Consider the following 144,179-nt stretch of genomic DNA (forward strand, 5'->3'; position numbering starts at 1 on the left):
ATCGTTTTACTTGTCCCTTAACTTATTTTTAATAACGTTTTAATGCAGTTTTTATAATTAGTTTGACATAATTGTTCGAAATAATGAGTTTATTTAAAATTTTTGTTCTTTGGGCATGTCTAGTCATTATACACACACTTTTTGGAACAAAGCGTTGACCGATTTGCTTGCAATAAGTTGCATTCGACGGGGAATGCTTTCTCATTGTTTCCTATTGAAATTCAGATCGGACTATGGGATCAAAATTTATAGCCAAAATATTATTTTTTGAAATGAACGAGAAAGGCACTATTGCCGCTAGGGTGATTAATCAGGATTTTTTTGACTGTGATGCATACCAATAAAACGTAAATCAATGAAAAATTAAAACCCATTTACCTAAAGTGCTATTTAGACCTTTCTTATGTGATTTTTTTCAACATCCTCCTTAATGCATCGAGTGAGGCATCATCACTGCTAGGTGAATTGATTTGAGTTTTTTTAGCGTCTCCTGGCTTTTAGAATGAATAAACTATTCATTGTCTTTAAATCTGGGTGGTTTTTATTCATGCTTCTTTATTTTAAGCTAAGTTTTCAAGAGTGCCCACAACCGAACCACGAAATGAAAATGTTCAAAAATTTCAAATTTTCTAAATTGTCAATATATTTTTCTAAATCGATGAAATCATATTAATTTCTTTGCTAGTAGTAAGGTTATAAGTTTAGCTTTCGATTGCTATGCAAATGTCGACATAAGATCAACCAGGGCCAAAGTTATGGACCAAACACAAAAGGGTGCCCACAACCGAACCTCCTCCCCCAGTATTTTCTTGTTTTATAATACACGAGAAAGGCACCATCACAGCTACGTGAATTATTCTGGGTTTTTGCAAAAATTGTGCTTCGTCTTGCATGAGTTATTTGTGGAGGAAAATAAGTCTAATGGTTATAATGGATGGACCTTACTTGTAAAATTAAACAGGTTGTTTAGTAATGGGGCATTTGATCGCTTGTTTTATGATAAAATGCGAGGCATTCTTGAGAAAAGCCCATCTATATCACAGAACTCCGAAGCTGTCTTTCCTTCTCCTGTTAACTGAAGTTTCCTCAATGTCATCAAACTCCGGAAAAGCCCCGTGGATTGGGATATCACTGCACTGGGACGATTCTTCCCCGGAGTGGAAATTAATTACTTTGTCTGAAACTCGATCTATGCATATGCACAATATGTGATAGATTTAGTTCGGAAAAGGTATTGGGGTTTGATCCTTCGGTGAGGTTTTGTGGGGTTTGAGTAAAATGCCTTCAGCGTGTGTTAAGAAATTCACACATCAGCGTGTCAATCGGCGAGCAGCAAGCCATGACTATGCCTCTTCTAGTCAGACCTCCACGACGTCCAAACGCATCCATGGAGAGTCGCTGTCATAACCTCGTTCCGGCTAACCGTCAGAAAAAGGTTTGTGGTTTGCTAAATCACAAGACGCATCAAGAAGACCGTCGGAAAATGGTTTGTTGTTTGCTAAATCACAAGATGCGTTTCGAAGCCCGTCGGAAAATGGTTTATGGTTTGCAAAATTACAATATGCGTCTCGAAGAGCGGTGGAAAATGGTTTGTGGTTTAGAAAACTATGAGGCGTGTCTGAAGGGTGGCCGAAAAATGTATTGCAGTTTGTGAAACTACAAGTCCTGCGATCATTGATTTTGATTGAAACAAATTTAGATTTCATGTAGCCACTTGGTGGCGTTAGTGTACATGAGACTACCAGTTGAGCTATGATATAACGAAATCTGAGAGAAATGGAGAAATATTCTATGCTGCACTGTTCGGAAAGCCAAATATATTATTTGGATATTTTTTTGGAATGTACTGACTTTGTAACTATAGCGGGATTACGTGTAGGATCAGATGGAATTTGTAAAATCAATAAGGTTCCCGGATTTCACAAAGCTATTCGGAAGTTCGAATGTATTATGCGGAACACTAGTTTGGAGTTATTGGCTAACAGTACTGGTTTACTAGTCTCTCATGTGAGTATAATTTCTCAGATTTTGCGGAATTTAAGGTAAATGTCATTTGCATGGTGTTTGCTCGGAAGGTCAACATCAATATACTGAAGTTTAGATTGACGGTGTACTATACGCGGAATTAAAAATCGGATTCAATGTACGGATTTGAATTGGATTTGAGTTGGATCTGGATTGGATTGTATTTGGATTTGACATGGATTGTGTTGTGGTGGGGAAAGGTTCCAAATTCCTTTAAGCAAACCCGATTTTTTGATGGTAAGCTAAAAGCTAAGCAATGAGTTTATTGAGCTTGAGCTTGAGCTTGATTGACTGCTCGTAGTTGCTACTCCATTATGACCAGATCAGCTGTTCTTGCACAAGGAACCAACAGATGTTTGCTTGGGACTAGCACACATCTTCAATGTGCAAGTACTGGTGATCTCATTTGATAGGTCATACTGGCGCCTGCCACGTCAGAATGCAAGTCAATGTAGGGAAGGGGGAGGAAATGATGATGCAATCACTCGCCCACTGCAAGCCGAATATACCTCTGCACTTGCCACGAGTTCATGCGGAATTTGTTGGAATTTTTGGGTTAGGTTGGAGAGGCAGAGGTCCGTCTTGGTTAACGAGCTGCCAATGTGATAGATAGGAGAAGGTAACTGATGGAATTTCTAATTGGATGTAGGAAACGAGCTGCATAGTTCATTTCCAATTCTAGCAGATTACTGTTAGAATACTCAAGTTGAAGGTATAGGAATAGTAATGGAAACGGTATGGAAGTCCATTTCCAGTTCTAGCGATTGCTAGAACATGAGAAATACAGAGAAAGATACAAAGTAGGAGAATGGAACGGACCTGGGAGCTAAAAGCTAAGCAATGAGTTTATTAGCGAAAAAATCGATCTGGCTACCCTATCACTAGCTTACATTTTTTGGTGAACACCTTAGAGTGTGGGATCTTATCACCCTCTGGGATCTGGCTATGCTTCACACTTTGGCTACAAATTCAATATAAATGTGTTTACTGATGCCTGATTAAATTAATATCATTACTTACATTTCTGTGCAAACCACGGTGCAAAGTTTCCAGATTTGTCTCCGAGCTATCATCTATAGATCGGGTGTAAAATCTACATAGGTCTGCAATCAATTTAGGTTAATTTTAATATATCATAATTGCATGTTTTCTACCTAAGTATTTGTTTCGTTCGTTACCTGTATGCAGTTATTGGCACTTTAGTCTTAGGAATATGAGTAGCACAATAGTTTTAAGTATACGTTTAAGATAGAAATTAACTTATTCTAACAACTCTTAATGCAGCATGAGGAACAATTTATTGTTGTTTTGTTTATCATCTATTCCATCCTTCTTTGCGCTGGTGGTCAGTGTATCGCTGTATTGGTCAACGATTGAGTGACCATAATGATGACCGCAGCACAAATTCGCCACAGTGGATGATTGGCAGGGGGGTGACGTGACATCCCCCCTCCCGTGAACCCTAGTCACGTTTTTGTTGCTTTGCGACATATCCGATTGGTTCACTCCTATCTAGAACGTCGAGTACTGCCAATTTCACTGCTGGCCGTCGTAGCACTCCAGTTGCCGTCCTGACTGTTGCTTGGCGTACTCTCCCATCCCGTCCAGGAATCCTTCGCCGTTCCACCAACAACCAATACTAAATCTCCCGGTTGAATGTCCCGAACCTCTTCAAACCACTTTGATCTGCGTGTGATTACTGGTAGATACTCTTTGATCCATCTTGCCCAGAACCGTTGGGCTATTGCTTGAGACAGTCTCCAGCTGCTTCGTAATACGGCCGGGCTACTCACAGGTTCATTGGCTGGACATTTGTCGCCACTGGAAGTCCCCAGAAGAAAATGGTTGGGGGTGAGGGCTTCTTCATCCGCCGACTCCAGAGGAATATAAGTGAGTGGGCGTGAGTTGACAAGAGCCTCAGCTTCAAGCAGCACCGTCCCTAGAACTTCATCGTCCGGTGTACGTGGGGCCTCTGCTAGGTTTCCTATAGCTTCCTTTACAGAGCGAACGAGGCGCTCCCATGCGCCTCCCATGTGTGGGGCGGCAGGTGGTATAAAGCACCATCGAGTTTGAGCGGTTGTAAACGTTGTGGCCAATGCGTTATTCCGTTTCGTTATCTCTTCTTTCTGCAGTTCCTTGCTCGCACCTTGGAAGCATGTTCCGTTATCCGAGTAGAACTCGACCGGGTGCCCGCGACGAGCTACGAAGCGTCGTACTGCCATTATGCAGGATTCAGAAGACAGGCTGTGTACTACCTCCAAATGTATGGCACGAATCGTAAGGCAGGTGAACAGAGCTACCCACCGCTTCACATGGCTCCTTCCCACTTTGACCAATACCGGTCCGAAATAGTCCACCCCAACAAAGCTGAATGGCCGAACGAATGGTTGCAAACGAGCAGCAGGAAGTGGAGCCATTGCGGGAGGACTTGGGGCGGCTTTCTTCACTCGACATATCATGCAGTTTTTCGCGACCTTTTCGACCAAGGCGCGTAGCTTGGAGATCTCGAAGCGTTGTCTCATCTCGTTGACGACGGTTTCGCGATTGGCGTGGCGGAAACGACGATGGTACCAGTCTGTAATTAGGAGGGTGATTATGTGTTGTCGGGGAAGAATCACAGGGTACTTAGCTTCGGTTGGTGCGAATGTGGCAGCACCAATTCGGCCACGAAGACGTAGTACTCCACGTACGTCTAAAAATGGCCAGTTCTTGTAAATCGGGCTGGATTTAGCTACGCGTCTGTGACGCGCATCAGGTGAACCTTGGGTTTCCGAGAGGATGGACATTTCTTCCGGAAAGGCATCACCTTGTGCTACCCTCCACAGTTCTTCCTCAGCACGTTTCAGCTCGTCTTGGCAGAGAATGCCAAGTTGTGGTGTAACACCACTTCGTCTACATTTTAGATTGTTGATGAACCGGAGTACAAACGCCATCGTTCGTTGCAGACGTAGCCATTGGCTGAACCGTGAGGGGTCGATTAACGATGCAGCCGTAGAATGGGTGTGAATAGTTTTCAGTTCTTCGCTGGTGGTTATTGTTTGCACTTGTTGTGGCCAGGAGTCTTCTGGCTGGTGGAGGAACGACGGTCCGTCGAACCAAGGAGTGTCTGGCGAAAAATCTGGTCCATTCTTCCACTTAGTGGCGAGATCTGCCGTATTTAACCCGGAGGGAACCCATCTCCATTCGCGGACATCTGTTGCGGTAAGAATCTCGCCAATCCGAACGGCGACGAATTTATTGTATCGACGATGTTCAGACCGAATCCATGCCAGCACGGTACTTGAATCGCTCCAGAGGAACCTTCGACGAATAGGGTAAGTGTGATAACTGTGCACTGATTCCAGCATCCGAACTCCCAAGACCGCTGCTTTCAACTCCAAGCGAGGGACCGATAGTACCTTGAGAGGTGCCACCTTGTTCTTCGAGCAGATCAGCGTTACATGAATTCCGTTCTCCGTTTCGAGGCGGTAATATGCAACGCAAGCATAAGCGGAATCACTAGCGTCGACGAGAACATGGAGCTCTACACCGTCAAAGTTAGTGGGAAATGGAGCACGAAAATAGCAGCGAGGAATCCGCAGTGTCCAATTGCGGAAAGTAGTTGGTCCATAGACGCCAACGGGTGTAGAGCTGATCGCTGATTCGTTCATCCCAACCGATTCCAGATGCCCAAATGTCCTGCATCAATACCTTGCCGTGAACTAGGAAGAAAGACAGGAATCCCAAGGGATCAAAAAGGCTCATGACCACTTTCAGGACTTCGCGTTTCGTCGGAATGTGATCCTTATCGAGAACAGGCAGTAGATCGTCGCGCATAGCAAAACTGTACGTGAAGACGTCTTCGGCTGTGATCCACTTCATCCCTAGAACTGATTCGGTAGTTTCTGCACGCATTAGAACAAAATCTTTGGATGAATCTGGTTCGATCTCCCCAGTTCTCCTCAGTACTTCGCCTTCATTCGATAGAAAGTTGCGTATTTCGAACCCGCCTCCTGAGTGGACAAGTTTGACTTCGTTTACCACCTGTGCAGCTTCGTCAACTGTCATGAAGCTGTCCAAATAGTCGTCCACATAGTGGTGGTCGATGATTGCTGCCGACGCACGAGGGTACTGGAGTGCGTAATGCTGGGCGTTTGTATTCTTGACGAATTGCGCAGTAGACGGAGAGCACGTGGAACCAAACATAGTGACTTCAATAGCGTAGATTTGAACCGGCTCCTCAGGCTTGTGGCGATATACAAACATCTGGGTGTTCTTGTCGCTAGCTTGCAGTTTTATTTGCAAAAACATCTCCCTGATGTCCCCTGAAACTGCCACAGGAAACAATCGGAAACCACTGAGAACTTTTGGCAGGGGTGTGAGAAGATCCGGACCTTTTAGCAAGTATGAGTTGAAGGAAACCGCTCCAACTTTTGCCGCAGCATCCCATATCAACCGAATTTTCGCCGGCTTCTTCGGATTGATCACGACGCCTAGAGGTAGAAACCAAGTCCTCCGAGAGTCGATGGAGATCGCTTCTGACTGGCTGACTTTGCGTATATAGCCCTTCCGCTCGAAGTCGCACAACTGCTCGCTAACTCGCTGCATCAATGCAGGATTTCCTTGCAACTTCTTCTCCAACGCTTTCATTCGGCGAATGGCCATGGGGTACGTATTCGGGAACTGTGGATCGTCAACTTTCCACAGGAGGCCAGATTCAAACCCAGTTTTTGTACGCTTTGTTGTATCCGCCAGTATCTTCCACGCTCTTATGTCCTCGTCTGACTCAATCGTCTTTCCTGGATTAGTAGTTCCATTTTCTTCCAGAGTGAAATAATCTCGAAGTTGTTCGTTTAGTAGATCATCCACTTAGCTGCTATAGGATCAAACGGTCCTCCCTCACGTAACCGCTGTGGAACACCGAGACGCAGATTATCTAGTCCGATTAGGAGCTTTGGTCGCACTAGATCGTAATCTTCAATTGGAAGTCCTCTCAGATGCGGGAAGCGCGATGCCATCTCCTTGTAAATAAAACGCTGCGTAGGTAGAAGAAGACAACTAACGGTCCGCGCATTGCGCAACTCGTGGCAAACTCTGCTGTGTTTCCCCGCTACTTCCAGATTAACTTCTTCAGACCTTTGTTCGTTGCGTTTGACGTTCCCTGTCCACTGAAGAGTGAGAGGCTTTCTTGGGCCAGAAACACCAAGTTCCTTCGCGATCTTGTCCTCCAGCATCGTAATTTGTGAACCCTCGTCCACGAATGCAAACACAGCTAGACTTTTCCCATTTCCATGGAGCACAACTGGCAGAATTCGGAAAAGCGTATTCCCACCGTCAGCAGCTTGTGTACCCGACGATACATTCACCGAGTGTGTCCAGGCTGTTGGAGGGTTGAAGAATGAAGAAGAGTGTGGTGTTTTAGTCGACATCCATCGAATTCGCATCCTTTCCATGATTTGCATGGCCATTTGCCATGATTGTTGAGACATGTTCGGCAAAGACCTCGATTCTGAACTTGTTTCCACCGCTCATCCAAGTCAAGCTTCTTGAACTTGAAGCAATCAGCCACTCTGTGGCCCTCGCTTTCACAAACTGCACACACCTTCGCTGGCTTGCGTGCATCTCCGGTAACTGGTTTGTGGAATGAAGTTGCTTCAGTAGAGTGGGCTTGGATTCTAGCCTTTTCCCTTGGTCGCTGCTGCTTCTCCGCCTTTATTCCTCTGGAAAGTCCTGGGAGCTCAAAACTGACCTCACTAGCTGCGCTAACTAGCTTAGCCATGAAGTCGCCGAAGGTTGACACCGTAGCTCGCATTTGTTGGCCCTTGAAAGTGGCCCAGTCCATTCTCATCGGCCCCGGCAGCTTCTCGACCAATTCTTGCATGAGCATTGGGTTAGCTAAATGCTCTTCCTGGCCCGCCGCCTGAAGGTGGTCCACGAAGTTCTGCACTACCAGCCCGAATTCCAGAATGGATTCCGGACGATCATGTTTGGGTCCAGGCGTTTGGCGGATCTTCTCGTGTAGCGAACGAATCAGCAGCTCTGGGCGACCATAGAGCGTGCGAAGGGTGCTAATGACTTGTGGTACGTTAGCGGGAAGTAACAGTCTGCTGCGAACTGCTTCTCGCGCGTGTCCTGTGAGGCATCTTTGCAGACGTACAAGGTTTTCGGAGTTTGAGTATCCACACGCCACTGCTGACTGCTCTAGGCTGCTAATAAACATCGGCCAGTCCGCCGGATTCCCACTGAATGTCGGCAGATCCTTGCCTACGACCTGCCTTGCGGCTATTTGTTGCGAGTTGAGAACCCCTGGTGCCTCATTCCGCGTCCATAGATGGGAATTCTGTGACCTATCTGGACCTTTCGATGATGGTTTTTGATGTTCCGATTCCAAACGACCTTCATTTGCAGGAACGAAGGAACGATGATTCTCCGGCTGGGGATTTGCTATTGCGCCATACCGGATGGGGGTACTGGAAGTTGGTTCTGGCTGATAACAACTCTGGTGGACATTTGCATCTACATAATAAGCTGGAGCGTTTGACCGATGAATTGCCGGAGGACACGAGTATACTGACGCGGGGAATGCTTGAAATTTCCTTGACGACGTCGTGAACTGTTGGAAGGGCTCACGGATGGTAGCCGATCGTACGGGCTGGCACTGGATTCCGTAATTCGTTGAGCGAGAATTGGGCTCCAGAATGTCCTTTGCGACCGTTGAGTCGGTGGGATGTATGGGGTGAACATAATTTGCAGCTGTTTGAACTTGAGATACGGATGTTTTCGATACGAATGCCCTGTTGGAAGGAACATCGATGGTTATTGGCCTGACATTTTTGGGGGCCGGAGGAACCAATTCAGCTGGGACATCGTTCCGATTACCCAGTGTTTCCCAACCGGTTTTCCCATGTGCAGAGTGGGCCACCAACCAGTCCGAGACCTTTTCTCTAGAGCTTCTACTCGACTCTATCACACTACCACGTTCGGAAATCTGCAACATCAACTCGTTTCTCTTCTCTAACGACTCTCGGCGAATCGTTTGCTGTTTTAACAGACGCGCTTTATCTGCTTCCAGCTTGTGCTGTCGAAGGATTGATTCTTCATCCTTCAGCTTCCGTTCCTCCTCCAACTGGCGTTTCTTTTCTTCTAATTTCCTTTCGGCTTCTTCCTGTTCAAGCTTTCTGAAGGCTTCTTCTTCTTCCAGCTCAATCCTTTTCAGCTTCGCTTCTTCCTCGATCAAGGCCATTCGGGCTCTAACGACCGACGATCGACTACTCCCACTTTGCATCGACGCTTCCTTCCCGAAAGTATTCGCGCTTGGTCTGCCTTCCGGCGCCTTAGCTGACGGTACTCGTTTGGTTTGAGACCGCAATCGAGAAGAGATCGTAGAACCAGCAGCATTGCTTTCTCGGCACTGTCCACAGATGAATGGACGACTCTGAATGGACTCGATCATGCCGGCACAAGCGAAATGCTGCCATTGACTGATCGCAGGCAATCATATGGGCTCCCGACGAATCAAGCTGACTGCATAACTTACACGTGAATCCCGTTTGGCTGTGATGTCCGTCCATTCTTGCTACCCACGTACAAAAAATCTTTTAGAATGTTGTGGTGGGGAAAGGTTCCAAATTCCTTTAAGCAAACCCGATTTTGTGATGGTAAGCTAAAAGCTAAGCAATGAGTTTATTAGCGAAAAAATCGATCTGGCTACCCTATCACTAGCTTACATTTTTTGGTGAACACCTTAGAGTGTGGGATCTTATCAGATTGAATTTGCATTAGATTTGGATTAGATTTGGTTTGGATTAGATTGGGTTTGGATTTGGATAAGGATTGGATTTGAATTGAATTTGGATTAGCATGGATTTTCTTATCTTTAATAGGCTGTTCTTAAATCTTATTAGTAATGAAGTTCAACACCGCTTAATTTTGAATTGCATTTGATAAAGATTTGGAATGTTTTTGGATGAAATTGGAACTTCGTTGTATTTGTTAAAATCTCGGATAACAAAAGAAGTCTCCGTAAATTTGTTATTCTCTAAACATCCATCCATTGCTTAGATCCTCTTGAAGCTTGTATAGATATGTTTCATCTTTCGTGATCCACAGCTTGGGAACCCATGTTCTAAATCATTGTTCTGGTATTAAAACCATGATGTTTGATAATAAATGAAATGTAATATTTTTATTGTAAGAAAATCATGACACGAATGCATTATTTTGATGTGAAGTGTCATTAATAAACAAACAAACAAACAAACATGATGTTGTGAGAAGTTTATTTTGGTGTGCAGTTTTCAATGGATTTTACCGGTTGGTTCAAATGCAACTGATGTTCACCTTCGTCTCATTGAAATAACCCATGAGAAAAACAAGCATTGCATCATGTGCTAGAATTTTTTTTGCGTTTTTAATGAGAGAAGAAGGAGAATGTGGGGTTTGAGTCAAATGCCTCCAGCATGTGTTTATAGATTCACACACCTCAGCGTGTCAAACGGCGAGCAGCAGCCATGACTCAGCCTCTTCTGGACAGATCTTCGTGGCGTGCCATTTAGGGCCACACAATTACTATATTCGTAAAATGATATGAAATGATGTAAGATACATATTTCTGCAAAATAAATGAAAATTATATTCGAAATAATTCGAAAGTAGGTTCTTCCGATAAAGGCCCAATTTATATAGTTTTCCAACACTGCCCTAAAGAACACCATAGAAACTTGGATGCCATGAGCTATGTACAAGTTTTGTGGCACTCGATTCCACTATTAGAGTTCTATTTTCCCCATCGCAGCATCAGACTCCAGCTCAAGGGTATAAGTTTCACGTCACCACGTTCTGGTTCGGCCTACTGAGGCATTGAAAAATAACAAAATTCACTGGAGTGCGGTTTCCCGTGGTAACCATGAGGCACTTGCATGCAGCAATGCATGACTGAAATCTGGACCATCGACAAAGAAGGAGCAATAAGGCAGACACCATGTTCGTTATCTGGGAAATAAATGAAAGGATGTGTCATCACCATGCCTTTTCCCGCACGGATCTGATTTGGTTACAGTGAGTGGTGGAGCTTGGGGAGAAAGCGGTGCGTGCTCATTTGCATTCGATTCCTACCACCAACAACTGCTGGAACTTGGAGTTACTCAACGCCTGCCAGTATGCATAATCAGCAGTGAGAAGGGAATTTAGTTTGTTTCAGTGCAGCTTTCACGCCGCTCATGTGCAGAAGGCTGCTTGGGTGGATGACATGTGGCAACAGCAGCTGTGTCCTGTCCTAAAGCGCATGCAATGGAGATATGTTTGTTGCTCTTTGAAAGCGGTTCCAATGTCCGTAAAAGGCCCTATCTTTGTTGGTCAAAGCAGATCCCTCCCCTGCTGTCTTCTAATCGGCTAAACTCATTAAATTGATGCACTTTTGCTTTGCAAATCATACATTGGTTACCGTTGCCGCCCTCGGAAGAACCGAAAACGATTATGCACCGGAACAAACGAACGAATCTCATCATGCGGGCGAGGGGGCGGGAGGTTGCAAACCGGTAGACGATAGGTACTTGATGTAGCCGATTAAGTGGGATCACTTCTTGCGTCTTACAATCTACCGAGCTCGGGAGGGGAGAAAAGTCCACGACAAAAGGATCGAATCGACGACCAACGATGCCTATTCAGCTGAGCTGCGGTAAGAGCATCCGACACGGAACGACGACCATTGAAAGTCGAAACGAACAAACGGAAATGGTCCCGGCCCTGGTCGTGGGGATGAATAAAATAACAATAGACACAAAGTCTATTCCTTCGCGCGAAGCAGAGGAAGGGACACAGCTGTGAAAAATGATGTGCGAGATCATTTTCCACATTTCCTTATGCGAAAGAACGAGGCGGGGAGGTGGTTGATGATGATACCAAGAAGATCGTTAGCAAACAACCACGCACATCGTTTGGATTGGATGCATGTATGAATACATGTTTATAAATGCGGAGAGATTTAGTCTTTCTAGTCTTCCTGGGGAGATAACTGCAGCAGGTATTCGCCATCAGTCTTCCGAAGCTACAAGCAGGACGCCGATGATGGCCACTTTCCCTGCCTAAATCGTTCGCTATGAAAGTGTGGATTGCGTGAAAGGATTTTAAAAAGACGACTCAAAGGGTATAAATGGGGCGATTTTAAAGTCGGTGGGATTTTGAATGGTGCATTTTTATTTCGGACAGATAAAAACGAGGGAGCATGGCGATATCGTCCATCCACCCTCTACATATTTCTTTTAAAACGATTCCGTGAAATTGAGAAGCATACGCGTTGGACCGGTATCTTCATAATGCAATCTGCTACTTAATGGGTTGTTGAGTAACGCATTTGGAAAGGCTTAAATGGGATTTTGTCTGACACTTTGCCGTTCGAACATTAGGAATCTGTGTAGCTAATAACGAGAGGATTCGAATTTAAATGGAAAGATAAATAACAGCTTTCTGTTACATAAAACTATAGCAAGTAAAGTTAGTTCAAATTGAACTAAAATAGGTTTCGCGGGATAGTCTCGTATTTCGCGAGGTAGCCCTATTCATTCCCTATTTGTTCCGCGCTGGAAAATATCGCACTAAACATCCCGCATTGATATAATTTACAGATAAAATATACACATCAGAAGTTATTACTTAAAAAATATGGTGTAATGACTTGTGTTGTATAAAAGACCATATGAATTATAACGCTTTGTCTGTGTCTTTTAATAGGCAATATCATCGGTTTTTAGAAAGTCGCGATCCCTGATTCTGGATCGTTTAGCTGGACATCTATTCGCATAAGATAAACGCAAACAATTGGAAGACATTTTAATAATCATACGACATTTTGCAAATCAAGGATTAAAACGAATAGCACATTGTTCGTAGGCAACGAGCGGTGGTTGAGTGATAAGCGTGTCTGATTTTAACCAGAGTGAGAAACTATTTCCATTTTCTACGCCGAAAAAAATTGTATCACATATCTGTAAGAAACAAAAATATTGAAAAAAATGCATTATACAACAACAACGCTTTTTCAAGGGGGGGGGGCGTAGCGTAGTTGGCTACACGTCCGCCTTATATGCGAATGATCATGGGTTCGATTCCAAGCCCTTCCACCAAACCCTCGTCAGTCGCCGGATCCGCAGCCCATACGGTGGGCGTTTGGGGTACGCACCTTACCGTTAAGAACACAGAGTGCCTACCAAATAAATATATGAATAAAAAAACGCTTTCTCAAGAAACAAATCCATGGGTCCCAGTGCATGTGTTATAGGTGGAAGATTCAGCTGAATGAGAGTTGTTTTTTTCTGTTTTTGGAACATTTTATGGAATGACATTTGGACGAATGGCATTTAGTCTAAAAACTGTTGTTGTCGAAAAGACTGTTGGTCGCTGGATAGGACGTTTGGTGAATGTAACATTGAAAACCTCGTGTATCACAAAAATATTGAGAAAACATGACAACAGGTCAGAGATCAAAATAGCAGAAGATAGATCCCATTACTTTTAGCAATTCACATTTATTTGCATTCACTTTTATGCAGCAATACTATTTTTCTTCAATTTTGATTTTATTTTTCAAACTTTCGTTTTTTTTTTTGCTTGATGGCGAGTATGGACATGACAATTAATTATTAATTAAACGATTTTTTTTCCTGAAATCCTGATTTTTTGACGTAGGACTACGTCTGTGTTTTCTATATTGGGGTACACTTTACGATTGCGAAAATTGGGGACCGTCACGAAAATATGATAGACTTTAAACTTTAATATCTAAGACGTTTCTCGATGGATTTTCAATTTTTTCGGACCATTCGATCAAGGATGATTCAACGCTTCTTCGTATTTATTTGAAAATACTGATTTTTAACTATTTTTATCGATAATTGATAAAAAGTTTAGAAATAGGTCAACCAACCAATCACGTACATGCATCACTAGCACAGACATCAAAAATCAATCACTTGCGAGTTTGGATCTAATCCTCAGTTTGAACAAGATTTCACGCAGAGCAGACGCATCAAAACGATCGCTTCGGAGCGGACACAGCATCACGGAGGCGCTAATAATATTTTCAAAGAAAATCCATCACATTGGTGATGGTGTTCGATGTGTTGCTGCAGATCATTCAACCTCAACGAACCAGCATTTCAAATGAAGAAAGGGTTGACCATAAAAATAGCACTGTGGCGATCCCGCACCGCCAGTGCCGATGCTGAAAATTTATTACAAATTGTGGTGTCAGTGGCGATGCGGCTGATGAGTCGTTCCTTTTCCACGGCTGGTTCATCCAACTGGGAGCTACTTTCAGTTTATTGATTCGGTTGACCTCCGAGCAGTTCACACAAAGCTAATAAATTCACACAAATTATGATGAAAAATATCCTCCATTTCGTATAGCTACGTAGTCCTACGTCACCTTTGCGTACAACCCGATTGGGCTGCACCTTTGAGTTTTTGTTAAATATCCTGGCTGTGCATACGCACAGCACATGTTTCGAAATGGACAAATTGATATGAAATTTGCGAAAAAGAATCCACGTGTCTTGGAGGGACTCGAACCCTCAACCTCCTACTCTCTAGATAGGCGTGATAACCCCTACACAACAAAAGACCAGTTAAATGTCACGTTTGCGGAAAAGCCATCAGAATCCGAGTACCAACCTCCACCGCGGTCAGCTCTTTCTTTTTTTTACGGCCGAGTTGCCGAATAAAATGCAATTAATTAGATATCAAATTGTTTTTGACAGATGCGGAAGAAATAGACTACCCAATATTGAGTTCAATTCACCCAACCTCGAACATCCATTTGCCTTTACTTCCATGTTAAAAAGTACCGGAAAATTTGTTTACCCAACTGGAGGTTTAATTCCCCCAATTTCGACATCAGGCAATAAACTCAAAGTTGGCTTCCCGTATCGAACTGGCGTCGTTGGATTGTTTCGCTCTTTTGTTTTTGACAACAGAAGAAAGAGTTGATGAAAGAGAAGAGAAAAAATAACTCAAAAGTAAAAAACTCAACGTTGGGTAATTTTTTTCTTCCGTGTAGGTCTTATTGGAAAGCACCTGCTATTTTTAGCGGCAGTATAGCCTATTACAGTCAAACCTCCATGAGTCAATATTGAAGGGACCATCGACTCATGGAAAAATCGAGATGTGGAGTAGCAAAACTTTGGAAAGCTCTTTGGAGGGACCATCACAGTAACCCAGAAAATATTTTTTAGTATGGAATAATTTGCTTCCATGAGTCAATATCGAGTCATAGAACATCGACTCATGGAGGTTTGACTGTATAAGAAGTCATTAGGCCGATACAAATATTAAATTTATTTTATATTATATTTGTTTTAATTTTATGCATCACTTTTTTATCGTGGTACGAAATATATCACAAATTTGTCACCAAGAGTATCTATATACATAAAAATGAATTTCTGTCTGTCTGAACCTTATAGACTCCGAAACTACTGAACCGATCGACGTAAAAATTTGTATGCAGAGGTTTTCGGGGCCGGGGAAGGTTCTTAAGATGGTTCGAGACCCCTCCCCTCTTTGTAAAGGGGGGCTCCCATACAAATGAAACACCAATTTCTTCATAACTCGAGAATTAATCAGAGAATAAATCAATTTTAGGCGAAACGAAGTTCGTCGGGTCTGCTAGTTTAAAATGAAAATATGATCATATATCTCTATCGGCATACATATTATATAACCTATCAGGTCACTAATATTAAGGGGACTCTCGACCCATTTCCATCCACGTTTTCGAACATCTATTGTTATCGGTATTTGAAGGCTTTTATTTTGCTCGGAACACGATATCCAGCTGTAAGGCCGTCCGAATTATAAATTTTAGACATCATCTGCGTTGTCTTTGCCTATTCACCACACGTTTCTCGATAGATTAGTACATTCGAATTTTGGTGTGTGGATCAATCCGGTTGGGTCTCCAAATATTTCGAAAACTCGGAAGGTAGCCCCAGCCTTTCTGGCTCGTACTTCCATGTCGATCTTAATTTCACCATCTGATGATATCAGACAGTCAAGATATTGATATACTCCGATCTTCCGGCTACAGCAAAGTTTGAGGGGCTGTTCCCGTTGACACTTAACCACTTGATCCTGCTGACGTTGTTGGTGAGACCCGCCACAAATAACCATACGGTCAGCTCGTTGAACCCACTCCGCATAAAAAAAAACGTCGCAGTACTAATAAAGCGTTTCGTAATCATTAGCTAAATCAGAGTAGTATAGATCAGCGGTTCTCAACCTGGGGTATATGTACCCCTGGGGGTACCTTCGCTGGCCCTAGGGGGTACCTCGGACAAAAATGCGTAATGGCGGACGTATTACAATTCCAATCAAAACACATTGATAAAGTTTTGATAATTGTGTATTTTCTATTTCAAAAATTTATATTGTACATATAATATGCAATGCGGTCAATAAATCCTAATTGAATCCTGCCTTCCACAACCAGCACAATGTATGAAGGGCTGCGGAGCAAAAGATCAAACGAACAAAACATCGAATGAACAAAATTAATAATAAAGCTCGGTTGCTTCGTTGCAAGAAGATTAGAAGCATCCTTCTACGCCTCTCGGAAGCCTTCTTCCAAGCAGCTCGAAGGCCTCCTTTCAAGAGGCTCGAAAACTTCCTATCAAGTAGTTAGGTTGCCTCCTTTCAAGAGGCTCGGAAGCCTCCTTTCTAGAGGCTCGGAAGCCTCTTTTCTAGAGGTTCGGAAGCCTCTTTTCTAGAGGCTCGGAAGCCTCCTTTCAAGAGGCTCGGAAGCTTCCTTTCAAGAGGCTCGGAAGCCTCCTTTCAAGAGGCTCGGAAGCCTCCTTTCAAGAGGCTCGGAAGCCTCCTTTCAAGAGGCTCGGAAGCCTCCTTTCAAGAGGCTCGGAAGCCTCCTTTCAAGAGGCTCGGAAGCCTCCTCGGAAGCCTCCTTTCAAGAGGCTCGGAAGCCTCCTTTCAAGAGGCTCGGAAGCCTCCTCGGAAGCCTCCTTTCAAGAGGCTCGGAAGCCTCCTTTCAAGAGGCTCGGAAGCCTCCTTTCAAGAGGCTCGGAAGCCTCCTTTCAAGAGGCTCGGAAGCCTCCTTTCAAGAGGCTCGGAAGCCTCCTTTCAAGAGGCTCGTAAGCCTGCTTTCAAGAGGCTCGGAAGTCTACTTTCAAGATGCTCGGAAGTCTTCTTTCAAGAGGCTCGGAAGCCTCGCTTCCATAAGCTCAGGATTCTTCTTTCAAGAGGCTTGGGAGCATACTATCAAGAGGCTCAAAAGCGTCCTTTCAAGATGCAACGGAAGCTTCCTTTTAAGTTTCACGACTAACATTGTTATCAGCCGTTAGCAAGGATCCAAGGTAGACGAATTCCTCGACCACCTCGAAGGTATCCCCGTCTATCGTAACACTGCTTCCCAGGCGGGCCCTGTCGCGCTCGGTTCCGCCCACAAGCATGTACTTTGTCTTTGACGCATTCACCACCAGTCCAACTTTTGTTGCTTCACGTTTCAGGCGGGTGTACAGTTCTGCCACCTTTGCAAATGTTCGGCCGACAATGTCCATGTCATCCGCGAAGCAAATAAATTGACTGGATCTGTTGAAAATCGTACCCCGGCTGTTACACCCGGATCTCCGTATGACACCTTCTAGCGCAATGTTGAACAACAGGCACGAAAGTCCATCACCTTGTCTTAGTCCCCGGCGCATTTCGAACGAACTGGAGTGTTCGCCCGAAATCTTCACACAGTTTTGCACACCATCCACCGTTGCTTTGATCAGTCTGGTAAGCTTCCGCCTTCCATCTATATAATAAAAATGAAATGGTCTGTGTTCGTATCCGCATAACTCGAAAATGGCTGGATGGATTTTCTTCAATCCTTCAGCAGATATGTTCGTTATCGTTTCCGACGGGTTTATATGATATTTCCTCATACGAAAATCATTAGTAAAGTTGATTAATTCGTGAAAAACTAAAATTAAGATTCGTATGAAATTTCGCATGGGCAGTTCACAGCGCGCATTTTGCCGGACAACGTCTGCCGGGTCGACTAGTATTCAATGAATAGCAAATGAAGCGGCAGTTTCAACTTGTTGGCCTGCTCCAAAATTATGCGAAGCGGGGCAAAATATTGCATAACAGTTGTTACAACATTCGCACAGACAGCATGGGGTCAGCCCTGAACTCTTCCGCCGTAACCCGATCGACTTTGAGGGACCCTTTTGATTTCATGCATCAGATTGCTGCTTTATGAAGAACATTCCTCGACAAGCATTCCTCGTCGCCCACTTTTCTCTGTCACCTTCCAGAACATTCACTACCCGAGTTCCAAGTTATTCAACGAACGATCTCTTCACGGCTGGATCTTCCAGTCGCTGTATGTTGATTCGACGCCCGAGCCTCTTCTCTCGCCGCTGAATCGGAGGAATGCGTTATCGGATCTCGAGAATTAGAAGATGACAGTCAATCGCGATATCAGCGCTGCGTTTATTATGGACTCACGAGGGCATCGTCTTCATTTTCGGCTGATCCATTTCCAAAGGAGCCAAGTAGTAGTCTTGCAAACTAAAAGCGGCTCTAGAGAAGGAAATCTAACGCCGCTGGATGCATACGGGAGAATCGGGAGCGGTCCCCGGCCGACGATGGTAGGAAAGCCGCGTCAACCGGTGATATTCGCCTCCTCGACGACATTTCACGACGCCTGATTGGAGCAAGGACAAATTCGTGGGTGCCAGGGAAAGACGCGACATGTCAGTCACTCCCGATCTAACTGATCAGCTGAAACGTTTGTTCTTAGAATCACTTAGAACAACTTCTTGAAGTTTTGATGCCTTATCCTAATTCGAATATAGGGAAAGGTTGACAATTTTACACATGATACCACCCAGGATGATCATGTGAGAACCAATCATACTGTCATCCAGAAGCAGGTCAATGAATTTCAAGAGGCCCTCTATCTTGTGCTGATTGACCAAGGAAAAGCCTTCAATCGTCTGAATCATAAAAACTGTGGCGCGTCCCTAGAAGCAAGGGAGGTTTAAACAAAATCCATAGTTCTGCACAATGGAATCGCTAGAGTGAGGCAAGATGGATGTATTATATCTCTGTTACTGTTGCCCATCTTAATTGACGAAATCATGGACCGCTTAAGCAACCCACCACCATAGAGCAATGGAACGATCTTGACCAACGCAACAGCGCTCTACCATCAAGAGTGAACTGAATGACCTGATCGTACGCTCCCAATGACCAATCAACAACACCAAATTGTTGGATGTTAACATGTTCAACTCTACGGTAACCGGGCAAACAGTGCAGAAGGTCGAAAAACAAAACCAGTCAACATCGGGCGGCTGCGGGCCAAGATCTACATAGAACATGGAGATCCAATCGGTTCAGGCAACGCCTCAAACCTCGAATACTCAACTCTAACGTGAAATCTGTGATGTAATACGCCAGTGAGACTTGGTGCGTACTAGCAGATTTCACATAGATTTGTATTGATGTATACGTTTTACAACTCGGATCAGGTGGCCTGACAACTGGATCCCGAATGCTGAGTCCCATCGACGATGCCATCGAAATCTGATATCAACAGCAACTCCACAGTGTGAATGAACGTAGTCCGGCCACACACCACGTAAGAGCGGAAACGAAATCTACAAGCAAGCGCTGGACAGGAATCCGGCAGAACATCGCAGCAGAGGCAGACCTAGGATCTCCTGGCCACGAAACCCTCAGAGAAATGAACAAAGTTGACAGGAATCAGACTTGGGCCCAAGTCAGGGAGGCGAGTGTGTGAGAATTGGATCCCACTTAATGTACATGTACGTGGGTGCTGAGAAGGAAACCAATCCCAGTGCCGTATAACCTATGTATTGTGTAACTTTGATTAACTATTTTTACAAAGTTATATTACAGATTTATTTCAGAACTTGCTTGAAAGAATGTTTTATTTTTCATAAAACTATGGCAACTTAGAAGGCAAGGTTGTTTTCAGTGTATCGAACCTTTGCTTTGGAGTGAGGTAAACGAAAATCTGCAACCTGACACCTGAGAAGACATCTCAGATCGTGTGAGAAATTACTTCGTTACGACTATACATAAACACCCGCAGCTCATCCGCGCATGTTTCTTGCATGGGTGAGTTTTAGCGTCCAATGCATCTCTCTAAGGGTTTATCCGAGGTCGTATCTATGACGCGAATAAGAAGCGTAGCATTTCAATAATTTTGAGAACGTGGGCATGTTGATATCACGTGCTGCACCGGTTCTACTTCAGACTTCACCTATGTATAGCACGGGAGGTCTGCAATTCCAAACCTATGCAAGAACTTAATAAAACAGCCATATTCAGACAACACATCTGAAATTTTAAAAGTACATCTGACCATTGCCCCTATTGATACAACCAGTTTTATGGTGTTATTGATTCAACAGTTAAGAGTCCATCAGCAAAAACAGCACTTATGAAAAAAAAATCTACAGAAATAAGTTCCAGTATTCTTTCAATTACATAAAGTTTGTGCTAAATTCACTACTGGATAAATATGTTACAAATATTCATATTCTTTGCTTTCTCTAAGCATTCTCTGCTACCATTTCCCACTAAAATTTTACATGAAATAATTGCATTTTGGACGTTTTTCGTTTCCTTCTTATTTTTTTATCCCCCCCCCCCCTCGTACAAGAGCTGTCGGACATAAAATAAATTTAATATTTGTATCGGCCTTATGTTTCGGGAATTTTAGGAATTGCTCCTAGATTTATTTGGTGCTTTGGTCCAAAATTATCTCTTCAAAACCTTTATAAATTTGATTTGAAAAGCCAATTTTTTAATAAGTCATACCGTAGTTCGGGGTGGCATTGGACCTAGGGGGTAAGATTAGGCCAAAAACGAAAAATGTTTTCACTCCTGGTCGTACACTTATTACGTAAGCAATTTTTCTGGGATTTTCGACCCCTCCTCCCCCAATGTAAGATTTTTTTTCATACAAATAATGTTTTGTTTATATGGTCGGGGTTCAGCCAAACCGCACCAAGCGGCTTTTCGACTGACTTGTGATATTTTGTTCGTACAAGGACAATGGAAATATTTTCATATCAATTTAAGCATACATTTGCAGTAGGAAATCCTCAGTTATGGGGTTGAGGGATGTTCAATGCGATTTACGATCAATTAAATCTGCTAAACGAAAGTTTGAGCAGAAAAATCGGTATTTTTTCGATGGCGCTTGGTGTGATTTGGCTGAACCCCGACCATATGGTGCGTAAGAAAACGTTAGACCCCCCTCCCCCCATAAGTGCTTACGTAATATGTGTACGACCCCTAAGTATCAGTAATGCCCCACACATCTACTACATAGCTAGTTTCTAGATCGATGGATACCTGGTTATCATGTTACAATAATCTGTTGTTGTTTTATCGAATTTTAAGGATATTTTATATAGCGGTTCTGGTTTTTCGTAGCAACGAGCAATACACGCTAAAAAGGAATGAGATTTGGCCAATAATATGCGCTTTGGTTGATTTGCCTAACATAGTTGGTAAAAGCCGTAATGTAGGCAATTATTTTTCACGTGTATCACACTAAGCCGAAACCAAACGTTTATATCGAGGCATCGTCACCGCTGAACTTTATTTCATTTGGCCCAATGTCACCCCCTGTGAGGGGTGAGAATGGGCCAATTTTGAACAACATATAACTTTGAAGAATTTCCCTCATTTATTATTTTTTCTCCACACAGTGGTAAATTTATTATTCAGAAGCGGGCTTGGTAGTCATATGGCTACTGCTTCTGCCTTATACGCAGGAGGTCGTGGGTTCAATCCCAGGTCCGTTCCATTCTCCTACTTTGTATCTTTCTCTTTATTTCTCATGTTCTAACAATCGCTAGAACTGGAAATGGACTTCCATACCGTTTCCATTACTATTCCTATACCTTCAACTTGAGTATTCTATCAGTAATCTGTTAGAATTGGAAATAAATATAGAGCTCGTTTCCTACATCCAATTATAAATTCCATCAGTTACCTTCTCCTATCTATCACATTGGCAACCCGTTAACCAAGACGGACCTCTGCCTCTCCAACCTAACCCAGAAACAAATTCCGCATGAACTCGTTGCAAGTGCAGAGGTATATTCGGCTTGCAGTGGGCGAGTGATTGCATCATCATTTCCTCCCCCTTCCCTATATTGACTTGCATTCTGACGTGGCAGGCGCCAGTATGACCTAACAAATGAGATCACCAGTACTTGTACATTGAAGATGTGTGCTAGTCCCAAGCAAACATCTGTTGGTTCCCTGTGCAAGAACAGCTGATCTGGTCATAATGGAGTAGCAACTACGAGCAGTCAATCAAGCTCAAGCTCAAGCTCAAGATTCTTAATTTGGTTATGAGATGTTGGTTATCTAAGATGCGTATTGTTGCGATGAATAACAACAAAAATTTGACTCAAGGCGATGTTTCTTCATATTACAAAACATTATCTCTTGGCATCTGTCTGTCCGAGCGACGTTCACCGATGGGTGGTTGCTGTAGAAAGTTTCCCCTGAAGTGGCGTCTTCATTGATATTGTACAAAAGCCACCATTTTATACAAAAGAAGGTTGATCCGACTATCCGAAATAAACTTTCTTTCGTGCCAAACTCAATCGTAAATAGCGAATTTGATAGCGCGTCGGAGGGAGATGATGCAGTAAATTTTAATGGATGGAATCATTAACAGCAACTATGCTACCACGCCAAACCCGATGCCACCGAAACAGTACATTTTCGCAATTAACTCTTTCTTTTCATAAAATGTTGGTCCTGAGAAGAACCAATTTTCTTTTCCCAATTCCCATTCCAATAACTAATTGCATCCAATCGCTTGTCGACACCTTGCGTTGCAACTGTCTGACCGCCACTTGATTTTTCGCTAAGCCTCCAAAGGTTGAAATAATTTTTCAGCATTGCCACACTGCCACCCACTCCTTCGTGCTGCTGTGTCCGCTCCGCTGCATCGAATATCGAACCGCTCTCTGTGGAATCCAGATCAGCTTTCTTGTATTTAATAAATTAAGCCCGTTAGTCCCGCCCCTTTGTGATCTGATATCGGTGTGAATATAATGTGCACTCATAACGGATAATGAAGGGGCTAATGGAATTACTTCATTAGATATAAGAAAGCTGCTTTTCGGGGCGCACGAGCCATTTCGATCGGAATTCCGCAGACAACGGACCGTTTGGAGGATGACAGAATCCTATGAAATTTTCTCGCAAGATTCTGAATTTTGTTATGAGATGTTGTTTATCTAAGATGCGTATTGTTGCGAGGAATGACAACACAGAAATTTGACTCAAGACGAAGTTTCTTCATATTACAAAACATTATCTTTCGGCATCTGTATGTCCGAGTGACGTTCACCGATGGGTGGTTGTTGTAGATAGTTTCCACTGAGGTGGCGTCTTCATTGATTTTATACAAAAGCCACCATTTTATACAAAAGAAGGTTGATCCGATTATCCGAAATAAACTTTCTTCAAAGTGCAAAACTCAATCGTAAATAGCGAATTTGATAGCGCGTCGGAAGGAGATGATGCAGTAAATTTTAATGGATGGAATCACTAACAGCAACCAACCTACCACGCCAAACCCGATGCCACCGAAACAGTCCATTTTCGCAATTAACTCTTTCTTTTCATAAAATGTTGGTCCTGAGAAGAACCAATTTTTCTTTTTTCTTTTCCCAATGCTACTTTTCAACTAGCTGACACCACAATTTGTAATAAATTTTCAGCATCGGCACTGGCGGTGCGGGATCGCCACAGTGCTATTTTTATGGTCAACCCTATCTTCATATGAAATGCTGGTTCGTTGAGGATGGATGATCTGCAGCAACATATCAAGCACCACCACCAATGCAATGGATTTCCTTTGAAAATGTTATTAGCGCCTCCGTGATGCTGTGTCCGCTCCGCAGCGATCGCTTTGATGCGTCTGCTCTGCGTAAAACCTTGTTCAAACTAAAGATTAGATCCAAACAAGCAAGTGATTGATTTTGATGTCTGTGCTAGTGTTGCATGTACGTGATTGGTTGGTTGACCTATTTCCAAACTTTTTATCAATTATCAATAATAAATTGTTAAAAATCTGTATTTTCAAATAAATACGAAGAAACGTTGACTCATTCTTGGTCGGATGGTCCAAAAAAATTGAAAATCCATCGAGAAACGGCTTAGATATTGAAGTTTAAAGTCTATCATATTTTCGTGACGGTCCCCGATTTTTGCAATCGTAAAGTGTACCCCAATATAGAAAACACAGACGTAGTCCTACGTCAAAAGAGCTGAGTCGATCGGTATATAACACTATGGGTCTCCGGGCCTTCTATAAAAAGTTTGTTTTTGGAGCGATCATATAGCCTTTACGTATACTTAGTATACGAGAAAGGCAAAAATGATGTCGTGCTATATGTCGTGTCTATAGGAACTCGCTCCGCTGACCGATTGCCAACAGATAATTGTTGATGATTTTCACCAGGTAACTGAGAGAATTATAGCGTTGTAGTTTGTACGTTGTAGTGGTGTTCGGCAGACTCAAGTAGCCGATGGTGAATTGCCTTTTCGAACAACTCGGATGAGTTGAGAGAAGGCTGATGAGACGGTTACTTCTGGGAGAGGAAGGTTCCTTTACAGACTTCCAGACGGAGTTGAGTTTGGCTGACTTCCAGGACGATGGGAAGTAGCTGAGACGGAAACACTGATTAAAGATAAGCGAAAGGTGCTCGAAGAACGAAGCAATCATATGTTTGAGATCGTGATTGTGGGTATTGTCGAAATCTGTGGCCTGCATGTTTTCCGATGATTTGATATAGGCCGTCAATTCGCCAGCTGAGAGCTCCAACTTCTCAAAGAAGATGAATGTTGTTAGAATGTCTATTAACGGCTCCTTCAACTGACGATGTTCTGTCCAAGATTGTGCGAGCTGGCGAAGTGACGACCTACTTCGGTGACCTTTAGAAGTCAGGAGTTAAGCGATTTATAAAGCCATTGTTGTTTTGGTCAAATTCTAGAGCGGATTAGCACAGTCTGTGAGAGCGAGAATCTTATTTGAGAAATCACTATTTCTGAGGTCCACTATTCAGGCCTAAATGATTTTTGTCAAGCGATTGCAATGTGTCTTGCACAGGCAGCTCAGAACGTTGGTACTTCCTGCGAGTCACTTTCTTAACGAATCAAATCTTTGGTGAGTGTAACAATGGTTAGGGTTCACCTTACCTGCCGAGCCAATGGAACGTGCAGTTCACAGGCTTGGGGCATCGCCTCTTGATTCAAATTCAAGTTGATTGGCATGCAGCTGTTCGTACATTTTCTCCAGTGTTGCCGGATGATGCTGATAGTCCATGTTGTCGTCCATACACCTTTGGAACCGGCCCCAGTCAATTCGAGGATACTTTTGCTGATTTATGACAATTTTCCGAGGAGCCCACTTCCGCTACCACCGGGGTGTGGTCTGAGCTGAGCTCCTGGTAGACTACCGGCTGCGAAATATGATCGTTCGTGTTTGTTATGTACAGATCGATTGTTGCATGGACTCCGGACCGATTCAGCCGTGTAGTGGCCTTTCTCCATACCGTTGCTCCAGAAGGTGCCGTTTCGATTGCCGCGTCTATCGCCCCAGGTCTGAGGCTTGGCATTCAGGTCGCCTGACGCCTGCAGACGATGGCTTGATGATGTCCCTACGCAGGGCGGCCGATAATCTATCGCCGGCTTTGACTAGAGTTATGCAGTACTCACAGACACTCAGCTGCAACGCCGCACGATGGCGAACGAAGCACTATACAAGCGGGCGTGGAACAGACAAAACTCGATTTATCGGAGGAAAAGCGCCAGCAGGAAGATCGAGACCGTGAAGAGACGGAGCAACTGTACCGCGCTAATAACACATGGAAGTTCTATGAGAAGTTAAACCATTCACGTAAGGGCCACGTGTCACAGCCTGAAATGTGTAACGACATAAATGGGAACCTTCTCACGAAAGATCGTTTGGTGATCCAGAGGTGGCGGCAGCATTACGAAGAGCACCTGAATGGCGGTGTAACAGACAGCGATGGCGGTATAGTGACGAACCTGAGAGCACGCGCGTAGGACACACGTTTTTCAGCTCCGCATCTTCAATTGTACAACTCCTTCGCATGCAATATCGCTACACATTGTGCATCAATTTGATTCACAATAACAAACAAAATAATAAGCTCAGTTAGGAGGCTTTTCTCTTCGACGCCAAATGAAGTATCGGACCACGAAATAGAAGACAAATTGTCGGTAACACAGTTATCCACGAAAGAAAACATTTATTATTCAGCCTACTTCAATAGGGCACTGCACGGAAACATCTCTTTCTTTTTCGTTCCTTATAAATTTTGACGTTTACTGGCCTTGTTGTTTTCTAATTTCTTTGCAACGAGAAAGAGACAAAGCAGTCCGTGCAGTGCCCTATAGAGACTACTTTGTCTCTTTCTCGCTGCAAAGAAATTAGAAAACAACAAGGCCAGTAAACGTCAAAGTATATGAGGAACGAAAAAGAAAGGAATGTTTCCGTGCAGTGCCCTATAGGGCACTGCACGGACTGCTTTGTCCCTTTCTCGCTGCAAAGAAATTAGAAAACAACATTGCACTGCACTGCACTGCACGGACTGCTTTGTCTCTTTCTCGTTGCAAAGAAATTAGAAAACAACAAGGCCAGTAAACGTCAAAATTTATGAAGAACGAAAGAGAAAGAGATGTTTCCGTGCAGTGCCCTATATTCAAATTCAAATTCAAACTAATCTGAAGTAACCCTGTAACGCATACCTGTACTTGGATACTACAGGTCAACGAGGAAAAGTTTGCATTTTACCTTTACCACTTACCTTAAATTTCGGCTGAACACTTTAAGTCTGTCTGCTTTACAGTAAAAATAGTTCATCATTGTCGTCCTTTATGATTCTGCTATCCAAAATCATTGAGATAGCTTAAATACCCTTCTTAAACTAAAGCAAACTCAAACAAGCACTTCGAGCTAATCAGATTGCCACTTTATGCCACCGGATTAACAACCATCGGAACTCTCACCTTTCGGAGTTCAACGGTAGACACGACATCGATCCTTTCCCGGGTGAACCCTTTCGCATTGAAACCATCGCCGTCGGAAAATCCCCACCCGATCCAACACTCCCGACAGATGACGGTGGAAGGAGTTAATTGAAACATTTAAATATATAATTATTGCTGCCAGCCGGAGATTTCACAAAAGCAAGTCGAACCGAGAACATCCGCCGCGAAAATTAGTCCTGAAAAGAACACCAGACCAGAGAACGACGTCCAACGTTTTCGTTCATTCATCTCATCCCGATCCCTCGCCGTGGCAATAAAAACTTATTGGAAAAGTTTTGCCGAGTAGTCGAGTAAGAATGTGCGAGGAAAAGAGTTCTCCGTTCGCCGGATTGATTGACTTAATCACCTCGTACTTCCTTCCGCGATGATTTCATTATTCTCGCGATGGATGGCGGCGGGGTGAGAATCCCGGCAGCTGCAACGGATTTGCCGGCTTCCGAGTGAGGGCTTTCGAAGACAATTCCACTTTTGTTTTTGAGTGCAAAGTTTGATTATACGATTAATAGCTTCCTTTGTTTTCACTTTAATAATTTGACTAATTACCATTTATGCGATTTCTCGTAGATTTCACTCTCAGCAACAATGAGTACTGGGTTTTCTTTGGTTTACCTCCAGTTCGGTTTTGTTTTTACTTAATGAGTTGTTTGGGTTTTGTTTACACAAATTTCAATTTCAGTGATTATTACATTTGCCAGAAACATTTAGGATTTGAATGTGAATTTTCATTTAGTGTTTGTTTGAATTTGACAGTTATTTTATTATTTATTTATATAGTGTAGTGTAAACAAACGAAGTCTTTTTTCAATAAAGGTTATCCTAAAAAAGAAAACTAATCATATTCAACAAATTAATTCGAATTATATCACCTAGAGTATTTACACGTGAGAACTAACACTGAATCAAATTTTGATCGTGTCTTTTGTTTACATTTTCCGATAGTTTCAACTTCCATTTAGTATAGTACAATGAACGCCCTTCATATCACTTCGATCTTTGTTCGTGTTCCATTCGTGAAATTATCAGTCTTTGAGTGAGTGTGAGTCAAATGAAAGTGATAATAATATATTAGCCTCCTATTGGGATAAATGAAGTGTTAAATGAACCTGCCGCATCGATTCGTGCTTATCTAAATGAGTAAATTTGATTTATGCAACTGATTTCTGCGCGTTTCGCGAGCAAAAAAGAGCATAAATTTATGGCACTCGCGAGATTCATAACATAAAAAACGTGGCGATTGCGAAATATGACACATTTTGATGTACGAACACGAACGAGGGGTCCCACGATGGTTATTTGTTTATGTTTTTGGCACATGGCTGCTTGATGGCTTCATAAAACAGAAATTACAGCCGGAACCATCATATAGGGATGAAACTGTGACTTAAAAGTATTGCACATCGTTGTAATTTTTTTGGAGTAATTTGAGTTTTCATCCCATTATTTTTGTTTGTTTTTCACCGAGTCGAAACACAAATACACAACAGATACAAAAAAGAAACAACGAAAATTTAACTAGCGGTGCTGAGTGCAGCCTTCATGTGCGTAGGCGTCCCGAACGGTGACGGACCGCCACCACCGAGTGACACCGGTAGATTACTGTTATTATTATGGTCGCCTCCGGCAGCCCGCTGTCCCGCCATCAGTTGCGACACCAGCGAGTTTGGATTCTGCGATTGACCTTGCTGCTGCTGCTGCTGCTGCTGTTGTTGGCCACCCGTTGGCCCGTGTCCTCCGATGCCGTTCTGAACCGGGTGCGGATGGCCTCCGGCTCCGGCACCACCCCCTTGCTGTTGTGGACCCCCCTGTCCGATTTGACGTTTCAGCATTGGATGGTTGGCCATCGACGCAAACACTAACCGTTCCTCGTAGTCATACTCGCAGAGGATTTTGTTCTCGCACAGGTAGAACTTGTCGCCGACGCAGAACCTGAAAAAAAGACAAACATTCATCGGTCAGAAAAACGATTGAAATGAAAAAGGGGAAAGCATTTCCGACAGAAGCGAATAGAAAAAGTTATCCCACAACCGCCATTGTTCTCACACGAGATCGATTTCTACGGTTTGTACCGCTGTATCAAATCCCAGGAGAGCACTTTTACACGTTCAATTTGCGATTGAATGCAAAACTAGGAAATTAATATTTCAATAGGAAGCCGAACATGCTAAATTTGATTTCATAGCCATTGGCGAACCACTCCCCTCTTCAGTTTTGTTTTCGTTCACGAAAGTAGACCATGCTCAATCGCTTTGTGTGTGACGTTTTAAAGCTGTCAAAGCTCCAAAGATTGATTACACGTACTCACTCTTTTTCTCGGAAAAACTTCAATTAAGCGTACCACACCACAAATATGAACGTAATCAAATTCCTAAATCCAAAACAAATGGATCCCTCTCCTCCGGTCCAGAGAACCATCAATAATGTAAATTATATTTGCCAGTCGCTGGGAAATGTAAATGATACGCAATTACTGCCGTTACCCTTTCAGCTTGGTTGGCGCCCTGCATCCTATCTCTTATTCCAACTCAAGTCCCAACATCCTCCCCCCGCCCTTCGTTCAATTCGTTCAGTCGGTTTTGACAATAGAAAAACCGAACGTCAAGTTAAAATTAAATCCAAGCAGGCACGGAACCAATTTACCATAGTCGGTGAAATCTGTCCCCATCAACCGCAAAATATGAAATTCCTCCTCTCTGCCACTACTGCGCTGACTGGGGTGGTCCATCGCCGTGCGGCAATCCATCGTCGTCGTTTATCTTTCGACGCAAACACTATACCACACCCCTCGGAAAACGGGTGCGCGCTTCTCCGCTGCTGTAGTGCGGCTCATTATTATTACCATTCGGGACAACAACAACAACCACAACTACGATGGCAAGCACAAGGGGTGCGGAAGCCGTCCCTGGCCCAGTCGTGTTTAATTCGTTTGTCAAGGATTATAAATCAAATTAAAACAATATTACGCTCGCTAGGATAGTTTTCGATTTGGAAGCGCGGTTTTTGGTTTGGACCGCAGTCTCAAAAATTTGGTGTTCCTTAGCGTTCGGTAACGATGTCACATTAAATTAGTCTTCCTCAAAATTTGTACTGAATCCGATGCAGGATTGATGCTGAATGCTGCGCCAGATTCGTGCTAAATATTATTCAGAGATTGTGCTCAATTCTGTCCACAAATCTTACTGAATCCTGTTTAGAATCCTATTCATGTTGATTCCTATTCAGAATCCCATTCAGGATTCTTTCTGAATCCTGTTCAAAATTCGCGCTGAATTCTGTGCAGTATTCGTGCTGAGTCCTGTTCAGGATTCAGGTTCAGGAAGTAAGATTCATGCTGAATCCTATTCTGGATTCGTGCTGAATCATGTGCAGCATTTCTGCTGAGACTTGTTTAGAATTTGTGCTGAATCCTATTCTAGATTTATGTTAAATCCCATTCTGTTCAGAATTCAGGCTGAATCCTGTTCAGAATTCGTGCTGAACCCTATTCTGGATTCGTGCTGAATCCTGTGCAGGATTCCTGCTGAGATCTGTTCAGAATTCGTGCCGAATTATGTTCAGAATTCTTGCTGAAGCACATTCAAGATCCATGCTGAATCCTTTTCTGAATTCGTGCTAAATCTTGTTCAGAATTCATGTGAAATCCTGTGCCGGATTCGTGCTAAATTCTGTCTCGAATTCGTAGGCAATTTCAGGCGGAATTCGTGGTGAATCTTATCCAGAATTCGTACTCAATCTTATTTGGAATTCTCACTGAATCCATTTCAGAATTAGTTGCCACCGCTGTAACTAATAAATGACATTCTAAAGAAGCAATTGCATTTATTTGACAGTTCTGAGCCCTGTTCAGGATTCGTGCTGAATACTGTCTAGAATTCGTTTATTTATTATCATACTAAGGCTGGAGTGACCTGCGCAGTGCATAAAAGTCTTCTCCATTCAGCTCGGTCCATGCACGTCGCCAACCAGGCAGTCTGCGGGTAGTCCGCAAATCGCCCTCCACCTGTTCGATCAACCTTGCTCGCTGTGTACCTCGCCTTCTTGTTCCCACCGGATCGTTGTCGAGAATCATTTTCACCAGATAACTGTCTAGAATTCGTGCAGAACCCTATTCTGGATTCGTACTGAATGCTTTTCAAGATTCCTGCTGAGATCTGCTCAGAATCTGTGCTGAATCCCGATTAGAATTCGTGCTGAATCCTTTTCTGGTTTCGTGCTGAATCTTGAGTAGGATTCCTGCTGAAACCTGTTAAGAATTCGTGCTGAATCCTATTCTGAATTCGTGATGAATCCTGTTCAGAATTCTTGCTGATTCCTATTCTGGATTCGTGATTAATACTGTGCAGGATTCTTGCTGAGACCTGTTCAAAATTCGTGCAGAATTCTGTTCAGAATGCGTATTGAATCCTATTCTGTATTTGTACTGGGACCTGTTCAGAATCCGTGCTGAATCCTGTTCATAATTCGTACTGAATTCTATTCTGGATTCCTGCTGAGACCTGTTCAGAATTCGTGCTGAATCCTATTCTGGATTCGTGCTGAATCCTGAGCAGGATTCTTGCTGAGACCTGTTCGGAATTCGTGCTGAATCCAATTCTGGATTCGTGCTGAATCCTGTTCAGAATTCGTGCTAAATCTTGTTCCGAATTCGTGCTGAATCCTGTTCAGAATTCGTGCTGAATCCTATTCTGGATTCGTGCTGAATCCTGTGCAAGATTCCTCCTGAGACCTGTTCAGAATTCGTGCTGAATCCTATTCTGAATTCGTGTTGAATCCTGTTCAGAATTCGTGCTGAATCTTGTTCCGAGTTCGTGCTGAATCCTATTCAGAATTCGTGCTGAATCCTATTCTGGATTCGTGCTGAATCCTGTGCAGGATTCCTGCTGAGACCTGTTCAGAATTCGTGCTGAATCCTGTTTAGAATTCGTGCTGAATCCTATTCAGAATTCGTGCTGAATCCTATTCTGGATTCGTGCTGAATCCTGTTCAGAATTCCGAACAGGAAACCCTGTGCAGAATTTGTGCTGAATCCCATTCTGGATTCGTGCTAAATCCTGTGCACGATTCCGGCTGAGGCCTATTCAGAATTCTTGCTGAATCCTGTTCAGAATTCTAAACAGGAAGCCCGTGAATAATCCTATTCTGGACTCGAGCTGAATCCTGTGCAGAATTCCTGCTAAGACCTGTGCAGAATTTGTGCTGAATCCCATTCTGGATTCGTGCTAAATCCTGTGCACGATTCCGGCTGAGGCCTATTCAGAATTCGTGCTGAATCCTGTTCAGAATTCCGAACAGGAAGCCCGTGAATAATCCTATTCTGGACTCGAGCTGAATCCTATTCTGGATTCTTGCTGAATCCTGTGCAGGATTCCTGCTGAGACCTGTTCAGAATTCGTGCTGAATCCTGTTCAGAATTCGTGCTGAATCCTATTCTGGATTCGTGCTGAATCCTGTGCAGGATTCCTGCTGAAACCTGTTCAGAATTCGTACTGAATCCTGTTCAGAATTTGTGCTGAATCCTATTCTGGATTCGTGCTGAATCGTGTTCAGAATTTGTGATGAATCCTATTCTGGATTATTAATGAATCCTGTGCATGATTCCAGCCGGGAGCTGTTCAGAATTCGTGCTGAATCCTATTCTGAATTCGTGCTGAATCCTGTGCAGGATTCCTGCTGAAACTTGTTCAGAATTCGTGCTGAATCCTGTTCAAAATTTGTGCTGAATCCTATTCTGGATTTGTCCTGAATCCTGTGCAGGATTCCTGCTGAGACCTGTTCAGAATCCGTGCTGAATCCTGTTCAGAATTCGTACTGAATTCTATTCTGGATTCGTGCTGAATCCTGTGCAGGATTCCTGCTATTCTGGATTTGTGCTGAATCCTGTGCAGGATTCCTGCTGAAACCTGTTCAGAATTCGTGCTGAATCCTATTCTGAATTCGTGCTGAATCCTATTCTGTATTTGTTGACCATCTCTAGTTGGCTGCGCATCTTCACTACCCAGTAGGCCCCTCGACCAACTCTGCGGACACAGCCCTACACGGAAGAAATAAGCTACCCAATAGTGAGTTTAATTCACCCAACTTCGAACATCCGTACGGGAAGCCAAAATTGAGTAATTAGGGTCGAAGTAGTTTGCCTTTACTCCCATGTTAAAAAAGTACCCAACGGAAAATTTATTGACCCAAATTTAAGTTTAATTCATTAATAATTATATAGGGAAAATACCTATTCTTGGCAGTCTAAGACATTCGCCAAATTGAATGATAAAAATAATGGATAATTACACTAAAACACAGGTACAGTTTAACTGGTATACATTTGTATGCTCTTTCTTTGATGACTGGTGTTCACTAAATATAGCAGCTTTAACCACAAACTCAGTAAATTAAATATAAAGTAACAGGTCAGCGTTTCTTCTATTGGCATAGCAATTTCTATTATCAGCAATGAGTTTGCTCCCTTTAGCAACTAGACATGGAAGTAGAAAACTGGCAATGTATTGGTGCAAAATGCTGGTTGTTTATATCCTCCAGTAGTAAAATTCATTCATATTAATCGGCCGCACGCTCATCTCGCTTCACTCAATTTTGGAACAAACTTTATTATTTATCAAAACTGGCTTAAAACAAAACATGAATTTTTAGCCTTGGCATCAATTTTATGTCATGTAGACAGATAGGCAAAAGCATTTAAACACATTGTAAAACAAATTTAACCCTTATGCGGCCAACAAAAAACAGACGTGAATGGCAGATAGGGTACTAGTGTATTCAGATATTGACATTTTCATAACTTTTACCATTTTCAACCTATTTGAATAATGTTGGCCGTTTTATATGCTTTTTGTCTGCTGCCAAGATTTACATATTTTTTCTTTTGTAGTGCCTTAGAGTCGTAAGCAAAAGTCTTTCAACCAGTTTCAAATATACAACTTGCTCTGTGCGGTTTTTTCATGATATGTTTGTTTCATAAAAAAATCATGGTGGTTGTGTACAAGACCCGACCGTTCGACGTAAACTACGTAAAACCAAATCTATACATATAAGAATGAATTTTTGTCTGTCTGCCCTTATAGATTAGGAAACGGCATGAACATTTGTATGTAGAGGTTTTTGGGAACGATAAAGATTTTTATGATGGTATTAGACCCCTCCTCTTCTGGAGGGGGGACTCCCATACAAATAAAGTACAAATTTCTGCTTTAATCGAAAATTAATCTAAAAAATGGAATCTAAATTTGCAAATTTCGTCTATTCTTAACCGTCTTTTAAATTATGTAAAAAATATATAATTAAGGTTCCCCCAAACACACGCGACGCGACAGTCGCGACGCGATTCTATCGCTTGGCGACAGCGATTCTGTCGTCGCTGGTATGGAAGGATAAATGGAACATTGCCTGCAGCGACCCAGTGATAGAATCGCGGCAACTAGTTGTCGCCGTCGCGGCGATGAAATGGCTTAGGTCTGGGGGAGCCTTTAATCAATTTAAGGTGAAACGAAGCTCGTCGGTTCTGGTAGTATAGTATATTAACAATATATTTCACCTCGTAAGTCTTCATATGTTGAATAATGGGCACCACTGTCCTATCCAGCCGCTGGAGCCACCCCATTCTTTCACACACAGTTGAATAATAGATAATACCCTAAAAGTAGGCAATTATTTATGGTTGAAATGCGCTTTGTAGGAACGGGAATGGTTATGATTTTTTTTATGAGCTTGGAAAGTATTGAAGTTGCAAAAGGAAAACGATCCTGTCAGCCACATAAGGGTTAACATACTACGGTGTTACTATCACTTTTTATATAATTCATGGTCTGCGTAAAAAATCTGAAGCATTTGTATTATAACACTTTTTTTAAAATAAATGCCATCGCCGGATATTTTGGTATTTTTACTAAAATCAACTCACATAGAATTGTGCGTGGTATCTTTTTAGCGTGTGTTTGATATGCTCACAAACACATTCTCTCGCTCTATTCTGAAGTGTGCTGCTGTCAAAGAAAACGAACAGTCCCGATTTTATTTAGTAAAACATAAAGCAAATATTGCATAAATTTGCTCTTTGTGATGATAATCAAGTGGTGATAAAGTGTAAAAAGTAGTGTACGTACTTAATTTGTCGTGTCATACGCAATAAAGAGGAGAAACAGGCGATCCAAAAAAGTAAGTAACAGTTTGCTTTTCATGCGCTGCTTTCTTTGGCAATGCAATAATGGCAAGGATTTCGTAGGTGCAAATTTGTTTCGGTGATTAACACATCAAATCTTGCTACTTTTACACAAACAACTTATTCAAATGAAAGCTTAGACTTGAAATTGTGTGATTGAATCAAAATTATGTTCATAAATAGTATTTGTTCGCTGGAAAACGCAAATTTTGTTGAGGGTGCCAACAACTGTCGCACCCTGCCAATGCCGTATTCTACCCTATATATCTTTGATCATTTTTTTCAATGAATTAAAGACTGCTTATGCCATCAGAGATAATTTTTCCGATACAGGCTCGAGGTCCAGTGATTCTTCAACCGAGATACCACAGTATTAAGTTGTGATTACAGGAAGTACATATTTATAGCCAAAATTAACAATGATGTTTGATGTTTCAGAGCAAGATATTGGAGCACCGTAGCTTTATAGGATTCTCTACCAGATCACTATTTCATATATTCTCTACATATGTTCCCTTACAATATTACTGATTTGATTGTAAATATACAGAAGTTGGGAGGGTGCATCAGGGCATCAATGAAGTTACAACTGGACAATGAAGTGGTAGCCAATCGGGGTCAACGAAGGAAAGTGTTAGTCGTTCGCGTCTATTACTTTTATATCCAACAGTTGTTAACCAGTTGACGCGCCCTTCTTCAAACAAACCATCCCGTGGAAAGCTTGACAAGTATTGCGAATTTCATTATTATATTTGTTGGATCATTTTGCTGGAAGGAAATTCTCATTTTCCCGTGGGTTTCGTGTAAGTGTATCTGCTAACAGGTCCACTACCCCCATTTTTGGCCCTTCATACAGCAATATGTTGAATTCAGAATCATATTAAAATTTGACCTTACTGTCAAGTAGAACCGCATGCAGAGCAAGACTCTAGCCAGGATGGTGGCTTAATACATACATACATACAAATGTAAGTTTAATTTACTCAATTTCGACCTCAGGTAATAAAACTTAAAATTGGCTTCCCGGATTGAACTGGCGTCGTTGGATTGTTTGGCTCTTTTGTTTTTAACAACAGAAGAAAGAATGGATGAAAGAGAAGAGAAAAAATAACTCAAAAATAAGTTTAAAAAAATTCAACGCTGGGTACTTTTTTTTCTTCCGTGTACGGATGCCTGATAATGACGGATGCCTGCCGTTGACATCGACGTCGCTGCTGCTGTAGATCGGTTATCGTTCGGGTAAATACTTTTTGGTGAAACGTAAACAATATACAACGTGTGGAGGCTATTACTATATCAATAATTATAATTTCTTAACTATCTCTCAATTATTTCTATTATCGTTAAAAAACTTTAAACATAAGTGATTTTTTGAACTTACTTTATTCCCCACAGTGAGTACATGAAATGAAACTAAATTTGTAAAGCATAATATATCTAAATAATTACGTGCTAAAGTGCTACTAAGATATCTTACAAGCTAACACAAATCCCAGATATTCTAAACGCCTTAGATATTATAAACGTGGTAAGCAACAAAATAACGTATAATTTCTTCAAAATGCAAAACATTTATATATTTCGCAGCTATTATTTCCACTAAAGAGTGAATAAGAATAAACTATGTAAAAAGGGGGCTAAACGTAAGTACTAAGAAGTTCTTAAACCAAAATATAACTGTATTCACCCCGTACCCATCATGCAAACCCGGATAAAGTAAATGTCATGCAAACTTACAGCTATAGAAAAAAACACAGAACACAAATTTGTAACGCATATGAACCTAAGTCTAAATGAATAATGTTTTACAGGATTATTATAATATCTACATGAATCCCCAGTCAGTGGTCCTGATATTATAATAACGGAAGAAACCGTTTGTTGCCACATTTTATAATAATCGTTCATTACATCGTTGGCAGCTTTTTCTGATTGTTGCATACCGAACACGGATCCGAGGAATGACGAACCGTTGACGTAATTCGTTAATAATGGTTGCGTGGTTTTGGTGATGATATTTTTCGTGATAGTGGGTCATCAATAGGGTGGTTACGGAATGGTTGTTCGGGAGTATCACTGGGTTCTTTGCTTCCTCGGTGGCGTATTGGCTTTCCGCTATTCTACTACGCATTCGCATTACTCCACTGTTGTCCAACCAAGGTGATAGCTTGAAAAGTCGACTGCTTTTCGGGAGCGTTCTGTCTAAGGCGTTATTGCGATTGTTGACCAGAAAAGCAACTTCTTCAGCGTAACCTTCCTTTTGAGCAATACGATACAAGAAACTTTCAGCTGCGTGCAGTTCGTCTCTGCGGAATGTACCATGGACAGTTGGTATTCCGGTCCGCTTTCGGCGACAGTTTTGCACGAAACGGTGGACGTAGACAATGTTGAAAAACAGCGCTAACGTATTTGCGTGTTTTACGTGTTGTTGCAACAGGAAGACTACCAGAGCTTCGAAGAGGGACGCAGCAGAGATGGCAAAAGAACTTGAGGAAGAAAATAATCTGAATTCAACTTTGCGGTCGAAACTAAAGAAAGTCCGATCCGATAAGAAGCAACTTGAGCATTCATTTGCAGATGGAAGCTTCGTTCGTTTACATTCTACTATGCGTGAAGAAAATTCGGCGAGCGATCAAAACTCCGTTTTAATGGCATCCATGAGCAATCTCTCGTTTGCCTCACTCCAAGTGCCAGAATGCAAACCAAGCGATGGCGAGGAAGATATCGATCGGAAAACCTATGAGCAATGGAAGGAGCTACTAGAGGCATCTATGCAACTGGCAGGTGTATCGGATGAGCTAACACGAATTAACATATTCAAAATAAAAGCAGGATCGAAACTACTGGACGTTCTAGAAGGTACCGTTTCGAATACCGAGGCACCAGATGTGCGTACTGCCCCGTATTCCAATGCAGTCCACAGACTCAGCCTGTTTTTCGGCTCTCGTGACTACCTGTTCATGCAGAGACAAAAGCTGAGGTCACTTGTACAAAAGATCGAAGAATCAGACTCCAAATATGTTAAAAGGATAATATCAGTTGCAAAGCTATGCGACTACGAAGATGCTATCTTAGTAGAACAGGTAGCGGATACAGTTCAGTCGCACGCTCGGAATCGCAAGGTTCGAGAACTGGCAAGAAAGTTTCTGCGTAAAGGAGGACAGCTGGGAGAATTGCTCGATGAAGTTCGAGCCGTGGAAATGGATCAGCTGAACGAAGAAATGTATGTTAAGAATCATCAAATACCTCAAACGATTCAAGTGGCGGCAGTAGCGGTGGACACAACCAAGAATGATAATCGATTTGGTGACCAGAGATATCCACGAAATAACCAGCGACGGGGAAATTGGAGAAGTGCAAGAGGTCGAGGATCTGGCAGTCGCGGATACGATAGAAGCGCAGCATCTCAGCAATACCGATGTTGGAGGTGCTTGAGCAATCGGCACGATGCTTCAACATGTTGGAGTATTCAGCAGACTTGCCACAATTGTCAAAGAATGGGACATGTGGCACGGGCTTGCCGCCGAACACCTTCTAAGGGTTTGATGAACCGACTATTCAGCAACGACGAGGGAGGAGCTGCATCTTCATCTAAGAAGGTTGCTATCGTTAAGAGCGACGAGGAAGAAGCTGCAAATCCAATCGTAAGTTCTCCATCTTTGGATAAGTTTTGATTTTCATTTTTTTGAGTTATTTTGATTTATTGATGCATTCCGAAAGTAAAGATTTGTTTTGTGTAACGACAAATACAAATAAATAAAAGGATGAGAAATAAACAGTTACAAAAGTAAATCAAGTTAAGGAATTATATTCTCTTGAAAGATGTATCTCACTTTTCCCATTTCGATTGCAGCAAACGGTATCTCAACCAAAATTGACTAAATCAAGAGATAATTACAGTCAACTAGAACTCTATTTCGATGTTGATAGAGCATCCGCAGCATCCTCATATAAAGATGATAAGAAAGTAATCGAGAACGCAATAATGGAAACCAGCGAATGCATATCAGGTGTGACAACACTGAGTAAGTGCCGTGGAAGTGGAGTAATTGTTGGGAAGATAGCAGGAACTGAAATTTTATTTTTGATCGACTCGGGTGCAGACGTAAATACAATTGGAAGCAGTGTTGTGAAATGTCATTTGCATTCTTTTTCATAATTTTCCCAGAACTTTTTTCAGTAGTTAGCTGTCAACTATCAAGTATGGCGAACTTATAACGCTTAAATGTGGCTACAACTTTGTCTAACAAGAAATTGCTGTAAATATGTAATCTGGGGCGTGGGAGGCAAAATGTCATTCAAATGACATTATGTCAAATGACACGTGACATTTTGGAGAGATTTCATTCTATACCCTCAGATGTTATATTTAGAGTAATGTACTTTTGGATTAAAATATAGCACTACTCAAGCGTTATTCAGGCATCTAAAATTTTGAAGTAAATTTAACCTCCGAAGAAAGTTATGAACAAATTAGTCAAATGACATGCAGATGACATTTTACAAGCCTGATTGGAAGTGATACATTTGAAGAGTTGTTGAAAGGAGATTCTTCCCAACTACTCTGTATTCAACGTGGCACCGATAAACCATTGAAAGCATACGCATCCTCAGGGCAAATAAAAGTTCTCGCAACATTTGTGGCGGAACTGTCAATAAGCGATGATAGACCACGCTACAGAGAAAAATTTTATGTAATAGACCAAGCACGAGCATTATTGGGTAGAGACACCGCTATCAGATATAGTGTCCTGCAGTTGGGTTTGTGCGTTCCTGTTCGGGGAGAACAACTGGATAAGTTCGCTGGAGAAATCTATGCATTGAACGTACCGGACGAGTTTCCAAGATTCAATGTTCCACCAGTAATTCTCAGATACAATGAATCTATGCCACCTTCGAGAAACATTTTTACCAGTATTCCCCCGGCTTTCAAAGCGGAAACCGTGCGGCGCATCAGCGATCTATTAACCTCTGGAATAATTGAGCGAGTCACTGAGACAATGGATAAATCATACTGCTCATCACTTTTGGTGGTGCCCAAGGGTAAAAATGATATAAGGTTAGTGGTAGACCTTAGAGGTCCGAACAAAGCGATTATTCGGACTCCATTCAAGATGCCGACCTTGGAGTCTATACTTTCTGACCTTCCGGATTGTAAATGGTTCTCTACGATTGACCTGACCAGTGCTTTCTTCCACGTGGTTTTGCATGAAAGCTCGCGTCACCTGACCAACTTCTTCGCGGGTGATGCTATGTATCGCTTCCAAAGACTCCCATTTGGCTTAACCAATGCTCCCGATATATTTCAGGAGATAATGCAGACCATAGTACTGGCAGAATGCGAAGGTACGCGAAATTATCTTGATGATGTATTGGTATCTGGAAAAACTGAGCAAGAACATGACAAGAATTTGGAGAAAGTATTAAAGAAGCTGAAGGAACACAACGTTTGCATAAACAAAGAGAAGTGTGTTTTCAGACAACAATCAGTAAAATTCATTGGTTTCAAATTAGGACATGACGGACTCAGAGTTGAAGACGAGAAGCTGAAAGCCATTCGAGGCTTTCGTAGGCCAGAATCACAGCAGGAAGTGAAGAGTTTCTTGGGACTAATGAACTTCACGGAACGCTTCATCCCCAACAGAGCAGATAAAACTGTGAAGCTGAGAGAATTGGCGAAATCAGAGAATTTCTACTGGAGTGAAAATGAAGAGACCGAATTTGAAGCGTTAAAAACAATATCGAAGTTGGGATATTTCAATGTCGATGACGACACGGAGCTCTATGTTGACGCTTCCCCTACAGGCTTAGGAGCCGTACTGACACAGATGAACAGCAAACGAGTCCCACGAGTAATTTCTTGTGCATCGAAAGCCCTGACTGCAGCAGAGATGAGATATCCGCAAACTCAACGAGAAGCACTTGCGATGGTATGGGGAATCGAAAGGTTCACTTTTTACCTGACAAGTAAAAAATTTGTGGTACGTACAGATTCGGAAGCCAATGAATTTATTTTTGGTAAAGGATACAAATCAAGCAAACGAGCCGTATCGCGAGCTGAATCATGGGCCTTAAGACTGCAGGCTTATGATTTTGACGTCAAACGAATACCCGGATACTTGAATATAGCAGACGCTTTATCTCGCTTAATCGAAAGAACACAAATAGACGAACCTTTTGATGAAGAAGATGAGAATAATTTGCTATATGCTTTGGAAGCTGGTTCTATGAATATAACATGGCAGGATATTGAAAAGGAGTCGGAAAATGATAATGATCTGATTGAAGTGCGCGAAGCCATGAAGTCCGGCAATTGGCCAAAACACCTAGTTGCATATGAAGCTCAGTCAAGAGAGCTGCGATCATTGATTCCAATGTTGTGCCAATGCCAATATCTTTGCCTAATAAACTCTAATCTTCTCGCGGTTTTCAGCATAACATTCTGTATTTAATTCTACATAAACTGAATGAGTATCATTGTTCTTGATCGTAAATTGTGCCGTACAACTGCAAATCACTGTTTTTGGATGTTTCTGCATACATTTTTCCATATAAACTTCCAAAGAGTTTAGCACCGCCCAAACGTTGACCGATTTGGCTGAAATTTTGTCCAGAGCATCAGGGCATCAAATAGAACCGAATAAGAGGGCGGCCCATCAAAAAATTTGAAAAAGTGTTTTTTGAGCCACCCTAGTGTTCAGTGTTTGATATGAAAGAATAAGCTCTTTCACCGTTCGAACACCATTCAGCTGGTACTCTTTGGCGTAGTTTTGCGTTCCGGTTATTTTCAGGTTTACCACGCGCGAGCTGTTCTCGTTTCGTTCGGTACCACCTGTCCATCGAAGGCAGAGCGAGTTGACAGGACCCTCTAGCTTCAATTGGTCAGCTAGCTCTTGATCTAGAAGAGTAACCTCCGATCCTTCGTCAAGAAAGGCATACGTCATACGTCACATAGCACCACCACTACCATGTAAGACTACAGGAAGATAGCGGAACAATACAGCGTTTGCTGTAGTTGACGGATCACTTGATGTAGGGTGCTGGAATCTGTTGTCGTTATGCAGCAACTGATGATGATAGAAGGAACACCCATTCCTCCCACATGCTTTCGCTTCGCATTTTCCTTCGTGTTGGCGGAGACACCGACGACACAGTCCGAACTCCCTGACCGCAGCCCATTTATAATCTCGAGATAGTTCGATGAATCATTTGCACATTGACACCGGCTTGCGCCTTCCTTTACACACCAGGCAGCGCTGAATAACTTGTGTGGCATTCTTTGCGGAGTTTTCACCGCCGAATTTCTCTTTTGAAAAAGTCGACGGTTTTGCGTTATTGCACTCGGAGTGCGTGTGCAGGAAATCACTTGACTTTTTTGAGGCAATGTTCGCCGTTTTCGTTGGATTACTTGCTGTGTCGCTGATGCTCAGCCAGCGAGAAAGCCCATTTGCCAAAGGTCGCCAGGTTGACCCTTGGAAGAGATAAGCGGTGGCGAGCCCATTCCAACTTTAGGGTGGGCGGCAGCTTTGTGATCAACTGGTGTAGAAGCGAGACGTCATACATATAATCTTCGAGGCCACAAGCATCGACTGTTGCGCAAAAGTTCTGTACTTTGACGGCAAGGTCAACTAGTGCCTCTGGTCTATCCTCCTTAATCGGTGGGATACCATTTATTTTCACCGTCAACGAGTGAATGATCGCTTCAGGTTGGCCATACAGCACCCGTAACGTGTTCATCACATTGGCCACGTTCGTTGGGTGCAACAAGCAGCTCTTGACAGCTTCGTACGCTTTCCCCTTAAGGAACTTCTGTAAACGGATCATGTTTTCTTCGTTTGAATAGCCACACATCGCTGTGGTGCTGTCAAATGTTGAAACGAAGATTGGCCAATCCTCTGGATTTCCAGAGAAAGGTGGCAGCTCTTTGGACACGGCCTGTCGAGCAGCGAGTTGACTTTGCGACGGAAGGCAAGACTCATACCAAGTAGGTGGTTGTCTCCGAGACGCATAGTTGTCGGGCACAACGAGTGAGTGCGGAGCACTACTGCGATGGGTATACGATTGTTCTGATATGCGGTGTTGATTGTAGTTTCCCTGAGATTGAAGAACAGGACGACTATTTGGAACGACCGAAGACCTATGTTGTATACCTATTTCGAATGGATTTGAAAGTATACTTGAGCTTCTAGCACCATAGAGGGGAGTACTATTCAGGTCTCTCAGACCAGAGTAGACAGGGGGCAGCAGGGACAGCAGGGACAGCATGGGCCATGTCCAAGGGCTTGACGACCCCTCCCCAGCTGTCTGCGAGTCAGGGAGAACTGCCTAGGGCGTGGTGGGATTTAGCAGTGGGCTCTGCTAAAATCCCTCCCAAAAAAACCACAAGTGCCCGTAATCAGACTCTATCAAAGCGACTGTGTGCCGCTTCAAAAGCACAAGCCCAGGGAGTGCCAATTGGCATGGGGTGTCCCTACTCCGGTAGGGTAGCGCGTGAGCTGCTTCGGCAGGGAGTGAGTGATCTGGTTGTGCCGAGGCAGGAGTGTCATAGCGCGTCACCGCTATTGTCACCTCGAAGCGCAGCAGAAGTCTGCGTATGGACTGCACATGCTGAGGTAGGAGTCGAGGTACCCATCGACACCTCGAGGCATTGCAGTGGAGTGTTAGAGTGAGCACCCGAAAAAGGGTCACATGGAGCGAATGGTCTTTGGAGAAGCTGCTTCGGCGGCAGGGTAGTAGTGGGTTGTACCCACAGACCTACAGTTGTGCACATGTGGTGCATGGGGAGTGTCCCTGCTTCGGCAGGGTAGCGTGTGGTCTGCTTCGGCAGTGGTGTGATTGATCTGCTCGTGCTGAGGCAGGAGTGTCGTAGCGTAATATCTGTAGGCCCAGGCAGTTACCGCTATCGACACCTCGAAGCGCAGCAGAAGTCTGAGTATGGACTGCACATGCTGAGGTAGGAGTCGAGGTACCTTCTCGACACCTCGAGGCATGGCAGTGGAGTGTTAGAGTGAGCACCCGAAAAGGGTCACATGGAGCGAATGGTCTTTGGAGAAGCTGCTTCGGCGGCAGGGTAGCAGTGGGTTGTACCCACACACCTACAGTTGTGCACATGTGGTGCATGGGGAGTGTCCCTGCTTCGGCAGGGTAGCGTGTGGTCTGCTTCGGCAGTGGTGTGATTGATCTGCTCGTGCTGAGGCAGGAGTGTCGTAGCGTAATATCTGTAGGCCCAGGCAGTTACCGCTATTGACACCTCGAGGCATGGCAGCGGAGCGTCCGGGAGAGCATCCAAGTAAGACTCAAATGGAGTGAATGGTGTGCGAGCACCCAAGTCAGTCTCGCGTGGGACGAGTGCCTGTGTGAGCGATAATGAGCGAGTACGCTTAGTACTGCCGTCCCCCCCAGAAGTAGTACTGCGAGGTAGTTCCTGGGGGAAACGATGGTGGAGCCCAAGGGAGTTTAGTCGGTATTACCGGTATGGTCGAGTCCGACACTCCAGTACACTTCCGTGTGGTAGTTTGGCAACTACAATGCACGTGTACTGGGTTAGTGTGTAAATGCATTCTCCCTTGTAAAAAAAAAAAAAAAAAAAAGACCAGAGTAGACAAGGGTAGACTGACGTTGAACTACTTGTGGATCCAAATATCCTGTTGCACCGGAGTGGTGCACACCCTGGTCGCTGCGTACACCAGTCAGCTCGCGATTCCCGCCAGTTTGATTAGGGCGGACGGCTGAGAACGCTCCGCAGTTGACAGTAGAATGTCCAGAAGGATGGAAAGGTTCTGTGGTACCCTCGGCTCTCTCTCCAACAATCGCTAGGTCGTTGACTTCGTTAACCCAGTTCCTGGGAATCAATATTCGAGCAACGCCTCACAATAACCCCTTTGTCGTCAACCGGGTTTGTTACTGACAAACGCACCTCGCAACCAGGGCTGCGGATAGAGTCGAAACGAGTGTCAAAAAATCTCCCAAGTAAGCTGTCAAAAAGTATCCATCGCTTCAAGAGAGGTTTTGTGTAATTTGAGCGTAGCCGAGAGAGTACACGTATAAATCGACTCATACAACTTATAGCTCATATCGAACAAATTTCAATTTTCTGGTGTAATTTTAAATATATCGACGGATTCAACATAAGTGAACGATATGAATGAATGTAATATTCGATACGCTAATTTATACAATACAGTAAATTGACGAAACCTTTGTAATTATTTTTTTTAAATACAATGAGAAATTAATGTAACAAAATAGTAGCGTGTACATTGAACACTGAGAGGAAATTTGCAAGTTTCAAGCAAAAATATCTTGAAAATTGGATTCGATCGAGTCCGCAGCTCCCAGCTCGCAACAAGCCTTTGTTAGAACCCAAACACAATATGACAAGAATCCACCCCCATGAAACGGCTGTCATCCACGAACAACTCGCCTGAAGCCAAAAACATGGTGCTGCAACATGGTGCTGGATGTAAACATTGCCGGTTAAGCAATAAACACACGAAGTCAGAACAGTCGGATGCGTAAACGGCGCACGCGGCATGTGTTGCACTGTTAAATTATATTCAACGAGATGTATTTATTGCATTGTTGCGTGATTTTCGACGTGATTAATTAGCGCTTTGATGTTGCATGAAGAAGAAGAAGCAGAAAGATGATATTTAAAAAATTTCGCGCGGGAAAACATACGAGGATATTTTTGAAACTCTTCTCTGAAATTCTAGAGGTAATATAATTAAAACGGTAATCAGTACGGGGTTGGACTTTTCTTATACCTACTGTGTATTAAGTATGATATCACAGAATAAAAATTGAAATTGAAATACTGTGTTATTTATGCAGTAGAAAACAAGTCTAACCTCGTACTGCTCACCGTTTTTAATTAAATTGCTTCTTGATATTAAAGAAGAGTTTCAAAAATTTCTTTGTATGTTTTCCCGTGCGAATATTTTTGATTATCATCTTTCTGCTTCTTCTTCTTCTTCATGCAACATCAAAGCGCCAATCACCAATGCTCCCGCAACGGTATAAACGGAGCTTCAAATATGAAAGGCAACACTAGCGCCACCCAATCGGTTGACGGCTTCAAGAACTACATCTCATTTCAGGGGGGTGATAATTTCACGAAACTTCCTGGCTTGTGCTTCTTCAAACGCTCGTTCTTCCTCCAGCTTCATCAGCTGTAACTTCAGTCGTGACTGTGATGACGCCTTAAGCGCTATTCTCATTGCGCCGTGCCGGGCCGGGGCCGGGTCCCGGTCGGGTTATGTTTCCAATTGGTTGCATGTATTTTCAATGCAATCGTTCACATCGAACCGGCGTGCCGTGCCCGGGGCGGCACCGGGGTTGTCATAAAAATTTCTTTCCGACGATATTTTGTGTCCCCGGTTGCAGCCCCGTGGGCAGCATATTTTTGTCTGTGATTGTATGCGTGAGCAACCTGTGATCAACGAAAGCTTCTGGCATTAATTTGACAGTTTGTTTTTGTTTTCATTATGTAAGCAATCTGCATAAAATAAAATTATTTTTGCATTGACCACTCATTTTTTCACGGTAGTCGGGGCAAACCGATTTTTATATATTTTTGGCTTGAAAATATAAATATCATAGTGAGGACGCCAATTTAAATCGTAAATGATGGCGGTGTTTGCAGTGCCCAATTGATACCCCATCCATCGGCCATGGTTGATGAGGGCGAGGATGGGAGTAAATTGTTAAGTTCGATAATTGATTCCTCCGAAAGTGTATATCCAGAGAAATTGCTAGGGAAATTCCCGGACCAAATCCTGAAGGAGTACTTCCTTAAGAAATTTTACGCACGATTTCGTAAAGGAATTTCCAGATTCCGCGATTCCTCCAGCATTCCTTCAGCAACCCTCCGAGTCTTCCACGAATGCCTACTGCAATTTCTCCTAGAATTTCTTCCTGCAATTTCTCCAACAATTCCACCGAAAACACTTCGAATGGTATTTCCGCGAATGTCTCCGGGAATTTCACCTGGTATTCCTCCTGGAATCTCTCTAGGAATTCTAACAGAAAGTCTTTCAGGAGTTCCCTCAGGATTTCTTCCAGAAACTTGTCTCCAAAAATTCTTCTTTTATCGAGATTTTTCCAGTAATTACTTTGAGAATTCCTGCAGTAATTCCTCCGTAAAATCATCCAGGATTTCTGCAGATACTCATCCAAAACTCTAGAACTGCATACTCTCGAGAAATTCCTCCGGAAATTTCTCGAATACTTCTTCAGGAAATTTCTCCAAAACTTCTTCCAGTAATTACTACAAGATTTCCTCCAGAAATTCCTCAGAGAATTCCTTCTGAGATATCTCAGGAAATTCTTTCCGGAAACCTTCCGGAAAAAACCCTTCTTCGGAATTTCCTCCACAATCTCAAGGAATTCCTCTGGAAATTCCTCCAGAATTTTTTCTAGAAATTCTTCAGGCAATCCATCAAAAATACCTCCGGAAATTCTTCTAGGAATTACTACGAAAATTACTCCAGGAGTTTCTCTAGCAATTTTCTGGAAACTTCTCCAGCAATACCTCTGAGAACTGCTCCAGAAATTTCTCTGGAAATTTCTCCATCGATTTCCATGATTTCGGGATTTTCTCCTGGAGTTCCTCCTTCTTTCAGGAATTCCCTCCGCGAAATCCTTCGGGAATTCCTCCAGGCGTCCTTGAATTCATCCGAGAAATTTTTCGGAATTTTTTTTTTTGGAATTCCTGAGGAGATTACTTCCGGAATTCCTCCAGAATTTTTTCCGGGAATTTCTTCAGGAATTGTTCCAGCGAAATCCTTCGGAAATTCCTCCGGTAGACTTTTTGGAAATTCTTCTAAGAAATCCTTTGGGAATTTCTCAGGAATTCGTCCGCGAATTCCTTTGAGAATTCCTTCAGTAATTCATTCGGGAATTCCTCCGGCTTCCTTCCGAAAAATCCTTCGGAAATACTTCCAAGAATTCTTTTAGAAATTCCTACTGGAATTCCTTCGGAAATTCTACCTCCAGTTACTCTTTCGGAAAACCTCCTGAAATTCCTTCGAGAATTCCTCTGGGAATTTGTTCGGGAATTCCTCCGGGTATTCTTTTGGGAATTCCTCCGAGTATTCTTTTGGGAATTCCTCTAGGTATTTCTCCTTGAGTTACTTCGGGAATTTCTTCAGGAATTCCTTCGCGAATTACTCAGAGAATTCCTCCTGGAGTTCATGTGAAAATCCTTCCAATTCCTTCCGGAATTCCTTAGGAGATTTCTTCCATAATTCCTCCAGAAATTTCTCCGGGAATTCCTCCAGGCGATCCTTCAGGAATTTCTCCTAGAACTCGTTCGGGAATTACTCCAAGAATTCTTTTGAGAATTCCTCCGGGAGTTCTTTCTCCAGGAATACCCCAAGGTAATCCTCCGGAAATTCCTCTAGAAATTCTTCCAGCAATTCATCAAGAAATTCCTCCGGAAATTCTGCTAGGAGTTCCTAGAGCAATTCCTCTAGAAACTTCTTCAGCAATTCCTCTGGGAACTGCTCCAGGAATTTCTCTGGAAATTTCTCCAAGAAGTCCTCTAGAAATTTCTCCAGGGTTCTTCTGCAAATTTCTTCAAGAAATTCTCCGGGATTCCATCAGAAATATCTCCCAGAACTCCTTCTTGATCCCTTCTGGAAACTCTTTGGAATTTTCTGTCGAAAACTGGAATTTTTTCCACAGCCCCTTGGGAATTCCTCCCGGAGTTCTTCCAGGAAGTCGTAAAGAATTGGAGATGGAGCTGACGTTCGGGCAGAGTTGGCTTCGTCGGTGGCAGGAATTATGACTACCTTTGGGACACTGAAAAGTTGCTTTTGCTGTTCGGCTGGACCTGGCTTGGAGGTTTGGATCCGTTCCTCGATATCACTGACTTTAGCACTGACGGATCCTTTTCGCTGACCTGAAGTTGAATGTTGTCGTTGGGTTTCCTTGGCAATTTGGCATTTATGGCAAACCCAACTGTGGTCTACCTCAACCCTATTACGTACTGAATTCCATTCTGAATTCGTGCTGAATCCTATTCTGTATTTGTGCTGAATCCTGTGCAGGATTCATGCTGAGATCTGTTCAGAATTCGTGCTGAAGCCTGTTCAGAATTCGTTTTAAGACCTGTTAAGAATTCATGCTGAATCCTGTTCTGGATTCGTGCTGGATCCTGTGCAGGATTGCCGCTGAGACCTGTTCACAGTTCGCGCTGAATCCTGTTCAAAATTCGTACTGAATCCTGTTCTGGATTCGTGCTGAATTCTGTGCAGAATTTCCTGTTCAGAATTCGGGCTAAGACCTGTTAAGAATTTGTCCTGAATCCTGTTCAGGATTTGTGCTGAATCGTGTTCAGAATTCGTGCTGAATCCTGTTCAGAATTCGTGCTGAATCCTGTTCTGGATTCGTGCTGAGACCTGTTCAGAATTCGTGCTGAGACCTGTTCAAAATTCGTGCTGAATCCTGTTCTGGATTCGTGCTGAATCCTGTTCAGAATTCGTGCTGAATCCCGTTCTGGATTCGTGCTGAGACCTGTTTAGAACTCGTGCTGAATCCTGTGCAGGCTTCCTGCTAAGACCTGTTCAGGATTCGTGCTGAGTCCTGTTCAGAATTCGTGCTGAATCCGGTTCTGGATTCGTGCTGAATCCTGTGCAGGATTCCCGCTGAGACCTGTTCAAAATTCGTGCTGAATCCTGTTCAGAATTCGTGCTGAATTCTGTGCAGAATTCCCGCAAAGACCAGTTCAGAATTCATGCTGAACCCTATTTTGGATTCGTGAGATCTGTTCAGAATTCGTGCATAGACCTGTTGAGAATTCGTGCTGAACTCTGTTCAGAATTCGTGCTGAATCCTGTTCAGAATTCGGGCTAAGACCTGTTAAGAATTTGTGCTAAATCCTGATCAGAATTCGTGCTGAATCCTGTTTAGAATTCGTGCTGAATCCTGTTCAGAATTCGTGCTGAATCCTGTTCAGAATTCGTGCTGAATCCTGTGAATTCGTGCTGAGACCTGTTCAGAATTTGTGCTGAATCCTGTTCAGGATTTGTACTGAATCCTGTTCAGAATTCGTGCTGAATCCTGTTCAGAATTCGTGCTGAAACCTGTTCAGAATTCGTGCTGAATCCTGTTCTGGATTCGTGCTGAGACCTGTTCAGAATTCGTGCTGAATCCTGTTCTGGATTCGTGCTGAATCCTGTGCAGGATTCCCGCTGAGACCTGTTCAGAATTCGTGCTAAATCCTGTTTTAGATTCGTGCTGAATTCTGTGCAGGATTCCCGCTGAGACCTGTTCAGAATTCGTGCTGAACCCTATTTTGGATTCGTGCTGAGACCACCCAAGTAACCGTAAGCATTAAAATAAGCAGTACGTGCGACTATAACGCTATCACAGGGCTAACAAACTTTCTACTGGCTCTATAATAGCCCTATATAGCCGAAAAGGCGAAATATAGTGCGAATGGTTACCTGGGCAGTTCAGAACTCATGCTGAATCCTGTTCAGAATTCAATGCATTGCTGCTGAGACCTGTTCTGGATTCGTGCTGAATACTGTTCAGAATTCGTGCGGAATACTATTCTGGATTCGTGCAGAATCCTGTTCAAGATCCGTACGGAATTCTGTTCAAACTTTGTGCTGAAACCTTTTCTGAATTCGTGCTAAATTCTGTGCAGAATTCGTTCTGAATCCTGTTCAGGATTAATGTAAATTTTTGTGTCAAATTCGTGCTAAATTCTGGCTCAAATTCGTGGGCAATTCGGGTCAGAATTCGTTGTGAATCTTATTCAGAATTCGTGCTCAATCTTATTTAGAATCCTCACTGTATCCATTTTAGAAATAAATGACATTCTAAAGAAGCAATTGCATTTATTTGACAGTCTTAGAACCATTTCAAGTACTCACTGAAAAGTGCCAAAACCAGTCATTTTTGTTAATGATTCTATACCAAAGCCTGAAGAGCTTTTTGCACCTAATCCCATTCATCATTCATAATTCGTCCCAAAGAATCCTATTCCACCAATTTCTAAACTATTCATTAATCACACCAACCTCACTCCTTTTCGGCGTCCTTCGAAAGACTCCGAAATAGGTCCCGCAAGAATAAAGATAGGAAAATCAATTTTCCACAGTTTTTGACAGATCCCGTCACAATCACAATCGCTCACCGACTTCTGCCTCAGCGTGCCCAAACATTCGCATTCAAATATAATATCGACGCTGAATGTCGCCCCCCGAAACGACGACGGACGGACGACCGGAAAATGATAAATTGTTAATGTTATTACAAACTTCTTCGAATGTAGCACCACCCACCCCATCTTCTCGAATCCCTCAATCTAAAACAAACAAAAGGTCAGTTTCACCCTCATTTCCCTCTTCACCCATCCGCCCATATCGTCATAAGTCACATTACGTATTCATCAAAAATCGTTCCCTCCAGTCGGGTGGACGTCGTCGTTCGGGTTGGGTAACGACCGGTAAAATGGTTTTCTGATTTCCCTCCAGAGCTATTTGGGCAGATAGAAAACAACGGATCGCCACGAGAAGGTTGCGGAATTTTAAATGTCATTCCGCATGCGAAACTGTCTCAAAACCGGAAGCCTTTTGTTTTGTCCCGTGTTTTGCAAAGATGCATGGTGGAAAAAAACGTCCGGCATCCGGACGTTAATAAATGATGCCCCAGAACGGCAGTGATTCTCGATTGCGTTGGGATTTTCGCTCATTTTACAGCAAATATTCTCTGAATATCTTTAAGACATGTTTAAATATCTTGATCATGGAATACCATTACCATTAATTGATGAAAAACAAATTCGTGATGTAGAAAACACTACTTGACGAGTAGTTCAAACTACCAAGAAAAAAAACGTTTATTCCAGCCCTCATTTTCAAGCTCGAGAACCACTGCCCAACAACCAAAATACACCACCGGATATGTACGACTTACCGATGATTGCACTGCTGACAGGCGAAGCACTCGAGATGGTACACATTGTTTCGGGCTCGCATCACCATCTCAAAGGCCGGTATCACCTTGTTGCACGCGGCGCAGAATCCCGTGTTGCCAAATAACCTGGAATTTTTCAAACTTCAATTAACTCATCAATTTGCCTGAACAACTACCCCTCGGCAACCTCCAACCACTCGCTTACCTCAAATAGTCCCGCTTGCACAGCATCAGATTCCCTTTGGTGTACAGCGTGGAACCAACCTCGCCCAGCCGGCAGTCGCAGCATCCGCACTTCAAGCAATCCTCGTGCCACAGCAAATCCAGCGCCCTCAGCAGGAACCGATCCTGAATGTGTTTCCCGCAGCCGGCGCACAGCTGCTGATTGTGGCCATTTCCGATCCCATTTTGGGCACCACCGCCACCGATTCCGGGCCCGTTTTGCTGCTGGCCATTTACGCTGGCAACACTGCCTCCGCTCAGTCCGGAGGCACCGCCGGCACCCGACGGCGGTTCCGGCTTGGTGACGTCCATCGTCATCATCTGCTGGAGAGGAGAGAGAGAAAAGAAAGACACTTGTAAAAATTGGAAACTTTGTTTTTACATCGGCGATAAAACAAACCGTACGCGATAAGAACAGCGAACGTGAAGGAAATTGCAGCAAAGTGAAGACCCCATAATAAATTGCATCGTTCTGATGAATTCACAATTTAGAAGGAAAAAATTGATTTCAAGAACGGTTACGCAGCGTCTAACGTCTAACGACTAAACAATAGACTAGGAACAAACACATTATTTTTCCCCTGATAAAGACACCATTCGCGTGTCGAAACGTCGGACAAATATACATCTTGTTTCAATCCTTCAAGGCTGCGTTGCCGTTCTTAAAATCGAAATAAAAATATACAGTCGATTGTTCAATTTTTTTGTTTTTAATTCACGAACAAATATAAAACCGAACAAAATTTAATATTCATTAAAATCCATTAGTAACATTTTATTTTATTTAAAACATTAATTGTCTTTAGACAATCTTACATGTTCTAAATTTTTGTAAACAAATTGTTAATAAAAAATTTCAACAATATTATACAACGTTAAAATTTTCAGTTTAGTAAAAGAAAAACTTTTCTCATCCGGTAATGGAGCGCAGCGATAAGTGTGCGACGGACGAACATCCAGCGCCCAAAATGGGCAGCAACGGCTTTTTAATTAACTGCCTGTGCTGCTGTTCCGTCGAGAAGCGCATTTACAATTGCGGAAAATTTATCGGTTTTCCGAAAGGGGAAAACTTTTTCGCAGCGCAAATCACTCCTTATAGCTCGTTGTTTTTTTTTTTCTTGTTTTGATTATTTTTTCCCGTCTGTTTTAATGGTCAATATTGAAAAGAAGAACAACAGCAAATAAGAAACATGGAGGACAATAAATCTAGTAGCCCGGTGGTTGTGATGTGCGGAATGAACCGGCTTCCGTGTGGTCTGGGCACGTGGAAAACATAAAAATCGTGGAGTTTTCCGCGCCGAGTTTTCCGACAACAACGGAAAGCCCTTTCGCTGTTATTCCGTTGTGTTGATTGCCGTTTTTGTTTTGTGCATGAGAAGAAACGTTGTTGAAGTAACGAAAAAAAAGAAGTGATAAAAATTCGAATGAATTTCCCGTGGAATTTCGAATGAATTTTCCGTGGAATTTCTAATAAATTCCGCGAGGAATTTCGAAAGAAGTTCCAGTGGAATTTCGAATGAATTTCCCGTGGAAATTCGAATGAATTTCCTGTGGAAATTCGAATGAATTTCCTGTGGAAATTCGAATGAATTTCCCGTATAAATTCGAGTGAATTTCCCGTGGAAATTCGAATGAATTTTATGTGGAAATTCAAATGAATTTCCCGTGGAAATTTAAATGAATTTCCCGTGGAAATTTAAATGAATAAATTTCCCCTGGAAATTCTAATGAATTTCCCGTAGAAGTTAGAATGTATTTTGCCGTGGAAATTCGAATGAATTTCCCGTGGAAATTCAAATAAAAATTCGAATGAATTTCCCCCCCTGGAAATTCGAATGAATTTCCCCTGGAAATTCTATTGAATTTCCCCTGGAAATTCTAATGAACTTCCCCTGGAAACTCGAATGAATTTCCCCGGAATTTCAAATGAATTTCCTCGGAAATTCAAATGAATTCCCTCCGAAATTCAAATGAATTCCCTAGGAAATTCAAATGAATTCCCTCGGAAATTCGAATGAATTTCCCCTGGAAATTCAAATGAATTCCCTCGGAAATTCGAATGAATTTCCCCTGGAAATTCCAATTAATTTCCCCTGGAAATTCGAATGAATTTCCCTGAAATTCGAATGAATTTCCCTGAAATTGAATGAATTTCCTGGAAATTCGAATGAATTTTCCCCCTGGAAATTCGAATGAATTTTCCCCCTGGAAATACGAATGAACTTCCTGAAACCTGAATGAATTTCCCTGAAACCTGAATGAATTTCCCTGAAATTCGAATGAATTTCCCTGAAATTCGAATGAATTTCCTGGAAATTGAATGAATTTCCCTGGAAATTCGAATGAATTTCCCTGAAATTCGAATGAATTTCCTGAAATTGAATGAATTTCCCCTGGAAATTCGAATGAATTTCCTGGAAATTCGAATGAATTTCCTGGAAATTGAATGAATTTCCTGGAAATTGAATGAATTTCCCTGGAAATTGAATGAATTTCCTCTGAAATTCGAATGAATTTCCTGAAATTCGAATGAATTTCCTGAAATTCGAATGAATTTCCCTGAAATTCGAATGAATTTCCTGAAATTGAATGAATTTCCTGAAATTGAATGAATTTCCCTGAAATTCGAATGAATTTCCCTGAAATTGAATGAATTTCCTGGAAATTCGAATGAATTTCCTGGAAATTGAATGAATTTCCTGAATTGAAATGAATTTCCTGAAATTGGAATGAATTTCCCTGGAAATTGAATGAATTTCCCTGAAATTGAATGAATTTCCTGAAATTGAATGAATTTCGTGGAAATTGAATGAATTTCCCGTGAAATTCGAATGAATTTCCGTGGAAATTCGAATGAATTTCCGTGAAATTCGAATGAATTTCCTGGAAATTCGAATGAATTTCCTGAAATTCGAATGAATTTCCTGAAATTGAATGAATTTCTGGAAATTGAATGAATTTCCCTGAAATTGAATGAATTTCCTGGAAATTGAATGAATTTCCTGAAATTGAATGAATTTCCTGGAAATTCAAATGAATTTCCCTGGAAATTCAAATGAATTTCCTGAAATTCAAATGAATTTCCTAGAAATTCAAATGAATTTCCTCGAAATTCAAATGAATTTCCCTGAAATTCAAATGAATTTCCTCGAAATTCAATGAATTTCCTGAAATTCGAATGAATTTCCCTGAAATTGAATGAATTTCCTGAAATTGAATGAATTTCCTGGAAATTCGAATGAATTTCCCTGGAAATTCGAATGAATTTCCTGAAATTGAATGAATTTCCCTGAAATTCGAATGAATTTCCTGGAAATTGAATGAATTTCCCTGAAATTCGAATGAATTTCCCTGAAATTGAATGAATTTCCCTGGAAATTCGAATGAATTTCCCTGAAATTCGAATGAATTTCCTGGAAATTGAATGAATTTCCTGAAATTCGAATGAATTTCTGGAAATTGAATGAATTTCCCTGAAATTGAAATGAATTTCCTGGAAATTGAATGAATTTCCCTGAAATTGAAATGAATTTCCCTGAATTGGAATGAATTTCCTGAATTGAATGAATTTCCTGAATCGAATGAATTTCCTCTGGAAATTCGAATGAATTTCCCTGGAAATTGAATGAATTTCCTGGAAATTGAATGAATTTCCCTGGAAATTGAATGAATTTCCCTGAAATCGAATGAATTTCCTGGAAATTGAATGAATTTCCCTGAAATTGAAATGAATTTCTGGAAATTGAATGAATTTCCCTGAAATTGAATGAATTTCCCTGGAAATTGAATGAATTTCCCTGGAAATTGAATGAATTTCCTGGAAATTGAATGAATTTCCCTGGAAATTGAATGAATTTCCTGGAAATTGAATGAATTTCCTGAAATTGAATGAATTTCCTGGAAATTCGAATGAATTTCCCCTGGAAACCTGAATGAATTTCCCCTGGAAATACGAATGAACTTCCCCTGGAAACCTGAATGAATTTCCCCTGGAAACCCGAATGAATTTCCCCTGGAAATTCGAATGAACTTTCCCTGGAAATTCGAAAGAATTTCCCCTAGAAATTAGAATGAATTTCCCCTGGAAATTCGAATGAACTTTCCCTGGAAATTCTAATGAACTTTCCCTGGAAATTCGAATGAATTCCCTGAATTCGAATGAATTTCCTGGAAATTGAATGAATTTCCTGGAAATTCGAATGAATTTCCTGGAAATTGAATGAATTTCCTGGAAATTGAATGAATTTCCCCTGGAAATTGAATGAATTTCCTGGAAATTGAATGAATTTCCCTGTAAATTGAATGAATTTCCCTGTAAATTCGAATGAATTTCCTCTGGAAATTCGAATGAATTTCCCTGGAAATTCGAATGAATTTCCTGGAAATTCGAATGAATTTCTGGAAATTCGAATGAATTTCCCTGGAAATTCGAATGAATTTCCTGGAAATTGAAATGAATTTCCCTGGAAATTCAGAATGAATTTCCTGGAAATTCGAATGAATTTCCTGGAAATTCGAATGAATTTCCTGAATTCGAATGAATTTCCTGGAAATTCGAATGAATTTCCTGGAAATTCGAATGAATTTCCTGGAAATTCGAATGAATTTCCTGAAATTGGAATGGATTTCTGGAAATTCGAATGAATTTCCTGGAAATTGAAATGAATTTCCCTGAATTCGAATGAATTTCCTGAAATTGAATGAATTTCCCTGAATTCGAATGAATTTCCTGGAAATTGAATGAATTTCCTGAAATTGGAATGAATTTCCCTGAATTGGAATGAATTTCCTGGAAATTGAATGAATTTCCTGGAAATTGAATGAATTTCCTGGAAATTGAATGAATTACCCTGGAAATTCAGATGAATTTCCTGGAAATTCGAATGGATTTCCTGGAAATTCGAATGAATTTCCTGGAAATTGAATGAATTTCCCTGGAAATTGAATGAATTTCCTGGAAATTCGAATGAATTTCCCTGGAAATTCGAATGAATTTCCCTGGAAATTGAATGGATTTCCTGAAATTCGAATGAATTTCCCTGGAAATTGAATGAATTTCCTGGAAATTGAATGAATTTCCTGGAAATTGAATGAATTTCCTGGAAATTGAATGAATTTCCTGGAAATTGAATGAATTTCCCTGGAAATTGAATGAATTTCCTGGAAATTCGAATGAATTTCCCTGGACATTTGAATGAATTTCCCTGGAAATTCAGATGAATTTCCTGGAAATTCGAATGAATTTCCGTGGAAATTGAATGAATTTCCGTGGAAATTCGAATGAATTTCTCGTGGAAATTCGAATGAATTTCCTGGAAATTCGAATGAATTTCCTGGAAATTCGAATGAATTTCCCTGGAAATTCGAATGAATTTCCTGGAAATTGAATGAATTTCCTGGAAATTCGAATGAATTTCCCTGGAAATTCGAATGAATTTCCCTGGACATTTGAATGAATTTCCCTGGAAATTCGAATGAATTTCCTGGAAATTCGAATGAATTTCCTGAAATTCGAATGAATTTCCTGGAAATTTGAATGAATATCCCTGGAAATTCGAATGAATTTCCTGGAAATTCGAATCAATTTCCCGTGGAAATTCGAATCAATTTCCCGTGGAAATTCGAATCAATTTCCCGTGGAAATTCGAATCAATTTCCCGTGGAAATTCGAATCAATTTCCCGTGGAAATTCAAATTAATTTCCCGTGGACATTCAAATCAATTTCCCGTGGAAATTCAAATCAATTTTCCGTGGAAATTCGAATGAATTTCCGTGGAAATTCGACTGAGTTTCCCGTGGAAATTCCGATGAATTTCCTGAAAAAATTCCGGTGAACTTCCCGTATAAATTCCGAAGAATTTTCAGTGGAAATTCCGATGAATTTTCCTTGGAAATTTCTAAGAATTTTCAGTAGAAATTCTGATGAATTTCCCGTGGAAATTCCGATGAATTTCCCGTGGAAATTCCGATGAATTTCCCGTGGAAATTCCGATGAATTTCCCGTGGAAATTCCGATGAATTTCCCGTGGAAATTCCGATGAATTTCCCGTGGAAATTCCGATGAATTTCCCGTGGAAATTCCGATGAATTTCCCGTGGAAATTCCGATGAATTTCCCGTGGAAATTCGAATGAATTTCCCATGGAAATTCGAATGAATTTCCCATGGAAATTCGAATGAATTTTCCCTGGAAATTCGAATGAATTTCCCCTGGAAATTCGAATGAATTTCCCCTGGAAATTCGAATGAATTTCCCTGAAATTCGAATGAATTTCCCTGGAAATTCGAATGAATTTCCTGGAAATTCGAATGAATTTCCTGAATTCGAATGAATTTCCTGAAATTCGAATGAATTTCCTGGAAATTGAATGAATTTCCTGGAAATTGGAATGAATTTCCTGGAAATTGAATGAATTTCCCTGAAATTGAATGAATTTCCTGGAAATTCGAATGAATTTCCTGGAAATTGGAATGAATTTCCCTGAATTCGAATGAATTTCCCTGGAAATTGAATGAATTTCCCTGAATTCGAACGAATTTCCGTGGAAATTGAATGAATTTCCCGTGGAAATTGAATGAATTTCCGTGGAAATTGAATGAATTTCCGTGGAAATTGAATGAATTTCCGTGGAAATTCGAATGAATTTCCCGTGGAAATTCGAATGAATTTCCGTGGAAATTGAATGAATTTCCGTGGAAATTGAATGAATTTCCTGTGGAAATTCGAATGAATTTCCGTGGAAATTCGAATAAATTTCCGTGGAAATTTGAATGAATTTCCGTGGAAATTCGAATGAATTTCCGTGGAAATTGAATGAATTTCCGTGGAAATTCGAATGAATTTCCGTGGAAATTCGAATGAATTTCCGTGGAAATTCGAATGAATTTCCGTGGAAATTCGAATGAATTTTCCGTGGAAATTCGAATGAATTTCCGTGGAAATTCGAATGAATTTCCCGTGGAATTGAATGAATTTCCCGTGGAAATTCGAATGAATTTCCCGTGGAAACTCGAATGAATTTTCCGTGGAAATTCGAATGAATTTCTCATGCAAATTTTAATGAATTTCCCATGGAAATTCGAATGATTTTCCGGTGGAAAATCGAATGAATTTCCAGTGGAAAATCGAATGAATTTCCAGTGGAAATTTGAATGAATTTTCCATGGACATTCGAATGATTTTCCGGTGGAAAATCGAATGAATTTCCAGTGGAAAATTATATGAATTTCTTGTGGAAAATTGAATGAATTTTCCATCGAAATTCAAATTAATTTCCCGTGGAAATTCAAATGAGTTTCCCGTGGAAATTCGAATGAATTTCCCGTGGAAATTCAAATGAATTTCCCGTGGAAAGTCGAATGCATTTCCCGTGGAAATTCGAATGAATTTCCCGAAGAAGTTCGGATGAATTTCCCGTGGAAATTCGAATGATTTTCCCCTGGAAATTTGAATGAATTTGCCCTGGAAATTCGAATGAATTTTCCTTGGAAATTCGAATGAATTTAGAAACTTCCTTAAGAACTGAAAAAGGAAGAAGAGAAAAACGAAAGAAAGCATAAATGAAAAATTGCAATTGAGAGGAAAACAAGTAGTTTGAAAAGATTTATGATAATCGGCGAAAGAAGATGGAACAAAGTTACGATCAGCTGAGAAATGTTCTACCCGCAAATATTTGTAGTGTTCCATTAAGTGGCATTTGGCTACACGACGTTCGAAAACAAATGAGCTGATACTGTTTTTAGAAGCGTTTGAAAATAAAACAATTTTAGGATATCATCCGAAACATCTTTGGAACAAAGCTTCTCAATTCTCAATTCATTTCTTCAAATAAATAACTTTTAAAATTGATACTTATCACTACGCAGCAAAACCGGACGGAAAATTAAATGAATTGAAACTCAATCGTGACTTGTTCCACCATCTGTCACACCGGAGGTAATGATTGCCGAAAAGCGACAAACATATCTATACTATCACTGCTGACAAATTGCTCCAGCCAGAAAAAAAAGAACACAAAAGCTCTCGTCATCGCAAGCCGTGATCCAATCCACCCACACAACCGGTGTGCGCTGAATGGCAGGAGAACGCGTAATAATTTCGATTATTGAATTACACCAATTTTTAACTCTCAAATTGCCATTCGAAGCTGCACCGGTCCATTGCGGCTCAACTCTGTGCCTACTGCACCTGAACTGAGCGAGCGAAATAAAAAACGGGAACGAGCTCACCCTCAGCTGTCATCGGCAGACGGCCACCGGTGCCTTGTTTGCGACCGAGCGCTATCGAATGACATTATTTTCCGCCGCGCCGTTGTCTCCCAAACTACCAAATACAATCCTTCCATTGCCTCCCTTAGAATTTCCGAATGTTTCTGGCTGATGACGTGGTAGCCGCAATGCTTTTTTAATTATTTTAATTGCAAACGACGTCCTCGCCCATCATCATCAGCATCAGTGTGTGACTGTTCATCAGTGATTCCGTTCCCGTTCCGTAGTTTGATACTGTTGCATCCCCCCTTCGGCATTGCCGCCCCATACGGCTGTGTAAAAGTAAGCCATTTTTTGAGGAAGTTTCCACCCTCAGTTTCGGTTACAGATTGGACTGGATGTATTACTCATACAAATCACATACACACCGGGCTGGACACGGAGCAACGACGGCCGTCGTCGGCGGCGGGTCCTCGCCGCGGATTGACCGAAAGGACCGAGTAGCGTTGCCAAACCGAACGAGTGTTATTCAATTATCTCATTTTTCCTGCTCTTTCGTGGTTCACCACCATGGCCAACTATGTTTTGCTGGCGAAGGAGTAGGCCATGTGCAGTGGCAAGGTGGCAAGTGGTGTGGTAAATTGAATCCACAGTTGACACATCAGATTTAATTGCTGGAAACGACGGCAACGTCACCAACCACGTCATTTGAACCGCTTTTTTATTTGTCCGTTCTTTCGCTAGGTATTCGGATTGACGTGTAAAAGTTATCCAACTGACGGTGACACAATTAGGTTGGTGGATCCACACGAAGAGCTCTCAAGATGTCACTGCATCTCATCGAATATTTACTCCAGCGGGAGCAAACTTCATTGAATTTCAATATTTAATAAGGATCAAGTGGTTGGTGGCTTTCATCCAAGGGATGAAAGTTTTACGCCACCGTATTTCCGTAAACTAGCGAGCAAACTATTTTCTATAAAGTAACAACCATCGAATATTCATGCCCGCCCCCCAAGGCACTGAGAGACGCTCGACTCGACTTGGCTACTTAACACAAAGGTAAACACACATTCCATCGCCCGAAATTCCTGCACGAAATTCCAACTTTGAACTCTAACCCCATTAGGTAGCTTGCGGGCATGAAACCAAAACAGGAGTAGGTACGAGGTTAGGGGAAGCGATAAAATATTCCAAATTGTCTTATCCGAAACGGGCTTAGCTCGCCAAGATGTGTGCGGTGTCAGTTACTCCTACTAAGGATCGAATTCCATCCGACTGGTAGTCCACTTGCATAAAGCAAGAACAAGTCGGTGGGAAAAGTTCGGAAACTATGTGTTGTCTGTCGCCCCACAGCCCTGCAGAAACGGGAAGCTCACAAGTCACAAATTAAATTTGCAAGATTAGACACAATGTATTCGTAAAAGGAGCCATCTGTTCAGCAACTGCTCATAGATCAAAGCGAACTCAGACAAAGTTGCTAAATGTGGCCTAGTGGGATGAAAAGGATACGCAGTTTGTCAATCGAGTAGGTAGTAAATGTACAATTTACAAAATAAATGCCTAATTAAAAAAATACCGTCGTCGGGGGTGACAATGGGTCAAATGGGGGTGAGAATGGGTCACTGTTTCAACTACTTAGAATGATTATAGAATATATTTGAAGCATCTGAGGGCAAGAAAACTAAAATATAAGAGACCTTTTTTAACGATTTGGCTCTACGACCTCCAGAGTGGCGGTGAGAGCAATGACCCATTCTCACCCCCCAGACCCATTGTCACCCCCGATGGCGGTACTGTTAGCTAGGTTTTTTTCGAGTTTATCAAATTCAATTCAACCCTATCGCGAATAGCGTTAAAAAAAAGTTGCATAAGGTTCTTGGTTAGATCATCACGAGGGGTCTGGGTCATTTGGCATAAAGGCCATTTCTCATAATTTTGAACTGCAACGAAAAATTGGGTCATTTGGGATACCGGACATATGGTATAATTTGGAGCTGTTAAAGGGAAATGGTTATTTGATGTATTTTTTCACATAGTTAGAGTAGATCGAGGAAATGTTCTGATAGATTTAGACTGACGATAGACATTTTTCGGAAGGACGGACAAACGAAGCGGCAGAACTACTTCCGAGAAAGGGATCACATCCGTCATTGACTTATTCCAAGAAAACGCCTACATCCAAAAAGGGAATCTTGATTCCCCTTGCTTGATTCCGGACAAACAGCTACTTTTGAAGAATGGCTTGAATCCAAGATTGTCTCAATCCGGGCAAATGCCTACTTTCAAAATCACTTCTACCATTGCCTTACTCCGGGCCAACGCCCGGGAATAAATTCACTAGCTTATTCAGGAAAACGCCTACATGCAAAGGACGAATCACATCTACCATTGCCATATTCTGAACAAACTTCAATTTCCACAAAAGGAATCACCTTTACTTAAAAAACCCAGATTAATCCACCTAGCGGTGACGATGCCTTTCTCGATTTAATCCCTTGGTTTTGCTTTAGTGTGAGACACATCATAAATAATTGCCTACATTACGGCTCTTGCAAACTCTGTAAGGCACACAACCAACCAACCGTATATGGTTCAATTCACCATTTTCTTAATAACTTTTGAACGCAATCACCGATCGTAACTATATTCAATATTCAATGGTTTGTCCCCCGTCGAATGCAACTTATTGCGAGAAAATTGTTGTACGAGAAAGGCAAAAATTATCAAATCCACCATCGCCTTATTGTGGGCAAACGCCTACTTTTAATTAAGGTATCACATCCACCATTGCTTTAATCCAGGTAAATGCTTACTTTAAAAGAAGGTATCACATCCTTCTTTGCCTTAATCCGGACAAACGCCTAATTTTAAAGAAGGAATCACATCCACCATTGTTTTAATCCGGGCAAAAAGTGATCACATCCACACTTGTCTTAATCCGAGTAAACGCCAAGTTTTAATTAAGGAACTAGGGACCCCATAAACCATTGCCTTAATCTGGGTGAGCACTTACTTTTAAAGAAAGAATCATATCCACCATCGCCTTATGCCAAGCACACGCCTTCATTTAAAAACCACTTTTAAATAAGTGATCACATCACCATTTTCTTAATCCGGACGAGCGCCTACTGTTAAAGAAGGGGTCATATCCACCATCGCCTAATGCCGGACAAACGCCTTTTTTAAGAAAAGATCACATTCACCATACTTTAAAAAAAAAGATATTGCATCCACCATTCCCCTAATCCGGGCAAGCGCTTATTTTTAAAGCAGGGATCACATCCACCTTTGCCTTAATCCAAGCAATCGTCTACTATTAAAGAAGGGATCACATCCACTATTGTCTTAATCCGGGCAATCGCATCCGGATGGATTCTTTATTTCTAATGGAGATATAACATCTATCATTGCTTCGTACTCGGCTAATGCATGCTTTCTTCGAAAGGGTAATGTCTTTTAAATATTATTATCGAGCTGTGTTACTGTGTGTTAGCGATCAACGTGAGGGTCATTTGGCATAACGGACTTATGGCATATTTTTTTTGTGTTTATGAAATTAGTTACTAAACTCAGTGGTGCTGACAAAAAAACCGGAATGGTGAATTTCCGGTTTTTTTGTCAGCACCACTGAGTTTAGTAACTAATTTCATGAACACAAAAAAATATGCCATAAGTCCGTTATGCCAAATGACCCTCACGTTGATCGCTGTTCTTAATTATGCCAAATGACCCTCACGTTGGTCGCTATTCCTAATTATGCCAAATGTCCGTTATGCCGTTTTGCATAAAGTCGTTTGGCATAATGGTCGTTTGGCATAAAGGTCATTTGGCATAATTTGCTATTAAAGCTTAGTGATTGATGAATAACATTCAGCCATTCAGCTTCGTTGATTTTACTATGAAACATTAGACGCGTGATTGACGACCCAGCAAAAGAACAATAAAGAAGGTTCCCGTTAAAACAGAAATATTCCAAATGTTGACACACCTACTAGCAAGATAAATCTTCTTTGAAATAATTTGACATTGGTGGCTAGTCTTATTTTCCATGTTAGGAGAGCCTGCCAATTGTGCATTCTTTTTAATAGTGTTTCTCTTCAATGGCTCTTCATTCCAACTGGAACTTCGCCTGCTTTTCAACTTAGTTTTCTATAAGCATTTCCTCAGTGCTTAACTAATTACTTCTATTTGTTGATCATATTCACCATCGGTACCATATGCTTCATACCTACCTTACCATCAGTCGGGCAAATGCACTTTCCGAAAGAAGGGATCATATCTTCCCTTTCCTTCTGGCCTGCCCAACCTTTTTAAGCCACAGGCCAATTTTTGAAATCCACAGTTGCTGGCGGGCCCATAATATTTTGTACGTAACATTTTAAATATTTTCAAAAAAAAAACTTTTTTTCCAGAAAACTAAACATTATTTGCGTTCAAACAATCTTTTTTGTTTATTTTGTTTTCGTCGTTGCATTAGAGATACATTGGAAACATTAAATTAAATTATTTCCCCCTTTTACCGGATGTTAAAAAATGGAATTTCGTTACTTTACCAGAAGATTGAACTGATTTGCATGAACTGTTTTCTACAGGATGAGATAAATGTAGCAGATTTCAGCAACCCACTGTGCCAAGGTGCTTTATCTTCAAGTCATTAAGATACCCGAGCAGCACAAGTCAGACAAAAATGGCTGCAGCAACTTGCTTGGGACTGAATCTGGTCACAAATGAGTTGCAGTAACTTATGGGGAACATGCGTGCTGCTAGGGTATTTGGCGATATCTGCTAGAAAAGTCAAGTCACTCATCTATTCAGAATCATTCAGCTCGGGCAGTGGTTTTCCTTTATCTTGCAGAAATAGTGCCATTTTCTTTTTGAAAAGAATAAAATCTCTCAAGAATGGTCAATGAAATTCGCAATAATACAGAAAGTCTCCGTATTAGGCTTTTATTTCCGTCCACATCATTTATAATTGGAGGTGTTGAGTTCCCTAACATTGATAAAGTTAATTGTCTTAATAACGAGCGTCAATACTTGAGAAATATTGATCGTTTTCGCATATAGATTCTTTTGGTGAATGTGCAATGACAGGGACATATCGCCATACCTGTGTCATTGCTTTTCCTTGCTTAGAATTATCACAAGGCCATTGTTCTTTCCTATCATTGCTGGTGCTCCATCAATCTAAGGTCCCGAGCAGCACACATGTTACACGTATAGATTACAGTAACTTAAATGACCAGATTCAGTCACTGCAACCATATTCAATTTACTTGTGCTGCTTGGTGTCACTTAAGTTTTCAAAAGAGAAAAAAAGATCTTTTATACAGCCCCAAGGTTTTTCCCGTTAGTTGTTCACTGCATTGGGAAATCATCACCAATTTCTCTGTCATTCGAAAATGACCATCAATTCCTCTTATAAAAACTCTTATTATATAATTTCATCGTTTGCGGAGAGTAGAATATGAAGCAGGCGGCTTTTTCACGTAACGTAGTTTTCAAATCTTTTGCGAGAACGTTTACTCCTCACCGTGTTCCCCGAAAACTAATGCTACTGAAAGAGGTTGTTTCCTTAGGACTCGCCTTAAACAAAACTAATGCCTGAATTGAAAGGAGTCATATTCTCTCTTGCCATATACCAGGAAAATGCATTCCTTGAAAGAAGGGATCATATATCCAATTGCCTTAAACCAGGGAAATGCCTGTATTGAAAGAAGGAGTCGTATTCTTACTAGACTTCTGCCGACAAATGCATCTCTTAAAGAAGGTATCATATCTCCCCTTACCTTAAACCGATCACTAAATCGAAAGAAGGAATCATATCATCACTTGCCTTTTACGGCAAAAATGCATCCTGCAAAAGGATCACATCATCCCTTGCCTTAAATCAAGTAAATGCCAGAATTGAAAGAAGGAGTCATATCCTTTCTTGTCTTCTGGCGGGCAAAAAAGATAGTAAGTGGAAAAGGCAGATATAAAACAAGAATATAAGACACTACCTATAATGCCATTACCTTGAAGGCCACTCGACTCGACTGAATGAGATACTACCCCGAATGCCAATGGTACAATACATTGAATGAGCCAATACCCCGATTTAGTCATTGTTTAAAATGTATACATCAATGAAAACAAATTGGCCCAATAAAAGTTTATTACTATTGTTGTTCTTATCTACGAGGTTTTTGGCCCTTGGCCGGTTCACCTCGAGAAATAATAAAAAAAAATAAAGGTAATTCAAAATTCATGTGAATTAGGGCTTCCATTCCCGGAAACGATTTCCGGGATTTATGTATCAGTTTCCCGAATTTCCCGGGAAATGAACATACTAAAATATTTTGTAATAATTGTCTTATTTTTTTTAATTTGATGAAAACGGATTTTGGGGTATCAATTACATTTTTTTACTAGCATCATCTCACTATTTATTTCACTTTTGAAGTTTAAGAACTGAAAATGCTACAGAATCATACGGTGCATTCCAACACGTGTTGAAGAGAGGCGAGACAAATAACCAGTTTGTATCTATCGTTTGTTTACTCAGTAGGTCCAAACGTCGGTAAGCGTTGTGAAGTCGAATTAAAAGTTTAGTGTCTGTGGTGAGCTACCAATGTTCGCAGATATTCAGGCAATAGCAATGACCGCTTTGGCAGGTTTGTCCTATTATTGTCAAATGTTTTTAAGACCTTCAATCCTTTTTGATTCAATTCCCGAACAGACTCATATTCCGAAGATTCGTTTGTATTTTGAGATATTTCTGAAATTTTTTATTTGAATATTTTATAATATTGGTGGGCTAACAGATCTTGATGGAAAAACAGATTTTAGGTCTTTAGTATGCGATCATTACAACTGCCTTACAACAAATACTCGCAAAACTTTTGCAATTTGATGCGTTTTAGGTGCTGTTTGGCATTTCAAGCAAAGTTTGACTGAAAAAAATGTTATAGTCAGGATCATTAAAGTACGACAATCAAGCACTCGCCTGAAAGTTTTTTTTTATTTCGAATGGAAGAATTCTCATTTTAAATATTTCATTCATCTGCTTTAAATACATTCAAAGTCGAAAATGTGTTCAAGTGGACGTACATGAATAAAAATGATACATCCTTCAAAGTTGACCAGAAGATTCTATGCACTTAAAAAAGTCGTCGAGTATAAGAATAGTTCATGTTAGGAATATTTTGGCGATAATAGAAGAGAATCTCTCGAAGCCGTCGTTGTCCAAAAATGGAAAAAATGCGGATACAACCTGAAAAAGTTTTGAAAAAATTATGGAAAAGTAGCACATAGCGGAGCTCATCAGGACACTGCATATCTTACTCTAGAGCCAGAGCAGATGCTGATACTTATGACATGGCGAACGTTTTGTAGAAGGAGTTAACGCTTTTCGAACTGAACAAAAACTTTCTCAGCTTTCAACAACTCTTTCATCATTTGAGGACAAAATAGCAATCCCTGATGTCGAATGTATATTTTCGAAATCATATTTAACGACAAATTTAAACTACGATTTTGAATTAGTTTCGAGTGATTTTTTTTATTTCCCGGGATCCCTGGAATCCCTGGAAATTATTATTTCATTTCCCGTTTCCCGGGAAGTTGATTCCCCGGAAAAATGAAAGCCCTAATGTGAATGAACAACAGTTTGCCATTCATCTTGTACTGTTTCAATGCAGTATAGGACTAAGTATTCTTACTCCGTAAAATCCCGTTCCAAACCCCACACCCTGCGTCCTGAAGAATAGGGAGAGATTATGCATCACGTTCTCATGCACGCAATGCAGAGACCCGGAGGCATGGCTACAAGGGCAACAAGGTTGAATTTGTTTCTTGGTCGCTGTAGTAAAAGCAACGGATTATGGATGAAGCGTGGTCTTGGAATCGACGAGTGGGTGAGTAAAAGTGAGCGAGTAAGAGTAAGCGAGTAAGAGTGAGCGAGTAAGAGTAAGTGTGTAAGAGTTAATGAGTTAGTGAGAGTGAGTAAAAATGAGTAGATGAGTAATAGAAAATGAATAAATGAGTAAAAGTGAGAGAGTGAGTAAATAAGAGTGAGTGAGTAAGAGTGAGTGAATGAGCAAGAGTGAGCGAGTGAGTAAAAGTGAGTGAGTGAGTGAACAAGAGTGAGCGAGTGAGTAAGTGAGTAAGAATGAGTGCATGAGTAAAATTGAGTGAGTAAGAGAAAGTGAATAAGTACGATAGAATGAGTAAATAAGAGTTAGTGAGCGAGTAAAAGTGAATGTGTAAGAGTTAATGAGTTAGTGAGAGTGAGTAAAAATGAGTGGATGAGAAATAGTAAATGAATAAGTCAAGCTCTATCTGGTAAAAGGGCGAATGTCGCAAGAGAGAATTCTCTTCGTCGACTTCCACTCTTTTAAATAAAAGCGACAAGCAGAGAATTTCTTTGCAGTTTATCACATCAGAATGCAAGTTCGCATTGTTTTCTATCGTGCTGAGGTGATAAACCACAAAGAAATTCGCTGCGTGTCACTTTTATTAAAAAGAGGGGAAGTCGACGAAGAGACTCCTCTCTTGCGACATTCGCCCTTATTCTAGATAAAGCTTGAAGTGTGTAAAAGTGGGTGAGTGAGTAAATAAGAGTGAGTGAGTAAGAGTGAGTGAATGAGCAAGAGTGAGCGAGTGAGTAAAGGAGAGTGAGTGAGTGAGTGAGCAAGAGTGAGCGAGTGAGTAAAGGTAAGATAGTGAGTGAGTGAGTGAGTAAGTAAAAGGGAGCGAGTGAGTAAGTGAGTAAAAATGAGTGCATGAGTAAATTGAGTGAGTAAGAGAGAGAGAATACGTACGATAGAATGAGTAAATAAGAGTGAGTGATCGAGTAAAAGTGAGTTAGTGGTATGAATGAGCGCATGAGCAAGAGTGAGTGAGTGAGTAAAAGCGAGTGAGTGAGGGAGTAAGAGTAAGTGAGTTAAAAAGAGTGAGAAAGTGAGTAACAGGGAGTGCATGAGTAAAAGTGTGGGGGTTCACTGCCCTGCCCATGATTTCATAGGCAGACGTATCAATTATTTTAAATTTCAGCGAATATGACTTACTACGCGTTTACAAAGATAATTCAACCGCTGTAACATCGATACGTTGCATGATTCAAATCTCATTTAGAGTAGAGTTGGGCAAGAGTACGCACTTAGTTTCCCATCGGTCATGTGGCCCTTATGAAGCAAGCTTCAGCAAATATCAAATCAATGTCGATGACCCAGCGGAAAAAATATTGAAATTATTGACATTCGTTTTAGTAGAATCCTTATTGCAAGACACGTGGGAAACGCACTTTTATCCAACCGGTGGAATGAGAGTGCGCAATGGATGGGGAAAGAGTACGCATTTTTACAATCATGTGCTTTAAGCACTTAATATTAACACAAATAAGAATTAATAACATGTAATTGATGTTTAATGAACATATATTAGGGAATGTTTAAAGATTACGTAACTCTTAAAGGAGAAGGGGGTCCTAGAAATGTGCACTTTCATACGAAAAACCATTGTTTTTTTATATATACAAAAAACTACAGAGGTAAAAATATATATCAGGTTTTGCGTGGCGTATACAAAGGCATTTTCCTTAAAGAAAGTCCACCAATCACGTAACGTAAAATTAGGCTATTTCATCACCCCTCCTCCCTATCTTACACTATTTGTATGAATCCTCTAAAAAATATATGGATCGTCACACATCTCGCAACCCCTCCCAGCTAAACGTTGCGTAATTTATAAATGTTTCTTTTGATTAAATGAAATTATCATTTAGATGAAATTGTGAATCTAACAAGTCCTAATGCAATTTCATTATTTCGCTTCAGTGCTTTGATCGCTAAGTCCTTTCTAACACCGAATTACTTCAATTTATCCTAAAAACTTGTGATAATTTCGAATACTGTCCCTTTTTTCTTAGTAGTAGATCTTTACGCTTTGGAAGAAGTCTTATTTCGGCCGGAGATACGGGTTTGACATCATAACTTGAAAATTCATATGCGTACTCTTGCCCCACCGGTTCCTGCGTACTTTTACCCCACATTCCCAAAAATTATTCAAGTAATGGTTTTGACTTCTTGGAAAACCAACCGGATTGGTGTTCTGTACCATAAAGTACTCTATACAATAGGTTATCGAAATGGTATAATGTCACCTGATTGAACGTATATATGGTAATGAAATACTAGTTGCGGAAACCCAATTATTTTTAGCAAAATGACCAAAAAGTTATCTAACTCCATATCTCCCTTGTTGTTTATTCAAATCGTTTACAATTACATATGATAATAGTTGGCCAGAATACCTGTCAAACTGATGCAGTGCTGCTAGTTTATCTTTTTTTATTACTTCAAAAAATCAAAAACGTACTCTTACACCACGAGCACTCTTGCCCCACTCTACTCTAAGTTTCTATGGATTGAAATGTGTTAAATTTGTGATGTTTGTCCGCAAATCATTTCAGTTACATCGGTAAGTGCAATGGTTGATGCGTCAACTATGAAATCATGGGCAGTGCCGTTCAGTATTTCTGGTGGTTCAATGTATACGGCTCCGTTAGCGTCAAATACATTCAGCATACCAGTCGTACAAACGGTTCCAGAGTTGAGGTCTACCAATGTTCCCCAAAGAGGCGGAATACAGCAACAACAATCGGCTACACTTGTCCGCAGCGGACCGTCTGGTGAACAACTAGCTGCCCGACAAGTTATGCCACGAGAGCTTTCCAACTTTTTGGGGGATCCACGGGACTGACAGCTTTTCTACAGTTCATTATGTAACTCTATGGACGCATGCGGGTTCCAGCTATTCGGATAATCTTGCGCGACTACAGCGCAGTTTGAAAGGGAATGTTTTGAATGCAGTGCTAAGCAGGTTGTTGATGCCGAAGTCAGTAGTACCCTACGTAATGGACATCCTGCGGAGGGTGTACGGTCGGTCAGAAATTCGGATTCTTCTTCAGCAGTTGCGTTCAGCTCCGCCTCTGAAGTCTGACAATTTGCAGTAACAAATCACAATTGATCTAGCAGTGCAGAACGTTGTGGATTACATGTTCATTGTCGGTATTGTCGAGCATCTGTGGAATCCTACATTACTGTATACATTAGAAAAAAAACTTCCGTCTCAGCTCAAAATGCAATGGTCTTAATACAAAAGCAAGTGTCAGTATGTCAATCTTGCGACTTTCACTGCTTACCGTTAAGTCTAACAAAACGGGGAAGTACTGTACTGTACTGTTCTGTACTGTGACAAGGTCAAACACATGATTGCGGACAGTTGAAGGCGCTCGATATAGGTGGAAGCTGGTGAAACAGAAAATTCTGTGCAAAAACTGTTTAGTACCGCACATAAAATGGCCTTGCCGTACCAAGAAGGAGTGTGGCATTGACGAGTGCAAAATATATCACCATAAACTTTTGCACTCATTTAGAGTGCAGTAGTTCGGATACAGTCCACGTCGTCGGCAAATCAAGGATCGTGAAACACAAAAATCTTCAAAATTCTCTAGCGTATTCTCTTTTTCAGAACCTGCCAGTGACAATCCAAGTGACGCTTTTATGAATGATGGGTCATCTTCAGCGTTGATGGAATCTAGTATAGGAACGGGGTTAGGCATCCATGGGCCAATCGATGCCTTCTCTTAGAGCTGGACAGGTAACATATCCAGAGAGGAAAGCGAATCCGAACGTGTCAATGTAGTGGTAGCAGGAGAAGGCACAATGTGCGAACAGTCCAAGAGTTTCTTTGCTTGCCCGCACAAACGATGTCGTACAAAGATCTACAGCACTCTTATCAACACCTGAAGGGTCTTCCAGTCTGCAGTTATACCGACGCAATCCCTGGGGTTATCATTGGAATAGAACACGTCCGACTCCTGACACCCTGCGCGTATGAGAGGGCAACTACAACGAATCGATTGCTGTCAAAACGCGCCTTCGGAACGCGGTCAAACAGCAGTACTGTATTGGAACAGCTAATTCTACATCTTGATCATTATTGATCATTCGGGAAATCGAGAACTGCATCAGTGGATGAAGCAATTCTTCACAGTAGAGGAATCCAGTTCAAACCGTTTAAACAGAGGCTGAAGCAGATGAGCGAGATAGAAGTATTATGCAAGCAATCACAAGAACAGTGAACGGTGTATTCGAAACGGGACTGTTATGGAAGTACGATCACATCTCCTTTCCTGATAGCAACCCAATGGTGGTAAGACGTATGAAAGTGTTATAGAAGCGGCTGAGTAAGAATCCAGAGCTCGAGGCAAGGGTGAAAGAGCAGCTTAAAGACTACGAGGCGAAAGGATATGTACATCGCATTACACCCGAGGAGTTTCAGTCAACGGACCCCAGTAAGGTCTGGTATCTGCCTCTAGGAATAGTTCAGAATCCGAAGAAACCCACCAAGCTACGGTTGATTTGGGATGCCAAGGCTCGAGCCGGAGCTGTATCGTTCAACAATGTGTTACTGAAGGGACCAGATCTGTTGGTGGCGCTGACGTCAGTACTGTTGCGCTTCAGACAGAGGAACATAGCGGTCGTCGGAGAGAGATATTTCATCAAATCCGCGTTCGAGACGAGGACAATCAATCACAGCGCTTTCTCTATCAGTTTAGAATCCTCTGCACAGATCTACGTGATGGATGTCGCAATTTTCGGTGCAACCTGTTCACCCAGCCTGGCAAGGTTTGTGAAAAACAAAAACACAAGAGTTTTCGCAGCGACTTTCCAAGAGCAGCCCGAGCAATATCGGACAACCAATATGTTGATGATGGACATGGACAGTGTTGACACCAAACAGGAAGTTCTATCGCTAATCAAGATGGTCAAACACATCCACCGACAAGCAGGATTTGAAATCCGCAATTTCTGCTCTTACTCAACCGAAGTCGTAACAAGCGTCGGAGAGTGCGCCGCCCTACAGAAGATATCCACGAATTTAGTGAAATTCTTAGAGTCAGAGCGCGTATTGGGGATGATTTGGAGAACAAGAGAAGACGTCTTCACCTTCGACAGTTGTAACATAAATGAAGAAGTCAAACAGTTGATCGATAGTTCCACAGAACCGACGAAGCGACAAGTTCTGCGAATGGTCATGTCTGTGCTCGACCCGCTAGGGCTGATTGCACTTTTCGTAGTACACGGGAAAATGACCCTTTCGGCCAAATGACCGTTTTGGCCAAACGACCCTTTCGGCCAAATAATCCATTCGGCCAAACGACCCTTTCGGACAAATGACCCTTTCGGCCAAACAACCCTTTCGGCCAAATGACCCTTTCGGCCAATCAACCATTTCGGCCATATGACCCTTTCGGCCAAATGATCCATTCTGCCAAACGGTCCTTTCGGTCAAATTACCCTTTCGGACAAACAACCCTTTCGGCCAAATGACCCTTTTGGCCAAACGATCCTTTCGGCCAAATGACCCTTTCGGCCAAACAACCCTTTCGGAAAAACGACCTTTTCGGCCAAACGACCCTTTCGGCCAAATGACTTTCGGCGTAATGGTCTGTTCGGCCAAATGTTATATTCGGCCTAGTGGCATTCAGCCAAATGGCTTTCGGCCAAATAACCCTTCCCCTTTCCCGTCAAAAAATGTATCTCGTTTTTCAGGCCTGTTCACACGTGCAGCACTTTTTCAGTTTTTGTTTTCGATTTTAAAAATAGTTAGAGGCTTCAAAAAATACGGGTTCTTTAGGAAGATTGACATTAAATAAGCCACAGAATCGATTGAGCGAATAAAACTAAGCTACGAAGGACCTCCGTCGGCCTTCGCAACCTAGCGGCTACTGAACGAGCTCGAGATTCCCAAATTGGACGCATAGTCAAATCACTCGCAATCCATTTCTCAAGCCAATACTTCCACATGTGTATTGTACACGTCCACATTAGAGGAGCGTGAGTATTTAGAATGTCTGGCGGCGAATGCCGACGGAGGTCCTTCGTAGCTTAGTTGGTTAAAGCACCAGTCTAGCGTACTGTAGGGTCATGGGTTCGAGTCCCATCGAAGGGAAAGTGGTTACCTCCAATACATTTTCCAAATCAATATCTTCCACATAACGTACATATTCACATATGAGTTTTCATAACATAAATTTAATGACAAACACTTTATGGTGGGTTTACAATGTTCTTATAACCGTTTCTAGATAGAGAATGTGTCATCCGAATGAACAGTCGAACCACAACAGTACCCGGTGTGTCCGGTAACATGAAGTTCCCGATTATATTGCCAAGGAAGCATCAAGTAGTGTATCTTCTAGTCGAAGATTATCATCTTCGTTTCCTTGTCGGCAACGAAGAAACAGTCAGCAACGAAATGCGTCAGCGATTTTGTATTCTTGGACTACGAACCCTCGTTTTGAAAGTGTCTAAACAATGCGTAGTCTGCCGCGTTAGAAAATCGGTTCCGCAGCCACCAATGATGGCACCCCTTCCAGAGGCACGGGTCACCGGATTCGTTCGCGCTTTCATCACATATGAGTGGACTACTTCGGGTCGATACAGGTCAAACAAGGACGCAGTTTGGTGAAACGATGGGTGGCGCTCTTTACGTGTCTAACAGTACCAGCTGTACACGACGATCTCCGAAATCCTTCTCCAGTGACAACGGGACTAATTTCGTCGGAGCCAGTAATATTCTGGCAAAACAGATTCGAGAGATCCATGAAGACAGCGCGGTGACGTTCACCAACTCTGCGACCAATTGGGAATTCAATCCACCTTCGGCACCCCACATAGGCGGATCATGGGAGCGCATGGTGCGATCGGTGAAGACAGCTATGGCAGCAATTGCAGATCATCCTCATCACCCGAGCGATGAAGTTCTGCAGACAGTAAAAACTGAAGCGGAATCAATCGTCAACTCTAGACCTCTAACATATGACGCTCAATCATTTCCTACTGTTCGGTACCAAGAGCGTTGTTCAACCCACAAGTCAGATGGAAACAACCGGCGGCAGTTTAAGGGACACATAGTGCAATTGCATCTTTGTAAACGTAAATGCTTTTGTGTGATTATCGAACCACAAAAGGCTCCACAAATAATACAAACTCATCAAGAAATCCTTGTTCTTCATGCAACAGCAAAAATCCAACAATCCTCCACATGGGGGAGCAATCCAAAATCCAGTCGTAGATTAGCATCATGCTCCAAATAAAAGTACACAACGCATCACAATCGCATAAACAGAGGTAGGGTTTCGTTTTGCTCAATCCGCTACACGAGCAACATTAAACGATTTTCCAGCTCCATGGTACTCTGAGCGAGTAAGTGGCATCCTGCTTCGCTCCCATAACTCTCAGGAACTGGCACCAAAGTGGCACCCATATCAAGCGAACGTCATGCACGATGCAAAAATGCACCATTCGTCATCTGTACGCTGATATGGTTTTCAAAATAGGTACATGAAGAGGTCCATTTTACGAATGTTATTCATTCCCGAGGTGACTTGTCCTCAAATTTAGAAAACGGTCTTCGCCGTAATAACTGTGACTGGTAACGTTTTAAAAATCAAACAAGTACTCTAGTTTGATTCGAGAAAAAGAAACACAGTGTACCTTGGAACTTTATCCACTGGTGTTGAGTAAATCGAATCACTCGTGTAGATCATCCATCCTTGCTGATGCACAGAGATGCATCGCTCCCGTCGGCAACGCCCGCCGTCGTCTAAACACTTTTATAGCAAGCGCACACAGAGAATGCAATTCGTAGCTCAGGCGTGAAACGATAACACGTTTGTTGAGGCTCTCTTTCAGTCTTTTTTCACCACAACACTGGGATGGGAGCCTTACCACGATATCAGCCCGAACAGAACCTCGTTGCATCGCACGTACATACATTGCATCCAAGTAGCCTATGCATGACAAATGGCATATCATAGATCCGATGTTGTGCAGCCAATGTCGGTCGGTTCGGTGTAAACTGATCCCCGGCATGCATTTCGACGTAGGTTGCGGTTCACTCCGCTCGTCGGAGGGCAAATCAAACTGTGAAATCTGGGAAAGCGAACAGATTCTTTTGTGGTTTGTTTTCCTTTCACCTTTTTTAGTGTTTGCACTCCATGCTGTCATTACTTTCCGTCAAATATTGTAACAAGATCAACCGAATGAAAAATGGATCCATTGGATACATGTTTAAAAGCCCGGTTTGGATCTTCTACCTACCATCAACTTTTAAAATATTTGATGGCTTCTAAAATTGAGGTTTGTTTCCAAATCCAGTTTTCACCGGAAACAACTGCTACAGATATTGCGCCACATATCGAATCCTATAATGTACTTGCATTTGTGAACATATCGAGAATGCGTTATAAATTTACCTTCGCTGCCTTATTTCCAACGGGTGAGTATTTTCACACGCATTCGCTAATAGATTTTCTTCTGACTGAACGAAAAGAAAACCAACATCAAGCGACCACACGCATCTTCATGAGAAGCACGCACCCAATAGATACTTAGCCAGGGCAATTAGCGTGTCTTCTGAGTCATTACTGCAGTGCGGGGAAGATAGTTTCCTCACCCGCTTCCCCAGTGAAACGAATCCGCAGAAGCATCTAACAGAATAAAAGCGGCGAGATCTTGTCGCGCCCAGTACTTCTGTGATGATCGTTCAACTTCCAATCGCTCCGACTGCGCACCGCTCCCAACCTGTACGGACCTACTTTTATCCGGACGATCTGAAACCACTGGCGCTCTGTAAATAAGTAAACCACGTGCGCTAATGATGATCCAAACAACATCTTTCTCGTCTCGGCACTCGTCTTCCTCGTGCGTGAAGTGGTCCGTTCCGTGCGGATGTGTCATTTGTTAACTTAATTTGTTGGCATCGTCCCGGGCTGCTGCTGCACGCCAACAGAAATGTGTGGCAATGTAATTAATGCTTAATTATCATCGCATCAGCATTCACTAGTGGAGGGACATTAGAACCGTAGACAATTAGCAATGGAGGAAGTGTTGGGTGGAGTGGAAGATGTGATGTTGCGTGGAATTATCGAAGGTGCTTCCCCGAAGATTTGGAAAATAAATAGCGAACTTTTGGACAACTTGAAAAATGTTTCTAGAAAGCGTACAAGGGAATTTTCGATCAACAGAACCCTTGTGGCTAAGCCTCGGATTACAACAAAAGATGATCATTTTATTAGGCTGCCGATGCAGCAACACAACAAAGATTTTTCCTTGAAAACTCGGAAGAATTTTCCGTGAAATTGGGGATTTTTTAACAATTTCGCGTGGAAATTTGAAGGAATATTCCGTGGGAATCCGGTAAAAAAAATAGTGGAAATTCGTTGGGAAATGAAGAAGAACTTCCTGTTAAAGAATTTATTGAAAGAAAATTTAGGAACATTTCCCGGTTGAGTTTCACGTCGAAATTAGAAAGAATTTCTCATAGAAATATCAATAAAAAAATTGCTCAACTTCGATTCCAGTTGTGAAAAAATATTTGTTCCTTAAAAATTCAGAAGATTTTTTAGAAATTGATAAGGTTTTAAGAAGTTCATTGAAAAAAAAACCCGTGTAGAGAAACAGAATATTTTTTTAGAAAATTCAGAAAAGTTTTTGAATCAAGTAAAGCTTTTTGTGGGAGAGTTGGGGTGCATTTAATTACGTGGGAAGAAGGGATTTTGTTTTGCCTTTCTCGTACAACAAAGTTGTACCGAAAGGCTATCATTTCACTACGAAAACGAACTTTTTATAGAAGCCTCGGAGACCCATGATGTTATATACCAATCGACTCAGCTCGTCGAGCTGAACAAATGTCTGTCTGTCCGTGTGTATGTGTTTTTTTTTCTTCCTAAGCAATGGAGGGGGAATCTGCTCAACAGACATCCTGGGTTGTCCAGGAAGTGCGGGGTTAGGGGCCACCTCCAACAGGGAGGCAGGACTGCATCCCCGACCCGCTAAACCGTTTCCATTGCCGCCAAGCCCATCGTCCCTTCGGTACACCCAGAAAGTAATGCTTCAAAGGGGGCCATTGCATAACGCACCCTCGAGGTTAGCTGCGTGTCCTTGCAGGATCGAACATCGTGACTCGCTTTTTTAGAAGAACACCATGGTATCGTGCCAGCGCATTGCCGGCTTTCCAGGTGGCCTTACCACGCCCTATGTCCTCAGAAGGTGCGAAGGGTCGACTTCGCGCCTGCTTCCCTCTGCACGACTGTTATCAAGAATGATGATGTCGCGTGCACCCCAAATTGACATCTCTGCGGTAGGCCCTATTCGCCAGCACACAGAGGGACTTGCCGACGCGGTGCATACGCCTGCCCCAGCCTTGACGAGGACCCCTTTCCGTCCTCGGGCTCGGAACCCGCCCGGTTGACCGACGCCGCGAAAGCGACGATACCATGTTGTTCTTCACGCGGCCACTTGTTCGATAAAAGGATCGAGTTCGACCACAGGGCACCGGTATGACCCATGAAGCCGACTCCGATGGACCACCTCTTATTTGCGTCTGAACTAACCATTCCTCGATTCCACGCCTCCTTCTGTGTAGCTCCGAGACGATTTGGACGATAGCCGATAAAACGGCGTTCCAGCCAACTTCATCTTTACACATCCTCCGGACTAGGTTGTCCGGTAGTGTCCAGACCACATGTGGTCACGCATTGCGCGAAAACATGGGCACACGAACAACACGTGTTCTGCCGTTTCCTCTTAACCTGTGCACACTGGACACTCGGGCGAGGCCGAGTGGAAAGTGATTTCCCCATGGCGCATCTTGACCCACGTACATATCTCCGGTATCAACCTATGTGTCCATCTACCCTTAGTGGAACTGTCCCACGCACGCTGCCATTTGACCATTGAGGCTAACTTGATAGTCCTACGGATGCCTCTCGTGCCGCGCATTTCGAAGCACTCTATGTCTTCACCGATAACGATGTCAATAGGCATCATACCGGTGATGACGCAAAGTGCATCGTGCGACACGGTACGGTACGCGCTCGCAACTCTTAGGCACATGAGCCTATACGTACTTTCTAACTTCGTTCTGTAGCAGTTAATACGCAGGGCCGTGCCCCAAGCTGGCCCCCCATACCTCAGTATGGACAGAGCAACGCTAGCCAGAAGCTTGCGCTTGCTGGCATAAACCGCAGAGCTATTGGACATCATCCGGGACAATGCCACTATAACTGTGGAGGCACGCTTGCAGGCGTAATTGACGTGGCTACCAAAGGTGAGCTTATCGTCGATCATTACCCCCAAGAGTTTGATGGAGCGTTCAGAGGTGACCGTGCAGTTGCCTGCCCTTATCACCGCTTGTTGCTCCGACTTTCGGTTGTTAACAACTGTGCTGTTTCAATTGGCGGCTCCAGCCTGTCGCCCAGCACACACGACTTACCTGGTCGGCGGACAGCACAAGAAAGAGGACGACTTCTTCTCGTAGCTATGCCGTTACTGGCTTGCTGTGATACATTCGCGGACCCAGGGGTGTGCGATCCCAAAGAGTTACATTTATGGTAGGGTTACGAACTACCATGTCACAACAACAACCACCTCAGTCTTGTGTAAGCCAGTTCTAACTTCATGGAACTCATCCACTCCTCTACAATTGCGATCGAGTGGTCTGCAGTCAACTCCACCTCTTCGATCGATTCGCCGTAGACCTCCAGCGTAATATCGCCAGCGAAGCCGACGATTACCACGCCCACCGGGAACATCAACCTCAAGACACCTCGTACATGATGTTCCATAACACCGGACCCAGTATGGAACCTTGCGGAACCCCTGAGGTTATGTCAACGCACTTCCGACCCGCATCCGTGTCGTATACCAGTACTCGATTCTGGAAGTAGCTTCCGAGAATCTTGTACTCGGGAATTCCAAGACGCAGGAGCGCATCTGCAATAGCTGCCCAACTGGCACTATTGAAAGCATTCCTCATGTAGAGAGTCACTACTGCACAATAGCGAACTCCCTCCTCTTACGCTGGATAGCTATCTCCGCGGATTTGGTAACCGACAAGATAGCGTCTACGGTCGACTTACCCTTTCGGAAGCCAAACTGGTTACTCGATAAACCATCCGCACCCTCCGTGCGTATCAACAACCTGTTGAGGATGATCTTCTCGAGCACCTTCCCCGCCATATCAAACAGGCATATTGGCCTATATGCCAACGGCTCCCCGGTGGTTTTCCCGCCTTTGGCAATAGGACCAAGCTCTGCCTTTTCCATGCTTCAGGGAAGACTCCCTCGTCCAGGCATCTCTGCATGACAGATCTGAACATCTCGGGAGCCTCAGCAATGGCCGTTTTGATGGCCAGGTTCGGAATACCATCCGGTCCTGGCGCCTTACCTACACTAAGGGACTGTGCAATCCCCGCAAGTTCCGCCACAGTTACTCTTCCCTCGTCGGCCACCCTGGCCCCTGGCAGCTCCACAAAGTGAGGCCAGGGACTTGGGTCGTGACGTGGGAAGAGCCCCGCGATGATCCTCTCCAGCATCTCTGGAGACCGCTCTGTAGGGGCCATCGCCCCACGTGTCTTGGCCATTACGACCCTATAGGCGTCACCCCATGGATTCGCGTTGGCACTTTGACACAGGCCCTCGAAGCAGGCTTTTTTGCTTGATCTAATCTCAGTCTTCAGAGCGGCTCTAGCAGCCACGAACGCCACCCGTCGTTCAACACGCTCCTCTTCTGTGCGTGCTCGCTGCATCCGCCTCCGTGCCCGTAGGCAGGCGCGGCGCAGGTTCGCAATTGCTTGAGTCCACCAGTAAGCCGGTGGCCTCCCATTCCTAGGGTGGACTTTCCTAGGCATGGTGGCATCGCATGCACGCGAGAGTACTGTTACCAGCTGCTCGCCGCTCAGACCGAGAGTATTGTGCTCGCGGCGGAGCGCTTCCTTAAACACCTCGTCGTCGAAGTACGATGTCTTCCACATACGAGGGCTAGGCCTCGCCCCTTCTTCCGTCCGCTGAATGCTGGTCGTATAGTCGATACTGTAGCGAACCGCCAGGTGGTCGCTGTGAGTGTAGCCATCATCCATCCTCCAGTTCGAACTACTTGTTTGGCCAGGGCTCCAGAACGTAACGTCGATAATCGACTCGGCTCCATTCCAGCTGTAGGTACTTTTGGTACCGACATTAGCCAAGTCCACATCCAACATGGCCAGTGATTCCAGCAGGATCTGCCCCCGTTGATTCGTGGATCGGCTTTCCCATTCCACGGCCCAAGCATTGAAGTCCCCCGCTATCACCACCGGCCTACGCCCCATCAAGTTAGCCGTCAAACAATATAGCATTCGACCGAACTGCTCGATCGAGGAGGCGCATAGCAGCTGTAGAAGAAGACCCCGTTGATTTTGGCAATGACGAAGCCCTCGTGTGTGGAAGACACCAACTCTTGGACTGGGTATTTCCCCGTTGTCCATATCGCCGCCATTTTAGACCCATCGGTGACCCAATTACCATTCCTGGCGGGTACCCGGTAAGGATCTGCTATGATGGCGATATCCGTCCCCCATTCAGCAACTGTCTGACACAGCAGTTGCTGGGCTGCATCACAGTGGTTCAGGTTTAGCTGCGTTACCTGCACTGTGATTTTGCAGCACGCTTAAACGCCGGGCACTTCGAACCCCCATGAGTTGCTTGCTGTTCGCAGCTTTGCTGGAAACAGTTGGGAGGATTCGTGCAGCATTGTGCCTTATGTCCCTCCAATCCACAGCGTCGACCGAGCTTGCTTCTGTCAGGGCCTTTTCAGTCCCATTGCTTGTGCCCCGGTTCCAGGCACTTGAAGCAAACTTCGGGTTGCCCATATATGCCCACAGGGCATACCAACCATCCCACCTTGACATTTCCAAACTTGACAACCTTAGAGGCGTCCGCTGCAGATAGCCGAACCAATGCTACCTGCGTCCCTGCCGGACCTTTCCGTAGCCGAACGGCTGCGGTGGGCGTCTCCACTTCACACTGCAGTGCCGTGACGAGCTCTTCGACTTCGGTGATCTCGTCCAGGTCTTTAACCCTTAGATTCACCTCCGTCGTGAGTGCCCTCACCTTGACCGTCTCGCCTAGGACTTCCTCCGCCAACTTCTTGTAGGCGGCGCCCTTTTGCGAGACGCCCCGCTTCAGCTCGAGGATCATCTCGCCCATCCGGGTACGTCTTATTCGACGTACGTCGGCGCCGAGTTCACCGAGCTTGACGTCACTCCTCATCGCCTTCAAGACGTTCGAGTACTTAGCGATTGGCGCCTACCCTAGACTTCTTGCTACCCTCATTCGCCTGGGCCTTCTTTTCGGCCATTAACGTCTTCGGTTTTTTCTTTTTCTTGACCAGGGTCCAGGAGGCGTCATCTCCCTCTATTTCCCTGGTCTGGTGCGGCTGAGAGCTCTCAGCCTGCCGTAACCCCTTTCCACCGTCTTTCCCGGGTGGACGTACCTTTCCAGGTCCTTCCTCCCCCGGTTTTGGAGGTACCTGGCCGGGGATCTGCTTCCCAGCCCGACTACCCTTGTTCGGGGTAGTAACCCTCCGCGTTTTGGAGCGGCCCCCAGGGAGTTCATCCCCTGGAGACTGTCTCCCCCGTTTTTGTGTCTGCTCCGTTGGAACAGTCACCCCCGACGTGTCCGCAAATACTTGAACCTCTGTCTGGGTAGACTTTGGCACCACTGTCTTCGCTGGCACGACCTCGGTCGATTCGACCTTGCCCGAGTCCGTGAATTCTTGGGCCTCAGTCTGGGTAGACCTCGACTCCACAGATTTCATGGGTTTAGACTTGGCCGTCCCGACCGCCCTGTCCAGCTTGGCGTCCAGCATCGACTTTCGATGTTTCAGCAAGCTCCTCTTGAGTTCCTTACTGATATTATGCTTCGATGACGCAAAGTCGATGATGGCGTCCAGCTGTTCCGTCGCCACCTCGAAGGCCGGAAGCCCATCGCGTTTGCGGTTCATCGCCTTCACAAGCCATGGGCCGTCTATAACCTCTACTGGCGAAGCCTGGGAGATGGTTAAGTGACCCACGCTGGCGCTGCGCACTGAGCTGCCGACTATTGCCTCTGGCCTCCTAGGCGGAGACCTGAACAACCCACCTCTTGCGAAGAGGTTGTCGCCTACACTACTACCACTGTTTGAAGAATTGACTTGGTTTTCCATTTTGGTCCCACAAGTTGCTCGGGAAAAAAAGGTCTACCACGCCAGAGCCCAGCATTACTGTGTAGGGCCCAGGTACCCCACAGGCTCCGTTAAAGGCCTAGCTCATTATTTCACCCCCCTGGCCATTCATCCCCTCGGCACGGGTCGCTTGACGCCTTGGGATTAGGGGTTAGGGACGATGGTCCCGTTGGTCGCACCCACTCACTCTAGCTGATGTCAAAAGGACAACAGTGCCCAGGCTGCACTACCAGCTAAGTAAACAACCCTTAGCTGGCGGTCAATTGTCATTGGAAGACCCGTGGAAACGTGAGATTGGAACTTGTGAGGACCAGAGCTGTGTAGGTCGCTCCTTCTCAGATGTCAACTCACCATTTCGCAGCCCAGTCTGTGTGTGTGTGTATGTGTGCACAAAAGGTAAGAAAAACATTAGACAACTTTTTATATAGTAATCATCAATTTTCTCGCAACAAGTTTCATTCGACAAAGGGCAAGTCCTAGTTGATCACTATTAATATTGGTAACGATCGACCGTTGCGTTTAGAAGCTATTAAGAAAATGGATCATCGAACTATATTAGCTCCATATAAGGTTGGTGTCTTGGCTAAATGTGAGAAAAGCACTATCACTACTCGGTGAATTAAGTTGAGTTTTTTATACAAATGTAGCGTTTTCTTCATACTTTTAAGAAAAAATACCGATAAAATTATTCGTCACCCTAGCAGCACACTTGTTGTTTTCTGGCGTTTCAAATGAATAGTGTAGGATACCTGATAAAGGGTGTGTGGTTGGGATGGCTCGACGGGCTCGATTCGTTCCTTGGTGCTTGCTATTCCTAGGGCCAGACACAGTGGGGTCGACTTGGCGGTTACATTTGCCGGTAATATTAGGGTTCACAGCACAACACAATTACTTCACATAAAGACTACTTTATTTATCGCGACATTACACAAACTACATTTATTTGCCTTAACAATTCACACTTATAGATTTCGCTGGTCACGCAGGACTGTTCCCGATCATGTCTTGGATATTACTACTCGTCTTATCTCTACCTACAACTATAAAATTATTCAAATCTCCAACCGAACGTTGGGTGGTGAATTTAAATCCACGAAACACTCTCTCGCTCAGCATCCATATGATCGCCGTTCTACCTTCGATCCATCCATCATCTGCATCAATGACGTCACTGAATCCTCATCGAAAGCAAAAGTGATTTGATGTAGCCGACCGTTGAGCTACTCGGAAAACAATGACAAGCAGACAGTCTCTGCTGCGGTGCGGTTGAACCAGAATAAGTTGGTTACAAACAATTAGATTTTTGTAAATCAAGGCAGAAGAAGGGACACGGCAGGTATTTTCGTCTGTTCGTCATAGTCTCGAAAACCAATAAAAGAGACGCTTTTTTGTAAAACTCATACGTACCAAATCTTAAGCTCAGGAGAAACGTTCTGCTATAGTGGAGTTTTAGCAAATGTACGTGGCTTTCGTTTGTTTTAGCCCCTACGACGATGGACGAAAATACCTGCCGTGTCCCTATATCTTATATTTAGATCAATTCTTTTTGGAAATTTGTACATTATAGTCGTTATTTACTATTAACAATTTGCCTGCAAAGATTTTTCCTGCTGATGCGTTTCGTACAACATTCAAATAAGCAAATTATTCAAAAATAACATGGCCAACTATAGTGGAATTTGTTAAAATAACATTTAAACTTTAAACTTTAGACTTCCGGTAATTTTTTTTTCAAATCCCTTACAGATTCGGTTGTCCGAAGTTTGAATGCGTCAGATATATCAAATTGCACGGTAATTAGTCCAAAGGCCCCTATCTTCTGATATACAATACATGAGATGGATTTTGCCAGCTCAAATTGAGCAACACAATCGTTTATATGAACAAATAACTTTTCTTCTCTAGTAAATTAATAGACCCTGATTAATGCCCATGTAAACACAACAAGCATTCGACAACATAACGTTCATCTAAATCCACTTGGTCGATTCCCTAAAGTCCACCCCGAGCCTTCAACGCAAACAAACGGAACAGGTTAGCGTGATAAATGGCAATTATCGAAATCAAACACGAAACTTTTCCTCGTTCTCAGCGCTATTATCCATGGCTCGTTGTCGTTTACAAGGAGCCATGAATTTTTATACGCGGTTACAAACGACCTCATCACGGTCCGCAGGTTTATTTTTTTTTCTCGGTTGGGGTGATTCCGATTAAGGAAAAGGACCCCAACCCCGAGTCATCACAGACGAAAAGGAACAAGAACCGAGTCTTCGAGTGCGCGTGGTGGTCGGTTGGCGCGCGGCATTTCGGTTGACAAATTTATGCCCCCTCACCACGCCATGTCAAGTGGTTAATTAAATAACGCGACCATGTTATAAGGTACTCGGATGATGTGTGGAGGGGGTACAGAGGAGGGTAAAAAACAACTCCCCGTGAGCAACGCACACGGCGAAGAAAGCCGAAAGGAATAAACCACCACCATCCAGCGGCGATTGTCGGAGGTTTATCGTTCTTGATTGTGCGGTACGCGACCTTGTTCAAATGCTCATATCGCAGTAGGTGGTGCGCGGCTCCTTCATGCAAACGCGTTACGTTTGAGTGTTGTTTGTTTTACGACTTCGATTTTATCAATTTTGGAATGTTTCTTTTTTGTGTGTAGTTCCGTGGACCTCCGTTAATGTGTTTTAATTAATATGAATGAAGTACCCTTTAAATTACCATGATCAATAATCATAATATGTAATTGGGCAGAGGTTCGTAAAATAAATCCGATCACCACCAGTGACAAAAAGGGATGTAATCAGTGAACAATACACACGCAAACTGGCAAGCTTTGTTTCGTTTTAACGGTTCAATTAGAAACACTTTGATTACGCCTCGCTCCCACGGGTGGAATCAAATCCAGATCACTGTTCCATAAGTAGACCGATGAAGTCACTGTAATTAAATGAAGAAACCGATTTGTTTGACATTTGTCAATACATCACCGAATTGTTTGACAAACAACCCATCAATTATTGCATGGCCTTCTTTGCCTCACCGTTATCAACACAAAAAGTCGATTGCCAATTTCGAATCTCGTGCCTTTGTCAGGCACCGATGGGCTGTAAGATCACTCCTTATGTGAATTTTGAATCTGATCCGTTCAAATAATTTCCACATTGAATGAATGTTTTGCCTTGTCTTCCTTCGAAATTACATTTTTGTCAATAATTATGTTCAAATGGAAAGGCACCATCACTGCTAGGAGGATTCATCCGAAATTCTTTCATTGATTCTGTTCAACGTACAGCCGTTAATCAATCTGCTTGCTGTTATTTATTTGCATATTTCGTTTCAAGACTTGTATAAACTGCTGCAAAGTGATGCGGGGTCATGCTTACACAAGTGAACTCATTAACGTTTCACAATCTTACGTTAGATTCGCTTAGGGGTTATCTACTATTCATGGGATTGCATGGCTCATAAGTTTGCTTGTTATATAAATTTATAGAAATTTTTCAATTTATTCGATACAAAGAAACATCTCACTACGGGTGAAGCAGAACCAAAATCCTCTCGTAATTTGTGTATGACCCCTCGGAAGTTTTATAAACAACAATGTCGTGATTGATGTTTGTTCCAATTAGGACAACATTCTGTGCAGGAAAAAGACTTCTTGAAAAATTTCAATTAATAAATCCAATTAAAAATTCCGATTACGCTTTGTGTCTCCGGTTGCGACAACTCTCAAAAATGCGCCGTGAAACGAAAGGCTTCACTCATTCTTCCTCCGAGTTTTGAGAGAGTGAGAAGCTCGTCGTGTGTCAACCCCTGCCTGGCTCACCACCGGCAGGGTTCGGTTGATTATAATGGGATATAATAGGAAAGCCTCTAAATTCAAATAAAGAAAATTTAATTCCAAGCGCAATTTGCTGTTGCGTTCTATCAAAAATTAAGAAGTTTCCAAGGGAAGGGGTTCAACACTCTTTTTGATTGGTCTGTGTGTATGTGCGAGCAGGAGCAGCTCGTTAATTTTAATTGCATCTCGCACGCACGTTCCTCTTCACCACATTCTCCTCACCAACGGGCGAAACAATAAAAGCGCGTGTTTATGCATCTATTTCATCTAGTCGTCCTCGACGGAATGAAAATTTAGAAGATAGGAAAAACGAAAAACTCACCGATTGCAGCTCACGTTCCGTTTTGATCCTGGCAATCACTGAAATAATGTGCACACACGACCTCCTACGAGTTTTGAGTTTTGACAGCTCGTGGCTCTCACATTGTTCTCGTCGTGGAGGAGGTTAGGATCTCCCGCATTCGTGTAAAAAACGCGTCCTACTTGGATGAAAAAATCTAATTTTCCTACATCCATCCCTCATCCTTTCTTTCGTCACGCGGGTTAATTGCATTTGAACCATTTGAACTTTGCGTGTGAGCTCAAAGGGAATTTTTCGTCGACGAACAATAATAGGGGATTCATTACCCTCCTTTTTTCCGTTTCCCGACGATTGATTGCCGGGAGAACGAATGCAATATGTAACGAGATTTGATTGGAACTAATTTGTGGCATTGTGAGGAAATTTAATTAGAAATTGCAAACTTTGCCTTGATTGTATACGACTGTTTGACACTGACAGATCCCATGACAGATAATCGCAGCCAAGAAACATACGCGGCCAATGTCGATTATTTCGGACAAAGAAAACACTGCATGGTGTTTCCTGGCACTCGAAATCCATTAAGTCATTCGGTCCAATCTGGACCAAGAATAGGAAAATGTTTACATTCAATTACGACCGACTAACCAAATTTAGACGATTCTCGAAATTATAGAACGGTAAACAACAATCCTGACACATATCGAAAAGCCACTCGCACCCCGATGTGGTCATATGACGGATCTGCTGTGTGTTAAATAAGCAGGGGACGAAAAACAACACTCATAAATCCTTTTAAAAGGATGGTAAATAAATTAGAAGCCCAATTGATGATTCCAATGGATTGCAACGGATGGTTTGTTTACTTTTCCCACTTATTTGTGTTCCGGTTCGCCTTTCGAATGGTTTCGAATCCTGAAAACGTCGTCAATGACTGGAAAATTGAAGCGTGAAAGAATAAATGGAGAAAGCACAAAATCCTCCGCTTGTCGTCGTTATCGAACCATCTATTTGGTGGCAAAACGTGTGTTGGTTTGAGGCTAATTATTACCGGGAATGTTGTCCGCCTCGAGCCAACAAAAGAACGAACGACCGACGACGACGACGGTCAAATGCGGACGCAAAAGTCGATTTGTCCGGATAATTTCCCACCTCATAATTTCCTACCCGGCCCAGATGGTTTGCCATCCGCCCCGAAGGAGATGAGTCAGAAATTACCATAATCTCTTTATAAATTACAACTCCCCTAGGTGGAAGATCCGTTCTATTTGTTTGGGTCCGCTTTTTTTTTTCTCCTGCTGATCTGCTTCTGCAGCATCGCACTACGGACGTGGCCGCGGCTTCGTCGACGTCGTCGTCGTCGCTCGTTGATCCGAGGCAAGACGAAGATTTTTCTCACACACATTAGGATTTTTTTTCTCTCGTTCCGAAGTCGCTGCAGTGACTAATGGTTTCTGGTCGGGGCCTACTTGGATTGGCTTGCTGGGGATGACGACGATTGCGGCTGTTGCTTTTCTCAATCGGCAGCTTGAGCAGGAAAAAAAGCCGGAAATTTGGGTAGCTAAGTATGCAGGACGAGTCCATTCGGCGATTTTTCTTCGTCTGCGGAGATGGGGTGGATCGGTTTCCGCAAGTCTTTTGTTCTTTTGGGTGGAAGATTAAGGAGTCAGATGGACGACGGCTGAGGCAGGGGAACCGGAGTGTATGATTTATTTGGTGGAAAATGAAGACGGTTTATGCGTTATTTACTGTTGAGCTCTTATCTTGCGGGAAGCCTCCCGATTAGGTTACCCATTGCGATGTACTCTGGAGAAAAATGTTTGGGTGTTCGATAGTTTAATTTTCATTTTATTACGACAATGTTTCGTTGAACATTGATATAGACAGACATCTTTGCTCGTAAAATTGGACCGAAGCCGTTGGTCGGTCCTTATGTCATAGAAAAATTCCTGATGTGTAATTGAAAGATCAATTCACGGTTGAATTCAAATCGATAGTCATAAAGCGAGCTAAAATTTGGCATACACACAATGGGCGATGTGTAAAACGCCAAACAAATAAATTTGAAATCACATCAGCATCATAGCAATCCGCTAAAAAGTAGACAAACGCTAATGGATTGCTTGGATGGTTCCGTCTGACGACACCGTGTGCTGGTAAAACATCGCAGATTCGAATGCACTTCGATTCAAATTTTATGGACAAGCCGCCTAATTGATTAGACAAATATCGAACAGATATTTACCAACGATTTGAAAAGTGGGTCGAGAAGTGAAACCATTTGTACGAACAGCAGACCAACGGAGTTTCTGTTCACGGTGAGCGAACTTGGGGTCAGCAGACGCCCTCATTGCGGAAGAAGTCCATTTTCCGACCACCATCTTGAGCGAAAATTTGAACTACAGACTACCGAGTGTTTGATAAATCATTGATAACTGTGATTCCTATGCGTGAAATGTTTACATCGCATCTCGTGACCCATCTGCTTTGGTAGCTTTATTGCGAATACGATTCTCTACAGCAACTGTAAATATTGCACTCACCGATAATGAATTAAATTCTAATCGGCTGAGTCGAAAAGCCAGGTTTCAAATGTTGTGTGTTGTTGCTTGCTTGATAGCGGGAAGCCCCACCACCATACCATGAGTAATGCACTTTCCGCGAGTTTGCTCTTGCAATACCGCACCATCATTCAATAATTTCTATCCCCCTTGCACTCGTGCGATAGTGGCGCGATCCGTTCATTTGATCGAGTCTCTTTATGGTAATTCCTGTAACGGCGGTAATTCATCCAGTAAGCTGTTTAACCCTTTTGTTACCGACAGGGTACCCGGGTACCCAAGGTGAATACAAACAGGTGTAGCAGTATGCCAATTGCATGATTCAGCCATCTTGGATTTATATATGGGGCAGCAACCGAGTTTGAATATGTTTTACACTGAAAATGTATTTTTCAGCCCCGCGCTAGTCTTCCTCATCTACTGTCGAAGTGAGTGAACCCTGATATAAGAACCCTGCGGGTACCTTTTTCGTTTTCAAGTAAATTTTTTTAGGGTTCTAAACATCGCAGGAAGTTGAAACTCCGTGACATCTTCAAACTCGGCAAAATTAAGGTTTGGGTGGTACGAAAATGAAAATCCAGTAAGGGAGAGCTTGGGGAGGGGCTTCTGAATATTTTTACCCCGTAACGTACCGACAGGGTACCCGGGTACCCACGTTTTGGTATGACCATAACTTCGTCAGTTTTCAACCGATTTGGACGATTCCGTTTGCTATGGATTAAGAAATTCATCCTCTATCCGATCCATGCCACATAGGACCGATCCGGATTACCTGGTTACCGGAGTTCCGGATTTGCTAGACCATGTCTCAAAAATGGAGAAGTTGATCTTATAGAATCCAAATGATGATTTCTTGTATCCTGAGTTACCAGTTTCGCAGAAAATTCGAGTATTATGATTCCCAACGTATTAGGACCACGTGATCATATGGACTCGGAACGGACATCCCGGAATAGGTTCCCGTGGGCCCTATAGTGGCCGAAAATTCATTCCTGGCAATATGGGTATCAAAATTCTTCAAATTGTTTCGGGAACATGCTATTCGTATAGTTGAAACCATAGGATGGATATGAACCGGAACGGTCATTCTGGAACTGGTTCCCGGAGGGCCCGTAGTGGCCAAAAAATCATTTAGAATAAACCCTAGCAATATGGCTATCAAAATTCTTGGAATTGTTCCGGAAACAAGTTTTCCATGTAGTTGAGACCATAGTATGGATATAAACCAGAACGGTAATCCTGGAATAGGTTCCCAGAGGGCCTGTAGAATAAACCCAACATGGGTATCAAAATTCTTGGAATTGTTCCGGAAACATGTTTTCCATGTAGTTGAGACCATAGGATGGATATCAACCAGAACAGTCATCCTAGAACAAGTTCCCGAAAGGCTTTTAGTGGCCACGAACTCATTTAGAAGACACCCTGGCATCAAAATTCTTGGAATATTTTCGGAAACATGTTTTTCCAAGAAGATGGGACTGATGTTGGGTCATCAGGCTGAATGGCTGTTAGGCCGAATGGTTATTGGGTCGAATGAGAAGTGAGGAGTGAATAGTGAGAAGTGAGCAGTGAGAATTGGAAAATAAAAAATGAAATGAGAGAAATGAGAAGAGAGAAGTGAAAAGTTACACAGTGTTGACCAGATTTTGTCACTCCCCGATTTTATCTACCTCCGACTTTATCACATTTTCGACCCGATTTCATCACGTCCCGCTTTTGTCACGTTTTTGACCCATTTTGTCACCACAAAAAAATTTGAAAATTTTAGTCGTTCTTTTTATTTTTGTAGATTATTCAGCAAACACCAATGATACTTACAGCGCCTGTGGTTCATTATAAATCATTTCTGGGTACCTGTCAAGAATTTTTAAGTCTTTTGACAAGAAATAACGGAAAAAGGAGATAGCAAGTGTTTCTTCTAAATGAGGGTCCCCTCGGAAACCTGTTTGAGAATGACCGGTCCATTGTCAAACCATCTTATGGCCTAATAACCCAAAAAATCATGCTTCCGAGACAATTTCATGAATGTTGATACCCGTCCATTGTCAAACCATCATATGGTCCAATCATGCTTCCGAAACAATTTCATGAATTTTGATACCCATATTGCCAGGGTTTCTTCAGAATAAGTTTGTGGCCACTTTAGGCCCCACGGGAACCTATTCCAGGATGACCGATCCGTTGTCAAACCATCCAATGGTCCAATTACTTATTAGATCATGCTTCCGAAACAATTTCATGAATTTTGATACTCATGCCAGGGTTTCTTTAAAATGAGTTTGTGGCCACTTTAGGCCCCACGGGAACCTGTTCCAGGATGGCCGGTCCGTTGTCAAACCATCCTATGGTCCAGTTACTTATCGGATCATGCTTCCGAAACAATTTCATGAACTTTGATACCCATATTGCCAGGGTTTCTCCAGAATAAGTTTGTAGCCACTTTAGGCCCGACGGAAACCTGTTTCCGGAATAACCGTTCCGGGATTAATTCATAAGATGGTCCTGTAACGTAGTTAAGTTATATTCTTAAAATTCCCAACGAAGTTTATTAGTCATGACGCAATAATTCTTCATTTGGTTGAATATATATCTTCAATTTGTACATACTTTGGGACATGGCCCAGTTAATCTGGAATTCCGGTTACCAGGTAATCCGAATCGGTTCTCTGTATCATGTATCGAATAGCGGGTAAGTTCCTGCATCCGTAGCAACCAAAATCGTCAAAATCGGTGAAAAACTGACAATGTTATGATCATTTTAAGTCCGTGGGTACCCGGGTACCCTGTCGGTAACGTAAGGGTGTTTTTTTTTTGTCGGTAATAAAAGGGTTAATTAAATGACCATGGACCGGATTTCTCATCTAAGTTGTGTTACGGCGACAGTCATTCATCTACGGTTGCGCCGAACAGTCTCCTTTTGCAAACAGGCGTTCAAGTGACAGATACAAAAAAGTAGCCTAAACGGTATTCTATATTTTTTCTCCTAATTTAACTTAATATCGTACATTTTTGCAGCACCAAATGGATCGATCTAGCGCAGAACAGCCGAAGAGTCCGCTGCCGATCATCGTCAATAGTACCAAGGATGCTGCCCATGCCGTTGTTGATGCGACAACCGATGTAGCACACGTGGGCACGAAAAATGTGGCGCACGGCATGGTCGATGCGACGTCGCATGTCGCCCACGGAACAACGGATATTGCGCGTGGCGCATTGAGCACTTCAATCGGCGTCGGTCAATCGCTCAACAATGGTGTACTGAATGTGGGGAAAGCATTTAGGAGAATTTTCTAACAACGGGATTGAGTTTTCGGTGGCTCGAGGAACCAGTGAAGCGATATGAAAAACTGAAAGTAAATGTTATTGAGTGAAAAAATTGAGCAAACTTATGATGGATACGAAACGATTATTTATCCGATAGTTAACCCGTATCGGCCTGAGTGAAAGATTAAAATACTGCGTGGCTTAATTATAGTCGGCTCTACACTATAAAATGTTCTAGACCAGAGTGTAAAATAATCGAAAATTTTTAGTGAAGTCTATTTTTCTTCATTTGTCAGTTCACTTCCGACACATTCATAGTCGGCTCTGGACAGTCAATATTCAGTTGAATATTAGTCATTGAATATTTATGAACATTTTACAAATTGATAAATTATCTGAAATCTGAACACGTTTCAAATGAGTAAAGTGATTTATCACACAGGACTGAATCCGATTTTCATCCGCGAGGCACTTTCAGCGGTAAAGATCAACATAAACAATGATAATTATGTTTTTTTCTGCACATAGTGAACACATTCAGTGATTGTCGAATGAATGAGTTCGTGGAGTAGTCGTCTGACTATGTCATTCTATGTTTTGAATATTTATTTATTTATTAGTACACCATCTTCGGCCATGTCGCACAGATTGCTTCCTTAAGGTCACTCCTGACGGAATCCAATTTTCAAAGTACTCGCGTTTTCAAGGGCACACCATTCGATACGGAAGCAACGCACAACTGTCATTTTTATTTTTTCACGCATGCTGCGACGCGACGCTATTAAGCTAAATTATTCTAGTTCTCTAATCCTAGCACTAAACACATTTTTGGACAGAATAAAATCGTACTTGTTACAAACATCGTTAACAGAACGCAAACACAAATCAAAACAATTATTGTAGCCAAAGTTTGTTCTGTAAAAAGGGATCACAAATAAAGGCGAGTTTCGCAATCTACGTGAGGGAACATTGCAACGTACGAGCTCTAATAGCTCGGGACAATCCAGATTCTCTGTCAGGAGGTCGAAGATATACAATCTCTGCATTTTTAGGTGCCTGGCGGAAAGCGTTTTCAAGTCGATCAGCTTGCAACGACTTGGATAGCTCGGGAGGTTAAATGGGTCGTTCCAAGGTAGCTGTCTCAAAGCAAATCTAATAAAAATTTTCTGAATTCTTTCGAATGCCAGCGTATGGACCAGGTAACATGAAGACCAAACTGATGAAGCGTATTCTGAAATGCTCCGGACCAATGAGCAGAACAGTGTTTTTATACAGTAAACATCGCTGAAGCTGGCAGCATGACGACGGATAAATCCCAGCACAGTGTATGCCTTAGATGTTATGATGCTGATGTGTTAAATCTCAACTTCGCATCGATGGTTACTCCTAGGTCACAAATAGAACTGGCGCGTTCCAAGTCGTCCGGTCCAATGGAATAATGTTGCAGGATAGCGTTGGCGGAACGTGTGAAAGTTATGATCTTGCATTTTTTACTTTTTACGCGCATGCACGAGATGCAATTACGCGGAAAAACTTCAGGTCGTCAGTATATGAAATTTTGCTTGATGAAATCACTAAACCGAGGTCGTTAACGTAGATGACAAATATTAGAGGACCTAGGACGCTGCCTTGAGGTATTCCAGATGTCTTTGAAAAGATATTGGAGCGCTTGCAGCTCACCGTCATAAAAGCCTTGCGATAAGAGGGTACCCATTCTGTGATCCACGCAGGGAATCCTCTCATGTGGTGCAGCTTATCGATAATAATATCATGGGGTACAGTATAGTAGGCTTTTTCAAAATAGACATATATGGAATCAACTTGTCGCTTGGCTTCAAGCTCTCGAGATATGGTTGACACGTAACACATCAAATTTGTTGTTGTTGAGCGGTTTTTCATAAATCCATGCTGGCAGCTCGGCAGGGACGGGAACGGTTGACATTTCTTTTTATCATTCATTCTGCCACGCAGTCAAAGAGAAACAAAACCACGGCAGCCGCAGCAGCAGCCACGACCAAGCAGACGACAGTCAGCACATGATTTTATTATTATCTCCCCCATAATTGATGTTTCTGTACGCTCATTTCACGACGTATGACTGTTTTAGGTGGTAAATGATTATTTCATTATTCCTTGGTCGTTTTAGAGACTAGAACTAATGAATTAAACGGCTAGCAACGGCTAGCATTCTTTCTAGGCTTTGCACCACAGGCAATTAAACTCGATTTTGTTCTGTTCGCGAAAAATCTCATGCAAATGCTGACCGCACCGACGGCTCGACTATCACGCAGCAGCAAAAAAACAGTTTGCCTCATCGACAAAAAAATGTCACAATGAGGCGTACATTTTTTTTGGAAAACCGTTTCGGTTTGTGCGGGGCGTGAAATTTGACCGGATAAAATGTAAACATTCGCATAATCACAGTGTTTTACTGTACATTTCCCAACACTGCTCGAGATAATCGGTGCAGCGGCTCTATACAATCCTGCGTGGATCAGCTTTGAAAAACCTTGCTTAAACAGCAGAGGATGGATATTCCCCGATAGTTGGTGACGCAATTTCGGCTTCCAGATTTATGGATCGGTATTATGGACGCAGTTTTCCAAGCATATGGAAACACTCTGTCTTGGAGCGAGCGGTTGAACACTGCAGCAATGGGGGTTGCTAACGTGGCGGCGCAATTCTTAAAAGATGCAGGAGGAAGATGGTCTGTTCCTGGACCTTTAGATGTGTGAAGATCATCCCGAGCTGTTCGAATCTCATCAGGAGAAAACTGAAAGCAAGGCAAGCTGATGTTGTAGGAAGGTATTTGACCAAAACAATTCTGGTGACGGACAGGGAATGCTCTACAGAAAACACTTTCGAAGTAGGCAGCAAAAAGGTTAGCTGCTTCATTGCTTGTTCCTGAAGTAGTTCCATTAAATTTCACCAAACTGGGGATACCGTTGTCATTCTTCCTCTTTTTGATGTAGTTCCAGAAACGGGAAGGATTCTCTTTCACAGAAGCTTGAACGTTGTGCACATAGTTTTCATGGGCAGCAGAAAGAATTGCTTTATATTCCAGCTCGAAATCACGAAGTCTGTCCCTGTCAGAAACGTTCTTTGTTACGAAGTATCGGCTACGCAGCTTGCGGAGATTATTGCGAAGGTTACGTAGCTCATGAGTCCATCAATGTTGATTAAAATCAGGCTTTGAGGCACGCTTCTTACGAGGAACGTGTGTGTTGATAACTTCAAAGAGAAGTTCGTAGAGGGTCGAAAGCATTCCGTCCACTGTATCAGACCGCAGAGATGATGTCCAATCGATGTCGTCAAAAGTAGAATTAATCAGATCGAAGTTGCATGCCGAGTAGTCATATATAAAACAGTCTACGTCAACAGGAAATGACATGACATTCTCGTCAAGAAATACGATGATTGGTTTATGGTGGATATCAATTATATCAACGATCTCAGGGAGAGTTGTGAATATCCGTTCGAGACGTCTTCCATTTATGTTTACCACATGGATAATTTGCCTCAAACCATTGGTAAACATTGCTTCCGTGAAGTTCAGCTCAGTGTCAGTGGTTGATATCAACATCGAAATTCCAGCGCAAAGATGGAAGGTTATAGTCACCAATAGATAGAACTATATCAGACTCAGAGGAAATGTCTGCTATGAAACGTACAGCATTCGCATAAGCAACGTATAACTGCATACTAGAGTTTGGCGGAAGATACACAGCAATAACGAAAAGCGAACGAGGCTTCGACTTAATGTGGACTGCGATTTGTTCCAGTTCAACCGAGTTGGCTAACGATACACATTCACTTTTCAGTGAATTTCTGACTGCGACTAAAACGCCACCACCTCGTGAATGATGACTAGTTAAATCGTTGCGATCACAACGGAAAAAATTGTAATCGGAAGAAATTTCGGTACTTTTGATATCTGATCGTAGCCACGTTTCCGTGAAAACGAGCACGTCATAGTCACAGCTGGATAACGCCAAACGAAGCTGACTGATTTTTGTGCGCAACCCTCTCACGTTCTGGTAGTAAACAGATATCATGTGGTTTGAGGAATGCCGAGCGCTGGTAGGTGTAACTGGCAGAGGCGGTGAATCGTGGTTTGGTGGCCTGCTGGCTGAGACGATATACGGAGCGGCCTGAAGTTCACCAATCACACTGCCGCTGGAATCACATGAGATGTCAGGCAGTGAGCCTATCCTACTAGGAGTGTACTTGCCTGAAGATGGTTGACGGAAGAACCCTCTCCTGATTCATACACAGGACCGGAACGCTTGATGAACTTAGGCTGGAATGGCTCGACTATGATGAGCGGATAAGGGTCTTCCTCACAACCAGCGGCAAATGTGCGTCCCAGTGTTCGATTACGGGCTCCAACGGCTTGAGACTCTCCATAATGGAACGTACACACGGTCAAGCAGTTTGACCAACATTGACTCCACCTCTCGTTTATTCAAACATCCATCAAGTTTCACCAACAGCGGCACGAACAATCAATTTATTCGACCAACAATATCACACACGAACGACCGAAGCACCAACTCGAGCACCAACCATCAAAAATATATGGGGTTTGTGCAACTTCACTACAAATGCTCATACATGTTCGGCGAACCTTGACTCCACCCCGACAACTCAAACCAAAATCAAACCGTTTTAATTTTTTTCCAACCGAGCCGCCAACTGTCAAATGGTTGTTCGAACAACTTCACACGTTCAAACAAAGCAGCAACCGAAGCGCAACTTCTTTCCGGCTCCACGGAATGCGCAGCCGGCAGGCTGTACCGTTGAACGCAAGAATGGTAGTATGAGGGACATTCTTTTCCGGTATATCCCCTGCAAACAGGACCGGATTTAGCCGGAAGGGGGCCCCGGGGCCGACGGTATGTGGGGGCCCAAAAATGTACAAAAAATGTTGGTTTTGGTACATAAGATTTGTGGGGGCCCGGGGCCACGGCCCCCCCGGCCCCCCCATAAATCCGGCCCTGCCTGCAAATAACTTTCTTTTCTTTTCCACATGATAAATTTGGTTGCATTTAATTGAATAGTTCTCGAGTTGCTCGCAACAAATTGCAATCGACGCGGATTGCAGTCTAGTTGTTTCCTATTGAAAATTGGCCCGATCAGTCATTGCGTTCCAAAGTTATTGAAAAAACATTATTTTTCTACCAAGGAAAAAAAAAACCCAAAAACGAAAAAAAAATTTTTTTTTGAACATTGCAGCAATGCATTCAAATGACCGCAAATGCATATGAATTAATGGAAAAAGAAAAATCTATCCCTCTAAAGTGCTATTTCGACCTCTCTCATGTGTTTTTCTTATTTTTTTTAATGCGCGAGAAAGGCACCACCAACGCTAGGTGGATTGATCTGGGTTTTTCGTGCACTTTTTTCTTTTGACAAGGTATGCCGCGACCGAACTTATTATTTCGGAACCACCTCAATGATCATAATGTGACTTGGCCAATAAATAAGAGATAATAAATGGCTACTGTTTCTGCCTCATACGCAGGAGGTCGTGATCAGGCTTGTAAAATGTCATCTGCATGTCATTTGACTAATTTGTTCATAACTTTCTTTAGAAGCCAAATTTATTCCATAATTTTAGATGTACTCATAACGCTTGAGTAGGGCTATATTTTTGTCCAAGGGTACATTGCTCTAAATATAACATCTGAGGCTGGAGAGTGAAAACTCTCCAAAATGTCACGTGTCATTTGACATAATGTCAGTTGAATGACATTTTGCCTCCCACGCCCCAGATTACATATTTACAGCAATGTCTTGTTAGACAAAGTTGTAGCCACATTTAAGCTCTATAAGTTCGCCATACATCATGGATTGATAGCTACCTTCGGGAAAAAGTTCTAGGAAAATTATACGAACGAATGCAAATGACATTTTACAACACTGGTCGTGAGTTTAATCCCAGGTCCGTTCCATTTTCCTACTTTGTATCTTTCTCTTTATTTCTCATGTTCTAGCAATCGCTAGAACTGGAAATGGACTTCCATACCGTTTCCATTACTATTCCTACACCTTCAAATTGAGTATTCTAACAGTAATCTGCTAGAATTGGAAATGAACTATAGAGGTCGTTTCCTACATCCAATTAGAAATTCCATCAGTTGCTTTCTCCTATCTATCACATTGGCAGCTCGTTAACCAAGACGGACCTCTGCCTCTCGAACCTAACCCAAAAGTTCCAACAAATTCCGCATGAACTCGTGGCAAGTGCAGAGGTATATTCGGCTTGCAGTGGGCTAGGGATTGCATCATCATTTCCTTCCCCCTTCCCTACATTGACTTGCATTCTGACGTGGCAGGCGCCAGTATGACCTAACAAATGAGATCACCAGTACTTGTACATTGAAGATGTGTGCTAGTCACAAGCAAACATCTGTTGGTTCCCTGGTCAAGAACAGCTGATCTAGTCATAATGGAGTAGCAACTACGAGCAGTCAATCAGGCTCAAGCTCAAGCTCTACAAAAATTCCTCTATTTCTGCTAAAGTTTTCGGAGAACACTCAGAAGCATGTAATAAAAGTTCTCCAGGATTCGCTATTTTTTTTTCCTCGCTACCTCTCCTGATAAAGGTAGCCTCACACCTCGGGAAAATTTTCCGCCGGATTTTGGGCCCCGTGCATTTTCAATTTTCAAGAATCTCCAGGAGGAATTGCTCAAGGTACTTCCGGGGGAATTTATATACGAAACTTGCGGAACAATTCCTGAAGGAAACTTCGAGTAAGTTCCTGTATTCCTGTATTCCCTGAAAGATTTTCTGAAGGAATTATATTGTAGGAATTTCCAAATTAATTCCAGGAGCAACTTCCAGAAAAAAAATCCTGGAACAGTCTTTAAAGATATTCCTAGACGAATTTCCAAAGGAATTCATCTCGAAAGGATCCCTTGGTAAAAATATGGAGGAATGCCTGAAAGATATCGCCAAAAAATCAAGAAATAATTACTGAAAGAATTTCTGAAGTAATTTCTGGCAGAATTCCCGAAGAAAATTCTGAAACGCACGAAAGAGTTTTTGGAAGAATTTCAAAAGAAATAATTTCTGAAGTAATTTCTGCATAATAAATAACTCTATTCGGTATTCCTCAAATATATTTTTCTGACAATTCTTAGCGGATTTTGTGAACGGGTTTCAAGGGGAATTCTCAAACTACATAATTCCATCCACCGACCTAATTTAGGACACAATCTGTGAGGAAAAAACCTGAATGAACTTATGAATACATAACTTCCCTGATAATTATTTTTAAAACTGAATCTAGACAACAGTACCGGATTAATTTCATTTAAAACTACAATAACAAATATAAAAAAAATCCCGGAAAAAAAGATTTTCAACGCGCATTTCATTTTAATAAACAGACAGTTTCGTTTCTCCCTTCTGCTTGTTTATTCCGCCCATTCCCACCCACTCACGTGGTTTTGACAGTTGAAGTACAGTTATATTGGTGAACCCGGTGCGAAACCGTGAAACAACACAGTGCGAACCCGACAGCTTTGGGGTTGGAACTAGTGCGAACCTAGTTCCAACCTGAGCGAATAAAAAAACACACGAATTCGATATTAGTAGATCGCAGCACAATCTTCTCCTGCAAAATACTTCACAAACTCAAATTTCGGTACTGACTCGGTTCAATTGTCATTGTCATTGTCACTTGCCTCACGTCGATGGCCATCGAACAAGCTCAATATTATCCCCGTCTTGTTTCCTACAAGGAGTAATCATTAGCCCTACATTTATTTAAACGATCCTCACAACAACTTTATCCAGTATTTTTTTTTAGAAATTTGTGTCAGTATTCTGTTAAAAAGGCTTAGGGTTTTTTCACACATCACGTGAACGCTGAATTTGATGATTTTGGACCAACACCCTCTTCCCCTCGTAACACTTTTAGTACGGAAGGTTTTTTTTTCTGTATGAATAGTAATGCTCGGCCTGACCCCCTCCCTCTCCCTACAACAGTACGTAAGATGTGAAAGTCCCGACAAATTTCTAGTCGCAAATATTATAGCACACACAACCTCTACTTGATCTACGCTTACCCTCATTCAGCAGCCGCTAAATTGCGAATGCCGACGGAGGTCCTTCGTAGCTTAGTTTGTTAAAAGCACCAGTCTAGCGTACTGAGGGTCGAGGGTTCAAGTCCATTCGAAGGAAAGTGGTTCTCCAATACATTTTTCAAATCAAAATATTCCCCATAATGTACAAATTCACTTCTGCGTTTACAGAACATTGTAAATTAACGTCCATGCCGTGTGGCTCAATACCCCCAAAAGTTATCAAGAAGATTAAACTGAATTTCTCGATTTGAAAAAATATCTCAGCACATTCTTCTAGAGTATGTACTCCCAGAACTTTCCTCCAGGCTGCCAAAAAATCAAGCATTTCCTTCCGGACACTGAAAAGGGGAAAGCGGGTTAAATCAAGTGTGTCGGTCGGTATACAAATAAAAAAATGATATTGAGTAAATTTCACCATGTTAGACTCCTGAGCGAAAGTTATTCGCTCAGTTACGAACCCTCATCATACAAAAAAAAATCCGCAGTCTTCGATATTTTATAATAATTGTTTTGTAAATGTTTTGATCATTTCATAAATATTTGCTTGTCATATAACGTCGACTTGCGTTACTACGAACAATTCGGTATCGGTTATTGATTTGGATAAGCAAGTTCCAAAGGGGATAATAGCCTTATACACCGCGTTCAAAAACAGCTATGCTTCTAGTTCCTAACTTCTTCTATTTATTAACACATGCACACTGAGAAGAAACGGAAATTGAGATGGAGATGAAACGGAAGCGACATCAATTGCATGGCTCTGTGGATCAGGAAACGGACAAAATTCTCCGGTTCGCTGATTCCAACGAATACGGTAATGTAGATGCTGTCGAGGACTGGAACGCAGAAGAAATAAATTCAATCTCTGACTGTGATGACGCTGAATCGATTGAGAATAACTTAGAAAATTGCGGCTATGCCCAATCAAAACTTCTTGATGGTTTGTACGGTTATTGGCTCCTCGTTGCGGTCCAAGAGTTCAAGGGTCAAAGCTCAGGAAAAGATGCAGGTAAATGGGGAGTTTCTAGAAATACTCCAAAGGAGTTTGTGTCCCAACAGTTTCTCAAACGTGAAATTGTTTTTAATTGCGATGTGGAGTTGCCCAGCCATCGTGGGGTGCCAAATTGCAACCGGATGAAGGAGATTTCAATCACTTCGCATTATTCAACGATAAATCATAGGACGTACACTCTGGATAAAGTTACGACGAAAATATATAAAACTGGACAAGGACAGTAAAGGACACTCGTTTGGAACCCGAGGAACGGGACAGAGCTGGTGCTGCTTTTAACAGAATGGTTGGTCTGTTAGCTGAAAAGCTTCGGGAAAGGCATTCATTTGCATGCGGTAGATATTGCTTGGATGATGTGGGCTAACTCAATGTCTTCTTCGGATCCGTGTCGACATGGAAGCTTAGTAAATAAAGGTGCATCGTGTTCGTAAGAGACACATTCAACAGTCTTGAAAAGACGGTTGAAAGTTTGAATTCCCAAGTGAAGCTTTTGAAGAGAAACATAGAAGCATGGGAACCACGAGATCGTCTCGGTGAATCTTTCAGCAGCGGAACAAGCAGTTACATTCAGCGAGTCAGATTTTAGTGTTTCTTTGATTGAAAATATTAGTAATATTGAAGATGTGGATCATAGAGAATGATGTTATTATACACACTTAAAAATTTCCACCGATCTCGGCTGTGCAAATCTCGGTTAAAGTTCGTTAACTGAAATATCGGCTGAATGGACGTATGATTACGGCGGCTCCTTTGAGTGCCGCAGTAAACAAATTGCTTTTTCAGCTGAGATATCAGCAAAAAGTCACGAACCGAGCGCTCGGCTGTGCGGATCTCGGCAAAAGAATAAAAAAATGCCGAGCTGAACTAAGTGTGTACTTGTTTCTTTACATGAATTAATTACACAAATAATAATAATATTGAACTTCATTAAGTGTTTTATTTATTCTAGTTAGAAAATAACTCCATTATTGTTCAAAACCAAATTATGATTATGTCACACTCCAATCCAATAGTAAGATCAAACCTCCAATACTAAGATCTAATATAGCCACATTTTTTGAATAAATTATTCATGGAATAATTTGCAAATTCTGTCAATACTTCCGCGACAGCTAGATCGATGCATGTTTTCTGGTTCTCTTGATAGGAACTCTTGAATCTCCTTTTGATTGATCCAAATACGTACTCAATAGGGTTGAAAAAAGGGCAGTAGTGTGGAAGAAATAAAGTGTATATTCCTAATGATTGTAAATTGCAAACTATCGCCGCATCACAATGGATCTTTGCGCCGTCAAGAATCCATACGGAATGAAATCCTGGATAACACTGCACCGTTTCAGATTTCAAAGCAAACCTTCTACAACATTTGAAGAATTTTACTCTATTAAAAGTTCCTTCTGTAGAAAATGCCTCTAGTAATCATTCTTGTCCGATAAAGCACCGCAACGACACTCTAAGTTTTCGAACAAACTCCCCTCTGCATATTAATCGCTTACCCTTTACTCCATAGCCTCTGGATCTTAGCATAGATTTGTTATCGAAGCTCACTTCGTTTAAGAAGATCAAGTTTTGGTAATCCCATTTCAGTTTGCTCATTTCATTCACAAATCGTATAATTTCTTCGCTTCGTATTGAAGAATTCGACAAATTGAGAATGCAGAGATGGGAATTCGAAACGTCTCCTCGAAGAAACTTTTGGCTTCTTTTTCACAAACTTTTTCACATCTCGTTCATATTCTTTCCGAGAGAAAAATCCATTTCGTTCATAAATTGTAATCCAGTTTGAAATAGTTGACTTATGCTTTCTACAAATGATTGAAAGCTAAGCTTTAGACAATCCAAGGAAATAGTACCGTGCAGCACATTGTAAGCTGTATTAACAGATGCTTTTTTCTGAGAGACTTGAACCAAGATATTAGCCATAGTTTGAAATCCAACCTGTCGCCGAACACCATTGATTTAATAAATTAATTTAAAATGTTTTGAGTACGAAGTTTGTTACCTGTAAGAGAACAAGATGTTTCGAGATATTTCGTATGTAAATTATATGATTAAAAATCAGATCATCCATGGCTAGGATAGGATGCGTCAAGTAGTCATTAAAAATCGTACCGATTTTCTGTCACAATCGTACCGGTTGCTGATTGATTGGAAATGACAATCGATTACTTCGATTAGCGGTGACGTGTTTTTCGTAGGGTAGCATGTTGTTAGTTTGGTTTGTTACTGGTTTGTAAAGTTGATATTAAGCAATATACGTGAATGTTTGAGTTCGAGTTATTTTGCACAAAATTAATTTATATTGAAAAAAAAACGTTGGGTTGCAAACAAGGGTTGTATAGATTTAAAACTGTTGATTTTAGGCATTATCATTCACTTTTCTGTCATTTTAGTCACTGTCACTCTTTATTAATTAGCGAAAAACTACTCTATGTTAGTTTTCACTTCTCTTACATAAATAATGGATGGAACGGAAAGAAAAACATCAATTTTTGATACATGATATTTGGAAGATTTTGTACCAAATTCATTTGGCTGCACTGGCGACCACCTCGTCAGAGCAACCGACTAAAAAACAACAAGGCAGTCTCAATTGAATTGTCACATCCTATCCTACACGGAAGAAATAAACTACCCAATAGTGAGTTTAATTCACCCAATCTCGAACATCCGTACGGGAAGCCAAAATTGAGTAAGTAGGGTCGAAGTAGTTTGCCTTTACTCCCATGTTAAAAAAGTACCCAACGGAAAATTTATTTACCCAAATGTAAGTTTAATTCACTCAATTTCGACCTCAGGTAATAAAACTCAAAATTGGCTTCCCGTATTGAACTAGCGGCGTTGGATTGTTTGGCTCTTTTGTTTTTGACAACAGAAGAAAGAGAAGAGAAAAAATAACTCAAAAATAAGTTTAAAAAAACTCAATTTTGGGTACTTTTTTTCTTCCGTGTAGATCCATGGATAATGTGATTGAGGAAAAGTGATCTGTCAGAAATGATTTTCGCAGTAGTCTAAGGCTGTGAACCATTCCACCGATTCGTTTAACTTTTAGTTAAAATTTGACACTTCGATGGTTATTTTCCCAACGTGGTTAAAATTTTACTCCGAAGCCGACCCATTTGAGTTTTGACAGATTGATAGTTATTCGGAACGAAATGGATTTGGCGCCAATTTTCTCGCGAACAAAGTTTAACTATTGAACTGTCAAATCTAACCATGCTCCGGAGCAGGGTTATTTTTAACCACGGCGAAATAACCATCGAACTGTCAAATTTTAACTAAAAGTTAAACGAATCGGTGGAATGGTTCACAGCCTAAAAATTCATACAGTCAAACCTCCATGAGTCGATATTGAAGGGACCATCGACTCATGGAAATATCGAGATGTGGAATTGAAAATCCTCGGGAAGCTGTTTGAAGGAACCATCACAGTAGCCCAGAAAATATTTTTTAATATGGCATAATTTGCTTCCATGAGTCGATATCGAGTCATAGAACATCGACTCATGGAGGTTTAACTGTAGCACAAGCAATACTAGCGAAAAGAAAATAGCCAATGCTTAAAAATTCTGCCAAAAAAACAATTCGGTATAATGTCTGTAATCTGTATAAAGTCTGTATGCAAGATCAAATATAAATTTTGGTCCGCTTTTTGAAATTTAAAAGTAGAGAAGTTAAGAAAATTTCTGTCAAAAACATTTCGTTTTAAATCATTTTTTAAAGCTCATTTAACAAATCTGGCTAGATTTATTTTTTCCCTTATGTTTTTATCATATCAAGAATCGACCTCGCCGTCAACGGATCGGCAAGGCTAATTGAATATCATTATTAATTAGTCATAAGGAGATATCTAACGTCTTAAGCATTCAATCTACCCTATCATTTGCACCAGGTGCACCAAAATTTATGGAATTTTGGATTTAGGCCCCTGAAAACCCAATTGAAAGAATATCAGAAATGATACATCAAAATTGTTACTCTCAAATAAATTCACAATTAATTCGCTAAACAGAACTCGGATCCATTACGGGCGAAATTCCTCCGGATCAGACATTCCCACGATAAAACCCAATCAAAGAGAACGCGAAATATCACTCACAGATAACTGGCTGTTGGCAACTATCTTGGCCGAAGGGTTCGAACCGGCCGGGAACAGTTGCCGGGTTGCGAAATTCCTTCTCCCTGCCGGTTTCCTCGTATCTGCTGCTTCCTCGTCAATCGATTGGAATCCGCTCACCGTTGGGCGGCTACTTCGGCAGCTACTAATGATCGAATTACAACACTCTTCCTCCACCTAACCGCGCTGCACCTTCGCACCTTCTTTCGTTTCCCCACGAACTTTCGCACTCACTAACCGAACTAAACGTGTTTAGCACTCACAGTTGTTGGTCTGCTGGGATTCGACTTCAAACTTCTCAAATTTCACACTCCTGCGTTTCGTGCCGCGGCCCGTTGTCTTACCGCAGTTGGCAAATTGCAATGCACTTTACTTTTTTTTTGCGTCGACCGCAGCCTATGCTACTGCAATTCAAATGCCACCGAGCAATGCACCACCGAACGTCTGTTGTTTGCTGCTAGTTGCGTTTTCTAATTAAAATAACTCGCGGAAAGTGATATCTTCTTTTCGAGAAATTCTTCCGTTTCTGCTACTTTTTTGCGGCTTCGCTCTTCTTCGGGCCTGCTAACCACTAATAAATTTCAGCACTTGTTTGGTCGCCTACTGCCTGACACTTGCGGTTGAACATTCCGGCCGCTCCAGTGCGTCATTTATCTCTCTTTGAAAAGTTAAATATTTGAATAATTATAAGCTTTTTGCCAAGTCGTTTTGCTCTGCTCGTCTTGTCACTGTGACATGCACTTACTCGAGCAGCACACCGAATATGATGATCTCTCCGGCTTCGAAGTTTCATTCATGGAAACAACATTCACATGCACCGCGCGCTGCGATCCCACAGAACTCAACCATGTGGTTATCGCTCTGCCAAGCGCTTAATTAAAAATAAGACAACAAATCACTCCCTGCTTCGTTTGTGCGCTTCTATCCCTTCTCCTCGGCCGATTGCGACATGGAATAACAATTTTTATTTAATTTTAATTGTACCCACTTGATAGTGATGCGGTAATTAATTAGACAGATTTGTGCGGGTTGGTTGTTTACTTTGTGCGCGGTATCTGGCCTTCTCGTTCTATTGTTTACACTCAGAATCACTACCGTTCGTTTGACAACAAATTTTCCAGAGGGACAAACTTCTTACTTTGTTCGATGCAAGCTTGATGCTGCCACCTGTTCCAACTACTGATTAATCGAATCGATTTTATTCCAAGCAACCCGGCTTCCGCTAGACGCGACGTTCAAACGCCAACTGACAGCAGCGTTGTTATCGCCGCCTGTTGTGACCGCCGCAAGCGCCAAGCACAACGTTCTCTCCCAACCCATTCGCTATTTACTTCGCTCGCATGATTCCTCTGCTCTCATGCTCGACGTGCGCCGGAAAATTCTCTCGCCGCTTTATTTACCAACCCCATTCATTGCTGGCCCACCAGTGGAAATTCTGCCTTTTGACACTTCGCACCTTGACTCGCCCCCTACTTTCCTCTTGATTTCTTTTCTCTCTTGCCTCGCCCTCTCCTTCCGTGGGGGGTGTACGTACGGTGGAGATGCAACTGCGTTGTGAGAAAAGGACCAACGGCACGCGGAAAAATCTTTACATAATGTAGCAGATGCGCTCTCTTCATCACCCCCCATCAAGTGTACATACGCGCGAGAAATTCCTGGAGGTGGGACATCGTCGCCAAGCGCTCTGAGCGAGCCTGGCTAGCAATGATGACACGTGACTTGGTCGTTGAGCGAACGCGCGAGAAGCGGTGACCGTTGTCGGAGCCATTTATGCTTCGAGATTTTTGGTTCGAAATGCGAAAGAGTGATGATGAAAAGAAAACGCCGTGAAGGATCAGCTGATGATGGTTCTGATGACTCGACACGGGTAACGGGGAGAAGCGTGGGAAAGTGTAGAACTAATGAGATGATTGCGCCGTTCTTTTGGAATATTGTCCATATTGTAGATAATTAACTGCGGGCAAAAATTTAATTTATATTCAACCAGAAGGCAATGTAATGTTGTAACATGGAATTCCATAAAATCCAGCATTTCGATAGAATCATTTATGGGATTCAATAGAATCTTATCAATAATTCAAAAGCATTCAGAATACTGTTGAACAGAACTCTGGCATCAGAATCTCTCCTACGAAGTTTTCTTTGCTCTCTGTTGTCAACCTTCTACTCCACCACTTCACAATCCTTCATGAAATCTCTGCGCCGTTCTAATTATATTTCCATTGTGACGGCATACCCCTTTCCGGATCGATCCTATTTCCAATAGCCCCTATTCAGTTGAACTACTGCCAATGATTTTTCACACGGCTGAATGACTCCGGCTCGCTCTCCCGCTTCATAACGATATTAACTAACTTTTGAGCTGCGACGACACAACGACACGTGTCTCTCGTTCCTGGCTGCGGCTTCCCCGCCGAATCTTGATAGTGCGCGCGGATTGGAAATTTTTGCTGACAAAATTTTCAATTCATATGACTTTCGGGACGAACTCACTTCATTGCCGAATTCATTGCCGTTCTTGTCCACAAGCACACGTGTGACAGCGTTTGACGTGATGCTGAGGCCAACCAAAATAATGGCGCACCACATGCTTCGTCAAGCGAGATTGTTATCTTTATTATTTTCGACGGCGACGGCGGCGGACGGACGGATCGGATGTTCGGAACTTCAACCAGCAGCACCATACCGTAATATGGGATAAGACACAGACGCGAATAGAGGGTGCAGCGACAAGAACGAGAAGGCAACCAAGTAGGCTGCGAGCGTGCCATTAGAACCAGATTATCCTGGAAATTAACTTGATGTGGTCGAGTGATAGTCAATGGGAATGGGATTTTTGGCAAACGGTCGGCAGTCGCTGGCTTCCTAAAACGAGGCCTTAGTTCTGCTTTTTACACATGATTTAAACGACGAGACAATGAATTGAAAATCTGGTTATGGGGTCGATAATCACGTTTGTAGTTTTCCTTTTAATTCACATTTGCCAATTGAATTTTATAATTTCTGATGTCATAAGAATAATCACTACATTAGATCTGATACGTTAGATTTTTAGGCAGAATTCTGTATGTTCCTAAACGGCTTCTTGCACGAGAAATTCTTGTGAATTCCTATGGCAAATACTTTTAATTACAACGGGAACTGCTTTTGAATTACAGTCGCCTCTCCACATCTCGATATTGAAGGGACCATCGAGATAGGAAGAGATCGAAAATTTTAATGGGTACTAGATTCAAAAAAGCTCGTTGCTATGAAAAACGACAACAAAACAAATGTCGTTTCCTGTTGTTGATGTGTTTGTTGTTGTCCAAAGATGGTCTAGTAGCCTAAAAATTTGAATAGGGTAGAATACGGCATTGGCAGGGTGCGACAATTGTTGGCACCCTCAACAATATTTACGTTTTCCAGCAAACATACACTATTTATGAACATAATTTTGTTTGTGTAAAAGTAGCAAGATTTGATGTGGTAATCACCGAAACAAATTTGCACCTACGAAATCCTTGCCATTATTGCATCGCCAAAGAAAGCAGCGCACGAAAAGCAAACTGTTACTTACTTTTTTGGATCGCCTGTTTCTCTTCTTTATTGCGTATGACACGACAAATTAAGTACGTAAACTACTTTTTACACTTGATTATCACCACAAAGAGCAAATTTATGCAATATTTGCTCTATATTTCACTAAATAAAATCGGGACTGTTCGTTTTCTTTGACAGCAGCACACTTCGGAATAGACGAATCCAAGTAAAAATAAGAAGAAGACACCCGACGGTGTTAACTTTGACAGATCTCACAGCACAGCATAGGAAGATAATTTTAAAATGCTTATAATAAATTCAAGACAAATTGTAACTAAAATCTGATTGATGTACGATACGGAAAAAGTTCTGAATTACATATTCGGAAGCTTATCCCAATTTTTCTAATATTTTCCAAAAATGTACCTATCATACAGTTCGGAACTTTTTCCGTATCATATTTCAATCAGATTTTAATTACATTTTGTCTAGAATTTATGATAAGCATTTTAAAATGATCTTCCTATACTGTGCTGTAGGATCTGTCAAAGTTAACACCGTCGTATGTCTTCTTCTTATTTTTACTTGGATTCGTCTATAGAGCGAGAGAATGTGTTTGTGATCATATCAAACACACGCTAAAAAGATACCACGCACAATTCTATGTGACTTGATTTAAAAAATACGAACAAAATATCCGGCGATGGCATTTATTTTAAAAAAATACAAATGCTTCTATTCATATTTTTACGCAGACCATGAATTATATCAAAAGTGATAGCAACACCGTAGTATTTTAACCCTTATGTGGCTGACAGGAGCGTTTTCCTTTTGCAACTTCAATACTTTCCAAGCTCATCAAAAAAATTATAATAATTCCCGTTCCTACATAGCGGATTTCAACCATAAATAATTGCCTACTATAAGGGTATTATCTATTATTCAACTGTGAAACGTAGTGTAAGAATGGGGTGGCTCCAGCGGCTGAATAGGACAGTACTGCCCATTATTCAACATATGAAGACTAACGATGTGGAATATATTGTTAATATACTATACTACCAGAGCCGACGAGCTTCGTTTCATCTAAAATTGATTAGTTATATATTTTTTACATTATTTAAAAGACGGTTAAGTATTCGAAATTTACAAATTTAGATTCCATTTTTTAGATTAATTTTAGATTAAAGCAGAAATTCGTACTTCATTTGTATGGAAGCCCCCCTTCCAGAAGAGGAGGGGTCTAATACCATCATGAGAATCTTCATAGTTTCCAAAACCTCTACATACAAATGTTCATGCCGTTTCCTAGTTTATAAGGGCAGACAGACAAAAATTCATTCTTATGTGTATAGATTTGGTTTTACGTAGCTTACGTCGAGCGGTCGTGTCTTGTACACAACCACCATGATTTTTTTGATATCATGTTAGGACCGCAAAGAGCAAGTTGTATATTTAAAACTGGTTCATAGACTTTTGCTTAAGACTCTAAGGCATTACAAAAGACAAAAGATGTAAATCTTGGCAGTGGACAAAAAGCATTTAAGTTCCCTTCTCCAAAATGGCCAACATTATTCAAATAGGTTGAAAATGCTAAAAATTGAAAAAGAAAATGTCAATATCTGGGTACACGGGTACCCTATCTGCCATTCACGTCTGTTTTTTGTTGGTCACATGAGGGTTAAATTTGTTTTACAATGTGTTTAAATGCTTTTGCCTATCTGTCTACATGACATAAAATTGATGCCAAGGCTAAAAATTCATGTTTTGTTTTAAGCCAGTTTTGATAAACAATAAAGTTTGTTCCAAAATTGAGTGAAGCGAGATTAGCGTGCGGCCGATTAATATGAATGAATTTTACTACTTGAGAATATAAACAACCAGCATTTGGCACCAATACATTACCAGTTTTCTACTTCCATGTCCAGTTGCTAAAGGGAGCAAACTCATTGCTGATAATAGAAATTGCTATGCCAATAGAAGCCTAGAAATTGCTATGCCAATTGACCTGTTACTTTATATTCAATTTACTGAGTTTGTGGTAAAAGCTGTTATATTTAGTTAAAACCAACCACGAAAGAAAGAGCAAAGAAATGTATATCAGTTAAACTGTACCTGTGTTTTAGTGTAATTATTCATTATTTTTATCATTCAATTTGGCGAATGTCTTAGACTGCCAAGAATAGGTATTTTCCCCTACGTCCACATAAGGAGAGTGAGTCCCGAATAAAATTTGATCAGAACCCATCGAGATAGAGAGATAACGAGATATAGAAAGCCCAAATGTATGTAGATTGAAGGGACTGAGGAAACCATCGACATAGGGAGAGATATCGAGATATAGAACATCGAGATGTAGAGAGTCAACTGTACTACGAATCCCAGGCAGGATTCCATCAAATCCAAGGCGGATTTCCATCGAATCCTAGGCGCCAGGCGAGATTCCGAGCAAGGCGCTTAGTCAAATGATAGCAGAAACGAAGATAGCTGTGGGGTAACGTTCTAGGCTCTCATCCCCATTTGACCCATTGTCACCCCCGACGACAGTATTTTTTGATTTTGATACTCGACGGATGTTATGAGACTGGAAACCTCAACCCAAGACAGCATCTGCAGTTTTTTTGGAAGACAGATGGAAAATGTAAACTTTAAAATACGAAATCTTTTATTAAATATTTTCTGATTTTGATGCTCGACGGATGTTATGAGACTGGAAACCTCATCCCAAGAAAGCATAATTGAAATCGGCAGGTTTTGTTGGAAGGCAGATGGAAAATTTTAATTTTTAAATACGAAATCTTTTATTAAATAGTTTCTGGTTTTGATGCTCGACGGATTTTATGAGGCTGTAATTGTATTTTTCGTCTTAGATTGAAATCAAGGACTACACCTACCTTGATTTCTGATAGCAATCTGGACAGAGATATCAAAAGAAACATGAGATATTATTCTTTATTTATTCAGACTAAGGCCGAAGTGGCCTGTGCGGTATATAAGAGTCTTCTCCATTTGGCTCGGTCCATGGCTACACGTCACCAACCACGCAGTCTACGGAGGATCCGCAAGTCATTTTCCACCTGCTCGATCCACCTTGCCCGCTGCGCACCTCGCCTTCTTGTGCCCGTCAAATCATTGTCGAGAACCATTTTCACCGGGTTACTGTCCGACATTCTGGCTACCTGCCCGGCACACCGCAGTCGTCCGATTTTCGCAGAGTGAACGATAGATGGTTCTCCCAGCAGTTCATGCAACTCGTGATTCATTCGCCTCCTCCACGTACCGGCAAAAGTGTAGTTGAAAAATTGCGGAGACCAGTAGCGAAGTTGGCCGTGTTGGAGGTGGAGTCGGATTGTAAAACTGGAACCGGTGGTCAGTGTTACGGGAGGGAGGATGTTGCTGCCAACACTGCCCCGTGGTGTCACCGCGGCCGAACGTCTGAGACAGCTACTAACAACGACTGTGGGAAACGAAACGAAGTAGGGAAAGAATCCGTGCCCTCGACAATTTATTTATGCACCTTCGGTTAGATGCAAGCGACAGCCGTAGTTGAAATAGGATCAAAGCAAAACAATTATGTACGCTAAAACTAGTAACTCGCCAAATAGACTTTAGATTTCAGGAGAAACTGGAACGCGGAGTGTCGCGCAAAAACAAGTGTTACCTGTTCTGAGGCATGCCACCTGGTAGGAATCAAACTCTATTGATCAAAATTATGAGTGCTCAATAGAATGGACGTGTAAATAAAAATGTTTTTTTTTTACCGTAGAAGGATTAATAAAAAAATCGGACGACTGCGTATCCCACGGTGCTACTTCCGAGAGGCAACCACACAAATGTATGGAGGACTTCAACTGCAGGTCTTTGTCGACGCTAGTGAAGCATGTAACAGTAGCCGTTTTTGTTATTTATTCATTTACTAGTTATTTGTTGTCTTGTTATTATTGTTTTGCTTAAGCATTCTAAATGAATGTAAATATTATATAAAAATCTTAAAAGCAGTAAATAACATGACCATAGAAACGCGAAACACAATTAAACAAACTAAATTATCACACATCGCACAATACTTGGAAATTGCATACAACTTTCGTAGCGTAAATAGGTATCCCGCTACGCAAGTTTGATGCGCGAAGCGATTCGAGAATCACTATCCGTGCTCTCGTTGCCTGGATAGAGAACACTGAAAGGCAACTATTGAATTCTTCGATACGATAACGGAATGAGATGAGTAAACTAATTTCAATTCGAAAGCAAAAGCTGATAGCTACAATTGATATCTTTCGAACAAAGTAAGCGGAGACCATTGGATTTCCATTTCCTAAAACCATACCGTGACAGTTTAATCTGAGGGATTACAGAAATAGTCTCGTCCACTTTGTCCCAGACCGTGGTAGAAGAAGGATCGTGAAGTTGTGTAGTTTCCGTGGTGTAATTGTTGTAAGTTTATTAAAACGTGAAGTGTTCTTAAGTTAGTAGTAATTATTTCTAAATGTTTCCCCGTAAAGACCCTAGCTAGATATCGAAGTTTGTGCGGTAAAAGTTGTGCGTGTTGAACTGTAGTGTCAGAGTTCAAAGGTAAATGACTTTAATTGTGTGTCATCATATGTGCTAATTGTGTCGTCTAGCCTAGGGATCCTATAATGAGAGATATGCGAAAACGGCCATTGTAAGCCAATCGAGCATTGAGAACTGTCAAAGCGTGAGCCAAATGAACGTTGTTATTGTTGCAGATTGAGACGAGGTTGAGAGGTATTGAGATAGATTTTAAGAAAAATTTCATCGAATAAACAATTTGTTTTACTTTCGCGAGTAGAAGTAATCTAGTTTATGTATCGTGTTTCGCTTATTTGTATTGCACTTTTATTTTAGTGATAATGCTTATTTGAACACTGTTAGTGGACAGACAAACATATTCCAAATTGTTATCAAATGCAAAGTCATATACAAGCTTCAACATTTTGCGCTGCGGCAAGTGCTGGAAGCGTTTGCAAACAAAAGTAACAGCGTTGCTAAATCGTCTGGAAAAGTATTTGCATATCTCTCATTATAGGATTCCTAGTCTAGCCTAGCGCAAGCTACGGCTATTTCATTCAGAGCCAACCCAAAATACCGCACAAAGCGCAGACGATAAAGCTATCCGCCGCACCACCCTCCGTCGCGCATCCAGTGTACGCTCTGGAAGCAAAGTTTCCCTGCAGTTTGAGGCCGGAAGGGAGTCGCGAACGCCCTCATCTCCGAGAATTTAGTAGCTGACTTTCGGTCAGTATCTAGCCGGGCATCGTAGACACACAATTAAAGTAATTTACCTTTGAACTACAGTTAAATAATTTACCTGACACTACAGTTCAACATGCACAACTTTTACCGCACAAACTTCGATATCTAGCTAGGGTCTTTACGGGGAAACATTTAGAAATAATTACTACTAACTTAAGAACACTTCACGTTTTAACAAACTTACAACAATTATACCACGGAAACTACACAACTTCGTGATCCTTTTTTACCACGGTCTGGGACAAAATGGACGAGACTATTTCTGAAATCCCTCAGATTAAACTGTCACGGTCTGGTTTTAGGAAATGGAAACCCAATGGTCTCCGCTTACTTTGTTCGAGAGATATCAATTGTAGCTACCTTCTTTTGCTTTCGAATCGAAATTAGTTTACTCATCTCATTCCGTTATCGTGTCGAAGAATTCAATAGTTGCCTTTCAGTGTTCTCTATCCAGGCAACGAGAGCACGGATAGTGATTCTCGAATCGCTTCGCGCATCAACCTTGCGTAGCGGGATACCTATTTACGCTTCGAAAGTTGTATGCAATTTCCAAGTATTGTGCGTTGTGTGGTAATTTAGTTTGTTTAATTGTGTTTCGCGTTTCTATGTTCATGTAATTTACTACTTTTAGGATTTTTTATATAATATTTACATTCATTTAGAATGCTTAAGCAAAACAGTAATAACAAGAAATCAAATAACTAGTAAATAAATAAATAACAAAAACGGCTACTGTTACAAGCAGCTTATTCCGCTGTCGCATATTTCCGGGTGGTGGACCCTACTGGGAAGGCAGAATGGACAATTGTTGCAGCAAAATCGAAAGTCGCACCATTACAGTATCTTTCTGTACCTCGCCTGGAGTTTAATGTAGCCGTTTAATGTCATCCGTGCGAAAGAGTCACAGCGTCAAGGTAACACGGAGATTTCCGTGGAGAAATTCCACAACAGTGTAGGGCTGATTACGGGCGAATCACCGACGCTATCAACAGTATGTAGCATGCCGGGTCGGAGAGCTACTAACAACGACTGACGTAGCAGAATGGCAGTGGGTACCTACCAAGATGAATCCAGCTGATGCCGCTACGAAGTGGGGAAAAAATCCGTGCCCTTCAATAACCGGAATTCCTCCGATTTCCTGAGGAGAACTGGCCGAAGCAAACGAAATCATTGAAACTACCTGAATACGAACTGCGGCCCTGCTTTGTGATCCAAGGAGTGATGGTCACAATCAGTGTAGTTGACATTGAGCGTTTCTCGAAATGGCGGCGACTACTGGGAACAGTGGCGTATGTGCATCGCTTTGTAGACAACTGTACGCGTAGACTGCAAGGAGAAACACTGCAGTTGCAGAACCTAGGCCAAGAAGAACTCAAGAAAGCAAAGAACACCTTAATGCGGATTGTGCAGTGGGAAGAGTTTCCAGATGAGATGGCATTATTTTCAACCGGAAAGACAGAGATACCGAAAACCAGCAGCTTGTACCAGTTGGCACCGATGGTCGATGAGTGGGGAGGGCTGCGTATTAACGGAAGTATTGGCGCCGCACCATTCACATCATTTGATTCAAAATATCCTGTGAAAAGAAAACATCTACTCATAGTGGATGATTTCCATCGATCCTATCGCCTTTCTGAAACGGTAGTGAATGAAGTCAGGCAGTTCTACAACATTCCCAGATTGAGAACGGTGGTGAAGCAAATTTCGGCTATAGTGGTGTGTCCACTGGGTGGACCACTGGAAGATCCGTAAAAATCGAGGTAAAAATGGTCGATCCGGAAGATCCGTAAAAATGGTCAATTAGTAAATTTCATCGTATAGCGACGGGATTCTTTTAGAATTATTTTCTGCTGAACCCTGAGTATGGAATTGATTCTTTGACCCACATGCGGACCATTGTGTCCACTGGGTGGTCCCCTGGAAGATCCGGAACATCCGTAGAAATGGTCAATTCGTGAATTCCATCGTAAAACGAAGGAATTTTTTAGAAACATTTTCTGTCAAACCAAACTGAAACTTTGAAAGTCTATGTTGGACGCCAAGGTGGAGAGGGCGGTCGGGGCGGCCAAGTGTAAACCCGTGAAACCCGTGGAGTCGAGGTCTACCCAGACTGAGGCCCAAGGATTCGCGGACTCGGGCAAGGTCGAATCGACCGAGGGCGTGCCAGCGAAGACGGTGGTGCCGAAGTCTACCCAGACTGAGGCTCAAGTATTCGCTGGCACGTCGGGGGTGACTGCTCCAACGGAGCAGACACAAAAACGGGGAAGACTGACGGAGCTCCCTGGGAGCCGCTCCAAAACGCGGAGGGTTACTACCTCGAACAAGGGTAGTGGGGCTGAGAAGCTGAACCTCGGCCAGGTACCTCTAAAACCGGAGGAGGAAGGACCTGGGAAGGTCCGTCCACCCAGAAAAGACGGTGGTAAGGGGCTACGGCAGGCTGAGAGCTCTCAGCTGCCCCAGACCAGGGAAATAGAGAGGGGATGACGCCTCCTGGACCCTGGTCAAGAACAAGAGGAAACCGAAGACGTCAAGGGCCAAAAAGAAGGCCCAGGCGAATGAGGGTAGCAAGAAGTCTAGGGTAGGCGCCAATCGCTCCAGGGGCGATGCCCTAGTCATCAAAACGGATGAGGCTAAGTACTCGGACGTCTTGAAGGCGATGAGGAGTGACGTCAAGCTCGGTGAACTCGGCGCCGACGTACGTCGAATAAGACGTACCCGGATGGGCGAGATGATCCTCGAGCTGAAGCGGAGCGTCTCGCAAAAGGGCGCCGCCTACAAGAAGGCGAGACGGCACTCACGACGGAGGTGAATCTAAGGGTTAAAGACCTGGACGAGATCACTGAAGTCGAAGAGCTCGTCATGGCACTGCGGCGACAGTGTGAAGTAGAGACGCCCACTGCAGCCGTTCGGCTACGGAAAGGTCCGGCAAGGACGCAGGTAGCATTGGTTCGGCTATCTGCAGCGGACGCCTCCAAGGTAGTCAAGTTAGGGAGCGTCAAGGTGGGATGGTCGGTGTGACCTGTAGCAACCCGAAGTTTGCTTCAAGTGCCTGGAACCGGGGCACAAGCAATGGGACTGCAGAGGCCGGGAAAGACAGTCTCTGCCCTGACAGAAGCAATCTCTGCCGACGCTGTGGATTGGAGGGACATAAGGCACAATGCTGCACGAACCCTCCCAATTGTTTGATCTGTTCCAGCAAAGCTGTGAACAGCAAGCACCCCATGGGGGGTTCGAAGTGCCCGGCGTTTAAGCGTGCTGCAAAATCACAGTGCAGGTAACGCAGCTGGCTTGCTCGGCCTCGCCCGAGTTTTTGGTGTGCGCAGGTTTAAAGGAAACGGCGGAACACGTGTTGTTCATGTGCCCACGTTTTCGCGCAATGCGTGACTACACAGAAGGTGGCCCGTGGACTCAAGGATGGCTAGTTCAAGCGCAAAAAAGACGTGGTTCAAGGGTTCCGAGTCGGCTTCGTGGGTCATACCGGTGGTCATGCCCTGTGGTCGAACTCGATCCTTTTATCGAACAAGTAGCCGCGTGAAGAACAACATGGTATCATCGTTTTCGCGGCGTCGGTCAACCAGGTGGGTTCCAAGCCCGAGGACGGGAAGGGGTCCTCGTAAAGGCTGGGAAGGCGTAGGCACCACGTTGGCAAGTCCCTCTGTGTGTTGGCGAATAGACCCTATCACAGAGCTGTCAATTTGGGGTGCACGCGGCATCATTATTCTTGATACCAGTCGTGCAGAGGGAAGCAGGCGCGAAGTCGACCCTTCGCACCTTCCGAGGGCATAGGGCGTGGTAAGGCCACCTGTGAAGACAGCAATGTAGTGGCACGATACCATGGTGTTCTTCTAAAAAAGCGAGTCACGATGTTCGATGCTGCAAGGACACGCAGCTAACCTCGAGGGTGCGTTGTGCACTGGCCCCCCTTTGAAGCATTACTTTCTGGTTGTACCGAAGGGACGATGGGCTTGGCGGCAATGGAAACGGTTTAGCGGGGCGGGGATGTAGTTCTGCCTCCCTCGTTTGCTGTTGGAGGTGGTCCCCAACCCCGCACTTCCTGGACAACCCAGGATGTCTGTTGAGCAGATTCCCCCTCCATTGCTTAGTAAGAGGAGTAAAGGTGCCCGGGTACCACGTAACCCATCTACGATGGGAAAAATCGTCACTCACATAAGGGTTAAAGTATAACCCAAAGTACAGTGACTATAATAACAGTGTCGTCAAGTGTCAGAATTGGAACAGAATCGTCTGTCAGTTCCATACAAATGCGCGTTCCAAACGAGCAGGAGACCTGTCAAACGTGGCACATGACGTTACTCTTCTTATAGGACTCTAACCCAAAGGATGCCGAAAAACTTTGCTGAAGAACGTTTATTTCTGGAACGTCCACGAAAAAAGTTATAACGCTTCGAAGATTGATTGTTCAAACCATATGCAAAAAATCGTTTATTCTGCCAGCACTGCCGAACTACGTGGACCAATAATTTAACTGAGTGTTATTTCAAAATTATTGATCTTATAGGGCTTTGGAGCTAATGGGAGTTATTCGGAATCATTTCACAAAGTAAAAATTCCGACAAGAAGGAAAATGGGTCTCGCTCTGTGACAACCATACACGGTTAGAAAAAAGTACCTAATATTAGGTACTTTTCTCTCAAATCAGGAGTTCAGTGGGAACCCAAAATTAAGTAATTTTTTCTTAAAATTCAGTGAAATTCACTTAATAGTAAGTAAAATATACTTAATTTTAAATAGAAATTAACCAAAAGTTAGGTAAATTTCACTCAACTTTTGTAAACTTGAGATTACTCAACGTTGGGTTCCCACACTTTAATGCCCTTGTTGAGTGGTTTTGCTCTTCATTTTATGACAACAAAGGGAAGAGGGAGGGAGATGCAAGAGAAAGAAAAGAACCTAATATTAGGTACTTTTTTCTAACCGTGTAGGTTGTCCGGTAGTGCTGGCAGAAACATTGATTTCTTGCATATGGTTTAAGCAATCAATTTTCGAATCGTAATAAAAAATTTGTAGACCTACCAGCTACGTACCTTCTTCGGCAAAGTGTTTCTGTATCTTTCAGACTATATGCTAACGTATTGAGTCACGTGATTGATGATAAATTGAAGCCGCTAAAACAAAAAAATGTAACAAAGTACGTTTTCCCATACTAATTTCCATAAATTTATATAAAACGCGATGCGGAAAGCGAGGACGCAACAAATCGAGCCCATATTTTGTACAGTTGATTGGGGTTCCAAAACGATTCAGAAAAACCTTGATCTCACTTGATTGGATGAAGTTTGTGTTTGTCCATACAACTACGACTGTAAGTTTTATAATGCTTTGCTGCGTCGCAGCATGCGTGAAATAATGAAAATGACAGCTGTGTGTTACTTCCGTATCCAATAATGTGCCCTTGGAAACGCGAATACTTTCAAGTTTGTTTCCGTGAGGAGCGATTTATTGGATGACCATACCCATATGTCATGAACGCATTCTTTGATTCTATTCTGTTTACCACAAACGGCATGTACCATACTAAAAATAGGTCAGTTGATCTTTGATTACGCGTGTAGACCTTAAAACCTGACTTCGGGGAATTCTTGGATGACCAAAACCACATGTCTTGAACGCAATCTATTCTGTGTGTCACAAAGGGCATGTTCCATATTTGAAACTGGTCAAAAGATATCTGGTTACGCGAGTATACCTTAAGGCCTGTCTTCAGATAATACTTGTATGACCATACCCACATATCATAAATACATTCTATTCTATGTACCATAAAGGGCATGTTCCATATTTGAAACTGACCGACAGATCTCTGGTTATGCGTGTAGACCTTAAGGCCTGACTTCAGGGAATTCTTGGATAACCATTTCTACATGTCATGAAAGCATTTTATTCTGTGTTCCACAAATGGCATGTTGCATATTTGAAACTGGTCAATAGTTCTCTGGTTACGCGTGTAGACCTTAAGGCATGACTTAAGGGATTTCTTGGATGATCATGTCCATATATCATGAATGCATTCTATTCTATGTACCATAAATGGTATGTTCCACATTGGAAACTGACCGATAGATCTCTGGTTGCGCGAGTAGACCTCAAGGCCTGACTTCAGAGAATTCTTGGATGACCATACCCACATATCATGAACGCATTCTGTTCAGTGTACCACAAAAGCCATGTTCCATATTTAAAACTGGTCAATAGATATTTGAATACGTGTGTAGAACTTAAGGCCTGACTTCAGGATTTTTGACGTAGAACTACGTCTGTCTTTTCTATATTGGGGTACACTTTAGGATTGCAAAAAATCAAAAAACGTCACGAAAATATGATAGACTTTGATCGTTTATATCTCAGCCGTTTCTCGATGGATTTTCAATTTTCTTGGACCATTCGATCAAAGAAGAGTCAACGCTTCATACCCGAAGTACACTGAAGTCGTTTTTTATGCAGTTTTATTTACACGAATCGCTTTTTTATGTGATTTTTTATTACTCGAATTTCGGGATTTTCGGGGATCATTCAGACATATTTTGGGACTTACACGGTATTTTACGTTGTTTTAATTCACGCGGCTCATATCCTCCGCGTAAAAAACGACTCCAGTGTGTTGTAATATTTATGTATGATAATATTTACTATTGGAAACTTGCTTACAGTTTAGCAATCGGTTTCAGTGAATCAGTCAATCTCGTAAGTGCATCGCAAGCTTCTTCTTCCATAGCACTACATTCCAACTGGAACTTGGCCTGCTTTTCAGCTTCTAATCTTTTAGCATTTCTTTAGTTATTAATTAATAACTTCTATGCCCGCCATTGCATTAGGATGTATCTTGTGTGGCAAAGTCAATGGATACACTTTGCCCAGAGTGTCGAGAATGTTTCCACCCGAAAACATCCTAGATCCGATCGAGAATAGATCTCGCTATCTCCGAATTCTGTGCCTTTATTCGCAAGTTTGACTGGAGACTGCAAGCCAGCATAGACGTCAAATTAATGCAACCTTCAGGGATTATAGCTGATGCAGTTCGATTCTGCTAACTTACACGCGCGTGTTTTCTCGAAAGCTTGAGGGCGTTTGACGGCAGCTTCTCGCTTACGTCTTTTGAAGAAGATTAAAGGGCTCGGAATGCTCTTCGCTGGTGCAGTGGATACGTTCAGGGGAACTTTATTCGGCTCGGTGTTGCTGATTCCTAGGTGTCTGCCGGAGTAAACGAAAATCCGATGCAACTTACGTGAAGGAATAATAATTATTATCAATAAACTGTCAAACTTGAGTTGGCATACAGACACCATTCTAGTCGGACGCGTTTTTCACTTCTTTCGTCACATTTGCAGTCCGTTGAAAATGAGCGGTGTACGTAAAAATACGCTTGTTATAGATTTTAGTGTTCTTCCAATTCGTCCAGATGCTAGCAAAGTGAAGTTGTTTCTGGACAACGAGATAAAACTTCAATATAGTGATGTTAAAAGCATACAGTTGCATAATGCGCGCAACTGTGTGCTGATCGAAATGATTTCTAAAGAAATTGTGTCGCGCTACCAAGCGGATCACAATTGGAAGCGAACAATGCTTTGTGATAATTGTGAGTTTCGTATACCCGTATATGTTGATTGCCATGCGGTGACCGTTCGGGTGCATGATCTACCTTCGTCGGTAAATCACTCCACCATTGCCGACTTCATGTTGAAGTTCGGAGAGGTTATTTCGATAAGAGACGAAATGTGGAAACACTACTTTCCTGGAATACCAAACGGCGTCCGAGTGTTACGGATGAATCTACTACAGCATATTCCGTCGTTCATCACTATCGAAAATGAAACTACAATGGTGACATACTTGAATCAGCCCAAATCCTGTCGGCAATGTGGCCATCCGGTCCATCGGGGAAAGAAATGTCATGAATCATTCGCCGCAACCGAGAATAAAACACCTTCCATACCATCAACATCGAAACCAAGCGACGAATTGTTCACTCAGACTGATTTCCCTCCGATCACCAACGAACTGCAAACACCATCAACAATCGAAACGAACGAATCTACTGTTGAAGAACGGAGGCAAGAGAAGGAAGACGAATACGCTAGCAGAAGAATGAATTCTGTCATCAAAAGCAAAAGTAGAATCATGAAAATAATTTCACAGCGAGGTATGGGATGCAGTTTTCAAAATAATTTTCAAAATTTCAAAATGCAATTTATTTACAAATAATTTATAGCATGAGGTTAGAATTTTGATTATCTACTTTATATATAAATTAATTTGATTGTTAATGACAATGAAGTTTTTCTTGAAATGATTCCGGAGATGGTACTACTTTAAATCTTTATTGAATTTCTAACCCCGCCTAATAAATCATTTTCAAAAAATCTCTGTTTGCAATTTTAAAATTATTTTCAATTCCATTGCCTATACCTTGCTGTGTTGAATTTCAGTGATTCTACTTTTCCTCTGATGACAGCGTTCATCCACTTCTCCTCGCGTATGGACCGACGTAGACGACAATATATCGAGCTCATCTGCCGACTACAATGAGGTGACGCACAAGCGGCGACGGGCAAAGCGAAAGGATGAAAGTGAAACCAAAAAAGTTTGTAGTAGCCAGTGTTCCTCAAACACGGTTCAGAATGATAGAATTTCAAATGTGCGAAAAGAAAAAATTACGTTCATGAAAAATAAAAGCGGGACGGGATATACCAGAAAATGGTAAATTTCTCAAGGATTTTGGCTCTGTAAAGCTGGGTACGGCGAGTGAGCCTTTAAATAAACGAATTGAGTAAAAAAAACTGTCAAACTTCTTTGTCGCGTCTACTCTTACTTCCTTCATAGGATGTCCACCAAATGCCGTTGACAGCCCAGCTTTCACAATATGCTTAGTGGCTGGGTGCTTAGTATCCGTTCCAGTTTGCGTCGGTGATGATTGCAGCGGTAGACTATCAGTCAGGGTTGTGCTGATCCATTATAATACGATAATTATTGGAATTGTCATTTGATAACTATGAATAGTAGGCGAGATATCATCGGCAATAACTTTTCAAAGTTTGGAATCGATTGATAATAAACACAAAATTATCATTTTAATGTAAACCTAACTTATACCAATTTAATGTCAACAATGATGTTCTAACGGATGTTAAGCATTGTGTTTTGGTGTTATGTACAAAATAAGTTCAAAAGTAGCATTTACCAATGCTTCGAATCGAGGTACAATTATCGAACAATTGTTAGTCTCTAGTCGAGTTTTTATCAATTGATAATTTGGATATGTGATCGCTTGAGAGTGTTGTTCATCCTCGATTATCCAGGGTTCGGAATCTTCACTCAATCTCAGGATCACAGGATAAACAACGCAAAACGGTTGCTTTGGTCTCATCGAACAGAAAAGTCAAAATCCTGCCTACATAACATACAGCTACGTAGTTCAACGTCACCTTTGCGTACAACCCGATTGGGCTGCACCTTTGAGTTTTTGGATGATGGGAGTACGCATTTCATGAACGCAATTTATTCTATGTACCACAAAGGGCATGTTCCACATATGAAACTGACCGATTGATCTCTGGTTACGCGAGTAGACCTTAAGACCTGACTTCAGGGATTTCTTGGATGACCATGAGCATATTTCATGAACGTATTCTATACTTTGTACCTCCCTTTTTTACAATCTGATAAGGCGCAAAAAAGTGGGTGGGATAATATACTTTTCGAAAATCGTATAACTTCGAGAAAATCGTGCAAATTAAATCGTTCAATTTCAGGAAAGTCGTATAAATGTAATCGTGTAAAATAAAATTTCGTAAAAAAAATCATGTAAAAACAGAATTCAGTGTATTTGAAGTTCAAATTATGTTAATCCAAATCAATCGATTTTATTTCCAAACAAAATAAAAAAAATCCCTGCAAAATTAAGATTGAAACCCAATGTGAGGAACCAAAATCTATTCAACAATATTTTTAATTCATTAATCATGACCCACATCGAGCTTTCCGAAACCGTTCATAAAAATGGATTTCAAGCGGACTTGAAGCCCCTCTTCACAACCAGTTGTCCCGATCCCATATAGAAACGAAACCCCGTAATTCATGATACACACATATCCTCTTCAAACGAATCGGGAAATCAGAATTCATAAAGCTCAATACAATTAACCCCGGATAGCTGTCCACTGACTGGTCAGGAGTCGGGCGGGCACCCTCGGTCAATTCCGCCACTCAGCATCTTTCGAATTCGAGGCAGAGAACCAATTGAGAGACCAATTGAGGTTATGAATATAATTGAAGGTGTGATTCCCGGCCCGAGGCCCCGGACTGGAACTCCGAGAGGCTGTTGAATAAACAATCGATGTCCTCCGGGTCCGGGGTTGTTTGGAGCTGATGGAAAATCCTTTGCACCGCGAGTATAGTCCGCACAGAGCGACAAACAGATGAATCGAGGTGCTGAAGTGGTCCACTTCTGGCGATCGTTGTCGTTTATGATGACAACCGGGATGGAGTCGTCGCCACGATTCGACGAGGATAAAAAATAAACTGTGAAGTGAAATAATTTTCCGGATTCGCATCATCGTGTCATCAAGTGGGCCATGCCAAAATGAAAACTGATTTTATGCGGTGTCAATCACGAGCGAGGAGACACCCAAGTCAGGGTTGATGGATACTATACTGATGGGGTTGCTTTGATCGTTCGAATATGGAACTGCTCAAAGAGGTTTCGCGAGTTTTACTCGCACTGTGAGTCTGAAAGCTTATCTCAAATAGGGATGTTTGTTTTTGATTGTCATAAATGGGAGGGTAATTGGGGTGCCATAGAATGAATGAATGCAAAGAGAGGGAACAAATGTGGTTTAATTCCGGTAAAAGAGGAACGAAATTTGCAGATGCGTCGGCATCGGGAGGCAACGAAGAACGCAGTGCAATGGAATAATAAAACAAGGATTTGCTACCATTTGAGGAGAAAAAATCGAGTTGGACCAAGCGAAGGGATTCTGGTATACATATTCGGTTTGGGGTGTAATATATTGTCTGGAGGATTAAGTTTTATTAATTGATTTTTTATTTAAATGATGGGAAAGGCGATGGCTCCGAAGGACGGGTTTCTTTTTAGATGGTAAACAAACCAGTGAGCTGAGATAGTTAGGTCAGGACGCAGAAAAAAATCCTATCCACTTTTTGTATTCGCAGAGTGCTTGAGGCATACGAGGTGGAAAAGGGACGAAGGAAAAGTGGATGATTAAGTACATGTGAGGAGAATGGAACCTTTACCGAGTAAAGAAAACATAATAACGAAGGATGAAAGGATTTGCAGGATACTCGGATGTCAGTCCCTCTTGTCTATTTGTTCTGCATTAATAAATACCCGGTTGAGTAATTGAATTCACTCGCCAAAAACGGATGGCTTCGGGAATCATATTTAATTGGACAAGTGGTCTAACAAGGTCTAACTGTTTTGTGAGTAAACCAGCAACAAGGGCGGACATTTGTTATGCAAGGTTATACATATATCTCGGGTACTTATTCAAAAGGACGTATGTGATTTTGTAAACAAAGATTCAAACGTCGATTTGTCCGATCTGATGGCACTCCCACGCAAACCAACACCAATAACAGGTAGCCGAAGCCTCCCCTATCTGTCTATGGTGATGGCTTGCGTGAGGGCAATCAGATCGGACAAATCGACGTCTGAATCTTAGTTTACGAAATCACATACGTCCTTTTGAATAAGTACCCGAGATATGAACATGTTTTCTGAAGCGACTGAATTCTAATTTTTAATTTACTGATTAGTCTTTGTAATTGAAACAACAATGATTAAACTGTAATACAACGTTTCGCATCGTATGTAAGCTTCTTCAGGGATTCAACACGAAGCGGAAGCCGATGAAAATTTAATCATCGTTGTTTCAATAGTAAACACTGATCAGCCAATTAAACCTAACCAAAAATATATGAATATGGAACAAAATTTCGAATTTTTTACTTCTCTTATTGTCCGCAATTCCAAGTGGTAGTTGAATGGGAGCGGTCCTAGTTATAAGGTAATTTATGGAAAAACTCATTGTTTATGAAACAACAGTGTCAAAATTATAAGAGTGTTTTAATGTTCCAATGCTTTTTGTCACAATTTTTCATACAGGCTTTGGAAATCCAATTCACAGATGAATATCACACGTACCAGAAGATTATTTCGACCGTTTTCATTAGCATCCCATATAGAGATTGGAATCAGAAACACGTGCCGCTAGCTGGGACAGTAATAGAAATGGATGCAAAGCGTGTTATGATCCTGTTCTAGCCGGCTCGGCTGCACTCTGAAGCGATTTTTGATTAAGATAAAAGCCGCGCGTACACACAATCACTAACCAGAGCCATTGATTTTTATTTGCGCTCCGGTTTGGCAGCGGAAGCACGCTCGAGCATCCTAATTCAATTTTTGCTTCCAAAACCATATTCGCCACGCGACTCACCGACCCCTCGATTGAAAAGACCCTCGCTTTTTTATGACTTATGACGTTTAGTTGATCGATAAAGATAATTACCTGCTATTCTCTTCCCATCTCCCTTCCATATCGAGACTCCGTTTGACCGTAAAATTAGCAATTTTCAGATTTACATTTTTTAAAACACGCCACATTCTATTTTCGAGTGTGCGGGTCCGCCACATTGTTAAATTTAATTAAAAACGTCATCTAGCATGCCATGCCATACCGTGGACGGCGAATCACATTTTTATGCAAATGCTAGCCTTCCTCGCCTCCAACCCGCTTCGCGTTTTGATAAACAATGACCAGCGAAGGCCAAACAAATCTCGTGACATTTGACAGTTTCCTAACCCTTTGCCTTAGCCGTGGGATGGGAGACGGTTCTGGAGGTGAAGTTCCAGGGAATTTAAATTATACACATGTCTTGTGCCCACCCCTGCTAGAAGAAAGTTCAATCGAAAGTAAATAGCGGTTGCCGTTGGAAGAGAACAGGAAATTAACCTCCTCCGCATGGAAAGGCACACAGCAGCGTTGGAAAATGGCCAGTTGCTGGCCTGACTGACCAGCTGATTGATGTCTGGAATGCGCAAATTCGATAATTACACAGCCTTTGGGCGCTGCTCATGTGGCCGGGCGCCATAATGACATATCACCGCAAACACATGCTATGCTTTAAGTCAACTTTTCACCTGATTTGACGTTTTACACACGTAAAACGTACGTTGTTTATGCGATGATTGGGGTTTAACCGCAATGGGAAGAGGGCAGCCCTACAGCTATCAACATTATAACGAAGTGCGCCCCCTGCGCTTATTAGAAGACGCGTGGGTGAGAGGAAGTATCGCTGCTGTCTCCGGTTTATTTCCACAATAAATAATGATGATGGAGTTGGAAAAGTTGAAAAATGTCAATAAATCATGGAAGCGTTTCATTGTTATCTGGGTTGTCTCATTTCTTATCACACGCCCTGGAGCAATGGTATTGACATGTTCGGCTTCCCATTCTTCGCATATTGGGATGGGATGTTCGCGTTTCAGGAGCGGGCAATAAAAGATGAGGCTGTTTACTTCTTTTTTACAGCCCTATTCTTCCTGTCTGCCGTTTGAAAGACATGAAGACATTTTTCATTGTTCTGCGATCTTCACCAATTATGTCGATATCATCCGCAAATCCAAGGAGCATGTAATGTTTGGTGAAGGTTTCGTTTCTTTGTATATCAGATCTGCGAGCTTCAACTTCCAGAGCTATGTTGTACATCTAACGTCACGAACGAATCGGATGTACCATCGGATATTCATTCATTTATTTAGTTAACATCTAAACAGATAACACTGAATCAACAATTTGGCGCCACAATGCACGGTTCGAGGCCGCATCTCTCCATCCTCGGATACGCCCCACGCTCGCCAAGTCGTTTTGCACCTGGTCTGCCCATCGCGCTCGCTGCGCTCCACGCCGTCTCGTACCTGCCGGATCGGAAGCGAACACCATCTTTGCAGGGTTGCTGTCCGGCATTCTTGCAACATGTCCTGCCCATCGTACCCTTCCGGCTTTAGCTACCTTCTGGATACTGGGTTCGCCGTAGAGTTGGGCGAGCTCATGGTTCATTCTTCGCCGCCATACACCGTTTTCGTGCACACCGCCAAAGATGCTCCTAAGCACTCGTCTCTCGAATACTCCGAGTGCTTGCAAGTCCTCCTCGAGCATTGTCCATGTTTCATGTCCGTAGAGGACAACCGGTCTTATAAGCGTCTTGTACATGACACATTTGGTGCGGTGGCGAATCTTTGTCGACCGCAGTTTTTTCTGGAGCCCGTAGTAGGCCCGACTTCCACAGATGATGCGCCTTCGTATTTCACGACTAACGTTGTTGTCAGCCGTTAGCAAGGATCCGAGGTAGACGATTTCCTCGACCACCTCGAAGGTATCCCCGTCTATCGTAACACTGCTTCCCAGGCGGGCCCTGTCGCGCTCGGTTCCGCCCACAAGCATGTACTTTGTCTTTGACGCATTCACCACCAGTCCAAGTTTTGTTGCTTCACGTTTCAGGCGGGTGTACAGTTCTGCCACCTTTGCAAATGTTCGGCCGACAATGTCCATGTCATCCGCGAAGCAAATAAATTGACTGGATCTGTTGAAAATCGTACCCCGGCTGTTACATCCGGCTCTCCGCATGACACCTTCTAGCGCAATGTTGAACAACAGGTACGAAAGTCCATCACCTTGTCTTAGTCCCCGGCGCGATTCGAACGAACTGGAGTGTTCGCCCGAAATCTTCACACAGTTTTGCACATCATCCACCGTTGCTTTGATCAGTCTGGTAAGCTTGTGCTCGTCCATTATTTTCCATAGCTCTACGCGGTTCATACTGTCGTATGCCGCCTTGAAATCAACGAACAGATGGTGCGTTGGGACCTGGTATTCACGGCATTTTTGAAGGATTTGTCGTACAGTAAAGATCTGGTCCGTTGTCGAGCGGCCGTCAACGAAGCCGGCTTGATAACTTCCCACGAACTCGTTCACTAATGGTGACAGACGACGGAAGATGATCTGGGATATCACTTTGTAGGCGGCATTAAGGATGGTGATCGCTCGAAAGTTCTCACACTCCAGTTTGTCGCCTTTCTTGTAGATGGGGCATACAATCCTTCCTTCTACTCCTCCGGTAGGTGTTCAGTTTCCTAGATTCTAACTATCAGTTTGTGCAGGCAAGTGTCCAGCTTTTCCGGGCCCATCTTGATGAGCTCAGCAACGATACCATCCTTACCAGCTGCTTTATTGGTCTTTAGCTGTTGGATGGCATCCTTGACTTCCCTCAAGATAGGGGCTTTATGACTTCCATCGTCCGCTGAACTGACGTAGTCATCTCCTCCGCTGCCTTGATTTTCACTGCCTGTACTCTCAGCGCCATTCAGATGTTCCTCGTAGTGCTGCTTCCACCTTTCGATCACCACACGTTCGTCCGTCAAGATGCTCCCATCCTTATCCCGGCACATTTCGGCTCGCGGCACGAAGCCTTTGCGGGATGCGTTGAGCTTCTGATAGAACTTGCGTGTATCTTGAGAACGGCACAGCTGTTCCATCTCCTCGCACTCCGCTTCTTCCAGGCGGCGTTTCTTCTCCTGAAAAGGCGGGTCTGCTGTCTCCGCTTCTGTCTATAACATTCCACGTTCTGCCGGGTACCTTGCTGCAGCGCGACCGCCCGCGCTGCGTCCTTCTCCTCCAGAATCTGTCTGCACTCTTCGTCTAACCAATTGTTCCGTCGACTTCGACACACATACCCGAAGTTGTTCTCCGCTGCGTCGTTGATGGCTGCTTTAACTGTATTCCAGCAGTCCTCAAGAGGGGCCCCATCGAGCTCACCCTCTTCCGACAACGCTGCGTCGAGATGCTGTGCATATGCAGCGGCGATATCAGGTTGCTTCAGTCGCTCTAGGTCGTACCGCGGCGGTCGTCGGTACCGAACATTGTTGATGACGGATAGTTTTGGGCGCAGTTTAACCATCACCAGATAGTGGTCAGAGTCGATGTTAGCGCCACGATATGTCCTGACGTCGATAATGTCGGAGAAGTGCCGTCCATCAATTAGAACGTGGTCGATTTGTGATTCAGTCTGCAGTGGTGATCTCCAGGTGTACCGATACGGGAGGCTGTGTTGGAAGTAGGTGCTGCGAATGGCCATATTTTTGGAGGCGGCGAAATCAATTAGTCGAAGGCCGTTTTCGTTCGTCAGCCGGTGAGCGCTGAACTTTCCAATAGTCTAAACTCCTCCTCTTGGCCAACCTGAGCGTTCAAATCTCCTATGATGATTTTGACGTCGTGGCTTGGGCAGCTGTCGTACTCACGTTCCAGCTGCGCGTAGAATGCGTCCTTATCATCATCAGTGCTTCCGGAGTGCGGGCTATGGACGTTGATTATGCTGAAGTTGAAGAACCGGCCTTTGATCCTCAACCTGCACATTCTTTCATTGATCGGCCACCACCCGATCACGCGCCTTTGCATTTCGCCCATCACTATGAAAGCTGTTCCCAGCTCGTGTGTGTTGCCGCAGCTCTGATAGATGGTATGATTACCTCTAAACGTTCGCACCATTGATCCCTTCCAACAAACCTCCTGCAGCGCTACGATGCCGAATCCACGGTCCTTGAGCACTTCAGCGAGTATGCGTGTGCTCCCGATGCAGTTGAGAGATTTGCAGTTCCACGAACCGAGTTTACAATCGCTAGTCCCTTTTCGTCGCAGTGGTCTTCGCCAATAATTCCGGTCCATACTCTCTTGTTGATTGTTCGTTGCGTATGTTTTTTAAAGGCTGGCTTGCAGGGCCTGACACCAAACCTCCTAAATTTCCGGAGGACCATTCCTCCTTATTCCCGGTGGACCATGGTGCACAGTTTCACTTAGAGTCCCTCGCTGGCACTCGGACGATGATCAGCCGCCCCTAACATGGAGAACAGACGCTGCTGTGAGCCGATCCTGACATGGAGAACAGACGCTCAGTAAGATTAGCACCTCCGGAGAGGAGCAAACCCCCCTTCCCTGTCAGCATACGACCATAGTTCCCACCGGGGTTGGTTACCCGATCTTCCCTAAGGTTGCTCGTATCCCGGCCAGCACCACGGGGAGGTAGGGATAGGAGTTGCTGGGTAAGAGGCTAAGGACCGCAAGATGGGGTCTATTTTATTCCTTCAGGAACGCGAAGTACCAATGGTACGCTTTACCTAGCATTTGCCGTGGTTTTTTGTTTGAATACTTGCCGGTAATTCGTCGGCAACCGAAGTGGTTTGAGGAAACTCGAACGCTAGAAATAGGAGACCTGGTCATGGTAGCTGATCCGACGAAGCGGAATGGATGGGAGCGTGTACGTATCGTTCGTACTGTCTCAAGCCCGGACGACCGTCCCAGACAAGCGGTGGTGCAGATATGGACGAAGACGTTTGTAAGGCCGATGACGCGGTTGGCACTTCTTGACGTTAAAGGAAATCTTGAAGTTCCGAAAAGCTCCGAACTACACCGGGCCAACAGGTTACGGACCCAGGAACGATTCCCATTCTCCATCTTAGTGGGATGTTATTGCCGTCGACGTTATCGCAGTGGGATCATGGATCGGCCGCATAAGTCGCGTGGCGCAGTGGGATCATGGATCAGCCACGTAAGTCTTGGGTAGCGCCGGACGGAATTCATCAGGAGGTTGGAACGTTCGGTAGGATGCTGGCTGGTCAGCAGGAGGAGCGTCGGAACATTCAGGAGCTGGTCAACAGAGGGTGCTGTGCAAACGTCGGATAGAGGCCATTTGTACGGGCAACGGATTGGGCCAGGAGGAATTGTTCGGCGAGGAGTAGCTCTGGACGAGAGGCTCAGTGTTAGGAGGAGCCAGGACAGTAGCGACGCGTGCACACTAAGGAGGAGTGTTGGAATATCAGGTAGTGTGTGACGCTTCGCTGTAGATCGAAAATGGATAGGAGGTAGGCGCCAGTTGGTTGTAGTTGCTCTTGGGTAGATTAAGGAATATTGTTATGGATGTATTGTAGATACCTATTGTTGAATAAAGAGAACTGCAGCTGCTGGCAGAAGTATCAGTCAGTAGCCTGCCGTGGAGTGAGAGGGAACTCTAGTTTGTTATTCTTTGTGAGGGGGTTCCCTTCTCCGGCCAACAAATGCAACTGTTTTCGCTTTCACATGACAGTCACGAAAACTACCAGTACTGGTTTGGACATACTGACATTCGCTGACACAGACGTGTAAAGGATTACAGACGGACTGATACAAAAATTTGGACTGTACAGGGCATCATTCTGACAATTCATATGCTTGACTGGATACTGGACGATACTACTGGACACTGGACTGGGGGACTGGTACATGGGTCGAATCTGTTGGCTGGGCCAACACCGGTTGGTTGGGGTATACCCCGTTAGGCATAAGTACGTTAGGCATAAAGACGTTAGACATAAGTACGTTTGGCATAACTGACGTTAGGCATAACGGACGTTAGGCATAATGTACGTTAGGCATAATGGACGTTAGGCATAAAATGACCCAAAGAACAGCCCATGACATAAAGAAGGCAGAATTATGCCAAACGTCCATTATGCCTAACGTACATTATGCCTAACGTCCGTTATGACTATCGTCCATTATGCCTAACGTACTTATGCCTAACGTCCTTATGCCTAACGTCGCCCAACCGTTGGTTGGATACACGACCGGAAACCACCCATCCGTTTTGTATCGGAGGAATCCCACTTCCCCCTGTTTCACTGCCCTCGGCGAGTAGACTGAAGTAGTGCTCCGCACCGATTTTCAGATCGATGGGCCCTGGCTCATGGAAATGGGGATCTGCGAAAGGGATGTCGGATGGTAGCTTCCACTGGCCGATGTTTACTCTGTGTGCTGGCAATGTTGACGTCAACTGTGGCAGAACGTAGAAGCCCATCTCGTTGCTATACGAAGATATCTCCGACAAACGAGGAGATATGATCGCCTTCACTAGGTTTCTAGCTACGACGGCCGAACCACCGATTCCCTGGATTGACAGGTGCTCAGGATTCTCACAGAGATTCAATTTGCTGGAGAAGCTCATCGTCATGAAGCAAAACTGTGAACCAGAACCCTGCAATGCTCGGGCTGGTTGAAAATTACCAAAACTGTCTTCTACGTATACGACGGCAGTAGGCAAGAGAATTTCTTGTACGCTTGAAGCGTTGGTGGGAGGGGCAGTTGTGTTCTGACTTGTGCATGGGAGGTTTGTGGTGGACAGTGGTGGAACATTATGTGGGTGTGACACGGGTTGAGAGTTGGTGGATTGCTGTGTAGCCTGAGCTTGTGTTGGTTGGTTCTGGAATGGTAGTAGCGTATTCGGTTGTTGGATGTAAGTCGACTTCGCGCTTGTGGGACGGAGGATTTGTTTTGCACTGATATTGGTTGAGTTTCCGGGTGCAGCAGAGAGTGATGTTTCTGGTTGCAGTGGTGACACGCTCATTTGCTGCAATCCCAAGTAACCAAAAGTTCCTTTAAGAGTACGTTTTTCGCTTAAGCAGCTCAGTAAAGCTGATTAAGCGAAAAACGTACTCTTAAAGGAACTTTTGGTTTCTCAGGATCACTCACTTGGTGTCCCGGAGATAAGCAATTAAAACAGAGCCTGCTTCTTCTAACTGCACCACTGCGCTCAGTAACCGACAACTTCAGGAACTTCAGGCAACGGAAAGTAGAGTGTAATCCTTCGCACAAAACGGGCACTGGCGCGACAACTGGATGGCTGCAGAGTTACTTACTGACGACCTCAAAAGTCTGTCAGGTATCGGTGAAAGTTTAAGTTTGACTGCGGCGACGGATTGCAATACCAAACAATGGTCTCTCAGGAAGCGGATGAGATCGGCGAATTTAGGCATCTCCTTCGAGTTGTGGTGCGTTTCCCAGCCGGGAGCACATTGTGTCCAGCCGGGAGCACATCATGTGCACTAGAATAGTGCTCCAGTCGTCCGTTTTTTCTCCCACCTTGCTCAACATCAGTAGGTGCTTATCGAAGTCGCTAACCCGACGACTTAACGATTCGTAGCTTTCCTTGCTGACAGGCTCTACAGCGAAAAAGCATCCAAATGCGCTTTAACGATCAGCTCCCGGTTCTTGTATCGTTTCTGCAGCAGTTCCCAAGCAACCCCGTAATTAGCATCGGACATTTCCACGGAATTTATCTCCTCCAGAGCTTCCCCGCTCAGCGATGATCGGAGGTAAGTGAGTTTGTCCATGTTCGTTAGCTGCACGTTGCCATGGATCAAGCTTCGGAATGTGTCCCGGAACGTTACCCATTCCATTAGCAAGCCACTGAGTGTCGGTAAGCGGATTTCGCCTTAAGGCCACCTTACACCTCGGGAAAATTTTCCGCCGGATTTTGGTCCCCGTGCATTTTAAAGGGGGCCGGGATTTTTATTTTCCGTGCCCAAATTCCGAAAACATCGCATATGCTAAAATACATGGGGTAAAAATCCGCGGACCAAATTCCCGAGGTGTGAGGCTATCTTTAATGCTACGTTTAGACAAGGCAAGTGAATTGAGCAAGTCGTTTGAATCGAACGCGAACTGAACGTGTAAACACCTTAATTCAATTCACTTGAACGAAAAGAAAGTTGAACATGTTCAACTTTTGGCAAGTCAATTGAATTCAACTGAGTTGTTCAATTCACTTGCCCTGTCAAAACGTAGCATAAGGCAATATATTGAAATTCATACCGATTCCTTGTGGCAAATTTTTATATAAGGCGTTTGATTGAAAATCATACGTCCAGTTTCCTCAGTGTATACCATCATTAGGGCTCTATCCAGTTTTCCGCGAGCGGTAATGGCCGCCAGCTTGCTGCGGGTTGGTCTCTGATTTGACATTTCTGGAGGTCAACTGTACCCACCGTTCGAGCATTTTGATCAATGTGGTATATAAAAAGGCTTGAATTCACTTAATCAGCACCTTCTTTTATGCCACATTGGTCAGAATGCTCGGAGCGATGGGTGCAGTTGACCTCCAGAAATGTCAATTCAGAGACTAACCCGCAGGCAAGCTGGCAGCCATTACCGCTCGCGGAAAACTGGATAGAGCCCTAATGATGGTATACACTGAGGAAACTGGACGTATGATTTTCAATCAAACGCCTTATATAAAAATTTGATACTTTTATGCCCAGGGAAGTCGAAACAATTTCCAATCCGAAAATTGTATAGACTGGCACCGGGAATCGAACCCAGCCACCCTCAGCATGGTCTTGCTTTGTAGCCGCGCGTCTTACCGCACGGCTAAGGAGGGCCCCTAATGTAGCCCTAATGAAATAAATAAATAAAACCCTAACTGAAATAAATAACTAAAACTTCGGAAGAAAGTATCAATCCGGAAATCCTGAATCCAAATTTATACTCAATACTGATAAAAATAAATATCATAAATCAAGACAAAATTTTCAAAACAACTTATCTGCTTTTGTAAACAAAGGTTCAAACGACGATTTGACGAGTATAATATGATAAATAGCTCTCCCCCGCAAACAAACACCATGAACAGGTAGCGGAATCCTTCATACCTATTGATCACGCAGCACAATTTCTCACGATTGAATTAATAATATGTATTATTGATTTCAAAAATTCATCTATTATTGAATTAAAAAGTTTTGATTGTTGTGTTAACAATATTTACTGATTAAAACAACAATAATAATTGAATTTCAACAATATTTATTGTTGTTTCTTACTTGCTTGAATATGATTAATCGTGTATATTTCTACGTGTATTTTCTCCTTTTGTGTTCATGTGTCAACCATTAAATTTAAAAAATGGATTTTTTCCATCCTAAAGATAACATTTTGGTTTTAGAAGATTATCGTGTCTGGTTGTGCTACTCAGGTAAGTTCAAATATTTGAAACACATTGCCATTGAAAATCAAATCTCGGGTACTTATTCAAAAGGACGTATGTGATTTTGTAAACAAAGATTCAAACGTCGATTTGTCCAATCTGATGGCACTCCCACGCAAACCAACACCACCAACAGGTAGCCGAAGCCTCCCCTATCTGTCTATGGTGATGGTTTGCGTGGGAGGGCTATCAGACCGGACAAATCGACGTTTCAATCTTTGTTTACAAAATCACATACGTCCTTTTGAATAAGTACCCGAGAAATGTGGATTTTTCTTGAACTTTTTCAGAATAAAACGGTTCTAGTGGCCGGATTGAAAAATGAAGGAAGCTACATTGCGAAGCGTTGCTGAGAATAACTTTATGTTTTCCAATAAACATATGGCGAAAATGTGCTGGTGAATAAAGATGTAATTTTTACCTTGAAAGCTAAATCATAAATAGGTTCATAACAATATCTTATTTTCAGGATTGTCTTCATTGATACAATTGTACATCCTACAGATCATCAGCAGCATCAACAGATTTGCCACAATTGAAAAATTTGAATATGACCATTTGATTTAAAAATAAATAATTTACTTAACATTCATTCGGTTTGTTTATTTTTCTTCTAAATTGAAAAAAATAAAAGCTAGATATAAATGATTTTTATTTCAACAATATTATATTGTTGAATCTATCGTATCCATATATTGAATCAACAATGCAGTTAAAATTATTTTAACAATAATATTGTTGATTCAACAATAGCGAAAGATTGAACTCTAAATATTTTGATTGTAGAAACAACAGCAGGGGCATGGGCAGCAGGGACTATGTCCAAGGGCTTAACGATCCCTCCCCAGGCCATCTGCGAGTTGTGGGGCTTGCCTAGGATGTGGTGGGGTTTGACAGTGGGCCCTGTTAAACCTCTATAAAAAGCTGCATGTATCCGCAAGTAGGCCCCACCAAAGCGACCGTGTGCCGCTCAAAGCGCACAAGCCCAAGTCCTGGTGTTAGGTAGGACGCTAAACAGCCCTGACACGACGGCCCTCCGACGAGACAGGAGGTTTGCGCTGGCCCAATAAGCCGCCTAGAAAACCATTCATTACGAACAATATAAGAGATAATGCGACTCGATATAATCGGCAAAGACCTAGGCGACGAATACAGGATCACGATTGGAAGCTTGGAACATGGAATTGCAAGTCGCTAGGTTTCGCAGGTTGCGACAGGATGATCTACGATGAATTACATCCCCGCAACTTCGACGTCGTGGCGCTGCAGGAGATTTGCTGGACAGGACAGAAAGTGTGGAAAAGCGGGCATCGAGCGGCTACCTTCTACCAAAGCTGTGGCACCACCAACGAGCTGGGAACCGGCTTCATAGTGCTGGGTAAGATGCGCCAACGCGTGATTGGGTGGCAGCCAATCAACGCAAGGATGTGCAAGCTGAGGATTAAAGGCCGTTTCTTCAACTATAGCATCATCAACGTGCACTGCCCACACGAAGGGAGACCCGACGACGAGAAAGAAGCGTTCTACGCACAGCTGGAGCAGACATACGATAGATGCCCACTGCGGGACGTCAAAATCGTCATCGGTGACATGAACGCACAGGTAGGAAGGGAGGAAATGTATAGACCGGTCATCGGACCGGATAGTCTGCACACCGTATCGAATGACAACGGCCAACGATACATAAACTTCGCAGCCTCCCGCGGAATGGTAGTCCGAAGCACCTTCTTTCCCCGCAAAAATATCCACAAGGCCACATGGAGATCACCTAACCAAGAAACGGAAAACCAAATCGACCACGTTCTAATCGACGGTAAATTCTTCTCCGACATCACGAACGTCCGCACTTACCGCAGTGCGAATATTGAATCCGACCACTACCTCGTTGCAGTATGCCTGCGCTCAAAACTCTCGACGGTGTACAACACGCGTCGAAGTCGGACGCCGCGGCTTAACATGGGGCGGCTACAAGATGGTAGACTAGCCCAAGAATACGCGCAGCAGCTGGAAGTGGCACTTCCAACGGAAGAGCAGCTAGGTGCAGCGTCTCTTGAAGATGGCTGGAGAGATATTCGATCCGCCATTGGTAGCACCGCAACCGCTGCACTTGGCACGGTGCCCCGGATCAGAGAAACGACTGGTATGACGGCGAATGTGAGCAGTTAGTGGAAGAGAAGAATGCAGCATGGGCGAGATTGCTGCAACACCGCACGAGGGCGAACGAGGCACGATATAAACAGGCGCGGAACAGACAAAACTCGATTTTCCGGAGGAAAAAGCGCCAGCAGGAAGATCGAGACCGTGAAGAAACGGAGCAACTGTACCGCGCTAATAACACACGAAAGTTCTATGAGAAGTTAAACCGTTCACGTAAGGGCCACGTGCCACAGCCTGATATGTGTAAGGACATAAACGGGAACCTTCTTACGAACGAGCGTGAGGTGATCCAAAGGTGGCGGCAGCACTACGAAGAACACCTGAATGGCGATGTGGCAGACGAAGATGGCGGTATGGTGATGGACCTGGGAGAACGCGCGCAGGACATAATTCTACCGGCTCCGGATCTCCAGGAAATCCAGGAGGAGATTGGCCGGCTGAAGAACAACAAAGCCCTGGGGTTGACCAACTACCAGGAGAGCTATTTAAACACGGTGGTGAGGCACTGGCTAGAGCGCTGCACTGGGTCATTACCAAGATTTGGGAGGAGGAAGTTTTGCCGCAGGAGTGGATGGAAGGTGTCGTGTCCCATCTACAAAAGGGCGATAAGCTGGATTGTAGCAACTACCGCGCAATCACATTGCTGAACGCCGCCTACAAGGTACTCTCCCAAATTTTATGCCGTCGACTAGCACCAACTGCAAGGGAGTTCGTGGGGCAGTACCAGGCGGGTTTTATGGGCGAACGCTCCACCACGGACCAGGTGTTCGCCATTCGCCAAGTACTGCAGAAATGCCGCGAATACAACGTGCCCACACATCATCTATTCATCGACTTCAAAGCCGCATATGATACAATCGATCGGGACCAGCTATGGCAGCTAATGCACGAACACGGTTTTCCGGATAAACTGACACGGTTGATCAAAGCGACGATGGATCGGGTGATGTGCGTAGTTCGAGTTTCAGGGGCATTCTCGAGTCCCTTCGAAACCCGCAGAGGGTTACGGCAAGGTGATGGTCTTTCGTGTTTGCTATTCAACATCGCTTTGGAAGGGGTAATACGAAGAGCAGGGATTAACACGAGTGGTACAATTTTCAATAAGTCCGTCCAGCTATTTGGTTTCGCCGACGACATAGATATTATGGCACGTAACTTTGAGAAGATGGAGGAAGCCTACATCAGACTGAAGAGGAAGCTAAGCGGATCGGACTATTCATCAACACGTCGAAGACGAAGTACATGATAGGAAGAGGTTCAAGAGAAGACAATGTGAGCCACCCACCGCGAGTTTGCATCGGTGGTGACGAAATCGAGGTGGTAGAAGAATTTGTGTACTTGGGCTCACTGGTGACTGCCGAAAATGACACCAGCAGAGAAATTCGGAGACGCATAGTGGCTGGAAATCGTACGTACTTTGGACTCCGCAAGACGCTCCGATCGAATAGAGTTCGCCGCCGTACCAAACTGACAATCTACAAAACGCTAATTAGACCGGTAGTCCTCTACGGACACGAGACCTGGACGATGCTCGTGGAGGACCAACGCGCACTTGGAGTTTTCGAAAGGAAAGTGCTGCGTACCATCTATGGTGGGGTGCAGATGGCGGACGGTACGTGGAGGAGGCGAATGAACCACGAATTGCATCAGCTGTTGGGAGAACCATCCATCGTTCACACCGCGAAAATCGGACGACTGCGATGGGCCGGGCACGTAGCCAGAATGTCGGACAGTAACCCGGTGAAAATGGTTCTCGACAACGATCCGACGGGCACAAGAAGGCGAGGTGCGCAGCGGGCAAGGTGGATCGATCAGGTGGAAGATGACTTGCGGACCCTCCGTAGACTGCGTGGTTGGCGACGTGTAGCCATGGACCGAGCCGAATGGAGAAGACTCTTATATACCGCACAGGCCACTTCGGCCTTAGTCTGATTAAATAAATAATAGAAACAACAATATTCTGGATTACCTCAAGCGGTAAATATTATTAGCCCTGATCTAGCAATATTTATTGTTGAAGTTGACCCGAAATATTGTTGTTTCTACATTATACATTTCTGTGCGTGATGGTATTGGTTTGCCTGGGAGAGCTATCAGATTCGTCAAATCGTCATTTGAATCTTTGTTTACAAAAGCAGATAAGTCGTGTTGAAAATTTTGTCTTGAAATATCTTTCAATATTCTGCGGATTATTCGCCATTTTAGCTCATTAGAGGAATAAAATGATGAAAATATTGATTATAAAAATATTGGCATTATTCTGGCCGGCCAACGGTCTATTTTGTCTTACGGCGTCCATTCCCTCGCATGCAACATTATTATGTAGCACCCCAGTGGGAGTGAACGAAATGACACACATGCAGCTACATCGCACGCTGCCCCTTCGAACCTATCAGTGGAAACGAGAGAGCAGTATCATCGCCTGATTCCTGTTTCGTGGTGCGAAAGTGATTACGCAGCGTTGCCAAAATGACAAACTCTATGGCCACTCATCATTTTTATTGAAATGTTTTTAAGAACCTTTAAGAATAGCTTCGCTTGCAAGCATGTAGGAAAAATACATGATACTTTGCAGGTTTTATTTATCACTATAAAAATTTTAAAAATGGTATTACCGTAATATTATCCGCATTATTTACAGATAAAATATAAATTTTCTTCATATTTTCATAAAAATAGTCTGGCATTCCTGGTGTCTGTTGGCCGTGCTGCGGTGGATGATGCGAAGGCGAGCTGTCAAACTGGAAATATGAAAATCATTTACGAGTGCAAATTCTGACCCAAAACTAGAGAAGGAAATTGCGTTCTAAATCGACCCCAACAACGATTGTTTCGCCACAAAAGGTAAGTCGGGATGGCCCTTGATGCAGGGCGATAAAATTTGTAAAGTGCAAAATCAAACAGCATGTGACTTCTGATTGCAGAGCATTATTCCTTCGGAGCGCAAAAAGCCAGCCAGATTCCAAGAGTCGCGCAGTCATGAAGATCACCATCAAAACATTGAAGCAGGAGGCGTTCCACATCGAGGTGGACGTCGAAAAGGACACGGTCCGGACGCTCAAGGAGAAATTCTTCCACGAGAGCAAACAGGACTATCCGGTCGAGCGGCAGCGGCTGATCTACCTGGGCAAAATAATGGAAGACGAGCAGCCGCTTAGTCACTACAACCTGGACGACAAGAAGTTTGTTGTGGTTATGAACAAGAAGCCCACGACGGCCCCGGCGGAACCAGCTGCCGCTAGCAGTACCGCCGCGACCGCAACGGCAGAGAAGAGCACGACAAAGAGCAGTGAGAGTGGGTCGCCCCAGACGGCGGCTGCTGCTGCTGCAGCAGGTAGCTCCGCCACGAGTGCCACCGCAAAGGCACCCGAGGAGAAGCCCAAGCCGGCGGAAAAGACGGAGGAGGCGAAACCGAAGGAGGACAAAAAGCCAGAGGAACCGCCCAAGGATGACATCGAAGTTAAGATTCAGAGGATAACGGGTGAGTTTTAGGTTAACTTGGGACAAGACGGGACATGTTTAGCAATTGAAGGCAATTAGCGATAAGAAAATGTTTAACAGATACCTACTTGAGATGCAGTTTTCAACATTGTTATTTCATAAGAGGAAAAGCCGTAAATGTAAATATTTATTTTTCCGCCGATTTCAGGAATACTAGGGCCGGATCACGGTATTTTTTTCTTCCATTCGGTAGAAGGCGCAGAGCTTTACTGTCTCCACTCGCATATCAGTCCCAAACCGTTTTTTTTTTTGCATACTGAGATAAAAGCCATTGAAATTTCAAATCGCATCTTTCGCAACTTCAAAAAAATCTAACAAATTGAAACATCATCGGATCTTGTTGAAATTTTGCTGAGTTCATCATTCGATTGTTTACCGTGGAACGGTTTAGTTTAATCAAAATATTGTTTTATGGAATCAGGACATGTAAATTCTTAATAGGATGTGGGTACTTTAAATATGGGACGCATGACTAGGAGTTTTTTTTTTCACTCATGGACATACAAACTTGCAATTTTCATGAAGATTTTTTGAAAGTACAATAAAAATGGACACTATTCATTGGGTTAACTCAAAAGTGATGAAAAGTTAAATGGGATTGTTATGCGAGTGGGGCAGTTTAGCTGGTGTTAGTTAACTAAGAACAGCCCTAACTAAAGATGAATTCGCGAGAAAAATCATGATTTATAATTGCATAATAGGCAAAAGGGATATGTGGAAATGGAACATGTCAATCAAAGGGGGCGGGGACCATGATATGTATATAAACAAACTCGATTGTGGATCCGGGGGTGGCCATACTAGGCACACTAGCTAAGCTACATCATTTTGAAATACCTTTTTGCCTTTCTCGTACAACTAAGTTGTACCGAAAGGCTATCATTTCACTCCG

The 144,179-nt window shown here is 42.8% G+C and overlaps 3 protein-coding genes across 5 annotated transcripts in view; 1 reads left to right on the forward strand and 2 right to left on the reverse strand.

Moving 5' to 3' along the window:
* Positions 1 to 3,533: 3,533 nt before the first annotated feature.
* On the reverse strand, positions 3,534 to 6,669 carry LOC134207251 (uncharacterized). The gene is made up of 2 exons (XM_062682971.1): positions 5,646 to 6,669; positions 3,534 to 5,548 (listed from the first exon to the last, which is right to left on the reverse strand). Exons 1-2 carry the CDS (start codon positions 6,667 to 6,669, stop codon positions 3,534 to 3,536), a joined length of 3,039 nt encoding a protein of 1,012 aa, XP_062538955.1.
* Positions 6,670 to 27,627: 20,958 nt separating this feature from the next.
* Positions 27,628 to 108,154, reverse strand: LOC134206978 (LIM/homeobox protein Lhx2). Of its 3 annotated transcripts, none has more exons than XM_062682720.1 (4): positions 106,931 to 108,154; positions 52,440 to 52,777; positions 52,235 to 52,375; positions 27,628 to 29,067 (listed from the first exon to the last, which is right to left on the reverse strand). In XM_062682720.1, the coding sequence occupies exons 2-4, from the start codon at positions 52,775 to 52,777 to the stop codon at positions 28,650 to 28,652; spliced, it is 897 nt and encodes a 298-aa protein (XP_062538704.1). In that variant the 5' UTR covers positions 106,931 to 108,154; the 3' UTR covers positions 27,628 to 28,649. The 3 variants fall into 3 exon arrangements, with proteins under 3 accessions (XP_062538704.1, XP_062538705.1, XP_062538703.1); XM_062682721.1 differs by having other exon boundaries at positions 52,235 to 52,360; positions 52,440 to 52,780; XM_062682719.1 differs by having other exon boundaries at positions 52,440 to 52,780.
* Positions 108,155 to 142,471: 34,317 nt separating this feature from the next.
* Positions 142,472 to 144,179, forward strand: part of LOC134206977 (UV excision repair protein RAD23 homolog B) — a 15,502-nt gene continuing 13,794 nt past the window's right edge. Inside the window, exons 1-2 of the mRNA XM_062682718.1 lie at positions 142,472 to 142,630; positions 142,711 to 143,267. Coding sequence (XP_062538702.1) covers positions 142,766 to 143,267 — 502 coding nt within the window. The 5' untranslated portion in view covers positions 142,472 to 142,630; positions 142,711 to 142,765. The remainder of the gene's footprint in view (positions 142,631 to 142,710; positions 143,268 to 144,179) is intronic.

Source organism: Armigeres subalbatus, chromosome 1, assembly GCF_024139115.2.
Source record: "Armigeres subalbatus isolate Guangzhou_Male chromosome 1, GZ_Asu_2, whole genome shotgun sequence".
NCBI lineage: Eukaryota > Metazoa > Arthropoda > Insecta > Diptera > Culicidae > Armigeres > Armigeres subalbatus.

What these genes read in the sequence shown, in the direction of transcription:
- LOC134207251 (XM_062682971.1), bottom strand. Translation starts at nt 6,669, where the DNA reads ATGGCCATTCGCCGAATGAAAGCGTTGGAGAAGAAGTTGCAAGGAAAT. An exon ending in CAGCGATCAGCTCTACACCC is followed by an intron (nt 5,549 to 5,645) that starts GTTGGCGTCTAT and finishes TTGACGGTGTAG; the next exon opens with AGCTCCATGTTCTCGTCGAC.
- LOC134206978 (XM_062682720.1), bottom strand. Translation starts at nt 52,777, where the DNA reads ATGATGACGATGGACGTCACCAAGCCGGAACCGCCGTCGGGTGCCGGC. An exon ending in TGCAAGCGGGACTATTTGAG is followed by an intron (nt 52,376 to 52,439) that starts GTAAGCGAGTGG and finishes AGTTAATTGAAG; the next exon opens with TTTGAAAAATTCCAGGTTAT. An exon ending in TGTCAGCAGTGCAATCATCG is followed by an intron (nt 29,068 to 52,234) that starts GTAAGTCGTACA and finishes TCTTTTTTTCAG; the next exon opens with GTTCTGCGTCGGCGACAAGT.